Below are 129706 nucleotides of genomic sequence, written 5' to 3' on the forward strand. Positions count from 1 at the left end.
CCATGTCCAGAGTCCCCCACTGATCCACAATCATCTGGAAGGCTGTGGGGGACAGCTGCCATTCTCCCAGACTTAGGCCTTCCCTGCTGAGGAAGTCTGCCGCGGTGTTGTCCCTTCCGGCAATGTGGACGGCGGAGATGTCCTGGAGATTCGCCTCTGCCCAAGCCATCAGCGGGGCTATCTCTAGGGACACCTTTTGGCTTCTGGTTCCGCCCTGTCGGTTGATGTATGCCACTGTGGTGGCGTTGTCGGACATCACTCTGACTGCTCTGTTCCTCAGTCTGTGAGCAAATCGCAGGCAGGCTAATCGGACTGCCCGTGCCTCTAGACAGTTGATGTTCCACCCCGACTCTTCTCTGTTCCACCGCCCTTGGGCGGTGAGCTCTTTGCAGTGTGCTCCCCATCCGCTCAGGCTGGCATCTGTAGTGAGCAGAGTCCACGTGGGGGAGGACATCTTCGACCCCCTGCTCGTGTGGTTGGACTGCAACCACCACCGTAGCTGGGTCCGCAGTCTGGCTGGTAGAGGTAGATGCACGGAGTAATTCTGGAAGCGTGGGCTCCATCGAGAGAGGAGGGAGCATTGTAGTGGTCTCATATGGGCCCGCGCCCAGGGTACCACTTCCAGGGTGGATGCCATGAGACAGAGAACCTGCAGATAGTCCCAAGCTATGGGCCGGCTGGCTCCCATCAAGGACCGTAGACGCGTCTGGAGTTTTAACCTTCTCTTGGTGGTGAGGCTGACTTTGTCTGCCTGGGTGTCGAACTGGACTCCCAGGTATTCCAGTGATTGGGAAGGCTGTAGGCAACTCTTGCTTAGGTTGACTACCCATCCCAGGCTTTCCAGAAGGGCGATCACTTTGTTGGTTGCCTGATGGCTCTCCTCTCGTGATTTCGCTCTGATCAGCCAATCGTCTAGGTAGGGATGGACAAGGATTCCTTCCCGTCTGAGCGCCGCTGCTACTGCTACGATCATCTTGGTGAAGGTCCACGGCGCCGTGGCTAACCCGAAGGGCAAAGCCCGGAATTGGAAGTGTTGTCCCAGAACCTTGAAGCGTAGGTAGCGCTGATGATCCCGATGGATCGGGATATGCAGGTAGGCTTCTGACAAGTCTAAGGCCGTGAGGAATTCCCCTGGCTGTACTGCGGTCTTGACTGAGCACAGAGTTTCCATGCGAAACCTCAGGACCCTTAAGTATCGATTGACTGACTTGAGGTCCAATACGGGCCGGAAAGTGCCCTCTTTCTTGGGTACCATGAAATAAATGGAATAGTGCCCAGAATCCATTTCCCTTGCAGGTACTGGGATTATGGCTTTCAAGGACAGGAGCCTCGCCAGGGTAGTTTCCAATGCTGCCTTCTTGTGGATTGGACACGGAGATTCCATTAACCTGTCCGGAGGGATATGATGGAAGTCCAGGTAATACCCCTCTCGGATGATGGCGAGGACCCACTGGTCCGACGTAATCTCGACCCATCTGGGGTAGAAGAGGGTTAACCTGCCCCCTATGGCTCCGTCCCCCGGATGGATCGGCTGATTCTCATTGTGGGGTGCAGCCGGGACCCGAACCCGAGCCGGCTCCCCATTTATGCTGCTTGGTCCGAAAGGACTGGTTCCTGGCCTGAGGACGAGGTGCCTGGTAGCGACTCCTATAGGGAGTGAAGCGTTGGGAGCTTCTACCTCTGGAGGGCCTCGGAAAGGTGCGCTGGTTCCTCTTGGACCTGTCTTCCGGCAGTCGAGGTACTAGAGATGCACCCCATGTGCTGGCCAGTTTATCTAGGTCGCTGCCGAACAGAAGAGAGCCCTTGAACGGCATTCTAGTGAGACGTGTCTTAGAAGGAGCATCGGCTGACCAGTTCCGTATCCAGAGCTGCCTCCTGGCTGCTACTGAGGATGAGACCCCCTTGTATGGACTAGGTCTGAGGCAGCATCCGTAAGGAACGAGAGAGCTGACTCCATGTCTGCCGCCGGCGCATTGTTCCTGACCTGTGACAAACAGGAACACGTTACCACTGTGCAGCAGGTTGCGATTCGCAGAGACAGAGCTGCCACCTCAAAGGTTTGTTTCAGGATGGCGTCCAGGCGTCGGTCATGAGCCTCCTTGAGGGCCACCCCCCCCCCCTCCACTGGAATGGTAGTGCGCTTGACCACCGCGCTAACCAAGGCGTCCACCTTAGGGCACGCCAGCATATCCTTGATTGCTGGGTCCCGGGGGTACATGCCAGACAGGGCCCGACCCCCTTTGAATAAGGCCTCTGGCGCATTCCACTCCAAATCGATCAGCTGTTGTGCCGCTTGCAGGAAGGGGAAATGGCGGGCTGTGGGACGAAGACCCTCCAGCAGGGGGTTCTGCGTAGATGCCTCCCTGGTGCTGGGGCCTGAAATAGCCAACTCCGTCAGGCACTGAGAGACCAGGTCGGAGAGATCCTCCTTGGGAAAGAACCGCCTCATAGTTCGATATGGCTCTATCCCAGAGGGAAATTCCCCTTCCTCGGGGGGTTCGGACTCGTCCTCCGAGACATGCGGAGGACGAGTCCCACCTCTGGGACTCGTCCTCCGCATGTCCGCAGGACTGCCCAGAGGTGGGCAGTCCGCAGGAGCCGGACTGCCCAGAGGTGGGTGCCCGCGATAAGGGCGAGAGGGTCCGGGGACAGGGTCAGCCGGGGCAACAGGGCTTGGACGGGAAGCCGACTGCATCTGTACAAAGGCATGGATCCCCTTAAATAAATCCACCCAGGAAATGGAAGCGGTCTCTAGCCGTCGGGGTACCAAGACCCTGGAATTCCTGGCTGTTCAGGACACCCCGCTAAATCCAGGGTGGCCCCTGGAGAACTGTCGGTTAACCTCGGTTGAGACTGGTCCTGGCCCGAGGCTCCCACGGCCTCCTCACATTGGGCACAAAGGGAGTCTGGCTCCTCGCTCTGCGTGACTCTAAGGTGGCACGCTGAGCACAGGCCAAGAGCTTTCACGCCGGAATCAGGAGGTGCCGCCTCTGGAAACGCCAGGGTGTTCAAGTGTTCCATCGCGTCTTGCGAATGCAGGGCGCCGGCTTATACAATATGCCAATAATATGCGCTTAATAATATACAATATGCGCTCAAACATATAATATGTGCTCAAGAATAGGCGTTCAGCACTATGCGCTCAATAATGTACAATATGCGCTCAAGAATATGCGTTCAGCCCTATGCGCTCAATAATGTACAATATGCACTCAAGAATATGCGTTCAGCAATATGCGCTCAATAATACACAATATGCGCTCAAATATACAATATGCGCTCAAGAATATGCGTTCGGCAATGTGCGCTCAAATATACACAATATGCGCTCAAATATACAATATGTGCTCAAGAATATGCGTTCGGCAATATGCGCTCAAATATACAATATGCGGCCGTCCTGATAGTTGGAGACTTGCCTAGGGTCTGCTCGAGCGGCCCATCGTTTCCATTCCTTATTACAAGCTTGAATTTTGCCTGGAGAGCCTGAGGTTTTGCGGCGAGACCAGCACATCCGGGTTTGTGACCGTGACGGTGACGTCAGGAGGAGGAGCCGGGTAGGCATAAATCACAGCCTACGCCGGCATGACGGCTAAGCCGTACGCGGCTTGTCCCGGCTTAGCCCGGCTTGAACGGCTCGAACGGAGATTAACATCAGAACGGTCCTAGAAAGCACCACAGCTAAGTACTTTTATTTTTGTGCTGAGACGGCAACAGTTCTGTTTGGGTTTCTTCGTCATGCCTCATACTAAGAGGAAGGCGAAGTTAAGAGAAATTTTTCCATAGTCTACTCCCAATAAACTATTACAGCCCAAAATTGTGGACTGTTTTCAGCCTGCCTCCACACTGACCCCAGAGAGGGCCGCTAATGGTTCAAACCAGGAGCAGGAATTGAACCTTTTGGCCATAGAGACATCGTTAACTCCTGGGGCCCCAGACAAACCGGACCCACCTTCTATAAAATCGGATAAAAATATATCGTTATTAACAGACTCTGATAATATTTCTGGTGATTATGTAAATGCTTCTAAGATTTCTGAAATAGGGCAACAGAGTCTAGATAATTTGAGAGCTGATTCTACCGATTTAGAAGGAAGAAAAATGGGCACCCTAGAACAGAATAGAGAGATGGGTGAAGTATTAGGTATTAAGGACATTTCTGTCATTGTTCCTCAAATATTTACTATTGAGGAATTGGGCATAATGATGGTTAATATGCAAAGATCTATTAATACTCTAATGGTAACAGTTCAAGATGCTATAAAAAAAGATGTTAATACGCAAGAAAAAATTGAAAATTTGGGAAAAAAAGTTGATACTTTCGATAAGAAAATGGGGGATTTCCAGGAAGTCCAGGTTAAGTTAATCAAATCAGTAGAGGAATATGAGGGGAAAATTGAAATTCTGGAAAATTACAATAGAAGATTAAATCTTAGGTTTCTGAATTTCCCTAAAATCCATCTCATGACATCAGCAGACTTGGTTAATAGCTATCTGAAAAATGTTATTAAATATTCAGAAAATTCTTTACCTGTTATATTGAGAAGCTATTATTTACAACAGTCATCGGAGGAAAAAATGGAAGATAACAATGTAGAATTAAATTTGACTGATTTTCTGGAAAAATCATATGAGTCAAAAATTGACACAAGGGCAACCTTGTTGGTACAATTTTCTTCCCCTATGGAGAGAGATATAGTATTAAGAACTCACTTCAAATATCAAAAATGTGACTTCTATGGATACCCCATAAGAATATTCCCAGATATCATCCGTACGACTCAGATGCGTAGGAAGAAGTTTATAGAAATGCGAAATGAAGTGCAGCAAAAAGGAGCACAATAAAGTATCCTTGTAAATGTTTTATTAAGTACAGAGAAAACAGATATGTCTTTAATGCCCCGGAACAACTTAGGTTGTTTCTAGATACTCACTCATAATATCTATGATCTGTTAGGGAGGGAATATTTAGATATAGTGTGGAGAGTCAACACTTTTCTTTATTGTATGTATTCTTGTTTTGCTCCAAGTTAGTGCTGGCTGTAATAGCTTTCTAGTTTTCTTTTAATTTCTTATAGGATGGATGTTCCATCCTATTAATATTTTTCTGTTTGTAATAAATGAAATGCAATTAAAAATAAAATTAAAAAAATATATATATATACAATATGCGCTCAAGAATATGCGTTCAGCACTATGCGCTCTTTTCCTAGCGTGTAGCCAGATGGACTCAGAACAAGTGGGTATAGTGTGCTCGTGCTAGCAGTTGGAGACGGATCTGATGTCAGCACGGGTACATATACCCCCCACAGGAAGTGAAGCAACTCAGTAATTTCTGTCTCCAAAGCAGTTTGGAGCTCCTGCATGCTCGCTGAGCGTGTTTTCCAAATCTACTTTCTACTTACAAATTTCTCAGAAGACGAGCCCCGCACTCCTGCAGTGATACCCTCGGGTCCCTCCCCCAGTTGAGTTTCCCGGGGTGATTTCCGCGATCCCCCGGAGGTCTATGCCTCGGTCCGGTGGCCGAATCGCGGCAGGGATCTAGCCCCCGAGCGAGAAGGGCTCAGGTCAGGCTGAGAGGCGCCTCGGTCCCGGCGTGGACTTAGCCCCGAGCGAGACGAGTTCGGCGGCTTAGAGGCAGCGGGTGCATTTCCTCAAGCGCGGCGGTGAAGGTACTTCCCCTCTCCTCCCGCAGCCGGAGACCGCCCGGGTTACAGCCGGGAAGCGCCGAGGATCAGGTAAGGCGTACATCTTACTTTTTGGTCTCCGAGGTATGAGGATCTGTGGGAATTATAAGCTTTGCCAGCAAGCCATTTCATCAGGGTTTAACACTATCTTCCCTTCTCCCTGGCCTTGCACTAAATAAAAGCATCACTTGTGCTTAAGCCTCTCTGCCTAGGAGAGGATACCTGACTGTAATGTATTTCTCTAGCTTATAATTAACCCTGATTGCCTGAAAGAAAAGCTAGTTGCCCCTAGTCAGGGGCAGGACAAAGACAGGAGGTATAGAATTCAGCAGCCAATGAAATGATCCGTACACACTCCCTGAGCCAAGCCAATAGTGTAGAGTCACGTCTGTTGCTATGTGGAAAGGAGCCAATCATGTGATGACACATCATCTGCCTTTATATGAATGTACAATAAAAAGAGCACCCTTGGGAGTGCTCAGCCCTTCTTTTCCTGCCTGCCATGAAAGCTGCCTGATGCGTCTTCATTGCTTCCATATTCAACATCTGGTGATCCCACACGTGATAAACTCCATGCTCATTTCGGCTGGTCATAGCTTAGGTGCGCACCGTACAGCAGATTTGCAATCGTAAGTATTTTTAAAGTACTTTTTAGTATTTTTTAAGTATTTGTCAGCAAGTTTGTTCCCCACATTCGTGAGCATGGGAAGTGATTTGTCTGTACAGCAAAGGCTACATGCCAGAGAGCTGCAGAAAATCATCAAGAATCATTATTTCATCACCAGAAGACAAAAAGCACAAATCAGCCTGGGGGACTTAGAAAAATTAATAAGTGAAATAGCTTGCCATTGCCCCTGGTACTCAGAGGCGGGAACTCTGAATATCCAGGACTGGATTTTAATAGGCAATAGTCTTCATACAGCTCCAAGGGCCCCCATAAAGCAATTATTAATTTGGCAAAAATGTACAGAGGCCATAGAACACATAGGAAAAAAAAGTCTCAAGACAGCATTTCCAAACCATGTGCTTTTAGAAGCAGGTAGACTCAATCAGAATACCCTTCCCCCATCTTATTCACAAACTCCCTCAGAGACAGCAAATTCTTTGTGTCTCCCCATACCCACACCCAAGCCCATTCACACCTCCCCTTCTATAGAAAAACAACCCTTTAGCACAATTAAGCCACAACTTGGCCTGTGCACAGAATTTCCCCAGCAACAGCAAAAAGAAAACCTAACAGGAAAAGAATTATTAGGACTGCAAGCCTTTCCCATCACAGAAAAGACCAATGAACTAGGGGGGACAGAATATGAAATAGAACATCTGGGGACACACACTCACAAGGCACCGTCCCCTACCATGGCTCCTGTGGCTTCCTCTGCGTCCACCTCAGAGAGAAGGCCCCTGGAGACTGGGGACGCTGAAATCAGAAAAGCTAGCCTCCCTCCACCTTACCCCCAGTTGCCATTGCCTGAGACAGTCATTGATTCTGCATCACTAATTTGTCCAGGTAAATTACCATTTCAAACCACTGTTCCCGGTAACCACCTAGAGCAAGTGAATGAAAATCTCATAAAGGAGGAATTATTGGAAGGGATTCAAGCCTCTCCCATTACAAAAGGGATTAAAGAACTAGGTGTGGCAGCAATAGAGTTGAGTGCCGCCTGGAGTGCCATGGGCAGTGGCTATGCCCCCAGGTCTTCAAAGAAATCAGCGTATAAGACCTTGGGCCAGGCAGCTGCACTCCTGCGTTACAAGCAAAGAAAATATCAATATGAAAAAAATGATTTAATTAGACACTTCAATGACCTATTGCAGACCAGATTAAACAAAGTAATTGAGCAGACACAGCAGACTTGGAAGAAGTGGTTTCTGTTAATCTTTGATATTCAGTTACAAAAAATCTGCATACTTTGAGAGTATTTCCCCCACAGAAAGTGTATGCAGAACCTTATGTTATAACTGTACTGAAACTTGAACAATATACTGTGTAAATTTCATGTGAAAATTTCCCTTTTGCAAAGTTAATTTGGCTCACATTTAAAATGACTCCATTTCTCTGAGATTTAAGTTTATAGCTTGTATTGCCAGCGCAGAGAACTTGAATTCTTATTGTAATTTTCCCTATAGGAGAAAGATAGAATCTGTCTGCAAGAAATCAGCAAGTCCACACGAAATTAGCAAGTCCTTGCCAGTCATTGTTTCTGGTTGTTGTTATCTATTGTTAAACAAAGCTGTCTTTCAGTTCCTATTGACTGAAGGATTAATTCATTGAATGAAGTTCTCTGCTCTGTTTCTTTTCTTTTGAGAAACACTATTCCTCCCTCTCTTACTAGCTCTTGATTGCCACTCATGGGGGGGGGAGGGGGGAGGGAGAACTTTTGAAAAGAAAAAACTGGACTTAGTACTGCAGTTTCTCTCCCTAGTTTATAACTTTGATACATTTCTTTAAAACTGTGCTTGCAGCTTTCAAAGGGGGGCACGAGACAGATCAGATCTCCTGCTGATCCAAATCTTTTCCCTCAACCTTCAATGCATTCCTACACTAGCCCTTCATCTGTTGTTAATCTTTTTAATACTTTCAAACTTCTTTAATACTGAACTGAGATTACTGAACAGCGTGTTTAATTTCCTATTCTAATAATTATATGAAGAAATTGTATTCTGATATTCCACATTGAAAGTAAGCTCAGAGTATTATTGATTGCAACCTGGAACAATAGTTGCAATCTATAAAGTAATGATGGTGTCTCCACTAGGAGGCGCTATGCTATTCTACCAGTTATATTATATTATTATTTTAATAATTCTGTTGTATAATAGTTTTTATTTTTCAGGCCTACAGTCCTCCAGACTTAAGGACACTTCAGTTTTATTTTCTTTTTCACAAATTTTTACAGAATTCTGAACCTTAAAATATTTACTGACAGAGGTTGCTACATATAAAGCAATCCCTCCCAAGCCTTTTCTTGCAAATCCAAATTGATTTTATTAAATTGAATAATAGAGTTGATTTATCCAAGGTTAAAGTAAGAATTTCACTTTAATCATTACCTTAGTAAATTTTTTGCTGTATGCCAGTTTTTAATATTTTCCAGACTGACAGCCTTCCTGCCATGAGGAGATGTGAAGATGAACACTTTGCAGCTTATTTTAACATTTTTCAAACATTTTTCTAACACCTTTTGACTTTTGATTTTTGATCCTTGATCTAATTTTGTTTTTGATACCTTTTTGATAAGATTTTTAGCTCAAATTATGTGTTATCTGTTGTCTGTCTTGATGTCAAGAAGACTATGAATGAACATTTGCAGGATGGATGAATATGTGTCAGTCTTGTGTAACATATGTTTAATATAATGTCTGATATACTTGTCATTTGTGATTCAGCTTACTGCAAATGACTTTTCCTTTAAACCATTAATTTACATGTATGCTATTTTACTGAATGAAAATTGATCACTGCATAAAAACTCTTGATAATGGGGTTACCCTCTGTTCTGAAAACTAATAATGGCTCTATTTACTGCAGCCATTCCTTTGCATGAATTTTGTCAATAATTGAACATTAAATACGTATTTGGCATCCCCTACAACACCAGGCAAGCCATTGTGGAGAGAGCCAACCATACCCTTAAGAGCTCTTGACCAAACAAAAACAAAAAGGAGGGAATGCCCCTGGACTTCCCCTAAACAGGACTGGCTGAACAAAGTATTGTTCACTTTAAATCATCTAAACATATCAAATTCAAATAAGACCACAGCCATAGGTAATCATTATGGGACTAGGGTTAGTCACCCACAGCCATCAGTTTTGTATAGAATATTTAATTCTGGTACGGTCCCGTTCCCTTAAAATGGGGAACGAGGATATGTTTCTCTGCTTGCTTCCACAGGTATATCAAGCCGTGAAAAGATGGAAAGGTGTCCAGGTCTACAGGACCCGATCACCAACTTCTCCCTGAGCCTCCACAGCCCTCAGAAGGACAGAGACCGGACTCCTTGCAAAAAGCAGCACCACATGACCTGGGGACAGATCAAGGCCCTATCTGACCAATCTGCACAACTCTTAGAACAGCAAGGCCTTGAGAAAACTCCAGAGAACTTATTAGCCGTCTTTTCTTGCCTGAATGCCAACTCATTAACAATTGTGTTCTGCATCCTCCTCCTTTGCCTTATTTCTCCAGCTATGGCGATTTCAGAACAAGGACTCTGACAGAACAACATGTACATCCCTGATGCACAGAACTTTTCACACCTGTTGAATCGACTGATGCATGAGGTACCATTTAACCTTACAGTATGGACTAATTATCCTTTACAGAGAGGTGTTTTCATTAACTCTCCAGTTAATAATACCATACTACACATCGGCAGCTGTATTCAAGAGACTGCCGCTCTTTGTTGGGACTATGATACAGGGGATGGGAAGGGGCTTCAGGTGGGAAATATCCATATTGTAACCGAACCTTTGTAATAATCACTGAACACTTACATAATTATACCACATATGTATGCAATTGGCAGATTACAGGATGTGCGGTGGGAGACCCAAGCAGGTGCAGAGAGTATAGAGGGGACGAGGGATTTACCCTTTGTAGTTATATAACCCAAATGATATGAATTACAGAGACTTACACATCCTAGCTAACTGGACGACTGCCCTATTCAATCAGACAGTCCATGCATTAAAACTACTCACAACAGAAGTTTCTCAGATTAGAGAAGCAGCATTAGAGAACAGCTATACCTTGGACACTATTTCAGCCTTGTACATTAATTGGATCTCATTGCTGTGTGTACATATCAGACTATAAAGCAAACCTCACACATACCATAGAGCAGATAGAAACCATGGTTGCTGATGCACCACTTTCAGGCAGAATACCAACTTCTCCATGGGACTGGCTATGGTCTTGGCTCCCTGATATTTCTGGTCTCAAAAGGGTGATTTCTATTATAATTACCATAATTGTCTTAATTATTTGCCTGTGCTGCTGTATTCAGTGCATACTCAACCTCATATCCATATTGAAACCTTGTTCTCAGCCCGGATACAAAGATGTCTTGTATGCTGCTTAATAGGGAATCCTGAGCCCTGCAGCCGTTGGCACACCACGCTGCACCAGCTCTGGGTGATATGGAGATTCAGGAGCTCATCGGCGGCTGGCACAACACGCCGACTCAGCTTTTTCTCTCCATATCCCCCTTCCCCTATCTCCAGCCCATACCAAGACATAACAGATTTCAGTAAGGGTCTAAAGCTTTACTGAGCTGCCTAAATAAAAACAGAAAGGGTGAGATGTGGGAATTATAAGCTTTGCCAGCAAGCCATTTCATCAGGGTTTAACACTATCTTCCCTTCTCCCTGGCCTTGCACTAAATAAAAGCATCACTTGTGCTTAAGCCTCTCTGCCTAGGAGAGGATACCTGACTGTAATGTATTTCTCTAGCTTATAATTAACCCTGATTGCCTGAAAGAAAAGCTAGTTGCCCCTAGTCAGGGGCAGGACAAAGACAGGAGGTATAGAATTCAGCAGCCAATGAAATGATCCGTACACACTCCCTGAGCCAAGCCAATAGTGTAGAGTCACGTCTGTTGCTATGTGGAAAGGAGCCAATCATGTGATGACACATCATCTGCCTTTGTATGAATGTACAATAAAAAGAGCACCCTTGGGAGTGCTCGGCCCTTCTTTTCCTGCCTGCCATGAAAGCTGCCTGATGCGTCTTCATTGCCTCCATATTCAACAAGGATCGGCGGCGTGGCCTGCATGTGGCACGCCGTGGAGGTCGCCATTTTATCTGCCTTCTTCAGGTATTGAGCACCCATCATAGGCGCCTGTTGAGGGGCGCACAACACAGCATATATATTGCTAAGCGTATATTCATATTATTGAGCGCATATTGTATATTATTGAGTGTATATTGCTGACCGCATATTATTGAGCGCATATTGTATATTATTGAGCGTATATTGCTGACCGCATATTATTGAGCGCATATTGTATATTGTTGAGCGCATATTGCTGACCGCATATTATTGGGCGCATATTGTATATTATTGAGCGCATATTGCTGACCGCATATTATTGAGCGCATACTGCTGATATTGGCAGCATAAGCACCGGCGCTCGGCACTCGCAAGCCGCGATGGAACATTTCAACGCCCCGGTGTCCTCAGAGTCGGCACCTCCTGCTTCCGGCGTGAAAGCTCTCAGCCTCTGCTCAGCGTGCCAGCTTAGAGCCACGCAGAGCGACGAGCCAGACTCCCTTTGTGCCCAATGTGAGGAGGGCGTGGGAGCCTCGAGCCAGGACCCGTCTCAACCGAGGTTTACCGACAGTTCCCCAGGGGCCACCCCGGATCTAGCGGGGCGCCCTGAACAGCCAGGAATTCCGGGGGACTTGGTACCCCGACGGCTAGAAACCACTTTCATTTCCTGGGTGGACTTATTTAAGGGGATCCATGCCTTTGTTCAGATGCAGTCAGCTTCCCGTCCAGGCCCTGCTGTCGCTTCAGCTGACCCTGCTCCTGGACCTTCTCGCCCTTATCACGGGCACCCGCCTCCGGACAGTCCGGCTCATGTGGACCCTGATGTCTCGGAGGACGAGTCTGAACCCCCTGAGGAGGGGGAACTTCCCTCGGGGATAGAGCCATACCGAACTATGAGGCGGTTCTTCCCCAAGGAAGATCTCTCCGACTTGGTTTCTCAATGCCTGATGGAGTTGGCAATTCCAGACCCCAGTACTATGGAGGCATCTACGCAGAACCCCCTTCTGGAGGGTCTTCGTCCCACAGCCCGCCATTTTCCCTTCCTGCAAGCGGCGCAACAGCTGATCGATCTGGAGTGGAATGCGCCGGAGGCCTTATTCAAAGGGGGTCGGGCCCTGTCCGGCATGTACCCCCTGGACCCGGCAATCAAGGATATGCTGGCGTGCCCTCAGGTGGACGCCTTGGTTAGCGCTGTTGTCAAGCGCACCACCATTCCAGTGGAGGGGGGGGCGGCCCTCAAGGACGCTCATGACAGACGCCTGGACGCCATCCTGAAACACACCTTTGAGGTAGCAGCTCTGTCTTTGCGAATCGCAACCTGCTGCACCGTGGTAACGCGTTCCTGTTTGTCACAGGTCAGGAACAATGCCCCGGCAGCTGACATGGAGTCAGCTCTCTCGTTCCTTACGGATGCCGCCTCCGACCTAGTCCGTACAACAGCCAAGGGGTCTCATCCTCAGTAGCAGCCAGGAGGCAGCTCTGGATACGAAACTGGTCAGCCGACGCCCCTTCTAAGACACGTCTCACTAGAATGCCGTTCAAGGGGTCTCTTCTGTTTGGCAGTGACCTAGATAAACTGGCCAGCACATGGGGTGCCTCTCCAGTACCTCGACTGCCGGAGGATAGGTCCAAGAGGAACCAGCGCACCTTTCCAAGGCCTTCCAGAGGTAGAAGCTCCCAACGCTTCACTCCCTATAGGAGTCGCTACCAGGCACCTCGTCCTCAGGCCAGGAACCAGTCCTTTCGGACCAAGCAGCGCAAGAGGGGAGCCGGCTCGGGTTCGGGTCCCGGCCGCACCCCACAATGAGAATCAGCCGATCCATCCGGGGGTCGAAGCCATAGGGGGCAGGTTAACCCTCTTCTACCCCAGATGGGTAGAGATTACGTCGGACCAGTGGGTCCTCGCCATCATCCGAGAGGGGTATTATCTGGACTTCCATCACATCCCTCCGGACAAGTTCGGGGAATCTCCATGTCCAAGCCACAAGAAAACAGCACTGGAAGCTACCCTGGCGAGGCTCCTGTCCTTGAAAGCCATAATCCCAGTACCTGCATGGGAAATGGATTCTGGGCACTATTCCATTTATGGCTGGCTGGCTGGCAGATCCCCTCCAATTTACCTGCTCGAATCGACCGACAAGGACCACCAACAAAGGGTCCCTCCATGTGCCATCCCTAAAGAAAGCACACCTCACAGCTACAAGGGATCGGGCGCTCTCCATTGCTGGACCTATGCACTGGAACTCACTCCCAACCCACCTCAGACTTGAACCTTGTATCACCAAATTCAGAGCCCAGCTCAAAACCTGGCTATTCAAACAAGTCTTTCCCCAACACCCTTGATGAATATTGAATTGTGATGGATCATGACCTGAATTTGACTATGACCTTGTTCTTATGACATTATAGTTCACTTGTTGTTTGTTCCTATGCTTCTCTGCTCTCCTTATGGTTTTTTGTACCCCTTACCCTTCCCCTGTTACTTGTAATTTCCATTGCTTTTGTTCCAAGTAAACCAAGGTGATGTTTCGACTAACATCGGTATAGAAGACTTTTAAATAAATAAATAAATAAATAAATAAATAAATAAATAAATAAATAAATAAATTTCATGGTACCCAAGAAAGAGGGCACTTTCTGGCCCGTATTGGACCTCAAGTCAGTCAACCAATACTTAAGGGTCCCGAGGTTTCGCATGGAAACTCTGCGCTCAGTCAAGACCGCAGTACAGCCAGGGGAATTCCTCACGGCCTTAGATTTGTCAGAAGCCTACCTGCATATCCTGATCCATCGGGATCATCAGCGCTACCTACGCTTCAAGGTTCTGGGACAACACTTCCAATTCCGGGCTTTGCCCTTCGGGTTAGCCACGGCGCCGCGGACCTTCACCAAGGTGATCGTAGCAGTAGCAGCGGCGCTCAGATGAGAAGGAATCCTTGTCCATCCCTACCTAGACGATTGGCTGATCAGAGCGAAATCACGAGAAGAGAGCCATCGGGCAACCAACAGAGTGATCGCCCTTCTGGAAAGCCTGGAATGGGTAGTCAACCTAAGCAAGAGTTGCCTACAGCCTTCCCAATCACTGGAATACCTGGGAGTCCGGTTCGACACCCAGGCAGACAAAGTCAGCCTAACCACCAAGAGAAGGTTAAAGCTCCAGACCCGTTTACGGTCCCTGATGGGAGTCAGCTGGCCCATAGCCTGGGATTACCTGCAGGTTCTCGGTCTCATGGCATCCACCCTGGAAGTGGTACCATGGGCAAGGCCCCATATGAGACCATTACAACACTCCCTCCTCTCTCGGTGGAGCCAACGTGTACAGAATCACACCATACATCTACCTCTACCCGCCAGAGTGCGGACCCAGCTACGGTGGTGGTTACAGTCCGACCACACGAGCAGGGGGTCGAAGATGTCCTCCCCCACATGGAACCTGCTCACCACAGATGCCAGCCTGAGCGGATGGGGGAGCACACTGCGAAGAGCTCACCGCCCAAGGACGGTGGAACAGAGTGGAGTCGGGGTGGAACATCAACCGCCTAGAGGCACGGGCAGTCCGATTAGCCTGCCTGCGATTTGCTCACAGATTGAAGAACAGAGCAGTCAGAGTGATGTCCGACAACGCCACCACGGTGGCATACATCAACCGATAGGGCGGAACCAGAAGCCAACAAATGTCCCTAGAGATAGCCCCGCTGATGGCTTGGGCAGAGGCGAATCTCCAGGACATCTCCCCCGTCCACATTGCCGGAAGGGACAACAACGCGGCAGACTTCCTCAGCAGGGAAAGCCTAAATCCGGGAGAGTGGCAGCTGTCCCCCACAGCCTTCCAGATGATCGTGGATCAGTGGGGGATTCCGGACATGGACCTGTTAGCGGACAGGTCCAATGCTCAAGTACCCAGATACTTCAGCCGCAAGCGAGATCCGTTCTCTCACGGGATCGACGCCCTGGTTCAGTCTGGCCATTGAGAGGGCTAGATTGAAGAAAAGAGGTTACTTGGAGCCGGTGATGGATACACTCCTCCGAGCTCGCAAGTTTTCCACATCACTCACATATATAAGGATCTGGAGAGTATTTGAAGCCTGGTGCGACATGCGGTGTTTAATGCCGCACTCAATGGCTTGTTCCTCTTACCGGCACTCAATGGCTTGTTCCTCTTACTGGCATAAGAGGAACAAGCCATTGAGTGCGGCATTAAACACCGCATGAATTAGACGGAAGCAAACATTCAGGCATTTAAGCATTGGAGTTATGTTGGCGGGAATTAATCTTGCACCTTGTCAAGTTCAAATTTTACAGCTTCCTGACTAGAACATAGTCCCTGAAGCAGCACAAATTGCGAAACGTATGTCGGACTATAGGAGCTCGTAGATGTATGAGCACCCTCATTCGGAAGTTCATCTCATTCTCTGCTAACAAGAGACGGCAGCATTGAAGATAATTTTTGGAAGTGCGGCGGCGCTCCGCACAAGTAAAATATATACTGAAGACAAAGGTTTGGAAACGCTGTGGCGCTCCACTCAAGTAAGAAAATTCCGCTTCAAATATACTTTAATAGCATCAACAAGATTTTATTATAAATGAACAAAAATAAGATGAAAAAGAAAAATTTAATAAAGCAGTGAAGGACATTACTGGACCGATGATTAAATGTGACCCGTTGTGGTTGTAAAACGGGGCTAACTGCCTAAATCAACCAAGGGTGGTATGATGGTCCACAGTTTCAGATAAATTTCATGCACAAAAAAATTTAAAAAAATTTTTGGTTTTTGCGACGTCTTTTTGAGAGACTTCAATTACCCCAATATTGACTGGGTAAATGTATCATTGGGACACGCTAGAGAGAACACGTTCCTGGATGGAATAAATGATAGCTTTATGGAGCAATTGGTTCAGGAACTGACAAGAGAGGGAGCAATTTTAGATCTAATTCTCAGTGGAGCACAGGATTTGGTGAGAGAGGTAACGGTGGTGGGGCCGCTTGGCAATAGTGATCATAATATGATCAAATTTGAATTGACTGGAAGAGGAGCAGTATGCAAATCCACGGCTCTCGTGCTAAACTTTCAAAAGGGAAACTGATAAAATGAGAAAAATTGTTAGGAAAAAACTGAAAGGTGCAGCTACAAAAGTAAAAAGTGTGCAAGAGGTGTGGTCATTGTTAAAAAAAAAACAAAAAACAAACCATTCTAGAAGCACAGTCCAGATGTATTCCACACATTAAGAAAGGTGGAAAGAAGGCAAAACGATTACCGGCATGGTTAAAAGGGGAGGTGAAAGAAGCTATTTTAGCCAAAAGATCTTCAATCAAAAATTGGAAGAAGGATCCAACAGAAGAAACTAGGATAATGCATAAACGTTGGCAAGTTAAATATAAGACATTGATAAGACATGCTAAGAGAGAATTTGAAAAGAAGTTGGCCGTAGAGGCAAAAACTCACAGTAAAAACTTTTAAAAATATATCTGAAGCAGAAAGCCTGTGAGGGAGTCAGTTGGACCCTTAGATGATCGAGGGGTTAAATGGGCACTTAGAGAAGATAAGGCCATCGTGGAAAGATTAAATGATTTCTTTGCTTCGGTGTTTACTGAAGAGGATGTTGGGGAGGTACCCGTACTGGAGAAGGTTTTCATGCGTGATGATTCAGATGGACTGAATCAAATCACGGTGAACCTAGACGATGTGGTAGACCTGATTGACAAACGGAAGAGCAGTAAATTATCTGGACTGGATGGTATACACCCCAGAGTTCTGAAGGAACTAAAAAATTGACATTTCAGACCTATTAGTAAAAATGTGTAACCTATCATTAAAATCATCCATTGTACCTGAAGACTGGAGGATAGCTAATGTAACCCCAATATTTAAAAAGGGCTCCACGGGCGATCCGGGACACTACAGACCGGTTAGCCTGCGTTCAGTGCCAGGAAAAATAGTGGAAAGTGTTCTAAACATCAAAATCACAGAACATATAGAAAGACATGGTTTAATGGAACAAAGTCGGCATGGCTTTACCCAAGGCAAGACTTGCCTCACAAATCTGCTTCACTTTTTTGAAGGAGTTAATAAACATGTGGATAAAGGTGAACCAGTAGATGTAGTGTACTTGGATTTTCAGAAGATGTTTGACAAAGTTCCTCATGAGAGGCTTCTAGGAAAAGTAAAAAGTCATGGGATAGATGACAATGTCCTTTCGTGGTTTGCAAACTGGCTAAAAGGCAGGAAACAGAGAATAGGATTAAATGGACAATTTTCTCAGTGGAAGGGAGTGGGCAGTGGAGTGCCTCAGGGATCTGTATTGGGACCCTTACTTTTCAATATATTTATAAATGATCTGGAAAGAAATATGATGAGTGAGATAATCAAATTTGCAGATGATACAAAATTGTTCAGAGTAGTTAAATCACAAGCAGATTGTGATAAATTGCAGGAAGACCTTGTGAGACTGGAAAATTGGGCATCAAAATGGCAGATGAAATTTAATATAGGGAAAAATAACCCTTGCTATAGTTACACAATGTTAGGTTCCGTATTAGGTGCTACAACCCAAGAAAGAGATCTAGGCATCATAGTGGATAACACATTGAAATCGTTGGTTCAGTGTGCTGCGGCAGTCAAAAAAGCAAACAGAATGTTGGGAATTATTAGAAAGGGAATGGTGAATATAACGGAAAATGTCATAATGCCTCTGTATTGCTCCATGGTGAGACCGCACCTTGAATACTGTGTACAATTCTGGTTGCTGCATCTCAAAAAAGATATAATTGCGATGGAGAAGGTACAGAGAAGGGCTACCAAAATAAGGGGAATGGAACAGCTCCCCTATGAGGAAAGACTAAAGAGGTTAGGACTTTTCAGCTTGGAGAAGAGATGGCTGAGATGGGGATATGATAGAGGTGTTTAAAATCATGAGAGGTCTAGAACGGGTAGATGTGAATTGGTTATTTACTCTTTCGTATAATAGAAAGACTAGGGGGCACTCCATTAAGTTACCATGTGGCACATTTAAAACTTATCGGAGAAAGTTCTTTTTTACTCAACGCACAATTAAACTCTGGAATTTGTTGCCAGAGGATGTGGTTAGTGCATTTAGTATATCTGTGTTTAAAAAAGGATTGGATAAGTTCTTGGAGGAGAAATCCATTACCTGCTATTAATTAAGATGACTTAGATAATAGCCACTGCTATTACTAGCAACGGTAACATGGAGTAGACTTAGTTTTTGGGTACTTGCCAGGTTCTTATGGCCTGGATTGGCCACTGTTGGAAACAGAATGCTGGGCTTGATGGACCCTTGGTTTGACCCAGTATGGCATGTTCTTATGTTCAAAATGGTGTAGGGTCTCTAGCGGAAGACTTTGAGGAGAGGCTGAAGGATCTGAATATGTGAATCCTGGAAGAGAGGAAGTGCAGGGGAGATATGATACAGACCTTCAGATACCTAAAAGGTTTTAATGATACACAAACTTTCACCCTTTTCTGTTAGAAATTAGAACTATGGCTCACAAAATGAAAGTCTAGGGGGGAATAACTCAGATCCAAGATCAGGAAATATTTCTTCATGGAGAAGGTGGTGGATGCCTGGAATGTCTTCTGGAGGAGGTGGTGAGGATGAAAACTGTAAATGAATGCAAGATGACATGGGATAAACACTGTGGATGCCTAAAGCAGTTATTACCCTTAGAAAGCATAGGAGTAAACCGGAGTGAAGGCTACTCTGCTCTACCTCGGTATATAAAAAAATGCTAAATAAAAAAATAAATAAATAAGATTACTACCATTAACTGATTAGCCTTGATGCTTTTGGTGCAACTGCAACATCGCTTTCTGCTTCAGGGAGGGTGAAGGGGAATTAGATTCAGACAACAATCAGTGATGAGCTCTGACTTTTATGGTATGGGGTACTGATACACGGACATTGGGCGGGAAACACAAGGGGGGAAACACAAGAGTGCTTCTATAGCCAAGACCAAAAGCAAAGCAGGTTCAAGCAGCAGCATCTGCTTGTAAATATTACTAAACTTAACATAAGGGTGGGGGGTAACCATCATGGAGCAGCAGTTGTTACCCTAAACAGAAACATAGGGCTAACCTGCATGTAGTGGCAGTTACTACCTTAGGAAACTTGCTGAGCAGACTGGATAGACCATTTGGTCTTTCTGTCATCAGAGGATGGAGGCACAGGCTCCAGCTCCTTGAGGATTGGGTAATGAGGTCTTGGGGCCCCATCTCTGGTACCAGAGATAGGTGGCCATCTGTCTCTGTTTTATCAGAGATGGGACCAAATTACTACAGATCAATGGGTCCTGGAAAATGAGAATTGGTTATGCTCTTGAATTTACTTGTACTGTTTCCAATGCTTTTATGGTTTCTCCTTGTCACTCAAGGAAGACATACTGTAAAGACTACAGTGCAGAGAATTCTGCTTAAAAGCTAACTTCAACTCAAATAACATGACTTGTGATCTTTGAGGTAAGCTGTGTTATTTGATTTGCATGATTTATGGCGATAATTAGCTAATTAGCATGCATTTACATACTAATCTTGAGGCAGTCCCAGAGAGGTTCCTTCTTCTGTTCCTGTGCAGATAAGACTCTTAAATTTCTTCTGGGGGATAAAAGACTCTTAAATTTCTGGGGTGCAATTCTGAGGGAAAAAAGAAAAAACCGAAAAAAAACCCCTGCTTGTTTTCTTTCACTATTCTTCTAATTGCTTTGTGCTGCACTAAAATCTGGGCTCTCTGAGCAGTAGAACTTCTGTGTTTTATACCTTTCTCTAGGTCTGTTGTTATACAATAATTGTAACTGTTGCTTGCAAACTGTTATTTTTAAGATCCAGTATACCTGCTTTTCTATTATTGTATAGCTGTTCTTTAATAATCTGGTTAATATTGGCACAGAAGTGCTGAGGGGGTCCTTTAATAGGTAAGAACTAGAAGTTTTAATAGGTAAGAACTAGAAGTTTCCTAAGGTGTCCAGTTAAGGCCAGTTTGGGTGTGGCAGAGAAGGTAAATAGTGACCTGGCTGGGCATTGCAGACTACTTGAGGCAGTCCCAGAGAGGTTCCTTCTTCTGTTCCTGTGCAGATAAGACTCTTAAATTTCTTCTGGGGGATAAAAGACTCTTAAATTTCTGGGGTGCTCTTCTGAGGGAAAAAAGAAAAAAACCAAAAAAACCCCCTGCTTGTTTTCTTTCACTATTCTTCTAATTGCTTTGTGCTGCACTAAAATCTGGGCTCTCTGAGCAGTAGAACTTCTGTGTTTTATACCTTTCTCTAGGTCTGTTATTATACAATAATTGTAACTGTTGCTTGCAAACTGTTATTTTTAAGATCCAGTATACCTGCTTTTCTATTATTGTATAGCTGTTCTTTAATAATCTGGTTAATATTGGCACAGAAGTGCTGAGGGGGTCCTTTAATAGCTAAAGGACTAATAAAGTTCCAGAAAGTGTCCTGCTTGTCCCAGGTTCAACTGTTTCCCTCCCACTCTACCCCTCTACCCACCCACCCCTGGGATTAGATTACTAATATAGACTGTCTAAATTAGCATTAGCAACAAGATCAATTAGTAAGTTAACAGCTAAGGACATACCAATCCAAAACTTAACCAATATGAGAACTATCCAATGCAACTGTTGTAGAGCCTTTATTCTGAGGGAAAGCATCTGGAGACTTGGAGCTTGCCCGATCTGTGCACAGCTCTCTTCTTTGAAAACGGAGCTGACTGAGGTTAAAGCTCAATTAGCTTCAATTAAAAGAATTACACCCATATTGCATTACTCAGAAAATAATTCCCCAACACCAAAGAATAACCAGGAGTCAAGAAAAAGAAATACAGTAGACTCAGGTAGGATAACACGTGTCCCACAGTCACCCATTCTTGACAGATGGGAAGCCAACAAGTATACCCCCCCACTCAATCAGTTCATCAAGTAAATCATTAAAAAACAGGATCACAGTGGGCTCTGGTAGAATTAGACCTGTAACAAGGAGACACACACAGTATCAAATGCAACAAGAACATAAAGCCCTCCCTATATTAACTGAAGAAATTCTAGAGAAAAACATTGAGATGGATAACTCTGTCATCAATGGCACAACTGCAAAAGGAACAAGTAAAGTGAATAACAAATCTCAACTAAAGTCTCATAAGGAGTACAGGAAAAGCAATAACCGTAAAGAGAGTACCTGGAAAGCTATGACTACAAACGCTCATAGTTTGGGAAATAAAATCCCAGATCTGCAGGCCCTAATGACAGAGGCAGAACTGGACATCGTTGCTATCACAGAGACATGGTTCACAGAATCTCATGATTGGGATACGGCAATACCAGGCTATAATTTGTTAAGGAAGGACAGAGTGGATAGAAAAGGGGGAGGTGTGGCTCTTTATGTCAGAAATAATATCCAAGCATCTGAGCTGCAAGGAAGTTGGGGCAAGGAAGAAGCACTATGGGTAGACCTAAAAACAGATGATGGAGCATCCATTTATATTGGAGTGGTTTACAGGCCTCCAAACCAAAAGGAAGAGCTGGACAGAGATCTGGTTGAAGACATCCATAAGATAGGTAAGAAAGGGGAAGTGGTGATCATTGGTGACTTTAATATGCCAGATGTAGACTGGAAAATCCCATCTGCAGAATCTAAAAACAGTAGAGCAATACTGGATGCCATGCAAGTATCTTTGTTCAAACAAATGGTATTGGAACCCACGAGAGAAGGAACTATTCTCGACTTAGTGCTCAATAATGGAGAAATCGTCTCTGATGTCAAGGTGGGCGCCCACCTCAGCACCAGTGATCATCAAACGGTATGGTTTAATATCACTAAAAGAATATGGAAAAGGAGCACAAAGACCAGAGTTTTACAGTTCAAAAACACAGACTTTGAGGAAATGGGGAAGTACCTAGAGGAAGAACTAAATGGATGGGAAAATGAGAGAGATGTGGATCAACAGTGGACCAATCTAAAAGGAGCAATCGCCAAGGCAACTGCTCTATATGTTAGAAATGTAAAGAAAAGCAAAGAAAAATGAAACCTATCTGGTTCTCAAAGGAGGTGGCTGACAAAATTAAAGCTAAAAGAACTGCATACAAGAAATACAAAAGATCCCAAAGGAAGGAGCACAAAGAAGAATATTTGTATCAACTGAGGGAGACAAAGAAATTAATCAAGTTGGCAAAAAGTCAAGCAGAAGAGAGGATTGCCAAGGAGATAAAATATGGTGACAAAACATTTTTCAGATACATCAGCGAAAAGAGAAAGGTCCAAAGTGGTATAGTGAAATTGAAAGGTGGAAATGATCAATGTGTGGAGGGAGACGAAGAAATGGCAGAAATATTAAACGAATACTTCAGCTCTGTGTTCACTAAAGAAGACCCTGGAGAAGGACCATCTCTACACAACAAGAAACTGGAGGGAAGCGGAACAGAGGAAAATCCATTTACAGTAGATAATGTATGGGAAGAGCTAAAGAATCTGAAAGTGGACAAAGCCATGGGGCCTGATGGGATTCATCCAAGGATATTGAGGGAGCTCAGAGATGTGCTGGCGGGACCGCTGTGCGACCTGTTCAATAGATCCCTAGAAACGGGAGTGGTGCCGAGTGATTGGAGAAGAGCGGTGGTGGTCCCGCTTCACAAGAGTGGGAACAGAGAGAAGGCTGGTAACTACAGACCGGTTAGCCTCACTTCAGTGGTGGGAAAAGTAATGGAGTCACTGTTGAAAGAGAGAATAGTGAACTATCTACAGTCCGGAGAATTGATGGACCAGAGGCAGCATGGATTCACCAGAGGAAGATCCTGTCAGACAAATCTGATTGACTTTTTTGACTGGGTAACCAAGGAATTGGATAGAGGAAGAGCGCTCGATATCATATACTTGGATTTCAGCAAAGCTTTTGATACGGTTCCGCACAGGAGACTGGTGAATAAAACGAGAAGCTTGGGAGTGAGTGCCGAGGTGGTGACCTGGATTGCAAATTGGTTGACGGACAGAAGACAATGTGTGATGGTAAATGGAACCTTCTCTGAAGAGAGAGCGGTTTTAAGTGGTGTACCGCAAGGTTCGGTGTTGGGACCGGTCCTGTTCAATATCTTTGTGAGCGACATTGCGGACGGGATAGAAGGTAAGGTTTGTCTTTTTGCGGATGACACTAAGATCTGCAACAGAGTGGACACGCCGGAAGGAGTGGAGAGAATGAGACGGGATCTAAGGAAACTGGAAGAGTGGTCGAAGATATGGCAGCTGAGATTCAATGCCAAGAAGTGCAAAGTCATGCATATGGGGAGTGGAAATCCAAATGAACTGTATTCAATGGGGGGGAAAGGCTGATGTGCACGGAGCAGGAGAGGGACCTTGGGGTGATGGTGTCTAATGATCTGAAGTCGGCGAAACAATGCGACAAGGCGATAGCTAAAGCCAGAAGAATGCTGGCTGCATAGAGAGAGGAATATCGAGTAAGAAAAGGGAAGTGATTATTCCCTTGTACAGGTCCTTGGTGAGGCCTCACCTGGAGTACTGTGTTCAGTTCTGGAGACCGTACCTTCAAAAAGACAAAGACAAGATGGAGGCGGTACAGAGAAGGGCGACCAGGAAGGTGGAGGATCTTCATCGGATGACGTACGAGGAGAGATTGAAGAATCTAAATATGTACACCCTGGAGGAAAGGAGGAGCAGAGGTGATATGATACAGACTTTCAGATACTTGAAAGGTGTTAATGATCAAAAGACAACGACAAACCTTTTCCTAAGGAAAAAAATCAGCAGAACCAGGGGTCACGATTTGAAGCTCCAGGGAGGAAGATTCAGAACCAATGTCAGGAAGTATTTCTTCACGGAGAGGGTGGTGGATGCCTGGAATGCCCTTCCGGAGGATGTGGTGAAGACCAGAACTGTGAAGGACTTCAAAGGGGCGTGGGATAAACACTGTGGATCCATAAAGTCAAGAGGCTGCCAATGAAGAGTGGGTGACTCGCCAGAATGATGGCTACTGCCTGGAGTCAATACCCTTATTAAATAAACATACACAGGCTTGACTCCAACATCGCTCTAAGCTTCAACAGCAAGAGGAAATGTGGAAAAAAGGATTCACACTCACAAAGAGGGGAGTAGCTGGCTTGTTACGGCGGTTACTACCCCAAATCAAATAAGCCTGATACTTCACTTTCAATGCATATACAGCATAGTTCTCTGATTCAACGACAGGGGAGAAGAAAAGAGGGTTCGCACTCACAAAGCGGGGAGTAGCTGGCTTGTTACGGCGGTTACTACCCCAAACCAAATGGGCCTGATACTTCACTTTCGATGCACATCCAGCATGGCTCTCTGCTTCAACGGCATGGGAGAAGACTTATACGTCACGCATATCCAGCATAGCTCCCTGCTTCAACGGCAGGGGAGAAGAAAAACAACCAATAAGGGCTAATAACATAGTCTGGGTAAAACAAATAAGCATGGGTGCAGCTTGCTTATTGCGGCGGCTACTACCCCAAACTAATCAAGCTAGATATTTCACTTGGATGCAGCTCCATCACTGCTCTCTACATTAAAGGTGGGGATGGAAGGGAAATAGAACCAAGAGCTAAGAGAAACAGATAAGTATGAGAGAAAATATGTGTGAAGCTTGCTGGGCAGACTAGATGGGCCATTTGGTCTTCTTCTGCCGTCATTTCTATGTTTCTATGTAATCAGCTACACTGTACCAGAGGCAGAATAACACAAGATATTTCAAAAACCATGCATTATCCCTCTATTAGGCTACACAGCATGAGGTAAACAGCTACCAGGGCTTTGTACATAAGCCCCAGAATACCTGGTAATGAGATTAAAGTGATCCCTATCTTTGATTGAATTGCAACTATTAACTCACTTTTGAGATTTTAAATGTTTTCCTTCATTCTCCCTAATGCTTATTTTTCTTTCCTGCCTGTCTTGACTAGACTGTACACTCCTTGGAGCAGGGACGGTCTTTTAGGTGTATTTATATGGTACTCCATACATCATGCAGTTCTGTATAAATGTTTATTAATAATATTGGTATTCTAGGGCTTGGTGTAATATTTCAGTGTTGCTTTTTCATAGGTAGAGTTGTTACTGTTTGACTTGTGAGAGTTAATTCTATTTTGGAATGGCAGGTTTGCTTACATCGCTTCTGGGTTACTTTTTTGTCCAGGGTCTTGAGTTACTTTTCAAAATGTGTGGTATCAGGACTGTGTGTAACTGTTACTGGGTTGATGATAAAATCTGAATTTTTTTGCATGGTTAATAGAAATGGAAATATGTAAGTTCAGTTCAGCCAGTTATGTCAGAGATAATCTTCAGCCAATGCATTATACATTTCTTTTAATTTATAAATTTCTTATTTCCTAGCATGTAGCCAGATGGACTCAGAACGAATGGGTATAGTATGCTCGTGCTAGCAGTTGGAGACGGAACTGACGTCAGCACAGGTATATATACCCCCACAGGAAGCGTAGCAACTCAGTAATTTCCGTCTCCAAAGCAGTTTGGAGAGCCTGCACGCTCGCAGAGCGTGTTTTCCAATACAATTTCTATTTTCTACTGTCTCTATTCTACTTACTAAAATTTCTCCAGGAACATCGAGCCCCGCACTCCTGCGGTGATACCCTACGGTCCCTCCCCCAGTTGAGTTTTCCGGGGTGATTTCCGCGATCCCTCGGAGGTCTAGGCCTCGGTCCGGTGGCCGAATCGCGGCAGGGATCTAGCCCCCGAGCGTGAAGGACTCGGGTCGGGCTGAGAGGCGCCTCGGTCCTGGCGTGGACTTAGCCCTGAGCGAGACGAGTTCGGTGGCTCAGAGGCAGCGGGTGAAATTCCTCAAGCGCGGCGGTGAAGGTACTTACCCTCTCCCCCCGCAGCCGGAGACTGCCCGGGTTACAGCCGGGAAGCGCCGAGGATCAGGTAAGGCGTACATCTCTTACTTTTTGTCTCCGAGGGACGAGGATCGGCGGCGTGGCCTGTAGGCGGCACGCTGGGGAGGGCGCCATTTTGTTGGCCTTGTTCAGGTATTGAGCGCCCATGATAGGCGCCTGTCTATGTCTAAGCGCATATTGTATATCATTGTGCGAATATTGCTGACCGCATACTAATGAGCGCATATTGGATATCATTGAACGTATGTTGCTGACCGCATACTAATGAGCGCATATTGGATATCATTGAGCGTATATTGCTGACTGCATATTAATGAGCGCCTGTTGTATTAAGCGTATATTGCAGTCGCATATTATTGAGCGCCTGTTGTATTAAGCGCATATTGCTGCCGCATATTATTGAGCGCCTGTTGTATTAAGCGCATATTGCCACCGCATATTATTGAGCGCCTGTTCTATTAAGCACCATCTTGCTGCCGCATATTATTGAGCGCCTGTTCTATTAAGCGCATTTTGCTGCCGCATATTATTGTGCGCCTGTTCTACTAAGCGCATATTGCTGCCGCATATTATTGAGCGCATATTGTATTGGGCGTATATTCCTCAGCGCTACATTTCCAAGCCGCGATGGAACAGAACGCCTCAGCGTCTTCAGCGGCGGCGCCTCCTGATTCCGGCATTAAAGCCCTCGGCCTCTGCTCAGCATGCCAGCTTAGAGCCACGCATAGCGAGGAGCCAGACTCCCTTTGTGCCCAATGTGAGGAGGCCGTGGGAGCCTCGGGCCAGGTCCTGTCTCAACCCGGGTTTGCTGACAGTTCCCCAGGGGCACCCCGGATCTAGCGGGCAGTCTCGAACAACCTGGAATCCCGGGGGATCTGGTACCCCGACGATTAGAGACCGCTTCCATTTCCTGGGTGGATCTCTTTAAGGGGATTCATGCCTTTGTACAGATGCAATCAGCTTCCCGTCCAGGCCCGGCTGCTGCGGCCGCTGCTGTTGTTACTCCAGCTGATCCTGCCCCTTGACCTTCGCGCCCTTATTATGGGCACCCGCCTCCGAGCAGTCCGGTTCAGGCGGACCCTGATGTCTCGGAGAATGAGTCCGAACCCCCGGAGGAGGGGGAACTTCCCTCAGGGATTGAGCCATATCGAACCATGAGGCGGTTCTTCCCTAAGGAGGATCTCTCCGACCTGGTATCTCAGTGCCTGGCGGAGTTGGCTATTACAGGTCCCAGCACTTCGGTGCCCTCTACGCAGAACCCCCTGCTGGAAGGTCTTCGTCCTACAGCCCGCCATTTTCCTTTCTTGCAAACAGCGCAGCAACTGATAGATTTGGAATGGGCTGCACCAGCGGCCTCATTCAAAGGGGGTCGGGCCCTGACGGGCATGTACCCCCTGGAATCACGGTGAACCTAGAAGATGTGGTAGGCCTGATTGACAAACTGAAGAGTAGTAAATCACCTGGACCGGATGGTATACACCCCAGAGTTCTGAAGGAACTAAAAAATGAAATTTCAGACCTATTAGTAAAAATTTGTAACTTATCATTAAAATCATCCATTGTACCTGAAGACTGGAGAATAGCAAATGTAACCCCAATATTTAAAAAGGGCTCCAGGGGCGATCCGGGAAACTACAGACCGGTTAGCCTGACTTCAATGCCAGGAAAAATAGTGGAAAGTGTTCTAAACATCAAAATCACAGAACATATAGAAAGACATGGTTTAATGGAACAAAGTCAGCATGGCTTTACCCAGGGCAAGTCTTGCCTCACAAATCTGCTTCACTTTTTTGAAGGAGTTAATAAACATGTGGATAAAGGTGAACCGGTAGATATAGTATACTTAGATTTTCAGAAGGCGTTTGACAAAGTTCCTCATGAGAGGCTTCTAGGAAAAGTAAAAAGTCATGGGATAGGTGGCGATGTCCTTTCGTGGATTGCAAACTGGCTAAAGACAGGAAACAGAGTGTAGGATTAAATGGGCAATTTTCTCAGTGGAAGGGAGTGGACAGTGGAGTGCCTCAGGGATCTGTATTGGGACCCTTACTGTTCAATATATTTATAAATGATCTGGAAAGAAATACGACAAGTGAGATAATCAAATTTGCAGATGACACAAAATTGTTCAGAGTAGTTAAATCACAAGCAGATTGTGATAAATTGCAGGAAGACCTTGTGAGACTGGAAAATTGGGCATCCAAATGGCAGATGAAATTTAATGTGGATAAGTGCAAGGTGATGCATATAGGGAAAAATAACCCATGCTATAATTACACAATGTTGGGTTCCATATTAGGTGCTACAACCCAAGAAAGAGATCTAGGTGTCATAGTGGATAACACATTGAAATCGTCGGTGCAGTGTGCTGCGGCAGTCAAAAAAGCAAACAGAATGTTGGGAATTATTAGAAAAGGAATGATGAATAAAACGGAAAATGTCATAATGCCTCTGTATCGCTCCATGGTGAGACCGCACCTTGAATACTGTGTACAATTCTGGTCGCCGCATCTCAAAAAAGATATAATTGCGATGGAGAAGGTACAGAGAAGGGCTACCAAAATGATAAAGGGAATGGAACAACTCCCCTATAATGAAAGACTAGAGGTTAGGACTTTTCAGCTTGGAGAAGAGACGACTGAGGGGGGATATGATAGAGGTGTTTAAAATCATGAGAGGTCTAGAACCGGTAGATGCGAATCGGTTATTTACTAGAGATGTGAATCGTGTCCTCGATCGTCTTAACGATCGATTTCGGCTTGGAGGGGGAGGGAATTGTATCTTCGCCGTTTGGGTGTGTAGAGTATCGTGAAAATCGTTAAAATCGTGAACCTGCACACTAAAACCCCCTAAAACCCACCCCCGACCCTTTAAATTAAATCCCCCACCCTCCCGAACCCCCCCCCAAATGCCTTAAATTACCTGGGGGTCCAGCGGCGGTCCGTAGCTAAATCGGGGGAAGGGGGAGGGCAGGAAAACTGGCACACTAAAACACCCTAAAACCCATCCCCGACCCTTTAAATTAAATCCCCCACCCTCCCGAACCCCCCCCAAATGCCTTAAATTACCTGGGGGTCCAGCGGCGGTCCATAGCTAAATCGGGGGAAGGGGGAGGGCAAGAAAACCGGCACACTAAAACCCCCTTAAAACCACCCCCGACCCTTTAAATTAAATCCCCCACCCTCCCGAACCCCCCCCAAATGCCTTAAATTACCTGGGGGTCCAGCGGCGGTCCGGAACAGCCTCCTGCAATTGAATCGTGTTGTCTTCAGCCGGCGCCATTCTGCGCCGCCATTTTGCAAAATGGCGGCGGCCATAGACCAACACGATTCGACTGCAGGAGGTCGTTCAGCGGGGGTTCCGGACCCCCGCTGAACAACCTCCTGCAGTCGATCTCCTGCCGGCGCCATTTTCCGTACGGAAAACGATTCGCGGCAGGAGATCGCTCCCGGACCCCCGCTGGACCCCCAGGGACTTTTGGCCAGCTTGGGGGGCCTCCTGACCCCCACAAGACTTGCCAAAAGTCCAGCGGGGGTCCAGAACGACCTCCTGCAGTCGAATCGTGTTGGTCTATGGCCGCCATTTTGCGCCGCCATTTTGCAAAATGGCGGCGCAGAATGGCGCCGGCTGAAGACAACACGATTCAATTGCAGGAGGCCGTTCCGGACCGCCGCTGGACCCCCAGGTAATTTAAGGCATTTGGGGGGGGGGTTCGGAGGGTGGGGGATTTAATTTAAAGGGTCGGGGGTGGGTTTTAGGGGGTTTTAGTGTGCTGGTTTTCCTGCCCTCCCCCATCCCCCGATTTACGATTTTTTGACGATAAATCGGGGGAATTGGTATTGTATCGTGGCCCTAACGATTTTTGACGATTTAAAATATATCTGACGATATTTTAAATCGTCAAAAAACGATTCACATCCCTATTATTTACTCTTTCGGATAGTAGAAAGACTAGGGGGGCACTCCATGAAGTTAGCATGGGGCACATTTAAAACTAATCGGAGAAAGTTCTTTTTTACTCAACGCACAATTAAACTCTGGAATTTGTTGCCAGAGAATGTGGTTCGTGCAGTTAGTATAGCTGTGTTTAAAAAAGGATTGGATAAGTTCTTGGAGGAGAAGTCCATTACCTGCTATTAAGTTCACTTAGAGAATAGCCACTGCCATTAGCAATGGTTACATGGAATAGACTTAGTTTTTGGGTACTTGCCAGGTTCTTATGGCCTGGATTGGCCACTGTTGGAAACAGGATGCTGGGCTTGATGGACCCTTGGTCTGACCCAGTATGGCATTTTCTTATGTTCTTATGTTCTTATGTTAACCGGCAATCAAGGAGATGCTGGCATGCCCTCAGGTGGACGCCTTGGTTAGCGCTGTGGTCAAGCGCACTACCATTCCAGTTGAGGGGGGGCGGCCCTCAAGGAGCCTCATGACCGGCGACTGGACGCCATTCTGAAACAGACCTTTGAAGTGGCAGCCCTATCTTTGCGGATCGCAACCTGCTGCACAGTGGTGACGCGTTCCTGTTTGTCACAGATCAGGAACAATGCTCCGGCAACAGACATGGAGTCAGCTCTCTCGTTCCTCAAGGATGCTGCATCAGACCTAGTCCGTACAACAGCCAAGGGGGTCTCATCCTCCGTACCTGCCAGGAGGCAGCTCTGGATACGGAATTGGTCAGCCGATGCTCCTTCGAAGACACGCCTCACCAGAATGCCCTTTAGGGGTTCTTTCCTGTTCGGCAGCGACCTAGATAAACTGGCCAGCACATGAGGTGGTGCCTCTCCAGTACCTCGACTGCCGGAAGATCGGTTCAGAAGGAACCAGCGCGCCTTTCCAAGGCCCTCCAGAGGTAGAAGCTCCCAGCGCTTCACTGCCTATAGGAGTCGCTACCAGGCACCTCGTCCTCAGGCCAGGAACCAGTCCTTTCGGGCCAAGCAGCGCAAGAGGGGAGCCAGCTCGGGTTCAGGTCCCGGCCGCGCCTCACAATGAGAATCAGCCGATCCATCCGGGGGACGGAGCCATAGGGGGCAGGTTAACCCTCTTCTACCCCAGATGGGTCGAGATTACGTCGGACCAGTGGGTCCTCACCATCATCCGAGAAGGGTATTATCTGGATTTTCATCATCTCCCTCCGGACAAGTTTGTGGAATCTTCGTGTCCCATACACAAGAAGGCAGCATTGGAAGCTACCCTGGCGAGGTTCCTGTCCTTGAAAGCCATCATCCCAGTACCTGCATGGGAAATGAATTCTGGACACTATTCCATTTATTTCATGGTACCCAAGAAAGAGGGCACTTTCCGGCCCGTATTGGACCTCAAGTCAGTCAATCGATACTTAAGGGTCCTGAGGTTTCGCATGGAAACTCTGCGCTCAGTCAAGACCGCAGTACAGCCAGGGGAATTCCTCACGGCCTTAGACTTGTCAGAAGCCTACCTGCATATCCCGATCCATCCGGATCATCAGCGCTACCTACGCTTCAAGGTTCTGGGACGCCACTTCCAATTCCGGGCTCTGCCCTTCGGGTTAGCCACGGCGCCGCGGACCTTCACCAAGGTGGTCGTAGTGGTAGCAGCGGCGCTCAGACGGGAAGGAATCCTTGTCCATCCCTACCTAGACGATTGGCTGATCAGGGCGAAATCAAGAGAGGAGAGCCATCGGGCAACCAACAGAGTGATCGCCCTTCTGGAAAGCCTGGGATGGGTAGTCAACCTCAACAAGAGTTGCCTACAGCCTTCCCAATCACTGGAATACCTGGGAGTCCAGTTCGACACCCAGGCAGACACAGTCAGTCTCACTACCAAGAGAAGGTTAAAACTTCAGACGCATCTCCGGTCCTTGATGGGAGCCAGCCGTCCCATAGTTTGGGATTATCTGCAGGTTCTCGGCCTCATGGCATCCACCCTGGAAGTGGTACCCTGGGCAAGGGCCCATATGAGACCTGTACAGCGCTCCCTGCTCTCTCGCTGGAGCCCCCGCTTCCGGAATTATTCCACGCACCTACCTCTGCCAGCCAGAGTGAGGACCCAGTTACGGTGGTGGTTGCAGTCCAACCACACGAGCAGGGGGTCGAAGATGTCCTCCCCCACGTGGACTCTGCTCACCACAGATGCCAGTCTGAGCGGCTGGGGAGCACACTGCAAAGAACTCACCGCACAAGGGCGGTGGAACAGAGAAGAGTCAGGGTGGAACATCAACCTTCTAGAGGCAAGGGCCTCTAGAAGGCTGACTGCCCGGTTCCCTGCGGAACCGGGCAGTCAGAGTGATGTCAGATAACGCCACCACGGTGGCATACATCAACCGCCAGGGCGGCACCAGAAGCCGACAGGTATCTCTAGAGATAGCCCCGCTGATGGATTGGGCAGAGGCGAATCTTCAGGACATCTTCGCCGTCCACATTGCCGGGAAAGACAACACTGCGGCAGACTTCCTCAGCAGAGAAAGCCTAAATCTGGGGGAATGGCAGCTGTCACCCACAGCCTTCCAGATGATTGTGGATCAGTGGGGATTCCGGACATGGACTTACTAGCGGACAAGTCCAATGCTCAAGTACCCAGATACTTCAGCCGCAAGCGAGATCCGTTCTCTCACGGGATCGACGCCCTGGTTCAGCCATGGCCTCCAGGGACTCTGCTATATGCCTTTCTGCTGTGGCCTCTGCTGGGCGCCATCATCCATAAGATTCAGACGAACCGGGGCCTAGTTCTTCTAGTGGCACCAGACTGGCCAAGAAGACCCTGGTACGCGGACATGAGAAGACTACTGGCAGGGGAGCCCCTTCCCCTGCCTCCTCTCAGGGACCTGCTTTGTCAAGGTCCCATCCTCCACAAGGATCCGGCTCAATTCTCTCTTATGGTCTGGCCATTGAGAGGGCTAGACTGAAGAAAAGAGGTTACTCGGAGCCTGTGATAGATACACTCCTCCGAGCTCACAAGTTTTCCACATCCCTCACCTACGTAAGGATCTGGAGAGTATTTGAAGCCTGGTGCGACACACATGGCACCAATCCACATGCGACCACTTTTCCTATTGTTCTGGATTTCCTGCAGGATGGGCTCCAGAAGGGTCTCTCCCTAAGCTCCATTAAGGTTCAGGTGGCTGCGCTGTCTTGCTACGGTCCCAGGAGGGATGGCAAGACCATTCCCACGCATCCAGATGTTTCTTGCTTCCTGAAAGGAGTCAAGCACATTCGTCCGACACTGAAGTGGCCAGTGCCCCTGTGGAACCTCAACCTTGTTTTGGATTTCCTCGCGGGATCCACCTTCAGACCCCTTCGGGGCTTGTCTCTCCGTTCTCTAACTTTGAAGATGGTGTTCTTGCTGGCGGTGTGTTCAGCACACCGCATCTCAGAGCTACAAGCGCTGTCCTGCCGTGATCCCTTTCTCAGAATCACTCCTGAGGCGATCCATCTTCGCACGGTTCCCTCCTTTCTACCTAAAGTGGTCTCACAATTTCACCTCAACCAAACCATATCCTTGCCTACCACGGTGGGTTTGAAGAAATCAGAAGAAGGGCGTTTACTACGCCATCTCGACATCGGCAGATTGCTGCCCAGATATCTGGAACTGACACAAGAAGTACGAAAGACGGACCATCTGTTCGTCCTGTACAGCGGGAAGAAACAAGGTGAAGCGGCCTCTCGGCCCACCATCGCCCGCTGGAGTAAAGAAGTTATCAGAGCAGCTTACGTAGAGGCCGGGAAGTCACCGCCTCTACAAGTCGAGGCTCATTCTACCAGAGCACAAGCAGCATCTTGGGCAGAATCCAGGATGCTGTCGCCTGCAGAAATATGTAAAGTGGCGACATGGTCCTCCCTCCATACCTTCTCCAGGTTCTACCGTCTGGATGTCCAGGCCAGGGAGGACACAGCATTTGCGAGGGCAGTCCTACGCGGTCCTCAGGCAGCCTCCCGCCCAGGCTGGGAGTAAAGCTTTTGTACATCCCATTCGTTCTGAGTCCATCTGGCTACACGCTAGGAAATGTTGAGATTACTTACCTGATAATCTCCTTTTCCTTAGTGTAGACAGATGGACTCAGCATCCCGCCCGGCTGCCGGTATACATGGGTTTCACCGATTCAAGGTAGGCCATGTCATTTTCTTACATAAGAGCGTCCCCTTTGCCAGGTGTCGACGCCTTCCGGTTGTGAATGCTGGCGGTCTCCAGCTACTATCAATCGGTCAGGGGAATCCTGTTTCACTATTTCACTGAGCGTCAGTACACACACATCCATAACAGCTTTTGCAAGGAAGATTTCTGAGTTGCTACGCTTCCTGTGGGGGTATATATACCCGTGCTGACGTCAGTTCCGTCTCCAACTGCTAGCACGAGCATACTATACCCATTCGTTCTGAGTCCAACTGTCTACACTAAGGAAAAGGAGATTATCAGGTAAGTAATCTCAACATTGTTTTTAAGTGAAAGTTTAATATTTAAAATTATGTTGTCAAATTGTGTTTTTGCAGAATTGCTCTAGGAGGTGTGATGGGGGTCAGTAGTGATGGTCATACCTCTTGCGTGTCCTATGCAATTGCCCAGATGCTGCAGTGAGGATGGAGGTCAGGGAGGGGTGCCATACTATTTTACCTTTTCCAGAGCACTCTCCCAGCTGCAGTGACAGCGACATCTGCAGGAGGGGGTGCAGGTACAGAAGACATACTGAAGGAGTTCAATTTCGTGAACCTCTGAAGACTGAACAACTGAAAAGTCTCTCGTCTAACCATGCCAGCAGTGAAACGCACAGCCATTTTTAATGTACTAATATTTGCAACGCAAACGGCACGTAATGCGTAGTGACGCAGTTACGCACTAACATTTAGTGTAACGTGACTCCATTTTGGAATAATAATTTGTATTGTATTAATACGAACGCCGCTGTAAAATGTCTAACACGTTAATTAAATGACGAAACAATAGTCTGATCATAAGCTACACCTACTAGAGGACCACGCTAGCTAATGCTTGTTCAGCAGTTTGTAAATTGTTTGTTCAGCAAAACCAGAACGCATGTGTGAAAGATAAGAGTTGTAAAGTGCATAAAAGTTTGCTCCTAAGAGGGCGTGGCATGCAGTTGTACTGAGCCTTTGTCTTAGCTGCATCTTGCTGGCAATAAAAGTCTATCTTTACGGATCAGTTGTCTGGACCTCCTTACTGACTAAAAAGAGATGGTTACATTTGGCGAGCCAGCCAGGAGGTACCGGGGACGCTATTTTAGCCCCCCAGTTGGTCCGGTAGTTTGGTGGTGGAGCGATCCCCCAGACTTACCTGGTGAGTGGCCACCGCTGAGTTCAGCGATCAGGTTTCTGAGGGGACCGTTCCACAGAAATTCTTCTGAGACCTCTGGGCTGGTGATCCGGGAAGAAGGCTTTCGTGACGATCGGAAGACCCCTGCAGGCGAGTATTGTGGGAATAGTGGAAGGAGTAAAAGAGTAGATAAGGAAATAACCGGTCCATCCCCGAGCGGACCGAGGGGGCTTTGATCACACCCCCGCGCAGTGTTTTAGTAGGAATTCTGTTCCGAAGACCACGCGCATAAGAAGAAAATTATAAGTGAAATATATAATAGCGGGAACAGGTTTCTTGTTGTGTGAAAGAGAGTGAATGGCCTCGCAGTTCTAGGCCGGGCTGACCGCGTCCTAGTCGGGGCGATTGTGACCCTTTTGTGTCTGACGGATACGGACCCCTTACCTATCCGTCTTCCCTTCCCTCCTTTGTCTGTGATTCTATCCTAATGGGAGGGGGCTATTCAACTCCACTAAAAGTCATGACGAAGCCCTATAGTGAAGTGTTCGACAGACGAAAATGTACAAAACCCGGAATGATTCAGCGTTGTACCCATAGGTGGCCCAGTTTGTGTGTAAATTGGCCTCCGGCAGGAACTTTCAATTTCCAAACGGCCACAAGGGTCCTGAATATAGCCCTGAAACAGGGGGATGCGGGTTGCCCTGAGGATATACCGTATATAACTGCTTGGCTTGCAGTCATTGAGAATCCTCCGTCATGGGCAAAGAAGTTAGTGGAGGGAGCCGCCCTCGTAATGGTAGCTCAAGTGCACAAAATGGGTGACCGGAAGTCCCCAAACCGGAAGAGAAAGGGACAGGCGGCCATATTGGGAAGCAAAGAGCAGGCGTCATCTGCGGCGGCCATATTTGTAGTGCAAGGAAATTCACAGACTCAAGAAAAAAAAATTAAACCCCTGCCGCCCGCAGCACTGTCCGATGCAGAACATCTCTTGCCGCCACCATATGCCCCTAGTTGTCCTCAATTGTATCCTGCGCCACCTGGTCCCTCAGCCCCCGCTAGTGCACAAGCCGATCCTAGAGTAGCACCGATTCCCGAAGTACGGCTTGAAGCGGCGGCAGCAAAAGCTGAAGACGGCGGCGAGTCGTCCGTGGCAGACGGCACTCGCAGTAAAACCCAAGCTGCAAGTTTGCAACTACCAATCAGGGAAACATCCACTGTAGTGCCCGTGGTCCCAACTGAAGAAAATGAATATCGCACTACGCAAACAATAAAGTTATTTACTTACATACCTTTTACATCCAGTGATCTTTTTAACTGGAAACAACTTGGCCCTTCTTACGCTGATAAACCAGATCAGATGATAGATTTTTTGCGAGGAATTTTTGCAGCCCATAATCCCAACTGGGCTGACATTCGGCATTTAGCCTCCATTCTTTTCACCACTGAAGAACGTCGACAAATACAATTAAATCTGGAGGAGGCAGCTCGATTAGGAGCTGGGGCGGATGGTAATCCTGATGAAGCAGTGAAAGCACAAGCCCCGGTCGCCGATCCCAACTGGGATTTCCAGACTGCTGCAGGGCGCGAGCGCATCGCTGCTTATCAAACTGCGTTTCTTGAAGCGTTGAAGAAAGGGAAGAAGAAAGTTGTGAACATGGGAAAAATCCAAGACGTGGTGCAAAAGAGAGATGAAACCCCCGGAATCTTTTTGGAGCGGTTGATGGACGCATACCAACAGTACAGTCCATTTGATCCAGAGGACGCCAAAAATCAATCCATTATAGTGATGAGTTTCGTCGCACAATCCTGTCCAGACATTCGCCGGAAGTTACAGAAATCTGAAGGATTTGAGGGAATGTCTATCAGCCAATTAAAAGCCATGGCCGATAAAGTCTATGTAAATCGAGAACCTGACGTAGGGAAAAAAGAAAGTAGAAAGTTAAGAGAAAGTGTCAGTCTGTTAGCCGCAGCGTTGGAAGAAACTAATTTCGGGAACTCGTCCAGGCACCATCAAGGATATACTGGACCCCGAGGAAGAGGCAGGGCGCCCTCTAGAGGGCCGCCAAGAGGACGAGCAAATAGAGGAGGATCGTTTAGAGGTGGAAGGATGCCGTTAGGAACCAATCAATGTGCATTCTGTAAACAAGAAGGACACTGGAAGTCTGAGTGCCCGGAGGCTCCGCAAGCAAAACAAGAAGGATATACTCCGTCCAAACCTAAGGAAGCGGAATGGCAAATGGCCGTGGGAGAAACCTCCGGCGAAGACAGTGAAGCATGACTAGACAAGGGAAACCTTCCCCTTGATCCTTTAGTGGAAATAAAAGTAGGGACTGAAACATTCAAAGGATTATTAGATACGGGGGCGCAACGATCTGTGATGACCACCGCTATCACCACGCCCACTTCAAAGAACATCTCTATAGTTGGGGCTCCTGGAAAACCACTAATTGCGCCCTTTCTCCAGAAACGACAGGTTCGAGTAGGAGGACAATTAGTGTCCCACCAATTCCTTTATGTCCCAGGATGCCCAGTACCACTCATAGGGAGAGACCTCCTTTGTAAACTAAGAGCTAATTTACAATTCGAGTCCACTGGCGAAATCAAGGCATCTTTCGCTGATAATCCAGTCTCTCTCATTTGTCCACTCCAGGAGGAATGGAGACTACATCTCCCCGTAGTTGAGCAAATCACTGAACATCGATATAAAGATAACACCCTTCTCAACGACAAACGAAGACAACTAATGGATAGCGTGCCCAAAGTGTGGGCTGAACAGAACCCGGGAGGAATAGCCGTCAATGCTACCCCTGTTTGGATCGAGATGAAACAGAATGCACAGGTGATCAATCAACCTCAATACCCCATTCCATATATGGCCAGGCAAGGAATTCAAATACACCTGCAGAGACTGTATGATTTGGGCATTCTCAGGCGAATCCGATCTGCGTGGAACACCCCTTTATTACCCGTAAAGAAACCTGGTTCTACTGATTACCGACCAGTACAGGATCTACGGAAAGTGAATAATCAAGTAGCAGATCTAGTAGCCCTCGTACCAAATCCATATTCAATCTTGGCTCAAGTCTCTCCTGCGTCAAAGTGGTACAGTGTCATTGATCTCAAGGATGCTTTCTTCTCCGTCCCAGTAGCGGAGGAATGTCAGAAGATTTTTGCCTTCACATGGGAAAATGCGCGCACACTGGAATAAAGCAGCAGTACACATGGACTCGCTTGCCTCAAGGGTTCAAGCACTCACCTATGTTGTTTGGTGAGCAACTGGCAAAAGACTTGAAGATGTACCAAGTCATGTATGGGCCAGTGATACAGTATGTGGACGACCTTCTGTTGTTTCGAGAAACGTATCTCGAATGTGCAGTAGCCACCCTCCACTTGCTAAAGACGTTGTACTCCAAAGGATACCGTGCGAGTAAGAAGAAGGCGCAAATTTGTGAATTGGAAGTGGAATATTTAGGCTTCCAAATCCGTGAAGGCACTCGTTGTCTTGGAATCTCTCGTACTAGTTCAATACGAGGTCAACCTGTACCCACTTGCAAGAAAGAGCTCCGAGCGTTCCTTGGAGCTGCAGGATACTGTAGACTGTGGATTGCTAACTATGCAGTTATTGCCCAACCCCTGTACGACAAATTACGGGGAAAGGAAGCAGAGTCTCAAACTTTTCAATGGGAAGGACACGAGCTAGCAAGCTTACATCAACTGAAAGACGCCTTAATTGAACCCCCTGCTCTAGGGTTGCCTGATGTAATGAAACCATTTCATCTATTCATCGATGAAAAGAAAGGAATGGCCATTGGGGTATTGACTCAAACTCTAGGCTCGTGGGAACGACCTGTTGCATATCTGTCAAAAGGAATGGACAACGTTGCAAAAGGATGGCCAGGTTGTCTTCGAAGCATTGCGGCTGCATGCTTACTAATTCCAGAAGCAGTCAAATTAACTTTTGGTCAAACTCTGAACGTAACGACTCCCCACACCATTCAAGGACTGCTAGAAACCCATGGACCAAAATGGATGACTAATTCACGTCTTGTAAAGTATCAAGCTCTGTTATGTGAAACTCCCGAAATTCAAATACAAGACAGTAAGAATTTGAATCCTGCAACCTTACTCCCCATTCCCACTCCAGTTACTCATAAATGTGAGGAAATCATGGCTACAGTACATTTCAGCCGACCTGATCTGCGCGACCAGCCCTGGCAAGGAGCATGGACTTTATTCACTGATGGGATTAGCCAGGTTATAAATGGACTTCGGGTGGCTGGCTATGCCGTGGTTTCTGAAGATGACATCATCGAAGCTGAGCCCCTACCCCCGGGGACATCAGCGCAAAAGGCTGAGCTCATCGCTCTTACTCGAGCTCTGCAGTTGGCAAAAGGACAAACTGTAAACATCTATACTGATTCTAAATATGCTTTCCTTACCATCCAAGTACATGGAGCCTTATACAAGGAATGAGGATTTCTAACTGCTGAAGGGAAGCAGCTAACTAATGCATCCGAAATACACCAACTGTTAAATGCCGTATGGGCACCGAAAAAGGTAGCTGTTATGCATTGTAAAGCCCACACAGGGAAATCAGATCCCATTGCAAAAGGAAACCAATGGGCAGACAAAACAGCGAAAGAAGCAGCACGTGCACATTTATCACGCATCCCGGCTACAACGTGTCCACTTCTACAATTCCCAACTGAAATCCCAGCCTACTCTATGGAAGAAAATGATTGGGCACAAACTGAGCAGTTTCGCCAGCAGAATGGTTGGTGGCTTCTGCAAGATGATCGAGTATGGATACCTGAAGCATTAGCTTGGACTATTGTCAAGGAAGCCCACAACAGAACTCATCTTGGTCGAGATGCCTTAATGAAACTATTGGGGAAAACGTATTACATCAACAGAATTACTCAGTTGACTAAACATGCAATCAATCAATGTGTCACGTGTGCAAGAAACAATCCCAGAAATGGACCTGGTCCTGCCCCCGGACATATCCTACGAGGAACTACACCATTTCAAGTTTGTCAAATCGATTTCACCCACATGACTCCCTCAAAAGGATACAAAGCAATGCTGGTAGCCGTCTGTACTTATACTGGATGGATCGAAGCCATACCTACCCGAACTGAAACTGCCAAAGAGGTAGTGGCTTTGCTTCTTCATCAAATCTTACCATGATACGGATTACCAAGACAAATCAATTCAGACAATGGACCAGCTTTCACCAGCGAAGTTACACAACAATTAAGCAGAATTCTGGGTGTAAGTTGGCATCTACACTGTGCGTGGAGACCCCAGAGCAGCGGAGCTGTTGAACGAGCTAATAGAACTCTGAAAAATCAGATGGCTAAGCTATGCCAAGAAACAAAGACTAAATGGCCAGACATCCTACCTTTAGCTTTACTACATATCCGATGCAGTCCAAGAAAGTCTGGTCTAACACCCTATGAAATGATGTATGCAAGACCTCCACCTCTACCATCTTTTCCTGAGTCGCTGCAGATACAAGGAGAGCTGTCTCTTAGTAACCAACTTAAAGGACTACATAACACAGTCATCGCCATCCAGAACTATACATGCGACGTTGAACCACTAGTCTTGCTAACACCGACTCATCCATTCCAAATCGGAAACTCTGTGTGGGTAAAGGACTGGGATGAATCAGACTTCCTCAAACCTCGATGGAAGGGGCCACATACCGTGTTATTAACCTCTCCCACAGCTGTGAAAGTTTCTGGATGCCCTTCATGGATTCATTGGACTCGACTAAAACCAGCCGCCTCTAATTGGCAAGTCTCCAGGATTGGAGACCACAAATTAAAGTTCACTCAAGGCAGGCACAGTGTTAGTCCTGGGTAGAAGACTTCAGTAACTTACTAAAGAATATTAATGTGTACATTTCTTCTTTCCTTCCTTTCAGACTCGATACCTTATGACATCAACTGTCCTACTTCAAAAATTCTGAATATGGGAAGTCGCCCCAGTCCACACTTCCAGACTTACACAGCCTCTAACTGGTACCTTCAGCTGGCAAGACTTCTACAGATTTTACTACTACTGACCTCCTGCACATCAACAACGTCTCTTATTCTGCCACTGAGCAAGAATTGTACCGAGTGTATCAAACTAATACGTACCACAACTCAAGATGGATTTCAAATTGTTTCTACAATCATACACCAATCTCAGCCTCCTACTTCGTGTGCAACACAACCTGCTTGTGCACTGAATACAACTCAAGGATATCAATCGTTTCATAGATGTCTAGAGGGTGACAAAGTCATTTGTCATACACCAACCACTCCCAAGTACTATAACATCACCCTCACTGCTGGGTTGCCAAAAAGCTATACTTCCAGCATTATCCCGGAAGGAAAAGGGATCTTGTACTATATCAACTCAACTAAGATCCTTATGGGAGGCGGATCTATTGTTACAATTACCTTCGATGCATGTGATGCAATTGGTAAACATCCAAACGCACTCCATTGTGGATCTCAATCCTGGAAAGAGTCATACGTTCACAACCATAAATACCTCTGTCCCTACAATCAAGCAGCCAATCCATCCAGCTGGTTACCGTGTGGAGGGGACATGACTCTGTCCGGTTGGGCACTGGTTTGCGACTATACTGGAGGAGGTTACCACGGCTGCCACGGGATAGGCAGGTTGACTGAAGTAACTGGTAACATTGTGGCATTGCAATGGCCAATAAGAAGTGAAGGATTTCCATGGCAAGATACTTGGGGATTTGGTATCGACGGAACTGGAAAAGACCCCATGACTTATATTACCATCACACAGCGAAGAGACAAACCCCGTCCAATCATCCACCAGACCACTGTGGTCGGTTATCAATCCTTTTTTGATGAAATATCCCATGTTACCGAAGAATTGAAAAAACACACATTTTCACATCAGGCAAAGAATATGTTCGTGAATTTGGCTGAGAATATAGCTCTCTCTCTGGAAGTTAAAAATTGTTTTGTGTGTGGAGGTACAAAGACAGGAGAGCAATGGCCTTGGGAAGCCAAAGAAGTATTCCAATCTGACCTCAATAGCCTGAATACAACTGTAACTTATAAACGGAAAACAAATCCATATGAGTGGGCTCTCCAGACTGATGTAATTGGCAGACGATGTATATCTCGACAACATTCACGTATATATACTGTACCAGTTGGAAATTCCCCATGTACCGGGGTTCTCACTGCTAACCTCACCAACCACACATGGTGGCAGACTGAAAATTCTACCATACCCACTCCCTTTTGGACCGAATTGACTTTAAACAAGACATGGTCTGCTGCGGGACTGCCCACTACCACCTTCGCCGCTCCAGATGGATATTATTTTGTTTGCGGGCGAAGGGCTTATGAACAGTTACCAAAACACTGGTATGGCACCTGCTTCTTGGCAACGATCCGACCAAGCTTCTTCCTCTTACCAATCACTGCTGGAGAAACGTTAGGAGTTCCGGTATACAGTCCCATGAAACCGAACAAATGTCGCAGAAATAGCAAAGTTTCTATTGGAGACTGGAAGGACCAGGAATGGCCTCCTGAAAGAATTGTACAATATTATGGCCCTGCCACTTGGGCTGAAGATGGTTCTTATGGATATAGAACCCCTATTTACATGCTCAATCGTATTATCCGACTACAAGCAGTATTGGAACTCCTGACCAATGATTCTGCCTTGGCTCTCAACATCCTTGCCAAACAGAACACAAAAATCATCACAGCTGTTTACCAAAATCGTCTAGCATTGGACTACCTCCTAGCCCAAGAAGGAGGTGTGTGCGGAAAGTTTAATCTCTCTAATTGTTGTTTACAGGTGGATGACAAAAGTAAGGTCATCGAAGAGATCACTGACCGAATGGTACACTTAGCTCATGTTCCTGTACAGACGTGGACGGGAGTTCTTGACTGGACAGCCTCCTTGCCAAATTGGCTAACCTCGATTCCAGGGTTGAGAGAACTCTTCATTCCTCTGATGTTTCTTATCTTAACCTGTATTCTGTTTCCTTTCTGTCTACCTCTTATTTTCAGAAATTTGCGTTCCATGATTGAAAACATCGCTGATCGAAGGGCGGCTGCTCATGTTATGATGATGAATAAGAATGTGTCAGTTTCCTCATTTCCCTCATCTGATTCTTCTGATTCTGATGTCAATTCTGATGATGAATACCTTGATACTAACCTCTAATGCTCTTTAATTAACTGACCAATTGGGCCACCTTGTTAGCTAGGTTAAGCCGGGCTACAAAGGGGGGTGACACCAATAGGGTCCACCCGTCTCAAACCCGTGAAGAAACCAACCACCTGGCTGCATCTTAGGGCCCACCTTGACTGTTACAAGTATTAATTCTTGTCTGTCGTTTCAGTTAATTCCCAGGTGTGAGTGATACTTCCGCCTTCAGCCGACGTTGAAGTATCAAAGGGGGGAATGAAGGAGTTCAATTTCGTGAACCTCTGAAGACTGAACAACTGAAAAGTCTCTCGTCTAACCATGCCAGCAGTGAAACGCACAGCCATTTTTAATGTACTAATATTTGCAACGCAAACGGCACGTAATGCGTAGTGACGCAGTTACGCACTAACATTTAGTGTAACGTGACTCCATTTTGGAATAATAATTTGTATTGTATTAATACGAATGCCGCTGTAAAATGTCTAACACGTCAATTAAATGACGAAACAATAGTCTGATCATAAGCTACACCTACTAGAGGACCACGCTAGCTAATGCTTGTTCAGCAGTTTGTAAATTGTTTGTTCAGCAAAACCAGAACGCATGTGTGAAAGATAAGAGTTGTAAAGTGCATAAAAGTTTGCTCCTAAGAGGGCGTGGCATGCAGTTGTACTGAGCCTTTGTCTTAGCTGCATCTTGCTGGCAATAAAAGTCTATCTTTACGGATCAGTTGTCTGGACCTCCTTACTGACTAAAAAGAGACGGTTACAATACCTGCTGCAAAACACAGGAGCTTGTGTTGATCCATGCACCTCTGCTGCCTGTGTTTGTAAGCTGCTGCTACCCTTATCTCTGCCTTAGAGGTAGATCTTAAAAACATACGTGTGTGCGAACAAAAGTACACCGGATTTTATAAGATACGGGTGTAGCCGCGCGTATCTTATAAAATCCGGGGTCGGCGGGCGCAAGGCTGCGCAAAATCGGCAGCCTGCGTGCGCCGAGCCGCGCAGCCTGCCTCCTTTCCCTCCGAGGCCGCTCCGACATCGGAACGGCCTCGGATGGGAACTTTCCTTCCGCGTCCCCCCCCTTCCCTTCCCCTATCTACCCCACCCCCCAGCCCTACCTAAATCCCCCCCCTACCTTTGTTGGGCAAGTTACGCCCTCCCGACCCGCCCCCGAACCGTCACCATGCCCCTGGACCCGCCCCAGACATGCCCCCCAGACTTGCCCCCTCCCCGTCCCTTTTACGAAGCCCCGAGACTTACGCGCGTCCCGGGGCTTTGCGTGCGCCGGCGGCCTATGCAAAATAGGTGCGCCGGCGCGCAGGGTTTTTAAAATCCAGCCCTTAGTGTTCTTAATGCTTACCATGCTTTGCATTGGTGTCTCCACTGCTGCCTTCCATGTAGAACCTCCTGCCACAGTCTGCCTGCTTGAGACTCAGGAGCCCCTATCCTCACCCTAACCTACCTGTCTGTCTGGGAATTCCTGCTTTCAGGGCCACTGAAGCCAGGCCCTGCTGCCTGCCTGGGAGTCCCCCCTCTGCCACCCCTGTGCCTAATGAAGCTGGGGCTAGCCTTCTTGGGAGCCCTCGCCACCATTGCTGATGCTGCTTTTCCCATTGCATGGTTGGAAGGCTATGCTGAAGGGGAGGCTGGGAGATGGCCCAGAGAGAAAATATTGGTGTGACAGAAGGTGGTGTGTGTGTGATTCTGACTCCCCCCCCCCCCTTCCTTGCAAAAGCAACACCAGACTAATGATGGTAGTGTTTTTATGGGACAGGGAGGTGTTGGGTTGGGACCTTGCATGGTTGGAGGGACAATCATTTTTCAGAATGGCTTGGGTGGAAGTAAAGGAGGTGTAAGCGTCCTATTACTGATTTTTGCCTAGGGCATCGCTGTTACTAAAACTGCCCCAGTGATGATTGTTAATTATCCAACTCCTGAGAGGGAGCACAAGTCTGAAGATTTGCCTAGCATGCCTAATACTGTACTCATGCACTTGCCCTTCCTCAGACTCTGCACTGGCCAGTTTCAATTCTGTAGTTGTACTTGGGCCTCCACCTCTTCTCCCGATTTTTGTTTTTCAGCGATGACCCAAATAATTGAACAGTTTAGCACCATCAAGAGCCTCCTTGTGCTGCCTCAGAACAGATCATGCTTGGAAGGGGTCTGTTTTTTTTTTTTTGTGGGTGTGTGTATGGGGGTTGCAGGTAGAGGCAGTCGTAATCCAGCTGGATTTGGTAGGTCTGAGCAGCCAATCCAGGGATATCTAGCCACCATGACCACACTTCAATACTGCTCACCTTTAGGAAAGTCATGGCTGCAGAGTAGGTTGGTCTAGACGTGGCTGTATGTTAGATGTAGGTGACAGAATAGAGGGGAGTGATGATGGAGGGACTGCGAAATTAAGGTGGGGAGATGCAGGAAAAATACTTTGGAGAGAGAGAAAAGGGTAGAGGGAACCGGAGGGTAGGTTGGCTGACAGGTATGGGAGCAGCGGGACAAATGAATTTTGTGTTCTTTTAATTTTTATACAAGTCTGGCACCTTGTATAAATCCTCTCCAGCTCTCAACGAACACAATCTCTTTGAAAATCAAGAATGCAAAACTGGGCTGACCGAGCCTTCTCCCAGCGGCCTGCCCTCTCCCACACTGGACGAGGGCTACAGAAATGTGCACCAAGCAATACACAAACTGGGCAGGGACGTAAAAGATTGCCAATCCGATTAGAGTTTGCGGTAACCAATCAAAACAATGCTTAGAACAGCCAACCAGGAGCCGTTTTTCATGTACAACGGAGGATGTGGATTGCATGGTGGGGATTCCCTGGCTGCTCTGTCAGTGCACGGCATGGAGGAGAGAGCCCTGTGCTTCTATAAGGACCTGCCCAAAGTGGTGAGACTCTCGGCGTTTGCGGGTGACTGTGCAGAGAGCGATTTCTGAACCCCTTACCAACTGATTGTTTCACAAGGCTTCTGAAATGCACGTGGGAAAGAAAAGCTATCAAGTCGCAGGTTTGACTTTCTATAGACCTAGCTTTATCCTGGGGCCCCCTATTCTGCAAAATCCCTAAACCGAGCACTTGGGCCAATGTCTGGCAATACGAAGCCTAGGGAATATTTTCTTAGCCTGGGCAGGAGAGTATTTAACTGTCAGTTGAAGATTTAACCTATGAAGTATTTTTCTGTGTGCTTCTGATTTTTGCCGATCCGAAACCTATGTGCAGATTTGAAAAGTAGTCAAGTACTATTGTCCGTAGTAATATTTATCGTGTGATTATATTCCACAATTGTATTTATTTATTTTAACTGTGCTAGTTGCTCGCCTGGAATTCCTCTGCATTCCTGAAAACAGCTATATTTGCAAGAGGGCTACCTCTATGGGATTTAATAGGTCCATAATGGCTATGATGTTATCAATGATTTCATACACACTGTATGAATCAGTCAAATATTCCACAATATCCTATAGTGTGATTCCCTTGTAGCATGGATGCTTGGAAGGGGGACTGGCTTAAAGATTTAAAACAGTGAGATTTCTGAATCGATATAGTACTATTTCCTTTAGTGCACAATGTTATCAAATTCTTGCACAAACTAGAGGCCAAACTTAAAATTTGAATAAAAGTATGGCAAAACTTGTTTGCGGTTAACCTTCCTGTGAGTGTATTACTGGGTGCTCATGGTTGATTCTGGTTTATGTATGCCTGTGCTGATGGGAAAGGCCTAGTAATACAAGAGACTTTTCTTGACATACTTGGCTGTTTACATTATTATGGAGATTGCATTTGCTGGAAATCTTTATAGTAAAGTTTGTGCAAACTTGTGAATGTTATTGCAAAAATAACTTAATTACATCTCCCCTAGTTGTAGCTAAATTTTACCAATGGAGTTTTTTTGCACGTTTTTGCATGCGGTATTTAATTGTGTGCACATAGGTAATGTGCACAGGTAATGTATTCCAGTATGTTTTGCTGAGATAGCAAAGTTTATGAGAAGTGAAGCATGAAGCACTGCAGGCATTTTTGTATCATAGGGCGTAATTCACATTAAGGCTGATCTTCCATATTGTGTATATTGAGGGGAGGGAGGGGGGGGGATGTGAATTGGGCCCATAATCTTGCTTTTATACTCTCCTTTTGGCAAAGTATGAAGTATTTTAATTTTTAAGAATGAGTCAACTGTTAATGTTCATTTAGTTACTAATGCTGACACAGGCTGAGAGCATTAGGAAATCAAATATATATTTAATTTAATTCAAGGATTTGCATTCTACTATTCTTAACCATAATGAATAATTTGTGGCAGATTAATGTAATCCATAAAATAATATATTCCATAATTAAAATGGGAAAAAAATTGTAAAATAATGGAACATACAAATCTACTGCAAATTCTTATGCCATAACAGTATCCAATACTAAATCAACTAATTCATAATCCATAATAATGTCTTACATATCTTGTGAATTATAAATCTTTAACAGGACCAAAGAGATTAACAACTACATCATAAGACACACTGACCACTTTGTATAATAGGTATATGTACCAAAATTTAGACATAAATAAAAACACAGTAGAGTGGCCAATCATATAATAGACATATTCACTGAAAAATTAAGCATAGCTAACCCAGCCGAGGTCAGTTTAAGATAACGTTTTGAAATGGGCACCATATTTTTACTAAAAAAAACGGGGAGCCAAGATGATGGCATAAGCTGACGTGTTCTCCTGTATTTCTTAACTTGTTTTCTCTTGATATGCCTCTGAAAAGGGAAAGGTAAGAGTGTATCCCTCCGGGAATTCACTCCCTCCTGATCAGCGAACCATCACGGAGTTTGCATCGCCCGCTCTACTTTTGCGGGCTTCAAGCCCCGTTGGCGCGGCAGAGAGAGGAGCTTTGCTTTCACCTGGGGAAATATCGCTTAGCCCGCCAGACACTTTTACACAACTGCTGTTTGGTCCTACGTGAAGATGCTGTGGTAGCTGCGGTGCACGGTGATCTCATTGGTAGCGCCGGCACAGAGGGAGCTACTGGTGTTCCTCTTGCTTCTGAGACTGTGTCTGCCTCCCTGTGGGTGAGTGTTACCGAGGCGCTTAGCGGAGAAGATGTTCCTGCTTTAGATCCACACTCCCTGTGGAACCTTCAGCATCGTCGTTAACCCAAGCAGCGGGTGAGTTTTCTCCCCCTCGGACTTTTATGGTACCATCTAAACGGCTGTTGTGACTCTCGATGCCTTATGGGACCTGACAGGCAGTTTGTCCTAGTCAGAGACTGTGTCCCAGAGGTTAAACTGTGTAGCTCAAGATCACCAATGTATTTTATCTGAATATGCTGGGATGCTTCAAAGTTTGGGGAAGGAAATGCAAGAAGTCCAGGCAGTGAATGTGGTGATAATACAAAAGTGAGGTTTCTTGAATAGCAGAATGGAGAGAATAGTCTTAGATAGTTGAATCTCAGGCTAACTAATTTTCCTAAAGTTAAGCATAGCCAGTATGGGACCAGGGCCACCTCAGATTACCTTGAAGAAACATATGGAGAAAGGTTTTTGAAGTTTTCTCAACATCAAATTCCTGATTTTAATAGAGGTTATTTCTTCCCCTATAAACTTTTCATTGGCTCATTGGTTTGTCTCAACCTACTCTGGATATTGGGATCTTATCTGTTTTTCTGGAGACATCAAATTATTGAAATTGAGTGATCTACCTTAATTGTTTTGTTTTGTTTTTCTACATGTACATGATTTTGAGTCTTGTAATGAGGCATTATTTTCAAACTATTAATGTTACTTTTTTAGGTGCATTGGTTAGAATCTATCCTGACTTGACTCAGGAAAGGAGGAAGGCTTTTCTTAATATGAGACAGAGCTCCAGGCTTTGGAGCCTCATTTCTTTAACAATATCCATTCAAATGTTTGGTTAAATTGAATGCAGATAGTTTTTGGGTGTGGTTGGTTTTTTTTTTTTTTTTTTTTATTCCAGAGCAGCTCAGAGGGTTCCTGGATGCCAGATCTGGGAATGTTCCTTCAGGCATCTAGGACATCGAGGGGTTTAGTCTGAATTGTTATTTTGGAGTTGGTTGCTTATGTTATTGCCTTTTCTGAAAGTCAAGTATATGATGGTATTTGTATTTTGTTGTATCTCCTCAGTTTTGACTGCTCCTCCACATTTATTGTTTGGACAAACTGAGTGAGAGAGTTATTTCCTGTTGCTTCTTTTCTTTGTTCTGATTGTTTCTCTTAACTCTCATATTGTTTCTGTATAAAGATGTTCTTTGTATTTATTTGGAAAAATTAATGTATAGAATATTACAATTCTAAAAAGAAGCATATTTGAATGGACTATGCAGTCCAGTGATGAAACATGACCCAAAGGGTGTGAGAGAAACAAAGCAGTATTCCACCACAGGTGTGTGTTTTATTTATTTTTAAAACAAAGATTTAGAATGAATTTAATATTAATGGTAACATACATTTTATTGTATTTTATTGTATTGTATTGTATTTTATTGTAAGGTATGTCTTTTTGCGGATGACACTAAGATCTGCAAGAGTGGACTCGCCGGAAGGAGTGGAGAGAATGAGACGGGATTTAAGGAAGATGGAAGAGTGGTCGAAGACATGGCAGCTGACATTCAATGCCAAGAAGTGCAAAGTCATGCATATGGGGAATGGAAATCCGAATGAACTGTATTCGATGGGGGGAGAAAGGCTGATGTGCACGGAGCAGGAGAGAGACCTTGGGGTGATGGTGTCTAATGATCTGAAGTCGGCGAAACAATGTGACAAGGCGATAGCTAAAGCCAGAAGAATGCTGGGCTGCATAGAGAGAGGAATATCGAGTAAGAAAAGGGAAGTGATTATCCCCTTGTACAGGTCCTTGGTGAGACCTCACCTGGAGTATTGTGTTCAGTTCTGGAGACCGTATCTCCGAAGAGACAGAGACAAGATGGAGGCGGTCCAGAGAAGGGTGACCAAAAAGGTGGAAGGTCTTCATCAAATGACTTATGAGGAGAGATTGAAGAATCTAAATATGTACACCCTGGAGGAAAGGAGGAGCAGAGGTGATATGATACAGACTTTCAGATACTTGAAAGGTTTTAATGATCCAAAGACAACGACAAACCTTTTCCATAGGAAAAAAATCAGCAGAACCCAGGGGTCACGATTTGAAGCTCCAGGGAGGAAGATTCAGAACCAATGTCAGGAAGTATTTCTTCATGGAGAGGGTGGTGGATGCCTGGAATGCCCTTCCAGAGGAAGTGGTGAAGACCAGAACTGTGAAGGACTTCAAAGGGGCGTGGGATAAACACTGTGGATCCATAAAATCAAGAGGCCGTCAATAAAGAGTGGGTGGCTAGCCAGAATGACTGCTACTGCCTGGAGACAATACCCTTATTCAATAAACATACACATGGTTACTGTGACTCCAACATCGCTCTAAGCTACAACAGCAAGAGGAAATGTGGAAAAAAGGATTTGCACTCACAAAGTGGGGAGTAGCTGGCTTGTTACGGCGGTTACTACCCCAAACCAAATAAGCCTGATACTTCACTTTCAATGCATATCCAGCATAGCTCTCTGCTTCAACGGCAGGGGAGAAGAAAAACTGATACTTCACGCATATCCAGCATAGCTCCCTGCTTCAACGGCAGGGGAGAAGAAAACCTGATACTTCACGCATATCCAGCATAGCTCTCTGCTTCAACGGCAGGGGAGAAGAAAAACTGATACTTCACGCATATCCAGCATAGCTCTCTGCTTCAACGGCAGGGGAGAAGAAAAACTGATACTTCACGCATATCCAGCATAGCTCTCTGCTTCAACGGCAGGGGAGAAGAAAAACTGATACTTCACGCATATCCAGCATAGCTCTCTGCTTCAACGGCAGGGGAGAAGAAAAAAGGATTCGCACTCACAAAGCGGGGCGTAGCTGGCTTGTTACGGCGGTTACTACCCCAAACCAAATAAGCCTGATACTTCACTTTCAATGCATATCCTGCTTCAACGGCAGGGGAGAAGAAAAACTGATACTTCACGCATATCCAGCATAGCTCTCTGCTTCAACGGCAGGGGAGAAGAAAAACTGATACTACAAGCATATCCAGCATAGCTCCCTGCTTCAACAGCAGGGGAGAAGAAAAACAACCAATAAGGGCTGAACAACACAGTCTGGGTAAAACAAATAAGCATGGGTGTAGCTTGCTTATTGCGGCGGTTACTTCCCCTACTACCCATAACTAATCAAGCTTGATATTTCACTTGGTTGCAGCTCCATCACTGCTCTCTACATTAATGGTGGGGGTGGAAGGGAAATAGAACCAAAGAGCTAAGAGAAACAGATAAGTATGAGAAAAAAATGTGAAGCTTGCTGGGCAGACTGGATGGACCGTTTGGTCTTCTTCTGCCGTCATTTCTATGTTTCTATGTTTCTATATTGCAAGCCTCAGATCAGTAAAAAAGGCAAAACATTGAAAACTCTTGTGACAGCAAATATTTTATTTATTTATTTATAAACTTTTCTATACCGTCATTTAGTAATGTACCATCACAACGGTTTACATTTAGGCACGAAATTTGATATTCACCGGTATTTAATGGTATTCCGTTGTAAAACCCATTTATTTTGGATATGTTTCTCATTTAGGAACTCCATGCCCACCTCAATGGATCCATCAGTTCTGTTACGATGAAAAAACTAATGGCCCAGAAGCCAGACCTTGAGATCCCTAATGGAATGACCATGATTGACAAGGGACAGAAAAGGACATTGGAAGAGTGAGTGTCTGCAGTATGTGAAACTGTTTGTATGATCCTTTTCTTATTTAAGAGCTTTGCAGACCATAGAGGATATCAGAATGCATCAGAACTAAGGAGGTGTTAGGAGTGCACATTCAGACCATCGTGAGAAACTGCTGTTGCAAATGTCACAGAAGACTGGTAAACAAACTAGCCAGTATAGGACTAGGGCCAAAACTGTTTGGAGAACTGATTATGCAACAGAACTCAGAGAATTCTGGACAATGGAGTCCACTGTGGTGAAGCTAAAGTGACCAGTGGTGTACCCCACGGCTCAGTATTTAGGCTGGCTCTGTTCATTATCTTTATTAGCAACATTGCTGAGGTCAGAATGTCAGTCTGTAGATGACACTGGGAGGGGTGTAAAAAGAAGAATGGTCAATATTTGGAAAATGGGTTTTAGTGCAAAGAAGTGTAAAATGATGCATTTGGGATATAAAACTCAATTGGTCATTTATCAGTTTAGGAGGTCCAGAACTGGAAACTGCCAAACAGTGTAATAAAGCAGCAGGGAAAACTAACAGTGTGCTCAGCTGTGTAAGGAAAGGTATGGGAAAGGAGCTGAGATTGCTTTTGTATTGTATAGGTCACAAGCACTGGAGAGACATTTATAAGATGAAGCAGGTCTGAAAAGGGCCTGGAACACAAATCCTACTTGGAGACACTAGCAAAACTGGAAATGTGCTTGCTGGTGGAAGAAAGAAGGGAAAAGGTGATATGAAAGAAACATTCAGATATTTAATAGGCCTCAGTAAAATACATGTAGCGTGGTTGCCATGTTTGTCCAGTGCAATAAAATACAAGAATGCGGCGTTTTCCATGAAAAATGAACTACTGGGGGCTATGATACAAAGTTTAAGGAAGGAAGGCTCACAGGAAATACGAGGAAATGCTTCTTCCCTGAGAGGAAGATAGGAGCCTGAGTAACCCACACGATGACAGAAGGTAAGTATACTTGGGACAGATACAGAGAGCTCTGCTGAGTGAAAGAAATTGGGGAGCTTGAGTATTAAAGAGTAATTATGGAAACCTGTATGCTCAGTCACCTGGAAAAGTAGAGCTGGTGTGGCTATGGCACCTTCAAGAAAAGCTGGCAAGATCATCCAAAATGAAACCGTGATAAAGCTGTAGAACATTCTCAGATAGAACTGGTCGGAAGCACCCAGATTCCTAATGGGGCTAAGGACGAAAGGAGCAATATCTTAAGAACATAAGAAATTGCCATGCTGGGACAGACCAAGGGTCCATCAAGCCCAGCATCCTGTTTCCAACAGAGGCCAAAACCAGGCCACAAGAACCTGGCAATTACCCAAACACTAAGAAGAACCCATGCTACTGATGCAATTAATAGCAGTGGCTATTCCCTAAGTATAATTGATTAATAGCCATTAATGGACTTCTCCTCCAAGAACTTATCCAAACCTTTTTTGAACCCAGCTACACTAACTGCACTAACTACCTTCTCTGGCAACAAATTCCAGAGCTTTATTGTGCGTTGAGTGAAAAAGAATTTTCTCCGATTAGTCTTAAATGTGTTACTTGCTAACTTCATGGAATGCCCCCTAGTCCTTCTATTATAACCGAGTCACATCTACTCGTTCAAGACCTCTCATGATCTTAAAGACCTCTATCATATCCCCCTTCAGCCGTCTCTTCTCCAAGCTGAACAGCCCTAACCTCTTCAGCCTTTCCTCATAGGGGAGCTGTTCCATCCCCTTTATCATTTTGGTTGCCCTTCTCTGTACCTTCTCCATCGCAACTATATCTTTTTTGAGATGCGGCGACCAGAATTGTACACAGTATTCAAGGTGCGGTCTCACCATGGAGCGATACAGAGGCATTATGACATTTTCCGTTCTATTAACCATTCCCTTCCTAATAATTCCTAACATTCTATTTGCTTTTTTGACTGCTGCAGCACACTGAGCCGATGATTTTAAAGTATTATCCACTATGATGCCTAGATCTTTTTCCTGGGTGGTAGCTCCTAATATGGAACCTAACATCGTGTAACTACAGCAAGGGTTATTTTTCCCTATGTGCAACACCTTGCACTTGTCCACATTAAATTTCATCTGCCATTTGGATGCCCAATCTTCCAGTATTGCAAGGTCCTCCTGTAATGTATCACAGTCTGCCTGTGATTTAACTACTCTGAATAATTTTGTATCATCTGCAAATTTGATAACCTCACTCTTCGTATTCCTTTCCAGATCATTTATATATATATTGAAAAGCACCGGTCCCAATACAGATCCCTGAGGTACTCCACTGCTTACCCTTTTCCACTGAGAATATTGACCATTTAATCCTACTCTCTGTTTCCTGTCTTTTAACCAGTTTGTAATGCAGGTAGTCAAGCTTGTACACCTACACCTAGTAGATATCCTTAGCGCAGTGGGGGGAGGTAGGGATAAAGGATGGTGATGGCCACAGGTAAAATAGTTTGGGCAATCAAAATTGTATGGCTGACCAGAAGGAGAGATCCTTAGCTAGGGATAGGGTAGATGGGGCAATTGGGCAGTCTAATGGTCCTTATTTGCCAAAATTTTCTATGTGAGCAGTCTTTTTCTTTTTTCTTTTAATTCCTGGCATTTAGAGGCGGGCGACTGTGGCATTAATACCACCATCTTGCAGTCGGTGCCCACAGTGTTAGAAATAGATTCCTTATTAATAATCTTGTCAGATTTCCTTTGCCAGTAAGAAATGTTAGCCATATATTTCTAAAGCTGTCCTTCTGAGGAAGGGGAAGGAGAAACAGATTTTTCTGAGTGTAGAAGATGAGAAAATCCCATCTGGTCTGGTAGAAAATAGCCTTGGTGTTCAATGTAGCAGTACTGTGCATCAGAGGATGACAAATCCTGTTCTTTTTTTATTTTAGGGGTGGGGGGGGTTTGGCAGTTTCTTCCTGCTCTATTGGACTTCCAGCAAAATCAGAACTGGCCTTGAATGGGTTATGGTGTCATAAGCTTTCATTTTTAACTCCATAGGGTTCTCCCCCACCCCCCATGCAACAGTCCTTGGCCTGTGGCCACAAAGCCTGGCTAGTGTAGTCTGGCCATTAGGTGTCACTATCGAGCAATGGCCGCCATCCTCTTTCCTCAGGAGCCAGCATCCTCAGGCCTAGACCTAGTCAGAGATAAAACCTGGCTCTTCTGTATGGCAGTGCTCAGGACTTGGAACTGGGCCGGCGCAAAACCTTTTCTTATGCTAGCTCTTAATTTCCTGAAAAGCACTCCCTCATGGTCAAGAATGATTGTCTTGCATTTTTGTCCTTCCTGTGGGTCCGAAGATGACCGATGAGACCGATCTGGGATTGACAGACTGTTAAGTCAGTCTGGAAAGAGATTCTGTAGTGATTAAACTCATTGTAGTGGAACGAAAAGCTTCAGGAGTTGGCATCATCAGACACTAGAAATGGTATTGTCAGTTTCCTAGCGTGTAGCAGATGGACTCAAAACAAGTGGGTATAGTGTGCTCGTGCTAGCAGTTGGAGACTGATCTGGTGTCAGCACGGGTACATATACCCCCACAGGAAGTGTAGCAAATCAGTAATTTCCGTCTCCAAAGCAGTTTGGAGCTACCTCATGCTCGCTGAGCGTGTTTCCAAATTCTAACGACTAAATTCATAGAAGAAACCTACTGAAGACGAGCCCCGCACTCCTGTGGTGATACCAGGTGGTCACTCACCCAGTTGAGTTTCCCGAGCTGACTTCCGTGGTCCCTCGGAGGTAAGAGCCTCGGTCCGGTGGCCGGTTCGCGGCAGGGACCTAGCCCCCGAGTGAGAAGGGCTCGGGCGCGGCTTGGCCCCCGAGCGAGACGAGTTCGGGCGCGGCCTAGAGGCAGCCTCGGTCCCAGCGTGGACTTGGCCCCCGAGCGAGACGAGTTCGGGCGCGGCCTAGAGGCAGCGGGTGCACTTCCTTATGCGCGGCGGTGAAGGTACTCACCCTCTCCCCCCGCAGCCGGAGACCGCCCGGGTCGCAGCTGGGAAGCGCCGAAGACAAGGTAAGGCGTACATCTTTACTGGGTCTCCGAGGAAGTGTGGACTAACTGGGCCTGCCTACGAGGCAGCTCGCCAAGGAGGTCGCCATTTTGCCTGCCTATTCACCTTCGCCAACTAAGCGCACGTTGCTAAGCGCACACGATAGGCGCACGTTGTTAGCGCACGCGATAGGCGCACATTGACTAAGCGCACATTTATAAGGCGCACGTTCTAGGCGCATGCTGTTAAGCGCACTTGTTAGGCGCACGTCATTGGGCGACACCGAATTTCAGGCGAATGGAGCATAAGAGAGCCCATGCGTCCGCAGAGCCGGCACTTCCAGAATCAGGCATGAAAGCTCTAAGCCTCTGCTCAGCATGCAACCTTAGAGCCACACAGAGCGAGGAAGCAGACTCACTGTGTGCCCAATGTGAGGAGGCCATGGGAGTTCCAGGACAGGACCGGTTCCAGCCCAGCGGTTCCTCAGGGAGCACACCGGACTTAGTAGGCCGCGGCGAGCAGCCAGGAAACCCGAGAGACCTGGTGCCCCTACAGCCAGATCCGGCTTCGCTTTCCTGGGTGGAATTATTCAAGGGGATTCACGCCTTTGTCCAGATGCAGTCTGCTCCTCGCATGGGTCTTTCTGTCCCGGTTGATCCGGCCCCTTGACCCTCGAGACCTAGGCGCGGCCACTCGCCACCCAACAGCCTCGATTATGGGGATTCGGATTGCTCCGAGGAAAATGAGGAGCCCCCCGAGGAGGGTGAACTTCCCTCGGAGATAGAACCACATCGGACCATGAGGTGCTTCTTTCGGAAAGAGGATCTTTCTGGCCTGGTCTCACAATGCCTATCGGAACTGGCCATTCCGGGCCAGGACACCCCAGGGGACCCTAAAATGAACCCCCTGTTAGAGGGCCTGCGCCAAACGGCTCACCATTTTCCCCTCCTACAAGCAGCACAGCAGCTAATCGATCTGGAATGGAAGGCACCGGAGGCCTCATTCAAAGGGGGTCGGGCTTTGGCAGGCATGTACCCTCTGGATCCGGCGTCCAAGGAGCTGCTGGCGTGCCCCAAGGTAGACGCCATAGTTAATGCAATAGTGAAGCACACCACCATTCCAATTGAGGGGGGAGCGGCCCTCAAGGATACGCATGACCGACGCATGGACACCATTCTGAAACAAGCTTTTGAGGTAGCAGCCATGTCCCTACGAATCGCGACCTGCTGCACCGTGGTGACGCGTTCCTGTTTATCACAAGCGAGAAACAACACCCAGGGAGAAGACATGGAATCAGCTCTCGCATTTCTCACTGACGCAGCTTCCGACCTCGTCCGTACGGCAGCCAAGGGAGTGTCCTCCTCAGTGGTAGCCAGGAGACAGCTTTGGCTACGTAATTGGGCGGCCGACTTGTCCTCCAAGACACGACTCGCAAGAATGCCCTTTAAGGGTTCCCTACTGTTCGGCAACGATCTCGAGAACTGGGCTACTAAATGGGGTGCCTCTCCATTACCCCGTCTACCAGAAGACAGGTCGAGGAGGAGCCAGCGTTCGTTTTCTAGACCATCCAGAGGTAGAAATTCTCAGCGCTTCAAACCTTACAGGACTCGCTATCGAGCACCTCGTTTCCAGGCAAGGAACCAGCCCTTTCGGACTAAGCACAACAAGAAGAGAACCGGCTCGGGTTCTGGCCCCGGCCACACCCCACAATGACAATCAGCCGACCCATCCGGGGGTAGCAGCCATAGGGGGCAGGCTAACCCTCTTCTACCGCAGGTGGGTCGAGATCACTTCGGACCAGTGGGTCCTCGCCATCATCCAAGAAGGATATTACCTGGAGTTCCTTCGGCTTCCGCCGAACAAGTTTGTGGAATCTCCTTGTTCACCGCTCAAGAACGCGGCACTAGAAGTGACCTTTCAGAGGCTTCTGGCCCTAAAAGCCATAATCCCAGTACCTGCAGGAGAGAGAAATTCTGGGCATTATTCCATTTATTTCATAGTACCCAAGAAGGAGGGCACTTTCAGGCCCGTCCTGGACCTCAAGTCAGTCAACCGACACCTACGGGTCCCCAGCTTTCGCATGGAAACTCTACGGTCTGTCAAGAATTCAGTACAGCCAGGGGAGTTTCTCACCTCCCTAGATCTGTCGGAAGCCTATTTACATATCCCAATCCATCGGGATCACCAGCGCTATTTACGCTTCAAAGTCCTGAATCAGCACTTCCAGTTCCGAGCTCTACCCTTTGGGTTAGCCACCGCGCCGCGGATCTTTACCAAAGTCATAGTAGTAGTGGCGGCGGCACTCAGGAAGGAAGGAATTCTCGTCCATCCCTACCTGGACGATTGGCTGATCAGGGCAAAGTCACCGGAGGAGAGCCACCGGGCAACCAACAGAGTTATATCTCTTCTGGAAAGCCTCGGATGGGTAGTCAACATAAACAAGAGCTCCCTACAGCCGTCCCAGTCGCTGGAATACCTAGGGGTCCAATTCGACACCCAAGAAGACAAGGTCAGCCTGACCTCCAAGAGAGAGTCAAAACTCCAGAGTCATCTGCAGGTTCTGCTGAGCGCCAGCCGGCCCACAGCGTGGGGATTACCTACAGGTCCTCGGCCTCATGGCATCCACTCTGGAGGTGGTGCCATGGGCGCGGGCTCATATGAGACCATTGCAACGCGCCCTTCTATCTCGATGGAGCCCACGATCACAGAACTACACCATACACCTACCTCTACCGGCCAGAGTGCGGTATCAGCTACGGTGGTGGTTGCAGCCCGGCCACATGAGCCGGGGGTCAAGAATGTCCTCCCCAACCTGGATCCTGCTCACCACAGATGCCAGCCTGAACAGATGGGGAGCACACCGCGAGGAGCTCACCGCCCAAGGGCGGTGGACCAGGGAAGAGTCAAGGTGGAACATCAACCGACTAGAGGCACGGGCAGTCAGGCTAGCGTGCCTGCGATTTGCCCACAGACTTCGCAACAGAGCGGTCAGAGTGATGTCAGACAACGCCACCACGGTGGCATACATCAACCGACACGGCGGAACCAGAAGCCAACAAGTGTCCCTAGAGATAACTCCCCTGATGATTTGGGCAGAAGCAAATCTCCAGGACATCTCCGCCATCCACATCGCCGGGAAGGACAACACCACGGCAGACTTCCTCAGCAGAGAAAGCCTAAACCCGGGGGAATGGCAGCTGTCACCCACAGCTTTTCAGATAATTGTGGGGGACGCCAGCCATGGACCTATTAGCGGACAGGTCCAATGCTCAAGTTCCCAGATATTTCAGCCGCCGGCGGGATCCTCGAGCCCAGGGGATCGATGCCCTGGTACAGCCGTGGCCTCAGGGGATCCTGCTATATGCCTTTCCTCCATGGCCCCTGCTGGGCGCCATTGTACACAAGATTCAGCGGCACCGAGGCCTGGTTCTTCTAGTGGTCCCGGACTGGCCAAGAAGACCCTGGTACGCAGACATGAGAAGACTACTGGCAGGGAACCCTCTACCTCTGCCTCCATATAGGGACCTGCTACGGCAAGGCCCCATCCTCCACGAGGATCCAGCTCAATTCTCTCTTACGGTCTGGCCATTGAGAGGGCTAGACTGAAGAAAAGAGGATACTCGGAGCCGGTAATAGATACACTTCTCTGAGCACGCAAGTTCTCCACATCACTGACATATATCAGGATCTGGAGAGTTTTTGAAGCCTGGTGCGACTCTCACAGCACCAATTGACGTGCCGCTAAGATTCCTATCATTTTGGACTTCCTACAAGATGGACATCAGAAGGGTCTGTCCCTCATCTACATCAAGGTTCAGGTAGCAGCGCTGTCTTGCTACGGCCCCAGGAGTGACGGCAACACCATTGCCAAACACCCAGACGTTTCACGTTTCCTGAAAGGAGTCAAACACATTCGCCCGCCACTGAAGTGGCCACTGCCCTTGTTGAACCTCAACCTAGTATTGGAATTTTTAGCGGGATCAGCCTTCAGGCCCCTTCGAGGCCTGTCTCTCCGTTTGTTAACCTTGAAGATGGTGTTCTTGCTGGCTGTGTGTTCAGCACGCTGCTTCTCAGAGCTACAAGCACTATCCTGCCGTGATCCCTTTCTCAGAATCACTCCAGAGGCTATCCATCTTCGTACAGTTCCATCCTTTTTACCCAAAGTGGTCTCACACTTTCACCTCAACCAAACCATATCCTTGCCTACCACGGAAGGTTTGAAGAAGTCAGAAGAAGGTCGAATGCTACGCCATCTCGACATCGGCAGACTGCTGTCCAGATACCTGGAAATGTCAGAAGCAGAACGAAAGACGGACCACCTGTTCGTCCTGCACAGCGGGAAGAAGCAAGGGGAAGCGGCCTCACGGCCAACCATCGCCTGCTGGATTAAGAACATAAGAACATAAGAAATTGCCATGCTGGGTCAGACCAAGGGTCCATCAAGCCCAGCATCCTGTTTCCAACAGAGGCCAAACCAGGCCACAAGAACCTGGCAATTACCCAAACACCTAGAAGATCCCATGCTACTGATGCAATTAATAGCAGTGACTATTCCCTAAGTAAACTTGATTTATAGCAGTTAATGGACTTCTCTTCCAAGAACTTATCCAAACCTTTTTTGAACCCAGCTACACTAACTGCACTAACCACATCCTCTGGCAACAAATTCCAGAGATTTATTGTGCGTTGAGTGAAAAAGAATTTTCTCCGATTAGTCTTAAATGTGCTACTTGCTAACTTCATGGAATGCCCCCTAGTCCTTCTATTATTCGAAAGTGTAAATAACCGAGTCACATCTACTCGTTCAAGACTCGTTCAAGACTCGTTCAAGACCTCTCATGATCTTAAAGAAGTTATCAAGGCAGCCTACGTAGAGGCAGGAAAACCACCGCCTCTACAGGTCAAGGCTTATTCTACCAGAGCGCAATCGGCCTCTTGGGCAGAAACTAAGCTGCTGTCGCCTGCAGAGATATGTAAAGCGGCGACGTGGTCCTCCCTCCATACCTTCTCCAGATTCTACCATCTGGACGTCCAGGCCAGGGAGGACACAGCATTTGCAAGGGCAATCCTACACGGTCCTTGGGCAGCCTCCCGCCCAGTCCGGGAGTAGCTTTTGTACATCCCACTTGTTTTGAGTCCATCTGCTACACGCTAGGAAATGTTGAGATTACTTACCTGATAATCTCCTTTTCCTTAGTGTATGCAGATGGACTCAGCATCCCGCCCGGCTGCCGGTATACATGGGGATTTGCCGACTCACGGTAAGCCACGTTTTCTTATATAGGGCATCCACCCTGCCGGGTGTTGACGCCTTCCGGCTGAGTACACTGGCAGTCTCCAGCTACCATCAATTGGTCAGGATAATCCTGTTCCTTTAATCGATCGGTCAGTCACACATATATCCATAAAAGCTTTTGCAAGGAAGATTACTGATTTGCTACACTTCCTGTGGGGGTATATGTACCCATGCTGAAGTCAGATCTGTCTCCAACTGCTAGCACGAGCACACTATACCCACTTGTTTTGAGTCCATCTGCATACACTAAGGAAAAGGAGATTATCAGGTAAGTAATCTCAACAATGATGTCCATTTCTGAATGAATTGTCCAACATTTCCTAACATATTTGACTATGCTGCAAGTGATTTCTAATCACTGTGCTTGCTTGAAGGCCACCAAACAGCTATGCAGAAGCATCCCCAAATGTGTCAGCCTGGAAAATGTAATTTTTACCACTGAAGAGCTTGCTTAACTGTTCACTGTTAAGGTGTAAAACGTGTCTCCTAGCTCCTCGTCTTTCCTTTCCTTCTGGTCTTTGCTTGCTTAATTCAAGTTGTCTCTTATTTAGCATTTTATTGGGTTTAGATGACCCTACTTGCTGGTTTTGTTGTGCGCTAAAGTTTTGTGACCTATAAATGTACAAGTTTCAAATGATAGAATAATAAAGCAAAAAGATTTGTATCTGATTAAATCCCAAAGAGACTAGAAATGATGACTTAATTTGCAATCTTTGCGCTTTGTTCACGGTCTTGTCCTTTACCTCAATTTTTCTTACAGATGCTTTCAGATGTTTCAGATTATTCATCAGATTACCACGAGTCCTGAAGATATATTCTTGGTAAATTGTACCTCTTAAAAAATTTAGTTTTCTACTTATTTTAAAATAACTGCATCATAGGGAAAGGAAAGAAAAAAAGTTACTATTGTCTTTAAATCCTCATAAATCATACTTGTCATGTCTGATAATTAAGAACATAAGAAATTACCATACTGGGTCAGACCAAGGGTCCATCAAGCCCTGCTTCCTGTTTCCAACAGTGGCCAATCCAAGCTACAAGTATCTGGCAAATACCCAAACACTTAGATCCCATGCTACTGATGCCAGTAATAGCAGTGGCTATTCCCTAAGGCAGCTTGATTAATAGCAGTTAATGGATTTCTCCTCCAAGAACTTATCCAAACCTTTTTTTAAACTCAGCTACACTAACCGCACTAAACACATCCTCTAGCAACAAATTCCAGAGCTCATTTGTGCGTTGAGTGAAAAATAATTTTCTCTGATTAGTTTTAAATGCTAACTTCATGGAGTATCCCCTAGTCCTTCTATTATCTGAAAGAGTAAATAAATGGTTCGCATTTATCCGTTCTAGACCTCTCATGATTATAAACACCTCTATCATATCCCCCCTTAGCTGTCTCTTCTCCTCTTCAGCCTTTCCTCATATGTGAGCTGTTCCATCTCCTTTATCATTTTGGCCACCCTTCTCTGTACCTTCTCCATCACAACTATATTTTTTTTTGAGATGTAGCGAACAGAATTGTACACAGTATTCAAGGTGCGGTCTCACCATGGAGCGCTACAGAGGTATTATGACATTTTCCGTTTTATTCACCATTCCCTTCCTAATAATTCCTTATATTCTGTTTTCTTTTTTGATTGCGGCAGCACACTGAGCCGACAATTTCAATGTATTATCCACTATGACGCCTAGTTCTTTTTCCTGGGTGGTAGCACCTAATATGGAACCTAACATTGTGTAACTGTAGCATGGGTTATTTTTCCCTATATGCATCACCTTACACTTGTCCACATTAAACTGCATCTGCCATTTGGATGCCTAATCTTCCAGTCTCACAAGGTCCTCCTGCAATTTATCACAATCCGCTTGTGATTTAACTACTCTGAATAATTTTGTATCATGTGCAAATTTGATTACCTCACTCATTGTATTCCTTTCCAGATCATTTATAAATATATTGAAAAGCACCGGTCCAAGTACAGATCCCTGAGGCATTCCACTGTTTACCCTTTTCCACTGAGAAAACGGAGCATTTAATCCTGCTCTCTGTTTCCTGTCTTTTAACCTGTTTGCAATCCACCAAAGGACATCACCTCCTATCCCATGACTTTTTAGTTTTCTTAGAAGCCTCTCATGAGGGACTTTGTCAAACGCCTTCTGAAAATCCAAATACACTATGGGGTAGATCTTAAAAAAAATACGCGAGCACGAACAAAAGTAAGCCAGATTTTAAAACCCACCCCCCAGCCCTACCTAAATCCCCACCCCCTACCTTTGTTGTACAAGATACGCCTGCTTCAAGCAGGCGTAACTTGTGCGCGCCGCCTTGTCAGCCCCCGGCACAGGCCGCAGTGCCGGGGGACTTGGGACCGCCCTCCCGGCCCGCCCCAGAACACGCCCCCGGTCTTTGGACGCGCCCCCTCCCGCCCCTTTTACGAAGCCCCGGGACTTACGCGCGTCCCAGGGCTTTACGCGCACCGGCGACCTATGCAAAATAGGTGCGCCGGCGCGCAAGTGCCCCGCGCGTGTAAATCCGGAAGGATTTACGCGCGCAGGGCTTTTAAAATCTACCCCTATATCTTCTGGTTCACCTTTATCCACATGTTTATTAACCCCTTCATAAAAAATGAAGCAGATTTGTGAGGCAAGACTTCCCTTGGGTAAATCCATGCTGACTGTTCCATTATACCAATTATTTCTGTATGCTCTGTGATTTTGATATTTAGAATAGTTTCCACTATTTTTCCCGGCACTGAAGGTCAGGCCCACTGGTCTATAGTTTCCCAGATCACCCTGGAGCACTTTTTAAATATTGGGGTTATATTGGCCACCCTCCAGTTTAAGTACAATGGATGATTTTAATGATAGGTTACAAATTTTAGCTGATAGATCTGAAATTTCATTTTTGAATTAGATGGGTGAAATTTATTTGAATCAAAGTACATCTTACAAAACTAAGAGCTGTTTTAGTGAATGCTGTCATGAGTCACATTTTTTTTTCTTTTTAATAAACACTCAAAGGACTTAATATGGTTTAGTATAGCCCTTCTCAAACTGTGGGTCATAACTCCAGCTGGGGTCACAAGTGCTTCAAATGGCAGTGCTTTTCAGGCACCAGCATTAATAATGGAAATCAGCACTCGCAGGCCCTGCAGTGACTCCACCCTGGCATCGTTTTTTGCAATAAACAGAAGTACGTCACAAAGAGGGATCAGAGCCGCTTCGGGGCCTGCGACCTTGCACTGAATCAGAAGCTCCACGCTAACGTTCATTACTAATGCCACTGCTGTGTGCAGATCACCGGCCGGCTCGGAGCCAGGTATGAGGTGAGGGAGCAGAAGACCGAGTCTGCACACGCCAGTGGAGATGATCACCGCTCCTCTTCTCGCCGAAGAGGGAAAAGGCGTGCTCTCCCTTTTCACCAGTTGTCATTTACCAGTGGTTGGGGCCCAAATGAAAATGTTGCTGCTGTCCCTGGCTAGGGGAATGTTTGGAGGAGGGGCTATTTGATGGGAACGATCAAATGCAGGAGGGATTTGAGGGTTGGATCAGCTGACAGGCGTCAGAGGGGTGGGGGTGGAGAGAGGATTGGCTGTGGAGTGTGAGAGAGAGGGAATGATAGATTATAAGAGGAGCTGGGGAGTAAGAGAGGATCAGTTGGGAGATGTGAGGGAAGGGTTGGAGGGGAGGAAGTGAAGCTGGGATGCGAGAGGGGAATTGGGTGAGGAGCTGGGGGATCAGCTGGAAGGGAGGGAGGTTAAGAGAGGGCTCTTCTGGAAGGGGTGGAGATTGAGAGAGAGGATGAGCTGGCATGCGAGGAGGGTGAGAGTGGAGTGATTGTTGGAGAGGGATTAGTCCCTGCTAATTTTTGTTTTGGCCGTCTGGGGTCATGTGAAGTTTTGAAGTGTTAAAATGAGGTCACATTGGGAAGCCCTGGCTTAGTAGGAGCCCGTATGCTTTGCAGGTTTGTCTTACACCCCTACGACAGCTCCTGCTTTGCTTTATGATTTTCGGCTCAATTACCAAAGGTCAACACAAAAACGGATCCTCTAATAACTGTTAAGAGACACAGTCATAGTAGCACACATTTCACTTTCTCTTTTTTATTAACAAGGTGCTGTTTTGTCAGGTAACCAAAGATGTTATTAAGGAGTTTGCTGCTGATGGGGTTAAGTATTTGGAATTAAGGAGTACCCCTAGGGAAGAGAAAACAGGTACAACACATAATGGCTTTTAATGAATGCATTGTATTAAAGAGGTGCTCTAACCCACGGCTGTCAGTGCATCTCACGATCTGTATTTACTGCTGTGCTTTGCAGGCATGACTAAAAGGATGTACGTGGAAGCTGTGCTTGAAGGTATAGCCAAATGCAAAGAAGAAGGCTTGGATATAGATGTAAGGTACAAATATATCGAGCATGCGCAGTTCACGTGACTTTTTTATTTCTGTGGTACTGACGGGGCACATCCATGTCTATGGAAGCCTGGGATGGGTGCAAGGGCGGTCTGACCCAGTTCAGTAGGTTTCTTGTGGCTGTACCGACCAAAAAGCCTCCTCTTGGCAGCAACACGCAGGAAGACAAAATACAGCCGCCCTCCAGCTACTCACAGTGTAGGGTCTCTAGCTCGTTCAGGACCTCAGCTGCTCCTTTAGTTTGCAGGCCAGGATTTTCAAGTTCTCTCCGGTTATGCCCATGGCTGTGGCAGGGAGAATCCTGCTTCCTGGTGTAACGTTCCTATCCACGATTTTTTTGCTATGCAAACACGAGCAGTGCAAACCCTGGCCTGGATTATCCGCATGCAGTTTTCCCCCAGCTGCAGATAAGATGTGGAATGTGTTAGTAGATGTTATGAGAGAATTTATTTATTTATTTATTTATTTATGGTTTTTTATATACCGGCAATCATGAGCACATATCTTGCTGGTTTACATGGAACGGGAGTGCATTAAATACAACAACTAGAACTGTGGTGATCGAAGGAGCAGTTACAAATAACAAGGGTAGCAGAACTTGGATAAGAAGGAAGAGATAGGAAAGAATAAACGGTTGAACGGTATACAAATAAATTAAATGCTATGTAAAAATGGCATGATTAATGGCTGAATATTTGAAGTCCTTGGTTTGTATCTATAACGTGATATTAGATTGTGTCTGGGAAAGCTTGCTTGAATAACCAAGTCTTAAGTCCTTTCCTAAAAGTTAAGAGGCAGGGTTCCAGTCTGAGATCTGTGGGAATGGAATTCCACAGAGAAGGGCCAGCAGTGGAGGTGGCACGATCTCTTAGAGTGATGTGTTTGGTCATTTTCGCAGGGGGAACTTTGAGGGCGCCTCGGTAGACATTTCTGGTAGGTCTTGTCGAGTTGTATGCTTGGAGGGGGATTTGTAGATCGAGGGAGATGCGTTGATGAATAGTTTTGAAGATGACACAAATGGCTTTGTACATGATACGGAAGTGTACGGGTAGCCAATGTAACTCTTTCAGAATGGGGGATATGTGGTCTCTCTTTCTTGCGCCTGTTAGTAATCGAGCTGCTGAATTTTGAACCATTTGTAGTGGTTTGGAGTAGGAAGAGGGCAGACCTAGCAATAGGGAATTGCAGTAGTCTAATTTTGCAAAAATGATTGCTTGGATGATCGTTCTGAAGTCTTGGGCATGGAAAAGAGGTCTTATCCTCTTCAGAACCTGGAGTTTATAGAAGCAGTCTTTGGTTGTTTTGTTGATATGGGCCTTGAAGTTTAGCCGGTTGTCTATTATCACTCCTAAGTCTCGAACTTGTGTGGTAGGTAGGTTGGTGGGAAGAGTAGTGTTGGAGATGTTGGTTTCCGGAGAAATGAGAAGGATTTCTGTCTTAGAAGAGTTTAAGATGAGGTGTAGGTTGTTTAGTAGTTGTTTGATTTTCAGGTGGCATGATTCCCAGTAGTCAAGAGTTTCAGAGTATGTATCTTTGATGGGGATGATGATTTGGATATCGTCTGCATAAAGGAGGTACTTTAGATTGAGGTTGGTGAGGAGTTGGCAGAGAGGAAGAAGATAGATATTAAATAGGGTCGGAGATAATGAAGAACCTTGAGGGACTCCTATGACAGAGTCAAATCTAGAGGATTCCTTGTTTTGGATTTTAACTTTGTAACCTCTGTTATTGAGAAACGTTTTGAACCAGGATAGGATGGTGCCGCTGATTCCTATAGACGAGAGTTGGTTTAGGAGGATGGCGTGGTTGACCGTGTCGAACGCTGCTGAGAGGTCTAACAGGGTCAATAGGAATGAGTTTCCTTTGTCAAGGCCCATTAAGATATAATCTGTCAACGAGGAGAGGAGGGATTCTGTGCCTCGATTTTTTCTGAAGCCGTGTTGTGGGGTGAAGAGAAGATTGTTGTCTTCGATGAAATCTGAGAGTTGAGAGTTCACTAGTTTTTCCATGATCTTGGCGATGAATGGGAGGTTAGCTATGGGGCGGAAGTTGTTGGGTTCCTTCGGGTCAAGGTTAGGTTTCTTTAAGAGCGGTGAGATTGAGGCCATTTTGAGGTCATCAGGGCAGATTCCTTGGGCTAGAGAGCAGTTGATGATATTTGTCAAAGATGAGGCTATTGTGTCTGGAATAGATAGAAGTAATTTGGAGGGGATGTGGTTTGCAGGATGAGATGAAGGTTTCATTTTTCTCAGGATGGCTTGTGTCTCAGTGGAGGCTACAGGTTCAAAGGTGTTTAAGCTGGCATTTTTGTGTGCAGGTTGTTGATATGTCTGGAGGGCTGCTGTGTCGGGAGGCAGTTGTGTTAGGAGATTGGAAATTTTATTTTGGAAAAACTGAGCGAGTTCTTCGGCTTTGGACTGAGCCATGTTGCCGGGGATTTCTCGCGGTATGGTTAGAGTGAGGCTGGAGACATAGGTGAAGAGGGCTTTAGCGTCAAAGACCAGGTTGTGAATCTTGGATGCGTAAAAATCTTTTTTTGATTTTGTCAAAATAGTGAGGAAGTTAAGACCAGCTTCGACATGCAGGGCCCAAAACGGCTGTAATCCATAATAATCCTGATTTCCCCCCCCCCCCCCTTTCTTCAGTGATTCTGAACAGAATGGACGTGCCTGCTGCTCTGGCTGCTTATGGTTCTCTTCTCGTTCACCTTTCTACCTGCCTGACTTTTTCTGATCTCTCCTTCCTATACAATAGACTGTGAAATGGAAATAAGAAACCAGATTTGTGTGTAAATCGTGTTGTATGGGTATCACCTTATTAAAACCTTAATAAAGGATCTCTACCCTGTCACAGTGCTGCACAAACTAAACACAGACCTACAGTGAATGCCGGAGGGCTGCCCCTGGGAGGAGGTGCCAGGCCTGCCATCTGGGGAGGGACTTTGAAAGAGGAGTGGAAAAAGAAGTCAAAAGATAAAAAGCGGAAACATGGCCTTAACAGAAATGGCACTGCCTTTTAGAAAAGATTATTATACATTAGGTTTTTCATCCAAAATTAACTTTTGAGATGGCTTTTCAAAAAAATTATGTAACAGCTGAAGTTATGAAGTTAGTTGTGTGACCTGGGTATAAGATAGAATGATTCTTTTGTTGGGATTATGCAGAGATTATAGATTCTATAGCTTGAAATTTTTCTGACTGTTCTATTTAATTATCTAGTACCAGAGCATGAGTTCCCCAGCAACGTTTCACTGATTTAACAATTTGTCTATTGCATCCTTTATTTTTATTTAAGTATCACTGAAAACAAAAGCCCCTAAAAATCCTGAAACAGGCACACTAAAATTTCTAGTAGCAGTAGACCTCTCTGGTCCGTGCATTTTACTGTCTGTTCATGACCCCTCAGGCCCCCTGGCTTTGTCACTGACCCTCATCTTCTTTGACCAGGGTAATAAATGCCAGCACATGCCTCTCTCTGTCCATGAGATTCACTTGATGTATAAAATAAGCAGGAGAACACTTTTTCTGGATACAAAGTGAAGCAATAAACGTTGGTACAAATAAATAGTGCAGCCTACCCAGCGCATCCTAGCTGCAACGTTCATATGGTAACTCTGGGTGGAAACGCAGAAAATTAATGTAATGCCAGTATTATCTCTGTTGCCCATCTTTTACATTGCCCATCTTTACCTATCCTTTGAGCCCTTCAGCTGCTTCTTGTGAGTTCCGCCCAACGTCTTCCTTCAGAAATCAGAGAGGAGGCTGCTAAGGACCAAGAGATGGTAGACTCTCTTTTTTTTTTTTTTTAATTTAGTTTTTAAAGGTTTCATTACAGCAGTAAATGTAGTCCCAGGAGTGAGTCACACAGCAGCCGCCACTTTTTCTGTAACCGCCCTTTTGTGGGTGCTGTGGCCTTTTCCTGTGCCAGGAAAGACCTATTGTGGCATATAAAAATATACAACCTAGTCAGCAGCACAAACACTAACATCATCCCCCTCTAATATGCTACACTTCTTGTTCTATCTTATGTAACTGAGTATCAGAAGCTTTCAATAAACAGAATATCCAGAATTATATTTCTTGCAACACCCTGCTCCTGCTTCCCCTCCCTGCCCCGCAGTCTCTCCATTTTCTCCTTATTTCTTTATAAGTGTTATTCAAGCTCCTGGCACTCATCTTTAGAGCTCTTACCCCATATCTCAGTCCTTATTTTCACATTTGTCCCAGGCCTGCCGCCATCTTGCCGCTGCTGGCCCAACAGCAGCAGCAGCTTCAGCACTTAAGCCTTCCAGTCCTGGCTTGCTCAGAGGCCCTGTGGTGGCCCCACCCCGTGTCTGTCTCTGCTGGATTTTCTTTCCTAACGTTGCTGTTCTCGTCGGGCTGGTGCCCATATAGAGGACAATAGGGGACCCTCCCAGGTGAGATGAGGGAGGGAATGCTGAGAATGGGGGCAGGCTGTCGGGGGGCGGGGGGAATGCTCTTCCATTAGCTATGGGAACCCACAAATTAAAGCTGGCTCTGCGTCCCCCAGTCTCTTGTGATTTTACTCCTGCCACACCTTATTCCGAGAGCTCCATCCATTCTCAAATCTCACCCTCTGCCCCCACTAAATCTCACCTCAAAGGGCCGTGGCCTCCCCCTCCACCCCTCTCTGTTGGACCGTTCCGGATATGACTCTTGGTTTGCAGGTCTTTCCCTACATCTATTGCTTTGTAGTATTGTCTTCTCTTGGTGCCCAATTAGCTTCTCTGCCTGCCTGTCCCTGCATTGTTGGTTGTGCTGCACCTCTCGGTTGTTCTTATTTACTTTGTCTTTCTAAAAATCCCTTTTGTTATCCCCGCTGCTCTCCAGGAAGATTGTGAATGAAATTATATGCTTGTAAGCGCACCTGCCTTTATGCATACAGCGCTTGTACACTGCTCATCTTTATTTCAGATTCTTATTGTCAATAGATAGAAGAGGGGGTCCCGTGGTAGCCAAATCCACCGTTAAACTTGCAGAGGAATTCTTCCTTTCCCGTGGCGAGGCAGTGGTTGGCCTGGACCTTAGCGGAGACCCCACTGTAAGTTCATTTTTGGTTTCTTGGGGGGGGGGGGTGGGGGTGTCAATCTGTAGCACAGAAAATGATAAAACTCAGCCTCCCTGGGCAAGTGCATAGCGATTCTCAGGAGCTTTAGAACCCTGGTTGGGTTCAGCTTATTCTTCTGTTTTGACTCATTTTTATTCATAACTTCTCTGCCCGGGTATTTATTTTAGTGTGAAGAAATATTTAAGTAAGGTGGAAACTCGTGACTGTCTCTGCAGGACACAGAACTTGGGTAGGCAGGTTTTTCAGTGGCCTCTGGCAGTAGTGCTAGGAATGGTTCAGGATAGCCCCCGCATTCCTTAATTTTTTTTTTTTATAACGCACATTTTGCAGCAGCGTTTAAAGTGGTGAAAGAGCAGATAGGCAGCCTAAAAGCATGGTACAGAAGACAGCATGCATTTTTTTTTTTTTACTTTATATTTATTAATTTTCAAATTAACAATACAAGAAGCTCTTGTTGCAGCAATCAGTCCTAATGAGAAAAATAAAAAGGTAACAAGGAATAAAGATAATATTTTTACATAGCACTAATATTAAAGTCCACAAATAAAGGGGGATCCATAAGTCCCAAACTAGAACATATAATAAAGAAAAATTAAATTAGAAATCTTGCAGCAAGAAGGAATGCAGGTTAACTGCATTGCAGACGGGACCATCTAAATTCCTTGCGGTGGTTTCTTAGAATCAGGTTAAATAAAAATATACTTGACATTATCAAACTGTAATAAACATTTACAAGGAAAACAGATAACACACGAAGCCCCAAGAGCAATAACTTGCTGACGCAATGCCTGAAATTTCTTTCTATGAGCCTGTGTCACCCTAGAAAGATCAGGAAAAATCCACATCTTTTGTCCAAAGGAAAAAGCAGCTCTAGGCCTGAAATAAAATTTAAGGATGGCATCACGATCCTGAGAGAAGGCAACAAAATATGTCCCTCTAGTTGAAATCACAATTTCAGCAGATCTTTCTAAATATGCAGACAAATCTAGAGTAGCAATATGTTCTAACAATTGAGGCACTTCATTTCATCCTTCACTTGTTACTGATAGCAAAAAAAAAAAACCAAACCTTTGTAATAGGAGGAAGAGCTTCTGATGGAATTAATAAGACCTTCACCAAATACTCTAAAGAATCGATAGGAGCACATAAACTCAATCGGGGAAAATTTAATACTAGTTTATTTAAATATGTAGAAGCATTCTGCAGATTTTCCAGCTTCTTCTATGTAGACAAATTTACTGTATCCTATTCAGTTTGTACCGTCTCTAAATTATCTGAATGTTTTTCTAAAGCAGCAATTTTTTCTTGAGAAACTTCCAAGGATCGCTGGCTAGATTCACACAGTGTACACCCTAGTTGGGAACAACTATTTCACCCCTTTCAGGCAGTTAGAGATTAAATTGAAGATTCTAATTTAGCAAAGGCGTTCCACAAGGAGTCCAGTCACAACGCTAGGTTTCAGCAGAGGAGAGTGTACACCCTGGTTGGGAACAACTATTTCACCCCTTACAGGAGGACTCGCCACACCAGTAACATCCGCCAAAGATCTTGATGCTAACATCTACTGCTGCTCTTCGGATAAGATCATCCTGCATGGCTTCACACACCAATACGACCCTCCGGGGAAGACACGGAGCAGGGTCCTTCAGCGTCCTTGTCTGTGCTAGACAAGGACGCTGCTGCCAGCTTCAAAGCAAGTAATGGTGCACCTCCATTGCTGTCCCTGAGGAAAACAAGAGAGGAAGAGCCGCTGCTGCTCTCGGAAAAGATATTTCAGCATCGGCATGGAGGTCGGCTCAAGAACTTCCATTCAATGATGAACTTCCAGGAGCTGCCAAATCTGCATGAGCCAAGGAAGCTTGGCTCATGCAGTCTGGGTAAAACAAATAAGCATGGGTGTAGCTTGCTTATTGCGGTGGTTACTACCCCTACTACCCCTAACTAATCAAGCTTGATATTTCACTCGGATGCAGCTCCATCACTGCTCTCTACATTAATGGCGGGGGTGGAAGGGAAATAGAACCAAAGAGCTAAGAGAAACAGATAAGTATGAGAAAAAAATGTGTGAAGCTTGCTGGGCAGACTGGATGGGCCGATTGGTCTTCTTCTGCCGTCATTTCTATGTTTCTATGAAGCTGCTATAGTGTGCTGACGCATGAGAGCACCTTCAGGCAAAGCTGACGGTGCTGCCCGGGATCTACCTCTCCGCTTCACCATAGCAAGAAAAAAAGTGTGTGGCAGAGAGCTCCCAAAGCACCCTTTTTTCAGAACGCCATCTCGGATTCTCAGACAGCACACTTTTAAGCGTACTTTCTCAAGGTGTTCTCTAAGATGCGAGAAGACCAGGCATGACAGACCATCCCCCAGACAGCTTAAACAGCACGCAAGGAGTAATGACAGGATGAACATAACAAAAGGGGGATGTGGTAGTTCAAGAGGCTAGCTTGTTTCAGCCCAGGTTTAGAGGATTTAAATATTTGACTAAATAGTGGGACCAGCTCGATGGCCCAGTGATAGTTTCTAGGAGACTCGGGTCTGACTTCCTCTGCTCAGGCCAGCAGGAGGGGCAGGGGCAGAGTTTCCACTCTTCTTGAAGAGCGACACCTACTGATTGGCTCAAGTGCACACTTATACTGGGTACCAATTTGAACCAAGGCCCAGGCCTCTCATGCAAAGAGCTGTTGTTGCAGTGGGTGGCCTAGACATGGAGGAGAGAGAGACAGAACAAAACTGTGGAAAAAGCTTGGGGAGCTCTAAATCAAAGCCCATGGTGACACATTGCCAGCTGGAAGCCAAAGGCAGGATAAGAGGAAACCAGTTTTTGGAACTAGTAGTTTAATAGATTTTGATTAAGTGCTTTAATGCGACTGTAGGTTAAGAGTGTTCTGGATGTATTGGCCACATTTTGGTATTCCGCTCAAAGAAACAGATACCAACGTAGTTTTGATTTAGCTTCTCTATTTATTTATTTATATTAACCCTAGTCTTAATAGCTGGACAAGCATGGCATCAAACTAAAGTTCAGTTAGTAATCGTACACTTTTTTTTTTTCTTTCATTTTTACCTTAAGGTAGGACACGGAAAAGACTTTTTGGAACCTCTTACTGAAGCCAGACGATTGGGACTTAAACTGGCACTGCATATTTCAGAGGTAACATCTTAGCTTTGTGTCTCAAAGTTGCATAGAAACCAAGAAGAGAAGTCTCTGTTTGTTACACGCACTATATAGAAGAAGAGAGTGAATTGGAGAGGATTCTGGTTGAAAACCGGTAAGGGGGGGGGGGGGGCTAAAAGTAAATCTATCACAATACTTTTATGTTCACTCCATCATCTGACATTTCAGTTCTGTAAATCCTTGGGGATTCACTCTTGAGGGTCCCGTCCTTTTACTGCTTTCACAGAGTATTGTACTATCTCGTATTTCTCCTCCACCTTGGGGGAGGAGGGAAGAAATTACTTGGGGTCTCTTTTGGATTTGGGTGGCGGTCGCATATTTTCCATGAAGGGAGATGCGACGCTGGGTCTGTACATGGCAGATATGTGCCGGTTGCTGGAGAACTCTCTCTCATATATCACAGGGCACAGACTTGTGTTCTGGCTTTCTAATTTAAACTAACGATTCCGTGGAAGAGTCTGCTGAAATAGCAGATTACAATAACCCTCCTTATTTCCTCTCCCTGCCTACTCCATATCCCAACCCGCCTCTCCCACTCCACAACCACAGTGCAAGCCTTAACTTGCAAGTGTTTTAAAAAGCTTCCTAAAGGTGTGGAGAGAGTGGGAAATTTTAATTTGATGCACCAGTGGTTTCCTTTCCTGTCTGTTGTGTCTCCTGTTTTTAGATCCCAAACCAAGAAGAAGAAACGCGACTTCTCCTTGGTCTCCCTCCAGACAGGATTGGGCATGGCACGTTTCTCCATTCTCCTGCAGGGGGCTCGTCTGACCTTGTACAGTTAGTGAGACAACATCACATACCTCTGGGTGAGAGAAACCTCAGATCGTTACGTAAATCTGGATCGTTATGGATTGGCGGCATATTAATGTTAAATAAATAAAAGCAATAGAACTGTGACACAGAAAGGTAATTTGAGAGAAAATAATTATTCAGTCATTCTAAGCTTCAGATTTTTTGTTTAAAACCTTCAGTCAACAGACCTTGCTGATTTATATGCCCTGTTGTGAATTAGCATCTTTTGCAAACTTGACCAAACATGGAAAAAATTAAACATTCAGATTTATTTTTAAGTTTAAAATTATTAATGCATTTATGAACTTTGGTTATTTTTAGAAGAAAGGAACTTAAGCCAAACCCTTATATATAATTACAAAAAATAAAGCTTCTGATCAACAGAGTCTGGAGGGTGGGGCCCACCGGGGCAAATCCAGCTTGTGGGAGGTCCCTCCCTTCCCTCATCCCCTACACATACTAGTGTATTTCTCTATTCCCTGCGATCTTTCCTTAACCAACTCATCCCCCCTTCCCTTCCTCCTGCCGGTAGAAGGAGAGCAGCGCATCTTAGTTGCATCTGCCTCTTCCAGCTTCATTTTGAAGTTTGGATGAGAATTCAAGGCCCTGCATGATTCAAACTTAAGTAAAGGACCTGGAACAATTGCCCCAGTTCACCTTATCCTCAGACGGCCCTGCTGAAAGTGTACTTTTTTCGATTCTTCAAAATTTCAACAGACCTGTTTGTGGTCTGTACATTTTTTATTATTATTATTTCTATTCCTTATTCCCACCTTTCATTTTGCCCTAAAAATATTTTATACTTTTATGATAGTGTTAATAGTAGTGCTACTGTAATAAGCAGCTTTTGTTTTTCCTGAGCTATGCATCAGTAACTTTGTCACTAGGATGAGTTGTGAAATACAAGTTACATTATAGCCTAGCAGAAGCTTCTATTGCGATTTATTCTTTAACTTATTTTTTTTTTTTACTTTATTTTGATTTGTTGTATTCTCAAAGGACAAGCAGGATGGTAGCCCTGGGTGACATCATCAGATGGAGCCCGATGCGGAAACCTTATGTCAAAGTTTCTAGAATTTTGACTAGGCACACTGAGCATGCCTTATACGAGGTATTCATGCGGGGTCCCTCTTCAGTCTCTCTTTTTTCGCAGAGCTGGCACCATTGCGGTTGGATTGAGCTCTAAAATTCTAGCTTTTTGCCTCATGGAAAACCTTTTTTGCGGTTTTTCACTGTCTCTCTTTTAAAAGTCCATCGCTGGGTCCCTCTGGTACCTTCCTGTAGTGTCCTGTCAGGGTTTTCGGCATTCGGGTAAGTTTCCTTTCGCGGTTGTCGTCCCCCGTCCCGGTGGTGCCTCAGTGCCTGTTCTTGACACCCGACGCCATTGTTCTGAACTTTTTCCAGTTTATTTCACCCCTTCGTGGCCACATCTGGCTTCCTCTGATGCACCCAGTGCCCAAGGACTGTGTCGATCACCGATCCTCATGAGGTTTGTATGCTCTACCTGGATGAATCACATTATGTCAGTGGTTGCCACTTGTGCGCCCAGATGACCCCGAAGGGACGTTGACTTCGACTCGACAAGATGGTTAACCTCTTTGGACTGAAGAAGTCTGAGGCATTGGCGGACTTCTGAGCCGCACTGATGGACACCACCCTATCGACATAGGCGGGACTGTCTGCTCCATCAAGGTCGCCGGTGGATAGGGGCGCCAAAGACTGACTGTTGTCAGTCTCCTCTGGCCGAGAACATCGTGTTCATCGTCCTTGACCTCGGCACCAGGGAAAGACCAGGCCGAGCATAGTGGGAAGACTAAGAAGCATTGGCGCCAATCACTGTCGCTGCACGGGGACACACCGGCTTTTGCTGCGATGCCGCCGAAGTGACCGTGTGGCAAGGAGTTCCAAACCTCATCGATGCCCGGGGTCCACGATGGTCTTCGCTGGTCCTGGTGCCAGTCGCCAATCCCCCTCATGGATCAGAGGAAGATCTGGCCATCCCTCCTTCCTCTCAGTCTGCGTTGGCATTGGCAACCTTTTGAGGAGGAGCTGGAGCGTCGAGTCCAGCTAGCGATAGAGCGGGCATTGCAGGGCTTCGGTTCCGCAGCACCAACGACAGCAGAGCCAGAGCTGTCCGTGTTTGTACTACTTCTGGAGAAGCTCAGTGTGCTCATCACTGCCTTACCGACTCAGCTGGAGTCAGTACCCAGCGGGACACTGAGGCCTCCCCCTACTAATGCTGGTTCTGAGGAGGAGGAAGCTCCACCGAGGCCAGAGTTCCATTGGTGCCTGCGCCTAGGGCTCCATCCCCTGTGGTATATAGTGAGGATGAGGGTCTCTATGATCCCTGGGGGGATGATCAGATGGAATCATCCTCAGAGTATTCCCATCAGACCTCTCTCCTCCAGAAGAGTGAAGGCAGTCCCCACCTGAGGACTTGACCTTTGCAGGGTTTGTCAGGGTGATGTCATAAGCCATCCCGTTCCAGCTTTTAAGTGAAGAAAGACACCAGGCACAAAATTCTTGAGGTTCTTCAGTTCGTGGAGCCTCCTAAGGAGATCATGGCAGTCCTGGTACATGAGATCCTTACGGAGTTGCTGCTGAAGATGTGGGAACACCCCTCACAGTTCCTCCTGTGAATAGGAAGTCGGACAGGATTTACCAGAAGGCTGCCAGATTCGATAAGCGTCAGCTTCCCCACCAGTCAGTGGTGATCAAATCTGTCCTCAAGAGGGCCAAGCGCTCTTAGACCCATTCCTTTGCACCCCCGGGAAAGGCCACAGAGCGTTGGATGCTCTTTGGCACTTTGGGACACCTTTTGCCTATCTTGTTGCCCACATTGCTGCCTACCAGCTCTACATAGGCCAATACTCACAGGACATCTGGAAGCAGGTGCAAGAGGTGGCTGAGCAGCTGCCTCAACAGCAGCAAGACACCCTCATGTCTCTGGTGCACAAGGGTTTGGAGCATGGAAAGCATGAGGTCCGTGCGATCTACGATGTTTTTGAAACGGCATTGAGGGTCTCTGCAGTGGGACTCTGCTCGCAGCCTGGCATGGCTTCAGGCCGGAGGTGCAGGAACAACTCACTGATGTGCTATGCACTGGAGAGAATCTCTTCTGAGATAGAGTGAAGGATGCTGTGGCCCAACTCAGGGACCACATGAAACCCTTCACCAGCTCTCCACCAGCACTCCGGACCTGTCCTCCTCATCCAGGAGGACATTGAGACAAGGGTCCAGGAAGTCTCTTTCATCAGAGGAAGTACTATCCATTCCAGGCAGCAGAGAGCTCCCAAACCCCAGCCGGTTCCTCAGTCAACTCCAGGGAAGGGGTTTTGATTGGGCCGTAGGGATCATAAGCCAGTTGCCCATACCTGGGATGATGGATCCTCCAGTTGGGGGCAGACTGTGGTTATTTGTGAACCAGTGGTCCTTTGTAACCTCGGACCAGTGGATTTTATCCATAGTCCGCCAGGGGTACTAATTAAACCTATTGGATGTCTCTGTGCCAGTTCTGGGGGCTGGTAATGCATCAAGAGGTGCCACAAACTGAGCTCTCCTCCCTCTTAACAGCCAGGGCAGTCAAGCTCATTCCACTAGAGCAAAGAGGGCGGGGATTCTACTCCAGGTTCTTCCTGATTCCAAAGAGAACTGGAGGACTCCATCCCATCCTAGATCTGACGGCCTTGAACAAGCTGCAACATGGGAGTTCTCTCCACACATTCACATCCCATTTCTGTCTGGATAAGGATGGCTGATGTGACAGTAGGTTCAAGATGGTTTCCCTGGGCACCTTGATTCATCTCTTGCAAAAAGGGGACTGGCTATGCCCCCTTGACCTAAAGGACGCATACACCCATATGGAGATCTTCCCTAGTCACAGGAAGTAAATCCGATCTGTGATGGAAAACAGCACTTCCAGTACCAGGTGTTGCCTTTCGGGCTCACATCCGCCCCACGAGTCTTCACAAAATGCCTGGCCCTGGTGGCGGCGTACCTCCACAGACTGGGAGTGATTGTTTTCCCGTATCACCGACGTGATATCTTTGATGAGCGGCGGTATATAAAAAACTATAAATAAATAAATAAATAAATAAATCTTGACAATTGGCTGGTCAAAAGCATGTCTCAGGCAGAGGCCATCCGATCCATGCACTTGACCATCCAGGTGTTTGGAGTCACTAGGGTTCGTTCTCAATTACCCAAAGTCCCATCTCAGTCCGTTAACTCAATTGGACTTCCATCGGAGCCCTGCTAGACATGGCTCAAGCCGAGGTCTTTCTGCCGTGCCAGAGGGCCGTCGCTCTGGCGACCATGTGATATAAATGCAACAGAGCCAGAAGGTGTCTGCCTGGCACGTGCTGAGATGTTGGGTCACATGGCTGCGACAGTCCATATAACTCCTTTGGCACAGTTACACATACACAGAGCTCAATGGACCCTAAGGTCACAGTAGCATCAGGCCAGTCAGAGCCTCCAGGATTGCATCCATGTCACCCTGTCTCTCCGGACTCTTTGTCGTGGTGGTGTCTACTTTCCAATCTGAACGGGGGATTTCCTTTTGGAGTTTACCTACTCAAATTATGCCAACCATAGATGCATCTACCATGGGTGGGGAGCTCATGTAGATGGGCTCGGCACTCAGGGGCAGTAGTCTGCTCAGGAACATTGTCAAATCAACTTCCTGGAGCTTCGGGTGATCAGGTATGCGCTATGGGCTTTCAGAGATCGGCTGTCCAACAAAATTGTCCTGATCCAGACCGACAACCAAGTTGCCATGTGGTATGTCAACAAGCAGGAATGCTCGGGATCACCTCCTATGTCAGGAAGCGGTCCAGATCTGGTCCTCGACACTGGCCTACGGGATGGTGCTCAGGGCCTGTACATGGCCAGAACGGAGAATGTGATGGCGGACAGACTGAGCAGAGCCTTAAAACCCGAGTTGTCCCGCATCCAGAGGGTAGTGGATCGTACTTTCTGTCTCTGGGGGAGCCCAGATGTAGATCTGTTCATGTCACCCTGCAACCGGAAAGTGCCTCAGTTCTGCTCCCTGTCCAGGTCAGACGGCAAACTAGCATTGGATGCCCTTGCCTATCATTGGGACAGGGGTCTTCTGTATGTGTATCCTCTGATTCCTTTAGTGGCGAAAACTCTCTTGAAGCTTCGCGAGGACAGAGGGACTATGATCCTCATAGCCCCTTATTGGCAGAGACAGGTCTGGTTTCCACTGCTGCGGGAGTTGTCCATCCAGAAACCAATCAGTCTGGGATTTCCCCGGATCCCATCACGCAAGATCAGGGCAGGCTGCAGCATCCCAACCTCCAGGCCCTGTTGCTCACAGCATGGATGTTGAGAGGTTAATCTTGTAGCCTTTTGATCTTTCTGAGGATGTGTCTCAGGTCCTTGTGGCTTCCATAAAGCCTTCCCCTAGAAAGTCCTATGGACTGAAGTGGAGGAGGTTTTCCATGTGGTGTGAGCAGAAGGCCCTAGGTCTGTTCTCCTGCCCCACACAAAAACAGTTTGACTACCCGCTACACCTATTGGAGGCTGGCTTAAAGACCAACTCTGTCAGGGTTCATCTTAGTGTGATTGGTGCATACCACAATGGTGTAGATGGGATTCCTATCTCTGTACAGCCTATAGCACAGGGGTCAGGAACCTTTTTGGCTGAGAGAGCCATAAACGCCACATATTTTAAAATGTAATTCCATGAGAGCCATACAATATGTTTAAAACTAAATACAAGTAAATGTGTGCATTTTATGTAAGATCACACTTTTAAAGTACAATAAGTCTCTGAAAATATTACACCAGGCCTTAAGACACCAATACATCTCCTATTAGGAAAACGGACCAAGTCAGGCTGCTATAGAGTCCTACACAGAAACTACACGCCAGCAGAAAACCTCACCTGAATCACATGCTGTCCCTCACCTAACATAGAATAAAGAGACCAAAACGCATAACAAGAAGCATGCAGAAAAAACTGAATTGGAAACTGCAACAAGCCAGAGTCTCTGTATGCAGTGTAACAAAGGAAAAAAGAAAGATCACCCATCCTTATAAAACAAATCAAGAAATATAAAATCATCAGCAGTAAAACTGTACTAACAAAAAGAACATATTTCGAAACAGCTGATGAGTGGAATATCCAATAATTAAAAACTCATATAAAACATTTCCAGATACCAACAAAATATTTCAAAATAGCAGACACAAAGACCCAGTAATGAAAAATAATAAGGATACAAACATTTTTTTGCTCTGCATACCTGGGAACGTTTGATATCCAGGTGTCCTGAGATTGTTCTGAATTAGCAGGAGGAGGGGTGGTTTGCTTGGAACTTTCTCCTCTCTCAGTCACATACCAGCGCTCTCTCTCACACTGGCTCTCAATGACACACCTATACACACATGCTCTCAGTACTCACATATACACATGTTTTTTTCTCTCACTTATATAGGCTCTTAATTACACATTTACACACATGCTGTCTATCTTTTCACGCTTACACACACACACAGGCTTTCAATCACATAAATACATGCTTTTTCTCTCACACACAGACTCTCATTCACATGCTTACAAACATGTCCTCTCTTTCTCTCATTTACACACAGGCTCTCAATCACATACTCACATGCTCCCTCACCTAAATCAGCTCTCAATCACACACAGACACACATGATCTCTCTCTTACTTATACACACAGGCTCTTAATCATACATACACATGATTTCTCTCACACACAAAGGATCTCAATCATACACACATACTCTTTCACACAAACAGGTTTTCAATCACAAACTTTCACATACAGGTTTCCAATGGTAAACTTACATTCATGCTCTCACAGGCAGGCTCTCAATCACAGACATACTCTCTTTCACATGTACAGTGAATGAGCGAGCAAACACACATGCTTGCTCGCTCATTCACTCTCTCTCTCCCCCACCCCGGGAATGCGCGGCAGCAGCAGCCTCCTCCCAACGCTAACCTCTTCATTTTCAGCCCTCGCGGAGTCCCATCGGCCGCGGCTGAACCTCTTCATTTTCCTCCGAGCCGCGCTGCAGTCTTCTTTTCTTCGGGCCGATGCCGAGCGCACTAGCGTGGCCTCTTCTTGCCGCGCAGGCACCCGATACTCTCCACTTCCTCTTCCGGGCCACGGGGGGGGGGGGGCGGGAAGAAGAGAGCACGCCGGTGCCGCTGACTCCAGCTGTCCTGCCGCGTTCCGCCCGGGCTGACAGCATTTTAAGCCCGGGCGGAGGAGGACCGGGGAGCAGCTGGGTCAGCGGGAAAGTGTGGCGACTGTCTGCGAGCCAGATGCAGCCCTCAAAAGAGCCATATCTGGCTCGCGAGCCATGGGTTCCCGACCCCTGCTATAGCAGTACGCTTCATGCGGGGCCTGCTTCAATTGAAGCCTCCCCTAAGGCCTCCTGCTGTGTATTGGAACCTCAACGTGGTATTGGTTCAGCTGATGAAAGCTGCTCCAGGTCTTAGTGACTTATCCACCTTATATTTAAGTTCTTTCATGACAGGGTGGTCATGCGTACGCACCGTAAGTTCCTGCCAAAGATGGTGAAGGGTTTCCCTCTTAACCAGTCAGTCGTTCTGCCAGTCTTCTTTTCCAGGCCCCATTTATACCAAGGCAAATGAGCATTGCACAGTTTGGACTGCAAGCGAGCCTTAGCCTTCTAGCTGGAGCAGACAGAAGCCTATAGACAGTCCATCCAACTTTTTTGTTTCTTCTGATAGGAATAGTTTGGGCATTGCAATTGCCAAACAGACACTATCCAATTGGCTAGCAGATTGTATCTCCTTCTCTAATGCCCAAGCGAGTCTGCATCTTGGGGGTCAAGTCAAGGCTCATTCTATCATAGCCAAAGCAGTGTCTGTGACCCACTTGCGAGCACTTCCTGAGGAGGAGATCTGCAAAGCTGCAACATGGGAGTTCTCTCCACACATTCACATCCCATTTCTGTCTGGATAAGGATGGCTGATGTGACAGTAGGTTCGGCCACTCTGCCTTAGGAACCTGTTTGAGATGTAGAACCCAACTCTCCCAAAAAGAAAATTATTACTTACCTGCTAATTTTCGTTCCTGTAGTACCATGGATCAGTCCAGACAGTGGGTTATGTCCCCAATCCAGCAGATGGAGTCAGCACAAGCTTTGAGGGGGCGTATCCATATATACTACTACCCCCTCTGCAGGAGTTCAGTATCGAGTATATCAAAGCCAGAGTAGAAACCCCCGAAGGATCAAGTTTGTGGAAACAGATAATGAAAACAATTGTAACCGCAACAAGTAACTGCAAACATCCTACCAACTTGTAGGGAGCTGTGAAAAACAGCGAAAAGAAACGACTGTGAAGACACAGAACACTGCGAGCAAGAAGTAGCGCAGAGCTGAGCAGGATCAAGAACCCAAACGCGGTGGGCGTCTGGACTGATCCATGGTACTACAGGAACGAAAATTAGCAGGTAAGTAATAATTTTCTTTTCCCTGTATGTACCTGGATCAGTCCAGACAGTGGGATGTACCCAAGCTTCCCTAAATCGAGTGGGGTCCTGCGAGGCCTGCTCGGAGAACCTGCTCGCCAAAGTGTCCAGAGACCGAAGAGGCGAGGTGCAGACGATAGTGCCTCGAGAACGTGTGTAACGATTTCCAGGTGGCTGCCCTACAAATTTCCTGCGAGGATACCGAGCGAACCTCCGCCCAGGACGCCGCCTGAGAACGCTACGATTCCAGGTGGGGGAGTCCGACCCGCCCCAATGTAGGAAGCAGCAATGCCGGCCTTCAGCCATCTGGCAATGGTAGTCTTCGAGGCCTGAGACCCCTTCTTAGGACCGGCCCAGAGTACGAAGAGATGGTCAGAGGTCCGGAACTCATTTGTAGCCTCCAGATAGAGGCTCAGAGTGCGCTTGACATTCAAGAGACGGAGAGACTTCGGCTCTGAGGAAGAGAAGGACGGCAACTCCACCGTCTGGTTCACATGGAATGCAGAAACCACCTTCGGAAGGAAGGAGGGAACAGTGCGAAGCGAAACTCCAGAGTCGGAGAAACGGAGATAGGGCTCTCTACACGACAGAGCCTGCAGCTTCGAGATGCGTCGAGCGGAACAGATGGCCACAAGAAATACAGTCTTGAGAGTTAGATCCTTTATCGTTGCGCTGCGCAGCGGCTCGAACGGTGGTCCCGACAGGGAGCGAAGCACAAGGTTAAGACTCCAGGAGGGACAAGGGTCCCGTAACGGAGGACGCATATGCTTGACACCCTTGAGAAAACGAGCAATGTCAGGATACTGTAGAAGAGAGCCCCCATCGCTCAACAGCGAACCAAGGGCAGCCACCTGAACCCGTAGTGAATTATAGGCGAGCCCTTTTTCCACCCCCGCCTGTAGAAACTGAAGGATCTGAGGTACAGAAGCCTTAGCGGGTCTCGTGGCCTGGCTGGTACACCACAGCTCGAACACCTTCCAGACTCGAACAAAGGCCGCCGACATCGATGTCTTTTGTGCCCGCAATAGCATGGATACTACCGCCTCCGGGTAGCCCCGACGCCGGAGGCGGCGCCTCTCAAAAGCCAGGCCGCAAGACAGAAGAGTTCTGCCTGCTCGAAAAATACCGGGCCCTGATGTAGGAGCTGGGGGAGGTGCCCCAGCCTGATTGGCCCGTCGATCACCAGCTGTAGCAGGTCCGCAAACCAGGGTCGCCTGGGCCATTCTGGGGCGACGAAAACCACGGTCCCCTGATGGCTTTCTATTCTGCGGAGCATCCTGCCCACCAGGGGCCATGGTGGAAAAGCATAGAGCAGAAGATGTGGCGGCCACGGGAGGACCAGGGCATCCACTCCCTCCGCGCCGCGCTCTCTCCGGCGACTGAAGAAGCGTGGAGCCTTGGCGTTGAGAGCGGACGCCATCAGATCCAAGTGGGGGGCCCCCCACCGATGGACGAGAAGTTGCATCGCTTTGTCGGAGAGAGACCACTCTCCGGGGTCCAGCAGTTGCTGACTGAGGAAGTCCGCCTGGACATTGTCCACACCGGCGATGTGCAAGGCCGCTAGCCGGATGAGATGACGCTCCGCCCATTGCATCAGCAGCGCCGCCTCGAGCGCGACCTGCGGGCTGCGCGTGCCTCCTTGTCGGTTGATGTAGGCCACGGTGGTAGCGTTGTCCGATAGGATTCTGACTTCCCGGTTCCGAAGAAGCGGGAGGAAATGTCGCCGAGCTAGCTGGACCGCTCTGGTTTCCAGACGGTTGATTGACCACTTCGCCTCCACCGTGGACCATGTCCCCTGCGTGGCACTTCGATCGCAGACTGCACCCCAGCCTGCTAGACTGGCATCGGTGGTCACCACCACCCAATTTGGCAGATCGAGGGACACGCCACGGGCCAGGTTCGGCGGATCCAACCACCAGCCCAGACTGCCCCTGGCATTCTGCGGGAGCGGGAGAATCATCTGGTAGTCCTGCGATACTGGTTTCTAACGGGAGAGGAGCGCTCACTGTAAGGTCCTGAGGTGCGCGAAAGCCCAAGGTACAAGGTCGATGGTGGACCCCATCACTCCCAGGAGTTGCAGATAGTCCCAGGAGGTGGGCTTTGGTAATGCAGAGAACCGTCGTGTGTGTGATCCCGCAAGGATTGAGATTTGTCCTGGCGCAGAAAAACTTTGCCCAGTAGCGTGTCGAAGGTCGCCCCCAAAAAAAAAAAACCCGAGCGTTGCGAGGGCATGAGGGAGCTCTTGGTAGTACTACTCGAGTCACCGCTGAGCGTCCATGATCGAATGACTTCGCCCGGAGGAGCCAATCGTCCAGATAAGGATGAACCAGGATGCCCTCCTTCCGGAGAGCTGCTGCCACGACTACCATGATCTTGGTGAAGGTGTGCGGCGCCGTCGCCAATCCGAACGGGAGAGCCGTAAACTGAAAATGCTGATCCAGAATTTTGAAACGAAGGAAACGGTGGTGGTCCGGGCGGATGGGAATGTGCAGGTAGGCCTCGTTAAGTCCAGGGAGGCGAGGAACTCCCCCCGATGCACCGCCGCAATCACTGACCGGAGCGTTTCCATGCGGAACCGAACGACTCGAAGGGATTTGTTGACTTCCTTGAGGTCTAGGATAGGCCGGAAGGAACCGTCCTTCTTTGGTGCGACGAAATAGATGGAATAGTGGCCCGAGCCCACCTCTCCGAAGGGCACGGGCGCAATAGCGCCTATCTCCCGGAGTCTGTCCAGAGTCAGCTGCACCGCTCCTCTCTTGAGGTCCGAGCCACAGGGGGAAAAGATGAACCTTCCCTGCGGGGGGCGGACAAATTCCAATGCGTAGCCGTGTTTTATGGTATCCAGGACCCACTGGTCCGAGGTGATCCGTGCCCACTCCGCGTAGAAATAAGTTAGTCGGCCCCCAATCCTGGGGACAGGGGAGTGGGCGAGATTGGCATCATTGTGAAGACTTGGTAGAGGGGTTCCCAGTTCCGGGAGTAGTGCGTGCGGGCCGACACCCGTGAAAGGAGCGCGACCAGGGCTGAGACCTGGGGGCGGATGACCGGGAGCCCGCCTGTCTGTATCCCCTGTAGCGCCGTTGCGCTCTGGCTCTGGTCCGAGAAGAAGAAAACGCTCTGGATGGTCGAAACCTATCCTCCGGCAGCCGATGAACAGCGTTCTCCCCCAGGGACTTGATGATCTGGTCCAAATCCTCCCCGAAGAGGAACTTGCCCCTGAAGGGAAGAGAGCCCAGACTCGACTTAGAGGACGTATAAGCCGCCCAATTGCGTAGCCACAGTAGTCGTCGTGCTGCCACTACCGAAACCATGGATCTTGCGAGGACCCGAAAAAGGTCGTACGAGGCGTCCGCCCCATACGCCACTGCGGCTTCTAGTCGATCTGCCTGGGCAGCCTCATCGGACGGCAGGTTCTGAGACGTGAGGAGTTGTTGCACCCAAAGGAGACTAGCCCGCTGGGCAAGCGAACTGCACATCACCGCCCGCATACCCAGAGCGGAGACCTCGAAAACCCGCTTAAGGAAAACTTCCAACTTACGATCCTGTGTGTCCCGCAATGCCGCACCTCCCGTCACTGGGATAGTCGTCCTCTTCGTGACCGCCGACACTGCGGAGTCCACCTTTGGGACCTTGATGAGGTCCAGAAAATCTTCGGGGAGCGGTTACAGCTTTTCCATAGCCCGGCTGCTCTTCAGGGAGGCCTCCGGGATGTCCCATTCCCTGGTGAGAAGTTGTAAAAACGAGTCATGAATGGGAAAAGCCCGAGCCCTCGGCCGGAGTGCCGCCAGGACAGGATCTCCCTTCCTTGAAGAAGTGACGACAGCGGGAGCTACTGGGGCAGGCGGGTCTGGTGGCGGGTCCAAATCTAATTCTTGGATGATCTGCGGGATGAGGTCGTCCAGCTCTTCCCTCTGGAAGAGGCGTAGGGTACGCGGATCATCCCCCTCCTGCGTGCCGTCCCCTTGTCCCCCGTCCGGGAGGTCAAGTCCATGTCCCGCTGGGTCTGGCACCGCCCCCACTGCCGCGGGCGTGGATCGGACCCGGGTAGGAAGGCGGGAGGCCCCCACTCCCGGAGGGTTGGGGGGGCTGGCGTCGAGGGCGACATCAGAGGGATCTTAGGAGGGGGGGAGGGGTCCCACAGGTGCTTCCAGCCCCTGCAGATAAGCGGTATGCATGAGCAGGATAAACTCCGGAGAGAACCCTGGCCTGCTCGGGTGCACTTCGGGGGCGGCGTGGTTCCTGCTCCCTGGCTCTGGGTGCTTGGTTCCTGCACCAAAATCGGGGGAGCACCCCCGCTTGTAGAATCCTCCAGGGATCCGTTCTCCCTCGTGGCCTCCAGGGATCCGTTCTCCCTCGTGGCCTGCGCCTCAGGGCGCTCAGAGTGTAAAATGGCCGCCGTTCCCGCCAAAAATGACGGAGTGGCCGGCCCGCGCCGCCTGGGCAAAAAAGAGAAATCAGGCAGGGACTGTGAGGTACCTTCCCCCCCGGGAAGGCATTGCGCGCAGATGCCCTCCCGGGAAATCCGGGTCGCCGCAGGCCGCACAGCGTGACAGCCGCGGCATCGGGATCGCTGTGGGAGACAAGAAAACGGCTCCAAAAATGAGAAAAAGCCTCGGGGGGGGGGGGGGGCCACACGCACAAAAGCGCCGCTGCGGGGGGGCCCGGTCGGCCCGCACTGCTCGCTGTCCGAAAATAGAGGAGGGTGCCGCGGGGGGGCCTTCCCGGCCACACGACCCGCCCCAGACATCTTTCCCTAAATGGCTCAGCAGCCCATGAGGAGCTGTAAAATGGACGCGGGTGAGGGAGTAAAGAGCGAAGAGGCCAGCTCCATCGGCTTTCGCGGGCACCGGGGGCTGAGCTGTGAAGGAAAAAACTACAAAGGAAAAACAAACTTACCCCTGGCTGCAACGAGAAATAAACAGCAAGGCCGCAGAGAAGAGACAAGGAAGAGAAGCCACTCCCCAGAAGTTGAAAGGCCCCTGCCTTACTATTCTTTTTTTTTTTTTACTTAGTACAAAATTGATACAAACTTGATCCACAAGAAAAAGACAGCAACAAGCCAGATAATCAAGCAAGAAAATGAGAAAGAAGTAAAATGGAGGAGAGAAGCCTGATTCCCCTACTCGCATCTGCTGGAGTCAGAAGATACTGAACTCCTGCAGAGGGGGTAGTAGTATATATGGATACACCCCCTCAAAGCTTGTGCTGACTCCATCTGCTGGATTGGGGACATAACCCACTGTCTGGACTGATCCAGGTACGTACAGGGAACTAGGGATTGTTAGGGTTCAGGCTGTCTCCCCTACTGTTAGCAACAGCACCATGGTGGTTGTTGTGCCCGTTGGCACCTGTTAGGTGTCTGTTGGTCCCCTTTTGTGTTGGGGAGCAGCTTGTAGGTACGGATCCACCCATGTGTGAGGACTACCATCCTGCTTATCCTTGGAGAAAGGAGAGTTGCTTACTTGCTTCAAGGCCTAACATCCTGTTAGGCCTCACGAAACCTGCCCGCCACCTTTGCAGAATTGAGTTTCTCCTATTATTTTGTTTTATTTTTTTCATAATTCTATGTTATGAGACTGAAGAGGGACACACCGCGTGGACATGTGGTATAGGGCATAGGTTTTCTGCATCTGGCTCCATCTGATGTCACCCATGTGTGAGGACTAATATCCTGCTGTTCTTGGAGAACACCTGTTACAGGTAAGCAACTCTGCTTTTTGCTTTTCAGCACTTCAAAGTGGATTACATTCAGGTACTGTTGATAGTGGTTAAAAGACGGAAGCACACACAGACTTGGAGAGGAAATTCAACTTTGTATTTTTATCTTCCTTCTACTCTTTGGTTTTATTTCTTGTTCACCTTTCCATTTTTCAGTGTCCAAAGTAAATAACAATATAAAATCCAATTACAGAAAGCACCCAGAATCTGTTCTTAAAGTAAGCATTTGTAGGAACATTATAGTATTCCGTGACTGGAAGAGGATGCTTACAAAATTGTCTGCTATATATATAGCTCTTAAAGGATTCCTAGAAAAGCAACAACAGAGGTAGGCCTTTATTCAACTGCATTTTGGCCTCTGGAGGGCAAAGAGTTTAAAAAAAAAAAAAGTGGGTTTTGCTAAATAGTAATTGTTAAAAAAAAAAAAAAAAAATTGGTGTGGAAAAAGATGCTGATGGGAACACAGGAAGAGCCTCCATAGATGCTTCATTTTGCCCAGAAACATGCCCACAAAAGTAATCACCGAAATAGATACGCACTTTTTATTTGCCACCCAGAGTCCTCAGACTCAAATATATTTACTTAGTGTCAAAGTGCTGCTGCAGGCATGCAGCTCCCATTCATGTGTATGAGAGCCATCTTGACACACAAAATTTGCACATGGGAAAAATAGTAAATCTAGCTTGCACAAACTCTCTGCAAAGAAATAAAAATTGTAACAAGCTTCCTACAATTCCTGAATGTAATCTGCGTTGAAGGACTGGAAAAGTCAGAAAATAAATAAGAAAATAAATACTGTCCTGCTTTTAAAGACCACTTAAAGCTTGCCATATAGTAGTTGCTATTAAAAGGCCAATGTTGCTGTTCCAAGCAGGCTCATAATGCTTGCCTTTTAGAAAGCACTTTGGCCTTTCCTACATGATCAGCGTTAACATATTTCTCAGTCCTTACTAAGACTGTTTTTCTTGCATTCACATCTTGATTCCCCCTCTTTCTCCCTTGCACTCATTCTGTTATACCTCACATACTATCATTTGCACTGTCTGAGGTCTGCTTGCATGTAAACCCATCACATAACATCTCACTTACTGATAAATCTGTACTTTCAGTTCTGCAATACAAGATAATAATCCCATTAAAGGCTTTATAGGTTACATATCACATTCAGAGCTCTAGGAAGTACTCTTCCAGAAATACACAAATTCGGGTGAATCAATGACAGGAGGTATTAATTGTAGCTCAGCACAGTTTCGCCTTGTGTATGCTATAGTCAGAGTAAATGCCTGGAAAATTATTTGCTGAATATTAATGATGACTGTTCTGTGAAGAATGCGTGCATGGATTTAAACAGCTTCTCACTGGCAGTGGATAAAGGAGCTTTGATTCCTTTCTTATCTTTACTCTTAACTGCACATTTTCTTTCATTACTTAGAGCTATGCATGACATCCAATGTCAAAGGTCAGACGATCTCTTCCTACAATCAGCATCACTTTGGCTACTGGTACACCATGGGCCATCCTGTCGTGCTTTGTGTAAGATCCTCTGCACTACTTATACTTTATAGGGGATATCAGTCTGCCTTAAAAAAATAAACATGTGTGTGTGTGGTTTTTTCACTCCCTTCTTTGATTGTCCAGAATGAGTGAAATAAAAACATGTCGGCACAAAATTAGCATGTCCCCTATGCACTACAATGCTAAAAACCTGGCTTTGATGTCCAGGCCTGGCTCAGTAGCATTTGTGGCTCCTGGCAGGAGAAGGACTCTCAACAATTGCTTAGTGGTGGCATCTAATAATATATATTTGCATACAATAGAAGCAATACATGCAAATATCTCATGCATATTCATTATGAATATCCTAAAAACCAGGCTGGTTTATGGCTCTTGAGGACCAGAGTTGGCCATCACTGTCATACAAATCCCCAGCTTGAACTTCTTTACTTATACCTCTACAAGAGTTTGAAGAAGACCTAGCAGCTGATTTGGTAGGCAGAGTTGGTCCCCCAAAGGACTTGCAGGCCCAATGGTAGATTGAGGACAATTGAAACTTCCCCCCACTCCCTTTTTATGGCTGGCAATATGCACCAGCTCAGATGCATTTCTTCACATGGGTAAGACCTGGTATACAGTGGGAAAAGATAAAAAGGAGAAAGTAACCGTACTGGATCAAAAGAAAAAGAAAATTATTACTTACCTGCTAATTTTCATTCCTGTAGTACCATGGATCAGTCCAGACAGTGGGTTATGTCCCCAATCCAGCAGATGGAGTCAGTACAAGCTTTGAGGGGGCGTATCCATATATACTACTACCCCCTCTGCAGGAGTTCAGTATCGAATATATCAAAGCCAGAGTAGAAACCCCCGAAGGATCAAGTTTATGGAAACAGATAATGAAAACAATTGTAACCGCAACAAGTAACTGCAAACATCCTACCAACTTGTAGGGAGCTGTGAAAAACAGCGAAAAGAAACGACTGTGAAGACACAGAACACTGCGAGCAAGAAGTAGCGCAGAGCTGAGCAGGATCAAGAACCCAAATGCGGTGGGCGTCTGGACTGATCCATGGTACTACAGGAACGAAAATTAGCAGGTAAGTAATAATTTTCTTTTCCCTGTACGTACCTGGATCAGTCCAGACAGTGGGATGTACCCAAGCTTCCCTAAATCGGGTGGGGTCCTGCGAGGCCTGCTCGGAGAACCTGCTCGCCAAAGTGTCCAGAGACCGAAGAGGCGAGGTGCAGACGATAGTGCCTCGAGAACGTGTGTGACGATTTCCAGGTGGCTGCCCTACAAATTTCCTGCAAGGATACACAGCGAACCTCCGCCCAGGAAGCCGCCTGAGAACGTGTAGAATGCGCTACGATTCCGGGTGGGGGAGTCTGACCCGCCCCAATGTAGGAAGCAGCAATGCCGGCCTACAGCCATCTGGCAATGGTAGTCTTCGAGGCCTGAGACCCCTTCTTAGGACCGGCCCAGAGTACGAAGAGATGGACAGAGGTCCGGAACTCATTTGTAGCCTCCAGATAGAGGCGCAGAGTGCACTTGACATTCAAGAGACGGAGAGACTTCGGCTCTGAGGAAGAGAAGGACGGCAACTCCACCGTCTGGTTCACATGGAATGCAGAAACCACCTTCGGAAGGAAGGAGGGAACGGTGCGAAGCGAAACTCCAGAGTCGGAGAAACGGAGATAGGGCTATCTACACGACAGAGCCTGCAGCTCCGAGATGCGTCGAGCGGAACAGATGGCCACAAGAAATACAGTCTTGAGAGTGAGATCCTTTATCGTTGCGCAGCGGCTCGAACGGTGGTCCCGACAGGGAGCGAAGCACAAGGTTAAGACTCCAGGAGGGACAAGGGTCCCGTAACGGAGGACGCATATGCTTGACACCCTTGAGAAAACGAGCAATGTCAGGATACTGTAGAAGAGAGCCCACATCGCTCAACAGCGAACCAAGGGTGGCCACCTGAACCCGTAGTGAATTATAGGCGAGCCCTTTTTCCACCCCCGCCTGTAGAAACTGAAGGATCTGAGGTACAGAAGCCTTAGCGGGTCTCGTGGCCTGGCTGGTACACCACAGCTCGAACACCTTCCAGACTCGAACATAGGCCGCCGACGTCAATGTCTTTTGTGCCCGCAATAGCGTGGATACTACCGCCTCCGGGTAGCCCCGACGCAGGAGGCAGCGCCTCTCAAAAGCCAGGCCGCAAGACAGAAGAGTTCTGCCTGCTCGAAAAATACCGGGCCCTGATGTAGGAGCTGGGGGAGGTGCCCCAGCCTGATTGGCCCGTCGATCACCAGCTGTAGCAGGTCCGCAAACCAGTCGGAGGGTCACCTGGGCCATTCTGGGGCGACGAAAACCACTGTCCCCTGAAGGCTTTCTATTCTGCGGAGCATCCTGCCCACCAGGGGCCATGGTGGAAAAGCGTAGAGCAGAAGATGTGGCGGCCACGGGAGGACCAGGGCATCCACTCCCTCCGCGCCGCGCTCTCTCCGGCGACTGAAGAAGCGTGGAGCCTTGGCGTTGAGAGCGGACGCCATCAGATCCAAGTGGGGGGCCCCCCACCGATGGACGAGAAGTTGCATCGCTTTGTCGGAGAGAGACCACTCTCCGGGGTCCAGCAGTTGCTGACTGAGGAAGTCCGCCTGGACGTTGTCCACACCGGCGATGTGCAAGGCCGCTAGCCGGACGAGATGACGCTCCGCCCATTGCATCAGCAGCGCCGCCTCGAGCGCGACCTGCGGGCTGCGCGTGCCTCATTGTCTGTTGATGTAGGCCACGGTGGTAGCGTTGTCCGATAGGATTCTGACATCCCGGTTCCGAAGAAGCGGGAGGAAATGTCGCAGAGCTAGCCGGACCGCTCTGGTTTCCAGACGGTTGATTGACCACTTCGCCTCCACCGTGGACCACGTCCCCTGTGTGGCGCTTCGATCACAGACTGCACCCCAGCCTGCTAGACTGGCATCGGTGGTCACCACCACCCAATTTGGCAGATCGAGGGACATGCCACGGGCCAGGTTCGGCGGATCCAACCACCAGCCGAGACTGTCCCTGGCATTCTGCGGGAGCGGGAGAATCATCCGGTAGTCCTGCAATACTGGTTTCCAACGGGAGAGGAGCACCCACTGTAAGGTCCTGAGGTGCGCGAAAGCCCAAGGTACAAGGTCGATGGTGGACTCCATCACTCCCAGGAGTTGCAGGTAGTCCCAGGAGGTGGGCTCTGGTAACGCGGAGAACATTCGTGTGTGATCACGCAAGGATTGAGCTTTGTCCTGGCGCAGAAAAACTTTGCCCAGTAGGGTGTCGAAGGTCGCCCCCCAAAAAAACCCAAGCGTTGCGAGGGCATGAGGGAGCTCTTGGAGAAGTTCACTACCCATCCCAGGGAATGTAGAAACCGTACTACTAGAGTCACCGCTGAGCGTCCATGATCGAATGACTTCGCCCGGAGGAGCCAATCGTCCAGATAAGGATGAACCAGTATGCCCTCCTTCCGGAGAGCTGCCGCCACGACTACCATGATCTTGGTGAAGGTGTGCGGCGCCGTCGCCAATCCGAACGGGAGAGCCATGAACTGAAAATGCTGGTCCAGAATTTTGAAACGAAGGAAACGGTGGTGGTCCTGGCGGATGGGAATGTGCAGGTAGGCCTCCATTAAGTCCAGGGAGGCGAGGAACTCCCCCAGATGCACCGCCGCAATCACTGACCGGAGCGTTTCCATGCGGAACCGAACGACTCGAAGGGATTTGTTGACTTCCTTGAGGTCTAGGATAGGCCGGAAGGAACCGTCCTTCTTTGGTACGACGAAATAGATGGAATAGTGGCCCGAGCCAACCTCTCCGAAGGGCACGGGTGCAATAGCGCCTATCTCCCGGAGTCTGTCCAGAGTCAGCTGCACCGCTCCTCTCTTGAGGTCCGAGCCACAGGGGGAAAAGATGAACCTTCCCTGCGGGGGGCGGAGAAATTCCAATGCGTAGCCGTGTTTTATAGTATCCAGGACCCACTGGTCCGAGGTGATCTGTGCCCACTCCGCGTAGAAATACGTTAGTCGGTCCCCAATCCTGGGGACAGGGGAGTGGGCGAGACTGGCATCATTGTGAAGACTTGGTATAGGGGTTCCCGGTTCCAGGAGTAGTGCGTGCGGGCCGACGCCCGCGAAAGGAGCGCGACCAGGGCTGAGACCTGGGGGCGGATGACCGGGAGCCCGCCAGTCTATATCCCCTGTAGCGCCGTTGCGCTCTGGCTCTGGTCCGAGAAGAAGAAAATGCTCTGGATGGTCGAAACCTATCCTCCGGCAGCCGATGAACAGCGTTCTCCCCCCGGGACTTGATGATCTGGTCCAAATCCTCCCCGAAGAGGAACTTGCCCCTGAAGGGAAGAGAGCCCAGACTCAACTTAGAGGATGTATCAGCCGCCCAATTGCGTAGCCACAGTAGTCGTCGTGCTGCCACTACCGAAACCATGGATCTTGCGAGGACCCGAAAAAGGTCGTATGAGGCGTCCGCCCCATACGCCACTCGGCTTCTAGCCGATCTGCCTGGGCAGCCTCATCGGACGGCAGGTTCTGAGACGTGAGGAGTTGTTGCACCCAAAGGAGACTAGCCCGCTGGGCAAGCGAACTGCACATCACCGCCCGCATACCCAGAGCGGAGACCTCGAAAACCCGCTTAAGGAAAACTTCCAACTTACGATCCTGTGTGTCCGCAACGCCACCTCCCGTCACTGGGATAGTCGTCCTCTTCGTGACCGCCGACACTGCGGAGTCCACCTTTGGGACCTTGATGAGGTCCCAAAGGTGGAGCGGGTACAGCGGGTACAGCTTTTCCATAGCCCGGCTGCTCTTCAGGGAGGCCTCCGGGACGTCCCATTCCCTGGTGAGAAGTTGTAAAAACGAGTCATGAATGGGAAAAGCCCGAGCCCTCGGCCGGAGTGCCGCCAGGACAGGATCTCCCTTCCTTGAAGAAGTGACGACAGCGGGAGCTACTGGGGAAGGCGGGTCTGGTGGCGGTTCCAAATCTAATTCTTGGATGATCTGCGGGATGAGGTCGTCCAGCTCTTCCCTCTGGAAGAGGCGTAGGGTACACGGATCATCCCCCTCCTGCGTGCCGTCCCCTTGTCCCCCGTCCGGGAGGTCAAGTCCATGTCCCGCTGGGTCTGGCACCGCCCCCACTGCCGCGGGCGTGGATCTGACCCTGGTAGGAAGGCGGGAGGCCCCCACTCCCGGAGGGTCGGGGGGGGGGGGGGGGCCGGCGTCAAGGGCGACATCCGAGGGATCTTAGGAGGGGGGGGGTCCCACAGGTGCTTCCAGCCCCTGCAGATAAGCGGTATGCATGAGCAGGATAAACTCCGGAGAGAACCCCGGCCTGCTCGGGTGCACTTCAGGGGCGGCGTGGTTCCTGCTCCCTGGCCCTGGGTGCTTGGTTCCTGCACCAAAATCGGGGGAACACCCCCGCTGGTAGAGTCCTCCAGGGCTCCGTTCTCCCTCGTGGCCTCCAGGGATCCGTTCCCCCTCGTGGCCTGCGCCTCAGGGCGCTCAGAATGTAAAATGGCCGCCGTTCCCGCCAAAAATGGCGGAGTGGCCGGCCCGCGCCGCCTGGGCAAAAAACAGAAATCAGTCAGGGACTGTGAGGTACCTTCCCCCCCGGGAAGGCATCGTGCACAGATGCCCTCCCGGGAAATCCGGGACCCCGGGTCTCCGCAGGCCGCACAGCGTGACGGCCGCGGCATCGGGATTGCTGTAGGAGAAAAGAAAAAGCCACGGGGGGGGGGGGGGGCCACGCGCACAAAAACCGCCGCTGCGGGGGGGGCCCGGTCGGCCCGCACTGCCCGCTGTCCGAAAATAGAGGAGGGTGCCGCGGGGGGGCCTTCCCGGCCACACGACCCGCCCCAGACATCTTTCCCTAAATGGCTCAGCAGCCCATGAGGAGCTGTAAAATGGCCGCGGGTGAGGGAGTAAAGAGCGAAGAGGCCGGCTCCACCGGCTTTCGCGGGCACCGGGGGCTGAGCTGTGAAGGAAAAAACTACAAAGGAAAAACAAACTTACCCCTGGCTGCAACGAGAAATAAACAGCAAGGCCGCAGAGAAGAGACAAGGAAGATAAGCCACTCCCCAGAAGTTGAAAGAACTCTGCCTTTTTTTTTTTTTTTTTTAAACTTAATACAAACTTGATACAAACTTGATCCACAGAAAAAGACAACAACAAGCCATAATCAAGCAAGAAAGTGAAGAAAAAGGAAAAGGAGGGGAAGCCTGAGTCCCCTACTCGCATCTGCTGGAGTCAGAAGATACTGAACTCCTGCAGAGGGGGTAGTATTATATATGGATACGCCCCCTCAAAGCTTGTGCTGACTCCATCTGCTGGATTGGGGACATAACCCACTGTCTGGACTGATCCAGGTACGTACAGGGAACACCAGAGGTTCCTTCTGTTCTATAGAGTGATACCTCATGAAGACCAATACCCCCATGTAACTCATTGTGCTGTTTGATATCTTGTAGAAATGCAAATAGTTGTGTAGTCTAACAGGAGTTCTCAGCCCAGTCTTCAGCACACACCTAGCCAGTCAGGTTTTCAAGATATCTACAATAGGCATGAGATAGATTTGCATTCAATGGAGGCAGCATCATGTATATTCAGTGTAGACATCATGAAAACCTGACTGGTCTAATAAAACTTGTACATACTTACAAATATTACCAGCCTTGTTTATAGTCCCATCTGGTTTTCAGGGTTCTTGGGATGAAGGAAGGGAAATCTTCCCCAGGCGACAGAGATCATGGAGACTGCCTTAATGGAGCTCCTGCCAGATTAGTCCTGGACCTAAGAGTGTCCCTGCAAAGTCAGTAGACAGAGGGCCGTTAGATAAAGTTTCCTAGCATGTAGCAGATGGACTCAGGACCAATGGGTATATTGTACTTCTGATAGCAGTTGGAGACGGATCAGATTTCAATCTGACGTCAGCCCCTAGTACATATGCCCCTGCAGGAAGTGCAGCTCTTCAGTATTTTCCGTCTCCATAGCAGTTATGGACTATCTGCAGCCCTCACAACGTTAGAACAAATTCAACAGGGAAAACCCAAATTCGGAAGAAAACCTAACTCTGAAGACGAGCCCCGCTCTCCTGCGGTGATACCCTGGGGTCCCTCCCCCAGTTGAGAATTCCCGAGGTGATTTGCGTGGTCCCTCGGAGGTAAGCCTCGGTCCGGTGGCCGATTCACAGCAAGGACCTAGCCCCCGATCTCAGGCGCGGCTGAGAGGCAGCGGGTGCACCCTCGAGCGCGGCGGTGAAGGTATTTGCCCTCTTCCCCCTGCAGCCGGAGACCGCCCGGAACGAAACCGGGAAGCGCCGAAGACAAGGTAAGGTAGAAATCTTCAGCATAGACTCCGGTCTCCGAGGTTCGAGGAGTCGCACAGGTCACCGGCCGGGACCAGTGCTGCCGGGTCGATTACCCTAACAGGGCCAGGCCCCAGCTAGTTCAAAGGGTCTTCCCACATGGAGACCCTCCGAGGTGGTCGCCATATTGCCCGTGTGGTCGCTGTCGCCATCTTGGCCCTATTCGCCGCCTCGATCTAGGCGCACAAGGCTAGCTAGGCGCACAAAATACATGTGCGCATAAAGTTACACACACAAGGGCCGTGTGCATAAGATATACGTGCATCACACGCCTACCGGGCTGAGCGCATACCTGCGACTTGGGTGCACAACTACGCGCACAACCTGCACGCACATTTTAGACACACCAGAGCGCATAAGGGTTTACGCGCCTATAGCTATGGCACCACCGGAAACGGAGATCAAGGCCTCTGCCCAGCATGCCATATCAGAGCCGCACAAATCGAAGAGGCCAACGCCCTGTCCGCTCAGTACGAGGAGGCCCTGGGAGATCCAGTCCCACCCAGGGCCGAGTAATAGCTCCTCAGTGGGTACCCCGGATCTAGTAAATCCCAGCGGGTCACCCCCTCAGATGGGGATCCCCAGGGACTCAACGCCCCTTAGCTTGGACCCAGCGTCTATCTCAAGGGTGGAATTCTTCAAAGGGCTACACACCTTCATCCACATGCAGACGGAGTCTCCGCCTAAACAGCCACAGCCTCCACTAGAAGACCTTTATGCCCCAGGCCTAGACAAATGTTTCCACCGCCCAGAAGCCCCACCTACGGGGACACTGACAACTCTGGAGAGGAAGCAAAGCCCCTAGAAGAGGAGGAACTCCCCCCGGGGGACAGAGCCTCACCGAACCATGAGACGCTTCTTCACCAAGGATGAGCTCCCTGACCTGGTCACCCACAGCCTGAAGGAGCTCGCTATCTCGGGCGCAAGTGCTTTGGGGGAGCCTAAGATGAATCCCCTGCTAGAGGGCCTCAGCCAGACCTCCCGCCATTTCCCTCTGTTACAAGCCGTCCAGCAGCTAATCGACCTGGAATGGAATGCTCCAGAGTCCACATTCAAAGGGGGATGAGCTATGGCAGCCATGTACCCCCTGGATCCGGCGGCCAAAGACCTTCTGCCATGCCCAAAAGTGGATGCCATGGTCTGCGCGGTCTCGAAGCGCACTACTATCCCAGTGGAGGGAGAAGCAGCTCTCAAAGATGCTCATGACCGGCGTCTGGAATCCATCCTTAAACAGTCCTTTGACGTCGCCGCTATGTCCCTACAAATAGTGGCCTGCTGCACCGTAGTGACACGTGCCTGCCTATCTCAGACCAGGAGCAACACCCCTGGGGAGGCAGTATCATTCCTTGCGGACGCTGCTTCCGATCTGGTGCACACAGCGGCCAGAGGAGTGTCATCAGCTGTGGCTGCCAGGAGACAACTCTGGCTCCGAATCTGGTCAGCCGACGCATCTTCCAAAATGCATCTCACAAGGATGCCCTTCAAAGGATCCCTCCTGTTTGGCAGCGAACTAGAGAAACTGGCCAACAAATGGGGCGAGTCCCCATTGCCACGCCTACCGGAGGACAGGAATAAGAGAAACCAGCTACCCTTCCCCCGGTCCTCCAGGGGCAGAAGTTCACAGCGCTTCAATCCATACAGAAGCAACTATCAAGCACCCCACCCTACGGACAGGAACCAGTCTTTTCAGAACAAACACAACAAGAGGGGAACCAGCTCGGGCCCAGGCCCCAGCCGCACCCCACAATGAGATTCAGCTGACCTGTCCAAGGGAAGAAGCCATAGGGGGCAGACTAGCCCTATTCTACCAAAGATGGGTCGAGATAACTTCGGACAAATGGGTCCTAGCCATAATTCAGGAGGGGTACTACTGGATTTCTTACAAACCCCTCCGGACAAGTTCGTGGAATCCCCCTGCCACAACCTCTCCAAGAGGATGGCAGTGGAAGCTGCACTGACCAGACTATTGCCCTCGAGGCCATAACCCCAGTGCCTCCACAAGAAATAAATACTGGGCATTATTCCATTTATTTTATCGTCCCCAAGAAAGAGGGGATGTTCAGGCCCATCCTGGACCTCAAGTCTGTCAACCTCCACCTGAGGATTCCCCGCTTCTGCATGGAAACCCTACGCTCCATAATAAGGGCGATACAACCGGGAGAGTTTCTCACATCCCTGGATCTTTCGGAGGCCTACCTACACATCCCAATTCATCAGGAACACCAGCACTTCCTACGCTTCAAAATCCTGGACCGTCACTATAAGTTCCGGGCACTACCCTTCGGGTTAGCCACAGCACCCCGGACGTTCACCAAGATCATAGTGGTGGTGGCGGCAACAGTGAGGAAGGAAGGAATCCTCGTACACCCTTACCTAGACGATTGGCTGATCAGGGCAAAATCCCCAGAGGAAAGCCACCAAGCAACCAACAGAGTCAAAACTCTACTTGGTCAACACAAACAAGAGTTGTCTGCAACCCTCACAGTCTCTAGAGTACCTTGGAGTCAGATTCAACACCAAAGAAGACAATGTCAGCCTGACTCCCACAAGGAGATCAAAACTGAGGAAGCGGTTACAAATCCTGCTGAGCGAACCTCACCCCACAGCATGGAATTACCTGCAAGTCCTCAGTCTGATGGCATCCACACTGGAAGTAGTGCCATGGGCGCAAGCTCAAATGAGACCCCTAGAGCGCTCACTTCTATCGCGATGGAATCCACTGTCTCAGAACTACACCGTATGTCTATCATTCCTGGGCAGAGTCCGGACCCAGCTTCTGTGGTGGCTGCAGGTCAGCCACCTGAGCCAAGGAACAAGGCTATCTTCACCAACCTGGACCCTGCTCACCACAGACGCAAGCCTACGAGGATGGGGAGCACACTGCGAGGAGTTAACCGCCCAAGGGCAGTGGAACGCAGAAGAGTCTGGATGGAACAACAACCGCCTAGAAGCGCAGGTGGTCAGACTAGCCTGCCTATGATTCGCTTACAGAAGCCGAGACAAAGCGGTCAGAGTAATGTCGGACAACGCCACGACAGTGGCCTACATCAACAGTCAGGGGGGAACCAGAAGCCAACAGGTGTCTCTGGAAATAGACACCCTAATGAGGGCGGAAGTAAACCTCCAGGAGATCTCAGCCTTCCACATCGCCGGGAAAGACAACATCACGGCGGACTACCTCAGCAGAGAAAGTCTAGAGCCAGGAGAATGGAAGCTGTCGTCCGCAGCGTTCCAAATGATAGTGAACGGGTAGGGGTACACCAGACATGGACCTTCTAGCAAACCGGTCCAACGCCCAAGTACCCAGGTATTTCAGCCGCAGGCAGGAACCTCAGTCCCAGGGGACCGATGCCCTGGTACAGACCTGGCCACAGGGGACCCTATTATACGCCTTCCAGCCATGGCCCCTATTGGGCGCAATCATTCACGATACAGCTACACAGGGGACTAGTTCTTCTAGTGGCCCCGGACTGGCCAAGAAGACTATGGTATGCAAATATGAGAAGACTACTGGCAGGGATCCCCTGCCACTGCCTCTGCCTCCACACAGAGACCTGCTTCAACAAGGACCGATCCTCCATGGGGATCCAGCTCAATTCTCTCTTATGGCCTGGCCATTGAGAGAGTTCGCCTGAGAAAGAGTGGATACTTGGGGGCTGTAATAGACACCCTACTCCGAGCACGCAAGTTCTCCATATCTTTAACGTACATAAGGATTTGGAGAGTATTCGAAGCCTGGTGCAAAGAACATAAGAAAATGCCATACTGGGTCAGACCAAGGGTCCATCAAGCCCAGCATCCTGTTTCCAACAGTGGCCAATCCAGGCCATAAGAACCTGGCAAGTACCCAAAAACTAAGTCTATTCCATGTTACCATTGCTAATGGCAGTGGCTATTCTCTAAGTGAACTTAATAGCAGGTAATGGACTTCTCCAAGAACTTATCCAATCCTTTTTTAAACACAGCTATACTAACTGCACTAACAACATCCTCTGGCAACAAATTCCAGAGTTTAATTGTGCGTTGAGTAAAAAAGAACTTTCTCCGATTAGTTTTAAATGTGTCCCATGCTAACTTCATGGAGTGCCCCCTAGTCTTTCTATTATCCGAAAGAGTAAATAACCGATTCACATCTACCCGTTCTAGACCTCTCATAATTTTAAACATCTCTATCATATCCCCCCTCAGCCGTCTCTTTTCCAAGCTGAAAAGTCCTAACCTCTTTAGTCTTTCCTCATAGGGGAGCTGTTCCATTCCCCTTATCATTTTGGTATCCCTTCTCTGTACCTTCTCCATCGCAATTATATCTTTTTTGAGATGCGGCGACCAGAATTGTACACAGTATTAAAGGTGCGGTCTCACCATGGAGCGATAGAGGCATTATGACATTTTCCGTTTTATTCACCATTCCCTTTCTAATAATTCCCAACATTGTTTGCTTTTTTGACTGCCGCAGTACACTGAACCGATGATTTCAATGTGTTATCCACTATGACGCCTAGATCTCTTTCTTAGGTTGTAGCACCTAATATGGAACCCAACATGGTGTAATTATAGCATGGGTTATTTTTCCCTATATACATCACCTTGCACTTATCCACATTAAATTTCATCTGCCATTTGGATGCCCAATTTTCCAGTCTCATAAGGTTTTCCTGCAATTTATCACAATCTGCTTGTGATTTAACTACTCTGAACAATTTTGTGTCATCTGCAAATTTGATTATCTCACTCGTCGTATTTCTTTCCACATCATTTATAAATATATTGAAAAGTAAGGGTCCCAATACAGATCCCTGAGGCACTCCACTGTCCACTCCCTTCCACTGAGAAAATTGTCCATTTAATCCTACTCTCTGTTTCCTGTCTTTTAGCCAGTTTGCAATCCATGAAAGGACATCACCACCTATCCCATGACTTTTTACTTTTCCTAGAAGCCTCTCATGAGGAACTTTGTCAAACGCCTTCTGAAAATCCAAGTATACTACATCTACCGGTTCACCTTTATCCACATGTTTATTAACTCCTTTAGATCTTTTGGCTAAAATAGCTTCTTTCACCTCCCCTTTTAACAATGCTGGTAATCGTTTTGCCTTCTTTCCACCTTTCTTATGTGTGGAATACATCAAGAAAGGTGGAAAGAAGGCAAAATGATTACCAAAGACCATGACATCATACCACACTCAATTAAAGTTCCCGTGTTCCTGGAATTCCTGCAGAAATGGCTACAGAAGGGTCTGTCCCTCAACTCTATCAAGGTAAAGGTGGCTGCATTGTCATGCTACGGCCCCAAGAGCGAGGGCGACAGCATAGCTTCTCACCCGGATGTTTCACGCTTCCTGAAAGGAGTCAAACACATCTGCCCACCACTAAAGTGGCCGGTACCTCTTTGGAATCTCAACCTGGTCCTGCATTTTCTAGCAGGAACCTTCTTCAGGCCCCTCCAAGGTCTGTCCTTCCGCCTGTTAACTTTAAAGACAGCATTCCTGCTGGCAGTTTGGTCAGCCCGCTGCATTTCAGAACTACAAGCACTGTCTTGCCATGAGCTGTTCCTCAGGCTTACTCCGGGAACCATCCAGCTATGCACGGTCCCTTCGTTCCTTCCCAAAGTGGTGTCACTTCCATCTTAACCAAACCATCTCGCTACCATCACCAGATGAGTTGAGGAATTCGGAGGAAGCTCGGAATCTATGCCACCTCAACATCGGCAGACTCCTATCCAGATATCTGGAAATGTCGGAACCCGTATGAAAAACGGACCACCTTTTCGTCCTTCACAGCTGGAAGAGACAAGGGGAAGCGGCCTCGCGGGCAACTATAGCCCGCTGGATCAAGGAAGTCAAAGGCGGCCTACGTAGAAGCAGGCAAACCACCATCTCTACAGGTCAAGGCCCATTCTACTTGAGCCCAGGCAGTGTCCTGGGCAGAAACCAGAATGCTGTCACCCACCGAGATTTGCAGGGCGGTGACATGGTCCTCCATCCATACCTTCTCCAGATTCTACCGCCTGGATGTTCAGGCTCGGGAGGATACGGCCTTTGCAAGGGCAGTACTAAGTGGGTCATGGGCAGCCTCCCACCCGGTTTGGGAGTAGCTTTTATACATCCCATTGGTCCTGAGTCTATCTGCTACACGCTAGGAAATGGAGAAATTACTTACCTGATAATTTTGTTTCCCTTAGTGTAGACAGATGGACTCAGCATCCCACCCTTGGCTGCCGTTACGCATGGAATTTCAAATGAATCAAGGATAAGCCATGTTTTCATTCATTTAGAATACCCATCCTACCGGGATTTGATGCTTTCCGGTTGAGTACACTGGCAGTCTCCAGCTATAGTCAATTCAACCAATCAAGTTATAAAGTTTAACCAAGTTATGAAGTTATTCAGGTTAATCAAATTAGTCAGTCACACATATATCACCATTGTTTTTCAAGGAGAATACTGAAGAGCTGCACTTCCTGCAGGGGCATATGTACTAGGGCCTGATGTCAGATTGAAATCTGATCCATCTCCAACTGCTATCAGGAGTACACTATACCCATTGGTCCTGAGTCCATCTGTCTACACTAAGGAAAACAAAATTATCAGGTAAGTAATTTCTCCAGTTTAGAGGCACTGCTGGGATCTGTAGCCTCTGATGGGATTCGATTTCACCTCCTTCTCAGCTGCTGCGTTTTCTTACTGGACCAGGACACTGCACTTCCAAAATCCTACAGCCTCCTTCCTCAGTGGGAGAATTTCCATTACTAACGTTTGTAGCTTAGCTTGGCTGAAGATGTGGCGCTGTTCAGTGATTATAGTTTAGTGATTTGAACTCGGCTCAGTATGTGGCCTGTTAATTAGCTTTTACTCCCCTAAGAAGATCCTTCTCTCAGCCACAAGGCTGAAACCCAGGCCAGACATGAAACATGCTTGTTCTTCCATTTAGCCTGACTTTTTTTTCTGTTTTGAATACCAGCTGTCCAAAGTTTTTGACCATTCATTAATTCCCAACACAAATTTCTCTTTTAGGCAAAGTTTTTCTACCTTAGACTGTGCCATTGTTTATTTGAAAATACTTGATTCTAATTGGTTGACATATGCACATCACCAAGCTGGGCAGGGCTTGATTGTGACTTTCCTAGGCTGACAACTCCTATTACACTGTCCCTTCATGTTGCAGTTCATTTCAATTGCAGTATGCTCCCTGCAGGGGGCTTTCATCTATAAATTATGTACAATGAAACTAAAAAAGTAACAGTGAATGGTGCTAAATCTTTTTTCTTTTGGTCTGCAGACTGATGATAAAGGTGTCTTTGCAACTGCTCTTTCAGAAGAGTACAGGTTGGCTGCTGCTGTTTTTAATCTGACCCCACTGCAGATTTGGAACCTGTCTTATGACTCCATCAACTACATCTTTGCTTCAGACAGTGTCAAATCAAAGCTGCAAGAGAAATGGAAGGAATTAAAGCCAACCCTTTAATAACACAATTTAATCACTAGGTAGCTAAGGAGTGAAATTTCACTGCCTCCCAACTGAGTTAAAATGATATCGTCTTTTTTTTTTTTTTTTAAATGGGTTTAGAAAGTATGGAATATAATAACAAGCTCCAGTTGGTGAAGGTCCTGGTGCACATTTTATCAAAACATACTTGAAAAAAAACAAAACAGAGGCTGCTTAATGATTCCTTTCCTCTGTTACTCTTTGTAATATCCTAACAAGGAATTATATGCAAGAAAGTGGCTACAGGGGCCCTACCTCTGGTTTTTTTGAGTCCCTAATGGATTTTTTTTTTTTTAAGGTAGCTAAAATATGAAAATTAATCTGACTCACATACCAACTCGATGCAGATCTCTCATGAATATTCATTTTTGGTAACTTGAAAACCAGACCTGTTTAGGGACCATTAGTGTAGGCAAAGCAGTGGTAGCTTCTACCTCTGTATGATATTGTATAGATCTAGGTGAGAGATGAGCCAGGCCAGTTCATCTATGCTATTTGCATTTTATTAAAGGGAAATGGAGCCCAGGCCAACTACTCTGTCCCCGAAGGTCATTCTAGAGCCCTGCTTTTTCAGATTCCTTCATCCTACCTGACCCATGGAGCATCCAGACTGAATTTTTCCATTATAATTAGTAACTTTTAAATACTATATGGAAAAGAAATGAATTCAAAATAGGTCAAACCATTTAACCAACCCTGTCCAGTAAGAAAATATTTAAATTACAGTAAATCACATTTCAGTTAAACAGAATATGGTATCCATATAGAAGAAAAAGAAATGAGATTGGAGGGGAGCTTAATGTTAAAGAACAGTTCTGTAAAATCTTGACATCTTTCACTTGAATGCTACTTGCAGAGCACTCTCCTTATCTGGTGTTGGATGTGCAGTGACCATGAGATACAGAATCATGTATCAAACTGTTCCAGAGATATTGTGCAATTTCAGCAGCAGCATCATCATCATAAGAAGGCATTAGCTTGGCGATACAGTGTAAAACCCGACACCATTTCTTCCCTCACTTCTCCTTTAGCCTCAATGTCTTAAAGATTTTGCACAATTGCCCAGGACTCCTTCATTCAATAAAAAGTCAAAATCATGCCTATGTATAGTCCTCCGTTTTGTCATTAACGCAAAAGCAGGAACGCACAAGAGCAAGAGCCTGCTTTTGGTAAAGCTTTTAGAGTTTGTAGTGGCCACAATGCAGATTCTGTTGAATTTAAAGGTCAATTCCAGGACAGTGCTGGGGCTTTAGGTGCAGTTTAAACCTGATCCCATCTACTTTATTGAAAAGTTTAGTGTGACACCAGACTGAAAGATGGAGAAACTGAACTGTTGGTTCCCTTACGTACCAGGATCGGTCCAGATGGTGGGTTATGTCCCCAGTCCAGTAGATGGAGTCAGACAAAGCGTCGGAGGGTGCTAACATCAACCAGTGCACCCTCCCTAGATCCTCAGTATCTTTCTGACTCCAGCAGATAAGAGTAGGGGAACAGTGTGCTTCCCCTGTTTGGTGGACTTTTCTCCACAGTTCTATTTTTTTCTGCTTCCGTTCTCAAGGTTGGATCAAGTTTGGTTTAAGAGTTTTAAGAAAGTTAGAAGCTCTGTGTGGGAGTTTTCTCATCTCTTGCAAGCAGTACTGTGTGAGCACCTTCCCCCATCCCTCTTTCGGTGGGGTAAGTGGCTCCTTCCGGCTCTTCTGTTATTTTTCTCCTGTTTCCTCCTACAGGTTCTAGCCTCTTTGCTGTTAGGGCGGTGGATGCTGGTGGCAGCCCCTCCCCCCGAGATGTGCATTCCCTGGGGCCACCTCAGCAGAGAGGCACATTCCTCTGCTGTCACTTACCAGGGATAAGGGTACAGCGGAGGTGTCTTTCCCGCTCCCCACGGTGCTCTTCGGTTGTCGGCTCCGAGCGGCTCACCTCCCTCCTCTTCCTCCCCCCGGTCACCCCCGAGCATGCTGCGGTCCCGCTGCTCAGCGTGCGGCAGCCCGGGGTCACGAGGGTCTTTGTGAAAGGTGCCTCCCTGCCACAGGATAAAGCTTTTTCGCACGCTCCAGCATGCCGTGGACTACAGGAGCCGTCCCCCTCCCCGCTTTCAGCAGGAATAGCGGCCATTTTGAAAGCAGGGGACAACGTGCAGCAGCCATCAGGAGATGCAGGGGAGGATTTCTTTGACATAGCCCTGCTGATGCTTACCCCGGTTCCCTTGCTAGCTCTCCCGGTACCCCCGGGGGACTCCCCTACTGCCCCCCCCCCCCCCCCCCCCGCGTTCTCGGAGTTCATTGTGCTTATGCACAATGCTTACCTGCAGCGCCTGGAGAATCCTAGGGTTTCCGGGTTCGAGCCACCAGTCAAGGCTCCCCAGCTATCTGAGACACCCATGGGGGCCCAGGGCCGGACCAGGGGGCACTCCGGGTACATCTTGCCCTCTCCTCAGGGGCAGCCCCTCTCCCAGAGCCGGGGGGGGGGGGGGGGGAGATCAGTCGTCTTCACTTGGGGGATGATCCGCTCCTCGCCGCGCAACTGGAAGGAGATGATCTGCGGGTCCTTCGCATCTTTCAAAAGGAGGAGCTAGAGGACCTAATCCCTCATCTCCTGCAGGAGCTGGACCCCCGCGCCAGTCGTTGCCTCTTCTAGCAAGAAAGGAGGATCCAGTTCTGGCTGGCCTGCACCTCTCGTCCCGAGCCTTTCCCACCCACGCCACCTTCCTACAGCTCCTGGCCAGGGAATGGGATACTCCAGAAGCCTTCCTCTGGGTCAGCCGGGCAATGGAAAAACGTTATCCGCTTCCAGAGGACTTCCTGGAGCTCCTCAGAGTTCCCAAGGTAGATTCAGCGGTGTCAGCGGTTACCAAACGGACAACAATTCCGGTCACTGGTGGGACAGCACTGCGTGACCTCCAGGATAGGAAGCTGGAAGTCTACCTAAAGAGGGTTTTTGAGGTCTCGGCCCTGGGAGTTTGCGCTGCCATTTGTAGTTCTTTCGCGCAGAGGGCTGGACTCCGTTGGGTCCAACTTCTTTTCACCTCCCAGGAACTACCGCCAGAGGACACAGTCCAAGCAGACCGCCTGGAGGGCCTCATAGCCTACGGAACGGAAGCTCTGTATGATCTGTTCAGGATCTTAGCAAGGTCCATGGTCTCGGCAAGGCACCACCTCTGGCTTCGCAACTGGGCAGCAGATTCCTCTTCCAAATCCAGCCTGGATCTCTTCCGTTCAAGGGCAAGTTTCTCTTCGGAGACGACCTCAACCAGATCATTAAGTCTTTGGGAGAAAACGCGGTCCATTGCCTGCCCAAGGACCGCCAGCGGCCTAATTGATCATTCACTTCTTTCCGTAGTCGGCCCTGCGCTCAACGCTGCTATCACGATCCCCGACTGTGTTCTGGGCTCCATCCACCAGAACACAGTCGTGGCCCCCGTTCCTTTCGTGGACGCAGACCACCCAGGGAGGGGGCTCCGCAAGGGGTTTTCTCCAAATCCCCCCAATGATGCCAGGCTCACCCATTCCTAGCCCCCCCCCCCAGATCGGAGGACGACTATCCCTCTTCTACGAGGAGTGGGTTCAAATCACCTCGGACCAGTGGGTCCTAGACATCCTAAGGAACGGTTACACATTGGAGTTTGCTCGCATCACAAGGGACAGATTTCGCTTCTCACCGTGCGGTCCTAGTCACAAGCGACAAGTTGTGCAACAAACCCTCGACAGGCTCCTGGATCTCGGGGCCCATCTTGCCCGTCCCTTTGGGAAAGGTGGGTTTGGGCCATTATTCAATCTACTTTGTCGTACCCAAAAAAAGGACGGAGCCTTCCGCCCAATCTTGGATCTCAAGGAGGTCAACAAGTCCCTCCGGGTCCTTCACTTCCGAATGGAGACCCTGCGCTCCATGATCATGGTGGTACATCAGGGAGAGTTGCTTGCCTCTCTGGACCTGACAGAGGCCTCTCTCCACATTCCAATCCGCAAGGCTCAGAGACTTCTGCATTTCAAGATTCTCAACCAGCACTTTCAATTCCAGGCTCTCCCCTGCGGATTGGCTACCACCCCACGGACGTTCACAAAGATCATGATTGTAGTGGCAGCGGCTCTCCGACAGGAGAGAATCCTAGTTCATCCCTACCTAGACGATTGGCTCATCCGGGTGAAGACCTTCGCTCAGGGACAGTGCGCGGTCTCCCTGGTCGTTCAACTCCTTCAATTTCTCGGCTGGGTGGTGAACGTCGCCAAGAGCAGTCTCAGGCCTTCGCAGCATTTGGATTTCTTGGGGGCTCGCTTCGACACGGTTCAGGGCAAGGTTTTCCTACGCCCAGACAAGGCGCAATCTCTCCAAGACCAGATCCAACGCTTTGCCACGCTTCTGGAGTCCACGTCTTGGGATTATCTACAGATCCTGGGATCCATGGCCTCCACCATCGATCTAGTACCATGGGCATTCGCGCATCTGCGTCCCTTACAAGCAGCACTACTCTCGCGCTGGAAACTGGTATCGCAGGACTACCAGCTAATCCTCCCTCTCCCCTCGATTGCCAGATCCAGCCTCCTTTTGTGGTTGATCCACTGCAAAAAGTTGATCCACTGCAAAAAGCCTCCTTTTGTGGTTGATCCACTGCATCTCTCACAAGGCACCTCGCTCGAAATGCCAGATTGGGTGGTGGTCACCACCGATGCCAGCCTAATGGGTTGGGGAGCAGTGTGTCAACGGAGCTCCGCCCAGGGGCAGTGGACAAAGGCGCAAGCCGTCTGGCCAATCAAATCGCCTGGAAACGAGGGCTGTGCGGTTGGCGCTTATTCATTTCCTGCCTCGTGAGAAATCGAGCAGTGCGGATCCTGTCGGACAACGCGACCACTGTAGCCTACATCAACCACCAAGGGGGAACGAGGAGCCGACCTGTGGCTCTCGAAGCAGCCCGCCTGATGGCATGGGCAGAGCGGTTCCTCACACGCCTGGCAGCTTCCCACATCGCAACTTGGAAGTTACTAATGACTTCAGGACTTCCGACTGCTTGTTTGTCGTCTGGGTGGGGCCATGAAAAGGGTAGCAGGCCACAAAGACCACGATCGCGAGATGGCTCAAGGAAGCAATAGTGACCGCATATATCGGTGTGGATCGGACTCCTCCAGTGGGGGTCAAGGCCCATTCACAGGCAAAACCTCCTGGGTGGAATCCCAGTCCGTGTCATCTCAGGAAATTTGTCAGGCTGTGACTTGGAAGACACTGCATACCTTCACAAGACATTACCGTCTGCATCTACAGTCGCCAACCTCCGGATAGTTTGGCGACCGGGTCATTCGAGCAGGCCTTTCAGGGGCCCACCCGATTTAGGGAAGCTTTGGTACATCCCACCGTCTGGACTGATCCTGGTACGTACAGGGAAAAGAAAATTACTTCCTTACCTGCTAATTTTCGTGCGTGTAGTACCAAGGATCAGTCTAGACGCCCTCCCCATTACGGCTGGGATACTGGGGTTCGCCTGCTCGATCTGCCATTACATTGCTATTTTTGGTTTTCTGTTGGTCTTTTGCCTCCGTTCCTCGAGGCTGTTAGACAGTTCTCTTTGCAAGTTGCTAGTATCATTTGATCTACTGCCAGATACACTTGATCCAATCCTTTCTAGTTTGTTATTCTGGCTTTGATATTTTCTATACTGAGGATCTAGGGAGGGTGCACTGGTTGATATGTTAGCACCCTCCGAAGCTGTGTCTGACTCCATCTGCTGGACTGGGGACATAACCCACCGTCTGGACTGATCCTTGGTACTACAGGAATGAAAATTAGCAGGTACGGAAGTAATTTTCTTATAAGTGCCTGCCCCCTTTGCTTGAAAAGTGCTAAACCCTGTACCCAAGAGGGCAGGCTTGTGTGTTTTTATCTTTTTCATACTGTGCATATCTTGGAGCAGGGTTAAGCTGACTTTTCCAAAGCAGAACAATGTGCTGTGCTACATCATCCAAGTAGCAGCAAGTGTCAAAGGAGGAGGATCTTTTCTTCTGTAACTTACATAGAATAGAAATCAGAAAGGAAGAGAGGTTTCTGTTAGGGTTTAATTTTAGTGCCAACTTATTTAGAAACCAGGTTGGGGTACGCTGCAGCTTGAATTGCCTCTCTCATTAGCAATATTGTAACCACAGCTGTATGAGCAATGCCTTCTTCCTTTTGGACTATTTGCAGTTTCAAAATCCCCTAAAGAGGTGCATCTGTACAGTACAGCAGTCATGGAAGGGCTTTTTCCTTTTCCTGCCACTATGTGAAAATGAATTATTGCCAGTGGCCTTCCATTTTATAAAGGCCACAAGGATCACCTCTCTCTCTCACCAGCTAGGCAAAAGTCACCCTCCTTAAATTGTCTATGCTTTGTACCAAATTATTAAATGGAAAATTGCCCTTGCAAAGACTGGGGTATAACTGAGCAGGAAAGCTGGCTCTTGCATTAAGGGCAAGGTGCAAACTGCAGTGACAGAAAAGCAAAATGTGTTAAAAAAAAAATATGAATGGTACTTAGCATCCTCACATGGAAATTCCATGCACATGAGGGCATTATGCAGTACTCCCAACTGCAGAAAGGGTGCTGGCCCTAAATCAGCTTCTGTTAACACTGGAAACGTTGTTCCTAGTGGTAGAGGTGGAATAAAGTTTCAATATTGCTACGCTGGCACTTAAAACCAAGAGACAGTCAAAAACAAAATAAGTTTCTTAGCTTCCAGTCAGATGAATCCAGACTGAGTGAGGTCAGTTAAATGGTGGATCCCTGTCAGCTCATCCTGATAGGGCCTGTTTTCTGAAGGAGTGAAACATCCATCGAGGCACAGAAAACCACAAAGGAGTCAATGTGGTTTTGGATTTTTTGGCAGGCCCTAGCTTTAGAGTGCTACATACTCTGGCCTTGTTGACCTTGCAAATTGTGGCACTTGGGGCAATTTGTTCTGGACATAGGCTTTCTGAACTGCAGGCCTGGTCTTACTGGGAGACATTGCTGGAGGTTACTCCAGGGACAGTAGAGCTGCTGACTGTTCCTTCCTTTTTAAGGTGGTCACTGAGTTTCACTTGAATCAATCCAGTTTCCTGCTCGCTCTGGGCAGGGGGAGAGAGGTAGGTAGAGGAGTAGTGTGTGTTACGCTCCAGGATGTCAGAGAGTGTCCAGTATCTGGAGATTACTGAGCCTTTGCAGAAGCTGGAGCACTTGTTTGTCTTTCAGAGCCATTCTAGACAGGGAGCTAAAGTAGCCTGACGGGCTACTTTAGCTTGCTGCATTAAGGAGGTAGTCACAGCTGCATCGGTGGATGCTAGCAAGCTGTTACCTAGTCAGGGGAGGGCTCAAGCACTATCATGGGTAGGTGTTAGATTGTTGTCACCCGGTAACAGTTGCTGAGCTGCAACATGCTCATCCTTACACACCTGCTTCAGGCATTATCATGTGGATGGACAGGGCCAAGAGGATCCTCTATGCTGGTCCAATAGCTATATCAATCAGGATTGATTTGGATAAGTGGCAATGGGAACCTGCTATCACTTAATGGACAAGCATAGTCTGCCTGACTGCAGTTATCCAAAGAAGTGTAGCAGTTAAGTGGACCCTTGCTCTCTGATGCTAAGATGGTAGAAGGAACAATGGGGAAAGTGCCCTCTCCTCCAGCAACAGCCTTCTCACGCAACTCAATCTAGCGCTAAACACTAATAAAACTGAACTAATGATCATTACCCCCCAGCACCTCAATCCCTTACCCGCCAACCTCAGCACCCCCTTCCGGACTTTGCACAATATGTAAGAGATCTTGGTGTAATTCTTGACACCCAATTCAACCTACAAAAATTCATCACCACCACCCTTAAGGAATGCTACTTCAAGCTACACACACTCAAAAAATTCAAACCACTTCTTCATCCTAGTGACTTCAGAACTGTGCTTCAGGCCCTCATCCTATCCAAAATAGATTAGATTACTCAAATGCCATCCTACTAGACCTTTCTAAAAATGCCACAACGCCCCTGCAGCTCCTACTAAACGCAGCTGCGCGCCTACTGACAGGCACACGCAGAAACGAACATATCACACCCATCCTCAAACAACTACATTGGCTCCTCATATCTTTGAGAATCCTTTTTAAGACCCTAACTCTCATACATAAAGCCATCCACAATCCAAACATGCTCTGGTTCTCTGACACCCTCCACCTTCGTACTACTTCAAGACCAACCAGATCACCATACCTTGCAACAATACCCACTCCCCCACCCAAACTATCCCACCTCGCATCCACTAAACAACGCTCCATCTCCTTTGCTGGTCCCAAACTGTGGAACTCAATGCCCACCAGTCTACGCCTCGAGATCTGTCCAAAGAAATTCAGACAGAAACTTAAGACATGGCTTTTCACGCATGCCTACTCCTAACTACCCAGTTCCATTCCTCCTCCTCCTCGACCTCTCCCCACCCTCCTCCACCCCCCCAATCCAACCTTCCACCTCTCTCTAATCAAGCCCCTCCTATCACCCTAAGCTTGCTCCCCTCCCTCCCCCTCGCCTTGTATATAGAATGTACATAATTCCACCATCTTGTAAATAGACCTCATCCAATCCCTCCTTTGTTCTATGTATATACATAAAATCCCAATTGTTTCCCTGCCCCCCCCTCCCTTACCTCCCCCAACCTAGTTGGAATATCAGTTACAATGTAAAGCCCAGTTGGCTGAATATTTCTGTTGGCTGGAAACAGATGTGACGTCTCGTGCGAATGTCAGTATAGAAAAACATTAAATAAATAAAATAAATGTCCTACCACTCCCCTTAAAGGGGACCTTAGGCCTGTACTCAATACCCATTTTCCAGTCAACATGCTGCTTGTTTTTAACTCCAGCAGCAAAGAAGTAGCTTACTGCCTTGGGGAGTTTAAAAAAATGTAATGCATGAGTGAAAAATCCAGCACCTGGTTTCTTAATACACAAATTATTGTAGTAGGCCTTTGCTATAATATCCAGTTGTGATTTGGGAAAGGCCAAGAATTTCCATAAAATCTGCAGTGTCAACATCTAAAGAACAGTTAACATTTGAAGCTGGCTGGCTCGAATTAATTGCGTAGAACAGAGCACATATTATTCAGATCTAATCTGAGACACTTTGGTTACAATGGCAGAAAGGGGTCTGTTATTTTTTTTATAGGAAAAGTAAATGGTAATAACCATTTTATACTTTTTAAATTCACCTCCCACAATCCTCAACCCCAAATTAGCTTTGCTGCTCCCAAGGGGGAGGCAGTAGGTCCAAGGCCATACCTTGGCCTAGCAATGCAACTCCAATGCTAAGCAATGGGCTGGACTATCCTACTTTTTTTCTCAAAAAAAATAGAAAGCCTAGCTTAAAGCTATGTCATGTTATTTTAATTACAAATACTAAAAGGAAAAGGAGGTCTTTAGGTCCAGGATGGGCTAGAGGGCAACACGATAAAGATCCAGCACGAGCAAATGCCTACCCATATCTTTATGGGTAGAAATCCCTTCTAAGTTTAGGAAGAGTATAGCAATAGGAGTATACTACCACCTCTCTAGCCAAAATAACAAGACTGCTTTCTCTTAGCACTTCACTATCAGTTACTTACCTGTAACCAGTATTCAGCTAGGAAAGCAGAATGTTAGTCTGCACAGATGAGTGACATCAGATGGAGTCTAGCATAGAAAACAGTTTCTAGAAAAGTAACTAGCCAGTGAGCATACCCCTATCTAGACAGGGTCCATCTTCAGTTTTGTAACATAGAATTACAAAAAAATAAAAAAACATGAGAAACTTAAGGTTACAGGGTGGCAGGCAGGTTTCGTGAGGACTAACATCTTGCTGTCCTAGGTGAACACCTGTTACAGGTAAGCAACTCTACTTTCTTCTAGGATAAACAGGATGATAGCCTTCATCCATGGGTGAATTCCTAGCTACAGTTTACTCCCACACAATAAGAGCAACAGGGTACAACCCTGGTACTGTTCGTAACACATAGCCTGACCCTGAACAATGGGCCACAGGCAGGAAGAGTTGGGTTCTACAGCTTAAAGAGATTCTGAAGGATGGACTGGCCCAAACTGCTATTATGGCAGCCATCCCTGTCTAGACAGTAGTGAGAGACAAAAGGGTAGAGAGAAAACTCCCTGTCACAGCCTTACAGATCTTGTGCACAGAGCCCACTCCCAAGTGGGCCATATAAGTTGCCATGGCTCTGAATGAATGAGCCTTGACATTGCCCTCAAGCTGTAGTCCTGCCTAATTGTAGAAGGAGATGAAATCCAGAAACCAGTTGGACAGAGTTTGCTTAGTAATAGCAACTCTCAAGCTATTTCTGGAAAAAAGATGAAGAGTTGCATGGACTGCCTATGGCCTGCTGTCTGCTCCAGGTGGAAGGCTAAGGCTGTCTTGCAATCCAAACTATGGAGAGCCCACTAGCCCTGGTGCAGATAAGACTTGGGGGGGGGGGGGGGGCAGGACAATTGACTGGTCAAGATGGATTTCCATCTTCACCTTAGGAAGGAGCATAGGAGGTCATATATAGACCCACCCTAGCATGAAAAAAAACTTTGTATAGTGTGGATGTGTTACCAAGGCCTGAAGCTCATTAACTTTACACTGAAGTGACTGGTACCAAAAAACATGACTTGCCAGGTCAGGTACTTGAGATTACAGGAGCACAGTGGCTCAAAAGGAGCCCTCATGAGCTGAGCCACCACATTGAGGTCCAAAGAGTGTGGGAAGCCTGGGGGGGGGGGACGGGGACTTAAACAAGAGCAGATGCTGCATAGGCCCCCCCACAGCATGCAAGTGTACCCTAACAGTTGGTTTTAAAACCAGCATTCGAGAGGGGAAGGAGATAAGCAGTTTGTATCTAGAGCACGAGAATGTATCCAAGCCATGATGCTCACACCATGCTAAAAACCTCCATTTCAGGCCATAAGACTTCATTCAGGAAGGCTTTCTGGAATCCACCAGGAGCCAAAACACCTCATGAGATAGGTCAAGTGGCTGCAGAATTAACCTATCAACATCCAGGTAGGGACAAGGCCTGGAGGTTGTGGTGGTAGAGTATGCCCTGATCCTGCATGATGAGGTAGGCCCCAGCCGGCGAGATCCCAGAGGAACAGGAACCAAATCTGTCTCAGCCAGTGAAGGGCTATGAGAAATCAGTGCCCCTATCCTGTTCCTGGTTTAAAAATATCTTAGAAGCACAATCCAGATATATTCACCCATTAAGAACGATGGAAGGAAGACTAAACAATTGCTGGCATGGTTAAAAGTGAGGAGAAAGGTGATTTTAGCCAAAAGATCTTCATTTAAAAATTGGATGAAGGATCCAGAAGAAAATAAGATAAAAGCATAAGCATTGGCAAGTTAAATGTAGGACACTCCCTTCAGGGTTCAAGCCTGCTGTGGTGCATAACACCTTCTCGATAGAGAGAGAGAGAGAGAGAGAGAGAATACCCCAGCCTGCCAGTATTCTCTTCAAAAGCAACTGGACAGACTAGGAAGACATTAAAAACAGATAACCAGAACTGTACTTAACCAGCCATAAACATGAACTCACGTAACTGTTCATCCATCCCTAGCTTGGGGTACCTAAAATCTTGTCAGTAATCCCTTAGGACCCAGAGCCCCACAGGACGACAATTGCAACACTCATGCAACAGCTGAGGGCAGGAAGATGAGTCCATCTGTCTACACTAAGGAAAATAAAATTATCTGGTAAGTAATTTCTCCATTTCCTACCCTGTAGGCAGATGGACCCATGGCCTGTGGGACACACCAAAGCTATTCCTGAACAGGGCAGGCGGCTGCCTGTAGTCCAGTCAACACTGCATGTGCAAAGGCTGCATCCTCCTGGGCCTGCATATCCAGATGATAAAACCTGGAAAAAGTGTGCGAGGAGGACCACGTTGCAGCTCCGCAGATATCAAACAGGAGACAGACTAACCTCCACCCATGACACTGCCTGAGCACTAGAGGAATGAGTCCTAACCCAAGAAGGCAACACCTTTCCAGCACCCACATACGTGGCTGTAATTACCTCCTTAATCCAGCTATGGTAGCCCACGAAGCCAGAGCACCCTGCTTACTCCTGCCATGGAGAACAAACAGGTGATCCATCTTTCAAAAAGGTTCAGAGACCTCCCAATACCGCACCACAAGTCTCTAGCAATCCAAGGAGCACAAGAGGCTGTACTTCTCCAGGGATGGCAAGGAGATGGACTGATTTACATGAAAGTCCAAGACTAGCTTGGGCAAGAAGGATGGAACAGTCCACAGTTGTAACACCCACAAGGCAGCCAAAGAGATGGCTTCTTGCAAGACAAGGCCTGCAGCTCAGGAATTAGACATGAACATACAGCCACCAGAATACAGTCTTCTATGTCAACAACTGTAAGGAAAGGCTACGCAGAGGTCAGAATGTAAGGCCTGTCTAAAAACCCAGCACCAAGTTAAGACTCTGCAAGGGAGCCAGTACCCTCAAGGGAGGCCTAAGATGCTTCACCCCCCTTAACAAAAAAAAAAAGGGCCACATCAGGATGAGATAATGAAACACCATTCACCAGGCCTGAGCCACAACCTATGCATTTTAAGGAAAAAAGGCTCAAAGCAATCCCCATAGGGAGTTGCATGTCCACCATCTGCTGGAGACTGAGAATTTGGGCAGGCTGGGGTCACTGCAGTGTTTATATATATATACACATATACATACAGTGACAGGAACTTGCTCCATTTGCTAGCAGGGAAGCATAAAATGCACTGAAGATACAATGAACATACATAAATGCACTGATGTCTACACACTAGGAAATAGCTTATAGGAAAGTTAGTTCTTACCTGTTATTTTGTTCCTGTAGTACCATGGATCAGTCCAGACTGTGGGTTGAGCCTCCTGTCCCGCAGATGGACAGACTAAAACTAAAAAGGGTATCCTATATCAGGACAGAGCCTACCCTGCAGCCCCTCAGTATAACAATTGTCAAAGCAGATAAAAACAAAGAAAAATCCCCCAACGAGGAAGATCAAGCAAGTAACCAGAAAACTCAACTGAGTAACCATACAACCATTGAAGGAACTCTGTATAAGAATGCTCTTGCATATCCTTGGTCATCAACACGGATGCTTCCGGTGTCCTGAAGATAAAAGGTAGCGAACTTGCATCCAGAGTCCTGTAGGAAAGCTTCAAGTGGACAACATGAAAGAAACAGGGAAGGGTGTCTGGACTGATCCCTAGTACTACAGGAATGAAAAGTAAGTAAGAACTAATTTTCTTTCCGAACCCGATCAGTCCATACCGTGGAATGTACCAAAGCTTCCCGGGTAGGACTGAGACAGTCCAGCTCGAAGCACCTGCTGACCAGAAGAACCAAAAACCGGTGCTTGCACATCCAGCTGGTAGTGTCGAGCAAAATGTATGCAGGGATTTCTATGTAGCGGCCCTGCAGATTTCTTGCAGAGAAACAGATTTCACTCTGCGCCCAGGAAGTAGCTTGAGAACGCAACGAATGAACCTTCAGGCCATCAGGAACCTCCCGGCCTTGGCACTTGTCTCCTTCAACCACAGGGCAATAGTAGTCTTAGAAGCCGATTTGCCCCGATTTGGACTACTCCAGAGGACAAAAAGATGATCGGAGACCCGAAAGTCATTAGTGACCTGGAAGTAAAACTCGCTTCATGTCCAGCCTGCGAAGATTGCCACCAGTGGGATCCGCGACCTCCTCACGAGAGAACGCTGGAAGTTCCACCGACTGCTTGACATGAAAAGTGGAAACTACCTTCGGCAAGAAGGAAGAAACAGTTTTAAGGAAGACTCCTGAATCTGAAAAATGCAGAAAAGGCTCCCGACAGGATAACGCTTGAATCTCTGAAACCCGCCGAGCGGAACAGATAGAAACAAGGAAGACCACCTTAAGTGTGAGATCCTTTACTGTAGCCTGACGGATGGGCTCGAACGGCACCACACAGAGAGCCCGAAGGACGAGATTAAGACTCCATGATGGACAAGTGGAGTGGACGGGCTGCTGCAACTGCTTGATGGCCTTCAAGAACCAAACCATGTCTGGGTGAGATGCCAAGGTATGACCTTCTACCCTACCGAGGAGGGAGCTGAGAGCAGACACTTGCACATGCAATGACCTGAAAGAGAGACCCTTCTGGAGAAAGGAAAGTACCAATGAAATCAGAGCGGAGCATGCCGAAACACCCGATTCCACACAGACTGTCTCAAAAACTTTCAAATCCGGACATAAGACAGAGAAGTAGATGGCTTATGAGCCCGCAGGAGGGTGGAAATAACTTCCTCCTTATAGCCTTTACGCCTCAGGCAACTCCGTTCAAAAGCCAGGCCGCTAGACAAAAGCAATCTGCCTGGTCAAACAATATGGGCCCCTGCCGAAGCAGACGAGGAAGATGACTGAGACCAAGAGGCCCGTCCGTCGCCAGGTTGACTAGATCCGCGAACCACGGTCTGCGAGGCCATTCGGGTGCTACCAGAATAACTGGTCCCTGGTGGAGTTCTATTCTTCGGAAAACTTTTCCCACCAGAGGCCACAGAGGAAACATGTAGAGGACATCTGTGGGCCAGGGGAAGAGCTAGAGCATCCACTTCCTTGGAACAGTGCTCCCTCCAGCAGCTGAAGAATCTGTTGGCCTTGGCATTGTGCAAGGTCGCCATGAAGTCCAGGTAAGGGGAACCCCACCTGCTGATGATCAAATCCATGGCTTCGTCTGAGAGCTCCCACTCTCCTGGATCGAGACGCTGGCAACTGAGGAAATCGGCTTGCATATTCTCCTTGCCCACTATGTGGGAGGCCACCAGGCAATCCAGATGACGCTCCACCAGGGCAAAGAGCCTGCTGCCTTCCAGAGCCACCAGGCGACTCAGAGTGCCCCCCTGTTGGTTGAGATAAGCAACTGTGGTTGAGTTGTCTGAGGACCCTCACTGCAGATCAGGGGCAGAAACATCTGGGAGAGCCAGACACACCACCCTGGGCTCCAGCCAATTGATGTGCCAGCGAGACTGAACTGGGGACCAGACCCCCTGCATAGTCTGAGACTGGCAGATTGCTCCCCAGCCGGAGAGGCTGGCATCCGTGGTTACTACAATCCACTGTGGGGTCTGAAGGGGCATTCCTCGCAAAAGATGAGGAAGCGAAAGCCACCACTGCAAGGCTGCGATGGTAAAGGCCGAAAGCGGGAGAACCATGTGAAACTGTTCTGACACTGGCTGCCAGTGGGATAACAAAGCTCTCTGTAACTGTCGCATGTGCACAAACGCTCAGGGGACTAGGTCGATGGTGGAGGCCATAGATCCCAGAACCTGGAGGTAGTCCCATGCTGGCGGAAGCTAAAGCGAGAGGAGATTGCGCACCTGGTCGATAAGCTTGAGAGCCTTAGTGTGAGGTAGGGGCACCTTGCCAATCTGAGTATTGAAGCGCACCCCAGAAATTCCAACACCTGGGAAGGCTGAAGATTGCTTTTGGGAAAATTGACTATCCACCTGAGGGAGGTGAGGAGTGTTAGGACCCGATAGACAGTGAATCTCCGACTTGGCCCGAACGAGCCAGTCGTCCAGATAAGGATGGACCAGGACTGTCAGCGGAGAGCAGCCACCACCACCATGACCTTGGTGAAGGTTTGCGGCGTGGTGGCCAGACCGAAGGGTAACGCCCGGAACTGAAAATCCTGGTTCAGGATGTGGAAGCCAAGATACTTCTGGTGATCATGGTGAATTGGAATGTGTAAGTAGGCCTCTGTCAGATCAAGAGAGGCAAGGTATTTGCCGGGATGAACCGCCACGATGACCGCTCTCAGGGTCTCCATGCGGTATCTTGAGGGCCTGGTTGACCCTCTAGAGGTACAATATTGAATGAAGAGTACCTTCTTTCTTTGGTACCTGGAAGTAGATGGAATACTGGCCTGTGCCAAGTTCCTCCTCCAGAACTTGGACAATGGTGCCCAGACTCAGGAGCCTGGTGAGTATTTGGTCCACTGCATCCCGCTTCAGACAACCGCAAGGACAGACTATGAAGAGGTCCGGTAGATCGAGAAAATTCTAAAGCGTAACAGTCTCTGATAATCTCGAGAACCCACTGGTCCGACATGATTTTTGACCCATTCCTCGAGAAACAGAGAGAGCCAACCACCCAGATTGGGAACAGAGGAATGGGTTGACTGAATTTCATTGGGAAGCGGCCCCCTTGCGGAAGGGCCTGCACACTCGAAAGTGCTAGGACTAAGATTGAGACCGGGAAGAATAACCTCTAGAAGAGGCCCCTCTCCCCCAAGGAGTATATCTGTGTTGGCCCTGGAAGCGGGAGGACACAAACGCCCTGGATTGTTGTTTCGGTCGATCCTCAGGCAGCTTATGGACTATTTTCTCCCAAGGAATTAATGAGCTGTTCAAGGTCCTCTCCAAAGAGCAACTTACCTTTAAAAGGCAGTGTGCCCAACCAAGCCTTAGATGACTGGTCTGCTGACCAATTGCGCAACCAGAGAAGCCTTCTGGCGGATACCGCTGAGACCATCTCTTTTGCCTGGACGGGGAGGAGATCGTACAGCGCATCTGCCCCATAGCGGATGGCTCCTTCCAACTGTTCAGCCTGCTCCGCCTCTGCACCCAGGAGGGCTTGGGTGCTGATCATCCCCACCAAATCCATACTTGGATCCAGAGTGACCAGGGGAGTCTGAGGATCAGGTAGGGACCCCAGGATTACCCACAGCAACCCCTGTGCCTCTGGAGTCATAGGAGCTGGCCGCGGGACTTTTGCCGGTAGGGGACCTGGGGAAAGGTCCTCTTCCTCCTGCAAGCTGGCCACGTAAGATTTGTCTAAGAAAGCAGTGAGGAATCAAAACAAAGAATAGCTGAAAGTCCTTTAAAAATCAGTTTATTAATTGCCCGACTCTAGGCCTGAGTTTCGCCCAACAAAGGGCTGCTTCAGGGGCTATAAAGTTAGTAAATAATACAAATTAATAATTTAAATTAAAAATTTTTAAAATATAATTAAAAAGAGATGCAAAAACAGCTAACCTAAGCAATTCAAGCTTACAGAGAAATGATAAACCTAAAAAACAATTCAAAAAACAAATATATATACACATTATGAATTATAAAGTATGTTAAAAAACAAAAGAGGAGAACAGAAGGAAATCAAACAATTACAGCAAAGTAAAACCACAAATAAAAATAATCATGTCATATTGAAACACAAATTGTGTCTTACAAACTCTTCATACATTAAGGGATTTGATTCGGATTGTAAAGAATGACAAAATATAAATGCCAAATGGTCGTACCTTATTTCAGACTAAAATGGCATATTCATAGATGTGCTCTGTCCATGGAGGTTCATAGGTGGACTTCAATAAAAAATTAAATATTATAAAACCTGATATTAATACTAATAAAAAATTAAGTTAAATATAATGGGAAACAAGACAATTACCTTACAAACAATTAATAAGCCTTCATATTCACAATAGCCAAATGATTGTGCAAATGGTCTGTCTTTGTCCACTATTAGAATTTTTCAATTTTAAATAAGGAAGCTCCAGACTCCAACGAGAGAAGGTGTACATACACGATGCAGCTGGTTTGCTAAATGACCCCATAAAAAATAAAATGAATAAATGCTATACAGAATTGAGAAACGCTTGCTTTAGACCATATCGTCATTCTTAAACGTGCACTCTCTTTACATTCGAATGGACTTTGATTGTACAACTAATATTAAAAGTTATGATAAAAACTTAATGTTAAAAAACTAAAAACTGAACCTATACAAAAGGAGGTAGGAGGAACACACTGTCAATCTAGCGAACATACTAAGAAGCCAATGTAAATAAACGAAACGCTGCCAGCATTAATAGAATTACAAACAAAATTGCCTTAAGGTAATGTGCTTATTACAGTGTTTGTGTATATTTAAATTCATATAGTATTTACACACGAGGGCCGGATTTTAAAAGCCCTGCGCGCGCAGAGCCCTGGGACGCGCGTAAGTCCCGGGGCTTCGTAAAAGGGGCATGTTGGGGGCGTTCCGAAAGTGACATGGCGTTTCGGGGGCGTGGTGCAGGAAAGTTCCCTCCGAGGCCGCTCTGAAATCGGAGCGGCCTCGGAGGGAACAGGCAGGGCGCGCTGGGCTTGGCGCACACAGGTTGCACAAATGTGCACCCGCTTGCACGCGCAGACCCCGGATTTTATAAAATCCAGCGTACTTTTGTTCACGCCTGGTGCGCGAAAAGTACGCGCTCCCGCAAAATTATAAAATCTACCCCACTGATTAGTAAATATAAAAGTATAAATATGAAATCCCGACTCTGTTCTAAAATTGCCCAAGAGTGTTTATAACTTAATAAATATAATTTTGTGCAACAAAATAAATATCCTTTTAAAACATACACTGCGGGAAAAACAAACAACTTGTGCAATATGGGATAAAGATTCTAAATACAAACCCCGTGTTCAAACGCGCGATATCTTCTTTCAACATACGCTAAAAAAAAACAAAAAAAACGTGTGTGTTTTTTTAATTAATGATAATGATGTAACCCACGATATCTAAAAATTGTGTTACAACAAAAATTGTGCATTTTAAACCAATAAGTTGACAGCATTATCTATCTTTTGCCATGTTGGTGAGTAAGTATAATCAGTCAATGTGATATCTGCGCTGTCATTGAAAACTTAAAAAATCAATACCAATCTGAATACCGTACCGGAAAATAACTATATTTAGCAAGTGCATTGTCTTCATTAAATCAAAGGAAGCTCCAGACTCCAACGAGAGAAGGTGTACATACACGATGCAGCTGGTTTGCTAAATGACCCTGTAAAAAAATAAATGAATAAATGCTATGCAGAATTGAGAAACGCTTGCTTTAGACCATATCATCATTCTTAAACGTGCACTATCTATCTTTACATTCGAATGGACTTTGATTGTACAAATAATAAGTTATATGATAAACAATGTTAAAAAAACTAAACCTATACAAAGGAGATAGGAGGAACACACTGTCAATCTAGCAAACATACTAAGAAGCCAATGTAAATAAACAAAACGCTGCCAGCATTAATAGAATTACAAACAAAATTGTCTTAAGGTAATGTGCTTATTACAGTGTTTTGTGTAAATACTATCTATGAATTTAAATATACACAGTGATTAGTAAATATAAAAGTGTAAATATGAAATCCGACTGTTCTAAAATTGCCCAAGAGTGTTTATAACTTAATAAATATAATAGTGTAAAAAAATAAATATCCTTTTAAAACATACACTGCGGGAAAAAAAATTTGTGCAATATGGGATAAAGATTCTAAATACAAACCCCGTGTTCAAACGCGTGATATCTTCTTTCAACATATGCTAAAAAAAAAAAAACTAACTTGTGTGTGTTTAATGATAATGGATGTAACCCACGATGTCTAAAAATTGTGATACAACAAAAATTGTGCATTTTAAACCAATAAGTTGACAGCATTATCGATCTTGTTGCCATGTTGGTGAGTAAGTATAATCAGTCAATGTGATATCGGCGCTGTCATTGAAAACTTAAAAAATCAATACCAATCCGAATACCGAACCGGAAAATAACTATATTTAGCAAGTGCATTGTCTTCATTAAATTGCTGAAAAAAATAAAATGAAATAAAAACTAATCTTCAACGCTATCAGTGCCAAACATGCAATACAGTAAATCAATGCACTATCAGTACCATTATTGAATTACTGCAAAAAATATGCTTACCAACGTATGCCTATCTATGCCTTCTTTAAAGTGCTAGAAAAATAAATAAACTTGTCCTCAACGCTATCAGTGCCGTACCGAATGCGCAATGAATGAGTCAATGCACTATTAATACAGTCTTTGCATTGCTGTGAAAATTGCTTACCAACGTTTGCTAAACTGTAATAGTATTCAATGCTCTCCTTGCGATCAGAGTACACTGATGTGTACCAAATTAATGAGTTGAAAAAATGGTAAATCTGGGCAAACTCTTTTAAACCTTTGTTTGGCGCCAAAATGGGATGTCATTCAGCTTCAAGTAGGCGGAGTAAAAATACAATGGGGGTCAAAAAATAAAAATAAATATAAATTAGATTCATGATAGTCAATTTTATATTAAAAAGATTTTTGAATCTTCACTATTTGCATTCATATGAGTGCCATCCGATCCTATTTTTTTTGAATACCATTCTAATTTATATTTATTTTTTGACCCCCATCGTATTTTTGCTCCGCCTACTTGAAGCTGAATGACATCCCATTTTGGCGCCAAACAAAGGTTTAAAAGAGTTTGCCCAGGATTTACCATTTTTCCAACTCATTAATTTGGTACACATCCGTGTACTTTGATCGCAAGGAGAGCATTGAATACTATTACAGTTTGGCAAACGTTAGTAAGAAATTTTCGCAGCAATGCAAAGACGGTATTAATAGTGCATTGACTCATTCATTGCGCATTCGGTACGGCACTGATAGCGTTGAGGACAAGTTTATTTATTTTTCTAGCACTTTAAAGAAGGCATAGATAGGCATACGTTGGTAAGCATATTTTTTGCAGTAATTCAATAATGGTACTGATAGTGCATTGATTTACTGTATTGCATGTTCGGCACTGATAGCGTTGAAGATTAGTTATTTCATTTTATTTTTTTCAGCAATTTAATGAAGACAATGCACTTACTAAATATAGTTATTTTCCGGTACGGTATTCGGATTGGTATTGATTTTTTAAGTTTTCAATGACAGCGCCGATATCACATTGACTGATTATACTTACTCACCAACATGGCAACAAGATCGATAATGCTGTCAACTTATTGGTTTAAAATGCACAATTTTTGTTGTATCACAATTTTTAGATATCGTGGGTTACATCCATTATCATTAAACACACACAAGTTAGTTTTTTTTTTTTAGCATATGTTGAAAGAAGATATCACGCGTTTGAACACGGGGTTTGTATTTAGAATCTTTATCCCATATTGCACAAGTTTTTTCCCCCACAGTGTATGTTTTAAAAGGATATTTATTTTGTTACACAATATTATATTTATTAAGTTATAAACACTCTTGGGCAATTTTAGAACCGAGTCGGATTTCATATTTACACTTTTATATTTACTAATCACTGTGTATATTTAAATTCATAGATAGTATTTACACAAAACACTGTAATAAGCACATTACCTTAAGACAATTTTGTTTGTAATTCTATTATTAATGCTGGCAGCGTTTTGTTTATTTACATTGGCTTCTTAGTATGTTTGCTAGATTGACAGTGTGTTCCTCCTATCTCCTTTGTATAGGTTCAGTTTTTAGTTTTTTTAACATTAAGTTTATCATATAACTTATTATTTGTACAAAGTCCATTCGAATGTAAAGATAGATAGTGCACGTTTAAGAATGATGATATGGTCTAAAGCAAGCGTTTCTCAATTCTGCATAGCATTTATTCATTTATTTTTTACAGGGTCATTTAGCAAACCAGCTGCATCGTGTATGTACACTTTCTCTCGTTGGAGTCTGGAGCTTCCTTATTTGAAATTGAGAAATTCTAATAGTGGACAAATACAAACCATTTACACAATCATTTGGATATTGTGAATATGAAGGCTTATTAAATTGTTTGTAAGGTAATTGTCTTTTGTTATTTCCCATTATATTTAATTTTTTATTAGTATTAATATCAGGTTTTATAATATTTAATTTTTTATTGAAGTCCGCCTATGAACCTCCATGGACAGAGCACATCTATGAATATGCCATTTTAGTCTGAAATAAGGTACAACCATTTGGCATTTATATTTTGTCATTCTTTACAATCCGAATCAAATCCCTTAATGTATGAAGAGTTTGTAAGAATTTGTGTTTCCATATGACATGATTATTTTTATGTGGTTTTACTTTGCTGTAATTGTGTTTGATTTCCTTCTGTTCTCCTCCTTTGTTTTTTAACATACACATTTTATAATTCAGAATATGTATATATTTGTTTTTTGAATTGTTTTTTAGGTTTATCGTTTCTCTGTAAGCTTGAATTGCTTAGGTTAGCTGTTTTTGCATCTGTTTTTAATTATAATTTTAAACATTTTTTTTAAATGTAAATTATTTTGTATTTATTTACTTTATAGCCCCTGAAGCAGCCCTTTGTTGGGCGAAACTCAGGCCTATAGTCGGGCAATTAATAAACGGATTTTTAAAAGGACTTTCGGCTATTCTTTGTTTTGATTCCTCACAGGTAAGATTTGTGCAAGAGAAGCACAAAGTCTGATGAAAAACATGGCCTCGCCTTGCCGGAGAGGGGAACTCCTCAAAATTTGAATCCTCAGCATGAGCAGCCCCGAATTGGGAGCTGCTGAAACTCCCAAAATGGCCACCATTTCCGCGGTTTGCCAACCCAGGAATGGCCGTGCCATGCGGTGAGGAGCATGACGCTGGGCTGGCTTTGCTAGCGCTGCTGAGGAGGGGCCCTCCTCACCCAAACATGCAGAGCCCCTCATGCGATAGGCGCATCCAGGGCTCACCACAAGCTATGCAGCAATGTGATCGTGGCATGCTCCATGAAGAGGAGCCACGATGCTCAGCAAAAACCAGCTGATTTCAGAAAGTTAGCTGCTGGCAGGAGGGCAGAGGAATGAACCCTGCTCTGCACACAATACCCTGGCTGCCGGGTTGTGGAATTTTTTTTTTTTTTAAACTGAGAGACAGTGAAAGAGCCAGGCAAGTGCAGGGGTAGAAAAAAAGCTGAGCCCTCAAGGCAGCCAGGTAAAGGGGGGGGTGTGACTGGACCACCAGTTTCACCCCCACAGATCACCGGGAAAGAAAAAACAGGGCTTAGGCTAATCAACACATAAGGGGCCAAGAGCCAGGACTGTCTTGTGATAGAAAAAGACAGAGTCCACGACACAAATTTTTTTTTTTTTTTTGGAAACACTTGAAATAATTACTACTTGCTTATCTTTAGAAAGAAAAGTACCCAACAGGGAAAAGGGCTGACAAGTAGAGATCAGGGAACCGCAGGTTAAGCTGATCCATCTGCTGGAGACAGACAAATACTGAGGGGCTGCAGGGTAGGCTCTGTCCTGATATAGGATAACCTTTCAGTTGCAAGCCATTTTATTTTATGGCAGTGGAACACTTCATGTCTCAAGGCACTTAGCCAAATGAAGGGCTGTTTTAAAGAAGGATACACAGCCTAATCATTATGTACCACTGCCATATGCCCCCCCTCAGGCTTCTAAGTTTCCTCACTCCTGTTGCACAGCAGCTTTCTCTGACAGGTATGCTAGCACCACATCACCTTTTTAATAAGTTAAATTCTCTACTGCATGAGATAATGAATGAGAGGTTTTATCCAGCATGACATCAACTAGTCTGTTCAGGAGATATTTAGATGCCTTCATTTAGAAGGCAATTTTGCTATCCTGTTCATTGCAAAAGGTCCAGACTTTTTGGTAAAGAGGAACACATTACTAATTCAATATCTAGCCTGAACGTAACCTAAGCAGCAAATTTGCCGTGCATGGAAAAAAAAAAGTGTTTGAGCTGATAACTGCAAGCTGTCCTGTGTGTTAGTATAGCTCTCTACTGACTCAGCATTTCAGGATGATCCCATGAAATGCATTTGAAAGTCTGCATCGCTTGAGCCCTAATCTCTCCAACATCTCATATGTATAGGTAGTGGGTAGCTCACACTAACTTAAGGGGCTTGTCTATCAATTGCTAACACCATATTTGGGAAACCTTTTAAAACCCCATCTTA

General features: G+C 47.2%; 1 protein-coding gene across 4 annotated transcripts; it reads left to right on the forward strand.

Moving 5' to 3' along the window:
• Positions 1-46498: 46498 nt before the first annotated feature.
• ADAL (adenosine deaminase like) lies at positions 46499-107042 on the forward strand. 4 transcript variants are annotated; one of them, XM_029574849.1, is made up of 10 exons: positions 46507-46691; positions 52445-52575; positions 62635-62695; positions 65992-66091; positions 66197-66278; positions 71226-71352; positions 74450-74530; positions 75222-75360; positions 90998-91098; positions 105739-107042. In XM_029574849.1, the coding sequence occupies exons 1-10, from the start codon at positions 46551-46553 to the stop codon at positions 105922-105924; spliced, it is 1149 nt and encodes a 382-aa protein (XP_029430709.1). In that variant the 5' UTR covers positions 46507-46550; the 3' UTR covers positions 105925-107042. The 4 variants fall into 4 exon arrangements, with proteins under 4 accessions (XP_029430712.1, XP_029430709.1, XP_029430710.1 ...); XM_029574850.1 differs by having other exon boundaries at positions 46512-46691; positions 66007-66091; XM_029574851.1 differs by having other exon boundaries at positions 46675-46810.
• The last annotated feature ends 22664 nt before the right edge of the window (positions 107043-129706 follow it).

This window comes from Rhinatrema bivittatum, chromosome 13, assembly GCF_901001135.1.
Source record: "Rhinatrema bivittatum chromosome 13, aRhiBiv1.1, whole genome shotgun sequence".
NCBI lineage: Eukaryota > Metazoa > Chordata > Amphibia > Gymnophiona > Rhinatrematidae > Rhinatrema > Rhinatrema bivittatum.

What these genes read in the sequence shown, in the direction of transcription:
- ADAL (XM_029574849.1), top strand. Translation starts at nt 46,551, where the DNA reads ATGCTTAGAACAGCCAACCAGGAGCCGTTTTTCATGTACAACGGAGGA. An exon ending in CCCTAGGGAAGAGAAAACAG is followed by an intron (nt 66,092 to 66,196) that starts GTACAACACATA and finishes TGTGCTTTGCAG; the next exon opens with GCATGACTAAAAGGATGTAC. An exon ending in GGCTTGGATATAGATGTAAG is followed by an intron (nt 66,279 to 71,225) that starts GTACAAATATAT and finishes TCTTTATTTCAG; the next exon opens with ATTCTTATTGTCAATAGATA.